A 144,179-nucleotide genomic window follows, 5' to 3' on the forward strand; every position below is an offset into this window, starting at 1 on the left:
CGGCCAGAGTGTGCGGCCAAGCGTGTGTGCGGTCGTACACTCACTATGAAGTGTGTCAAAAACGTGTTTCCAAGCCTTAGGAATGTTCTAGTGAAGGTGCTTTGACCATTTCTTAGCCGGAATGGGAGTTTGTGGCTATTTTGGACCCTTAAAAGGGTGTGTGCGGTTGCACATGGCGTGTGCGGTCAGGTGTGTGCAGCCAGGCCTGTGTTCGGCCGTACACTCCCATACAAACGTGTCCAAATCGATTTTCCAAGGCTTTGTGATGATCCTAAGAAGGTGTTTTGGCCGATGCTATGCTTGGATGAGTGTTTAAGCCCATTTTAGGACCAAAAGATGTGTGTGCGGTCACACATGATGTGTGTGCCACCGTACACACATGAAGATCATCTAGAATGATGATTTCATGGATCAAACTCGAGGAAAAGGCTTTCAAACGTGTTGTAGTAGAGATCTAAGGGTGTTTACTTACTTGTTTTGATGATTAGAGAGGAAAACTTGAAGAGCTCTTGAGAGAGAATGTTCCAGCTTTGAAGGAGTGTGAAAAGAGGTGTAAGGTTGACTTAGGGTCCTTTATATAGGCTAGAGTGTGAGGCTGGGAGGGTGTGCGGTCGGCTATGTGTGGCTGGCTGGCCGCACACTCGGGTGTGCGGCCGCACACACCTTGCTGGGTGTGTTTGGCCCGATTTAGTGATGCTACGCACATTCTCACCCTTCCTATGACTCATATCAAGGTTATATTAAGCCTAAAACATCCATAAAGACCCAAAACTTCATTACAAAATAGCAAAAACGAGGCTAACTTTGATAAAAATGAAGAATGTACAAGTTAGAAATTTTGGGTTGTCACACTCTGGCCCCATACTTTATCACTTTTGATCTCAGTCTAATCCATTACAACGGGATAACTGGTAAAACCAGAACCACTAACCTTCACGAGTCATGGTACTCGAACCATGTGATCAACTCTCAATCTGCTACGAATCATGGTAACCGAACCATGTTGTCTCTCTTCCCAATCTGCTTCGAATCATGGTACTCGAACCATGTCATCTCTCTTCTCAATATGCTACTTAGAACCTCTGGAATTCTCCCTGTTTCTAGTATGGGTCCTCTGCTTTCAGTAGTACAGGCCCATACTACCTACCACATCTACCCATACTTTCCGCATGGATCGTCCCAGATTTCCTAAGTAGCTGCTCAACCTTCCCGATCACCAATCCCGTTATACCTGGTCGCTCTCCAGTGAATACTCTCCTCTATCAGTGTACTCATCTGACTAAGGGCTCTCCCTAGGCTCTTCCTAGGTTCTCACACTTCTCTGCTATCAGCTGCTAAAGAACTCCTTATGATGCCAGCCATCTACCTCCTAAACATTGTCATATTCACTTAGTAGCTGACTCCCATCATCAAGAGTCCCACAAAGCACGAAGCAAGCAGCATTCGGGCATCAACTAATCTCTACCAACACGTAAAACCCCTCTAGGTTATTACCCACTTGCTCTCCTCATACTCAAAGGATATCACCGAACTCAAGCAACTTTACCCCACGCGGGCATCTGACTACTCTCTCAGTAGGCTCCTCAACTGATCATCTAGGTATCTCTCCTAGATTACTCATCTACTCTAATCCCTCTCTAAAAAGGATTCCTACTGGATACTCTTACTCCGCACATACTCAAAAGCAAATCACAGATACCAGCAATTCCTAGGCTAAGGCATCACAAATCATGCCACTCTAGTCCTAAATTATGAAATACCTAGCCTATCCCTAGGATGCATAATATCTCATAAAATATCTCATAAATATCTCATAATGCAAAAGTAAGGATATTTTGGGAAATCACCGTTCGGGCTCTGGCTGATTGTACACACTGCTCCAACTCGTTTTCTCTTAAACTCTGTCTCATTTTAGAAAAATTTATCTCTTTTGAAAATCTTTCTCAAATCCTCAGTTTGAGTCCAGACATACCCGAAGGTGTATCCGAATCCCTCAAAGCAAGGCTCTGATACCAACTTGTAACACCGTAAATTTTCAAACAAATTTTTCGATTTAAATTCACAAAATTCTGAACTTTATGACAGTTTTTGTGAGATAAATACTGAGATACTGGAGTTTATAGAATAGTTTTATACCTTTAGAGATAATCAACAAGCATGCAACCAACATGTGGATTCCCTTGTGACCGACATGCATAGGGTACTCTGTTTAGGTGCTCAACCCACACGACCACCGTATTACCCTCAATATCCACACTACCCTCCACCGTACAATCCACAATTTCCACATCAATATCCTCCTCCATTCCCACCTCAAGATCCTCCTCAATAATATGTCCCGCTCTCTTCCCAAGCATCGACGACGATGCATATTTTTAAGCTTGGGGAGGGGGTGATAATGCATTGCATATATAAAAAAAAGAAAAAATATAAAAAAAAATACAAAACATAAAAATACAAAATGATTTTTCTTTTTTATTTAGGTTTTTAGGATCATTTCATGTATTTTTCTCTCCTCTTTCTTCTCATCTTTAGAATGCCTTTAACTTTTTGTCACAATACACGGTCAAGTTCAAAGTTTTGTCTGCTTATACCCCGTAGACATGTGGTGTCACTAATTTGTGAAACTTTAGAACTATTGAGAACACACTTATTTGCTATTCACTTAGTGGCGGTGCATTGAGGTGTTTTATGACAAGCAGCTCCTCTTAAATAATTCGGTCACAGCAGGTGATAATCAAATGTAGGGCATTTTTAAAATACACGTGAGTACGTCATTGTGTGAATCGGTAAGGCATAAGGAGGCGCAAAAGTTCATTTGGTTTTCTAGTTTCATTTTTATTTTATTTTGTTAATCGTTTGTATATATGCTTGTTTTGTTTTTACTTTGTTTTGTAGTATTTAGTTTAGATTTATTGACTTTTTGTTGGATTATACGTGATCTTCGCTTGGTTCAAAAAAAATTAGGACTTATGCAGCTTTTTCAACATTTGTCTTTATGCATTTTAAGGTCAAATCAATTTTTCCAAAGAATAGTTGTTAAAGTTGTTTATTATTTTCATTTTAGTTTTCTAGTTGTAAATATTATAAGTTTATTGTTATTTTAAACCAATTTGTTTTTCAAAGTCAAAACCGTGAAGTCATCAAAATGGCGGATTTCAAAGTCAAACTTCTACAAATGTTTGCCATTTATAAAAAGGTTCTTCAAAAGTCAATTTATCAAGTTTTGCGTTCAGTTTTTACATTTAAAAAAAAATAGTTTATGATTGTTTTTCATTTCTTTTGTAATAGTTAAGTTGAGTCTTTGTACATATTCATGCTGCTTTCTAGTAAAAATAAACCGAACCAAGCCTTTCAAGATTTATCATGATGATATTTTCGTAGGAAATTCATTTGTGTTTGATTTTGTTGGCTTGTTTAGAAGTTTATTTTGAGGCCAACAATTATGTTATACGGTTTCTTTTGCGCTCTTGATATGGTCATGGATTTATCTCCTATTATGGATTGCCGAGAGTTTACATGGTTTTGGAAGAAGATATGAAGATTGTGCAACCGCAAGCTATTGAAGAGCATGGAGAGAAGACTAAGAAGAATAGGATATGCGTTACCGACGCCTGAGTGCCCTCCACCTTAAATAACGAGTGTAGATTCTTTGATAGGAGTGAGTTCACACATCTTGTGAAATGAGTGCATATACGAGTTGAGTGCTTCAGTGATCACGCCCTATAGATTGAGATGCACCTGCCTTGTCAGTAAAAGTTACTAGGAGGTGCCTTATACTATGTTTCTATGCAATTAAACCAAGTGGTTGGCAAATCTTTGTTTTCCAAGTCTTCTACTATCCTGATTTGAAATGCAGTACATTCATATGTGTTTGGGGTATAGGTTGACAACTCTTTAATCATGATTATGTTGTCGGGATAAATAACTTGAGGCGTTCTTTCTTTTTATTTTTTATGTTTGCATTTACATTCTCATTTGCATTCACCTCTTCCAAGGTTAACTCTTGTTTTTTTTTTTCTTGAGGACAAGAAAAGGTTCAAGCTTGGGGAGATTTGTTAGGTGAATAAGTTGCACCTTTTCATAGGTTAATTTCATGTTTATTTATAGCATTGCATTGCATATTTAGTGTAATTTTCATACATTTTGCATTTAAGGACATTATCGAGGATCTATCGATACTTCACCATTTTTTGTGGATGTTTCAGGGTGATTTGAAGATTGGAGCATGCTTAGGATGGTCAAGGGAAGATCTCGGTGAAATTTCTGAACTTTCAGAGCTAAAATAAAGAAATGAAGGAAATCAGAAAATGACTTGTATGTACTGCATTACACGGCCGTGTAATGACAAGGCATACATTACGCGGCCGTGCTTTGGAAGCATTTCAGCACAGCACATCAGGGTCATTACACGGTCGTGTAATGAGAAGGCATACGTTACACGGTCCGTGTAACATGATCTGATTGAATTTTGAATTCTTAAATTCCGATTTATCTATGGTTAATGGCACATTCAAACACAACTTCGACTTGGAACTTGAAGGGGGCGATTTTGGGATATTATATCATCATATAACATCTTGGAAACACTTTAATTAGCATTTTGTAAGTTAATTTGAAGATCGAACTTGTTGAATTTGTAGTTTAACTTAGACATGTGTGGCTGATTTCTTTATCAATTTCCGATTCCAGATTTCTAAGTGTTTGTTGTTAGATTGTAATTTGCAGTTGACTTTATGTTTATCATCTAGTAATCTTTGATTTGATCTTAATTATATGTTTGATTGGTTCTCTTTTTCACTTGATCAATGAACTAGGGTTCTTATCAATCTAGTTAATCAAATTTTGAAATTCGTATATGTTTTATGATTTGATGTTAGTAACGTGCACTTGATTGCTTGTAATTAGATCAAAATTAGTGTAATCAAAGATTAGATGTTCATATTCATGAACTTATGAAGAATGTTGGACATTGTTGGTAATTTTTGCAAGAACTCAATGTCATTTAATGATTTGATGCAAGAGCTTGTTTGAATTGAATCAATTGAATGAAGTTTTATTTGAAGAACATGTTTTGAATAAAATATTTTTGTCAACTTGAATATTAGAGTTTATTAATATCTAAATTACCAACCTAGGTTGAACATGAATCACAGTCATATTACATCTTACAACACAACGCATGTATAGGAATCCGAATCGGAAATGTATTACTTTTATTGAATTTTAGTATTAATCTTGTTTATATATGAAGTTTAATTCGAGTTCAAACATAATCCCCCATTTTAACATTGATTGTATTATGTGTGAGAATGGGGCTAAATAAGTAGTCTCGTATTCATGTGGACCGACCCTGCTTACTTTATACTATCTTTAGTGTATGAAATAGAAGTGACTAGAGTTTTATTGTTATTATTTTATCCCATTATTTGTTGGTTTGACTACCAAACACAGTCAGCTCCTCTACTTGAATGTTGCTTGCTTTGTGCTTTATGGGACCCATGTTGATGAGAGTTAACCATCAAATGAATATATTAAATTACATGCTATGAAGGTTAACCATTCTTAGAATGAAGGAATTGGACCTATTGTGCAGAACTGGTTATGTATTCAATTAGAATGAAGGAAATGAATATATTAAATTACATATATTCAATTAGTCGAAGGATTATTTAAAATTTACAGAACTGGTTATGTAACACCGTAAATTTTCAAACAAATTTTTTGATTTAAAATCACATAATTCTCATAACCCATTTCACAAAATCCCCTTTATTTTATTTACAAAACGCAACTCCATAATTGTTTGATTAATAATCCAGGATCCTCCAAAAACATAGCTCTTTCTCTGGTGTGTACAATCGAACCGATGCCCTCCCGCGATCCTGAGAAGAATCTGAAACACATATCACATAACACTGTAACCACGAAGCTTAGTGAGTTCCCAAAAATACCACATACAACATATTAGCCACTCGAGGCTATAACTCTGTAAGACCCTCTGGTCAATGTGTCTCAGTGGGACCCTCCAGTCCCACAACTATGATGGACCCTCCGGTCCTAACTCTGTAAACTCTGAATACACATAGCATAAATCACACATACATAATGCAGTAATATCACAGTACTCAAATAACACATAAGACCCTCTGGTCACACATAGATGCCACTCTAGGCAAAGTATAGTGAGAAGACTCACCTCGAGGCACGCAAGCAATTATCCCTGTACTCGAATTTCTCTTTCTGCAATCGTTCCGATCAGGACAAGTGAACTAACCACCGCCTAACACATAGGGTAAATATTCTCTTATTAATACTCAATTCTTAGCTCTAAGTAAACCAAAGGTTACTCTTTCTCTCTCTAACTCCGGAAGTAGGTAAAAGACCATTTTACCCTTCATTGGTCTCCATAACTCTGGTTTGACCAACTAGAAGTCAAACTTGAGTCAACAGTCCTTGTTCGACCCGACTCGTCGAGTGCACTCATGCAACTCGTCGAGTCCCCTCCTTTACTCAGAAGTCTCAATGAAGTCCAGCTCATCTCGTCGAGTTGACCCCCAACTCGCTAAGTTATCGCATGATCAAACTCATCAGGACAAACCCTAACCGACTCGTCGAGTCAGCCTAAGGACTCGGTGAGTTCCTTCGATCTGATTTCCCATTCAGACGTCCAAGGTCAGATCTATCATTCAAACCCTAGATCTAGCCCTTTAAGACACAAAAGTCACATAAAGTCTTGACCTTTACGTTCATGCATGGCACAAATGCCTCAAAATGCCAATACAAAACCCTTCAAGGGTTTGGTGCTCAAGGTCTAGTCTCTAACTCAATAAAGCTTAGATCTTTGGTCTCTCAAGTCCTTCTACAGTCTAGATCTGAGGTTTCAACCTCAAGATATGCTCAAATAACTCATTGCCAAGAATGGATGGGAGAAAACCCTCAAAATCTCCCTAAACTAAGATCTCACAAAGGAAAGGCCAAGATAGAAGCTTTTTACCTTTACATTGAAGCTAACCACTGAAGAACTATGGATCTATAGCCCATCCTTGATTGAACACACCAAGCTCTCCAAATCTCCTTCAAAGGATGCACCAACCACTCAAATTAGCTCCTCACTCACTCTCTAGCTCTAATCGCAATTAGGGTTTGTTCTCAGGGGTGTAGGGTAACTGGTGAGGCGTAAATGGGGGCATAAGTTCCTTTATATAGGCCCCAACCCCGGGAAATTAGGTTTTCTCTGCGCAGCACCTACTCGGCGACTCGGTTCTCTGACACGTCGAGTTCACTCATTAATTCCACGCGAGAAACTCGACTCAACGCGGCAAGTTGGACCCTCAACTCGTCAAGTCTCTCCATAAATCTCAAACTTAAGATACACAATAATATACCTAAAAATCCGGATGTTACAGGTTAGTTGGCATTGGTAGGGGTTCTTCAGCAGCTGATGGCAGAGGAGGTGTGGGTGGAATCCTATGAGAGCCTAGGGAGTAGTTTAGTGTGGTTGTTTCTTTGTGGAGCAGGTGTTGGGAGTATCTCTTGGATAGGTCTTAGAGGACCTGAGATTATCCTTTAGGAAGGTTATGGATAGGTGTGGAAGGTAGTATTGGGCCGGTACTACTAGAAGCACAAGATCCATACTCGAATCAAGGAGAGTCTCGGGGATTCTAAGAGCTGGTCGGGGTGATGGCATGGTTTGATACCATGATTCGTGGCAGTGGTTCCGTACATGCTGGCCTTTTAGCTGTGGTTTCCCAGGCATGAGGATGGGTCTGGTAATTGTTTGGGCCCCAGTGGCGATATCGTTTTGGGTTGAATGGTTCAGACCTAGATGAGTATGTTGGTTTGGAGGTCTCGAGGGTTTTGCTCGAGGTCGTGCCTTATGTTGCAAGATTCCAAAAGGAAGCGGTGGTTATGATCCGCTTAAGGATTTCAGCTGGGAGTTGAGTGGTTGACTGATGGATTGGATTATTGCTATATGTGGAAAGGATCATGCCCTTTCAGTTTTCCAAATTCAGAGGAGTGAGCAGGCTTGTGACTTTCAGAGTTAGGTTGTAAACTCAGCTTGGGGTCTGTTGGTCACGGTGGTTGGCGACAGTATGTAAGCGTCGGTGTGCGCAGGTGGATTGATGTGGTATGGGTACTTTGTGATGCGATCAAGGACCCTTATTCTTGGGATATAGGAAAGCCAGGTGACGGATTGTCTTTTGGGATTGTAGGCAATGAATGGATTTTTCAATCGTACGTTGGTAGTCGCTTATGCTTTTGTGTGAAACCCTTAATTCTAAGTGGTTATAATTGGGAATTTCAGAGGTCTTCAGGTGAAATTCAGGATTCTCTTGGGATTCGTTTGATCCATATCCGGAGGATCATTCTGCATATATTATTCATTTCAGGGTCAAGTATGGTCGTACCTGGTTGAGCCGGTTTGGTTATGATTTGGTTTCAACACCAGTGGGTGGTAGTCCGATCACTAAGTGGGGGGAGAACTGGGATTCTCAGGTTGAGTATCAGTCATTGAGGGATTTTTCGGTTCGTTGTTTGGATTGCTGTTTTCAGATTAGTTTGGGCAGATGTTGATCGGTGAGCCATTTCGAGAAACATGTATGTTCAGTTTCAGGTGGGTTTGTGATTCTCTGGTTTAAGTGCCAATGTGTCCTAGACCATTGGTCGTTGAGTTCATCATTCAGCGGAGATTCTCCAAAGGATTCAAGTGGTGACAGTTAAGGTTCAAGGAATGTGTCAACTACCATCAAGTTAAGTGTGTTTATGTTCCTTTGGACCCGGGGTTTGTTTACCCTCATTGGGGATGTGAAATCTTGGTTATAGCAGGATTAGGTTTTTGGTAGCATCCAGAAAGCCTTTGTGAGCTATGTGCATATTGATGTAATTTGTTCAGTCTCAATCAAGGTTTGGGGTCTGTTTCGATCATTCATGGGAATGTTTTCTGTTAATGTTTGAGGTTTGTCGCTCAGTAGAGCTCTGGTGTTTCTTCCCTTTTTGGGACAAGATTATGGGTTCCCTAAGGATGTGCATTGTGGTGATCCAGTATGTGTATTGCCGAGAGAGGTATGATGTGCTTTGTTTCAAGGGAATAGTCAAGGATTATTGGGAGTATCAGTCAGGTATCATAAAGTATCGATTGAATGTATGCATTATATTTCCGTTTGTTCGCAAGCTGTTGTTAGGGGTTTGATTATCAAGTTGGGAATCGGTTTTGAAGCCACGAATCATAAAGTTCCTCATGAATGTCTCGAGTGGTTTTCCAGATGGGTGTACACCTGAGCGGATAGGGGTTGGATGCAATGCGTAAATTTTTGGATGGATCATCTTTGCTCGTTGGATCAGTGGTTGGAATGGCATGGTAGAGAATCAAGAGTTATTTAAGGTTGTGGTACATCATATGGATTTGGATTTGGGTAAAGTTTGAAATCGATATGTTTGGAAGATCATTTTTGCATGTTCTGGTAGTGTCTCCAGTCAGAGACTGGGGGTAGATTCATAAATGGATGCTCATCAGTTTTAGGGAAGGGTCTACAAGAAGATATTATGAGTTACCATTTTCGAGTGGGCTTATAGTGGAAACTTGCGTTGGGAATCGCGAGTGTATACGTGCAAGGTCTGTAATTCAGATAGATGTGGGTTAAGAAATCTATATGTCAAAGGCATCAGTTTGAGGGTTCATGATTTAGCTTATGAAAGATCTTGTATGCCCAAGAGTCATTATAGAATGATATTGCTAATAATATATGATCCTATAGGGTCACACCATATAGCAATTTAACGTCAATTGATTATTTATTAGTATAATTTGATTATTAATAAATATATCAACACTTGTATTTAATTGGGAATTAATTATTTTTGGAAATAATATTTATTGGAGAAATAACAACTTATGAAATATAACATAAAGTATGATTATTTATAAGATATATTTATATATTAATAAACTAGCTAGAGTTTATTTATATAAAATGTAGTTTTATATATATATATATATATATATATATATATATATATATATATATATATACATATATATATATATATATATATATATATATATATATATATATATATATATATATATATATATGACTAATTGTTTGAATATATGAATCACTTTATATAAATGATAGTCTTTTGTATAAAGTGGGTATACATATATTTATACATGTATAAACTAGTCATGGAACATCCTTTGGTTCCATCTATTGACCATAAGGCCGAAATTTGGAAGGAGACAAGGCATGCATGCCTTGTCTATTCTACCTCCATACTTATCTCCATAAGCCATGCTTTGACTTACTTTATGTAAGACACTTTATTAGCTTTTGGCTAGTATATAAGCTAAGGTATGGAGGCATTAGAGACATCTTCTTGCAAGCATTCTTCTTCTTCTCCTTTAGAGTCTAAAACAGAGAGCTCCTTCCTCTCTAAGGGGTTGCCAAAATTTCGAGCTTTATGAGCTCCCTTCTCCTCCATTTTCTTGCATTTGATGTTTAAATAATGTCCCTTTGTTGCTTCACCTTGAACATATATTTGGTATATATTTCAAAGTCTTATGAACAACAAATTACAAGTGAATACTAGCATGTTTTGATGGTTCTACTCTTGCTTGGTGGATACTTGTAGAGAAATCTTGTTTTAGAGTTTCATGTCACACTTCATCAACTTCCAACCTCCCATGAGGATCAAAGTCTTCAAAGGTTGATATGCTTTCTCTTCTATGGTTGTTTTAATCTTTCTAACTCTTGCAAAATGATCCTTGGTGGGTAAAATAGTTTTAGTTTTATTCAACATTTTTAAAGCTTCCGTTGTCATTTTTACTGGTTGTGAAACCGGATTTTTGAATAAAATCCCAACAATTGGTAACAGATCCATTTTTGCAAGATTAGTTAGATTATTTGTTTAGTTAATGAAATCTTTGTTTTTGGAAAACATGGATGGTTTTCTCTTTGCAATAAAAATCCATACATATTTTGTATGACAACTTTAAAAAGTTTATAATTGTTATTTTTTGACCAAAATTTTACATGCATCTTTTTTGTAACACCCGTGACTTGAGGTAATGATAATTATTTAATGTCTTTATATTTAGTTGTTGGATTATGAGTTTAATAGTGGATTGTTGAGTTGGGCCTTAGTGAGTGGGTCGTTTGTTATTGGGTTACACAAAAATGTACGTTGGGCGTAAGCTTGGCGTACGTGGGGCGTAGTGCAACATTGGATGCGGGGGGTTCATGTGCGTACGTGCAGCGTACCAAGGAGTACACGCAGCGTACGCAAGCAGACTCAAAACCCTAATTTTTAGGGTTTAAGCCATATAAATACAGCATTATCTCCCAAACCCTAGCCTCCTTACCAGCCTCTCAACCTCAGAAACCCTAGAACACCTACCACTCTTCATCTTTGTGTGATTTTGACCTTGTGAAGCTTATTGTTGTGATTTGAAGCTTGGAAGGAAAAAGAAGAACTTGAAGAAGAAGAACTTGAGTAGCTTGAGCTCAAGGATCTGAGATAACATCACCATTTAGCACTCATTTGAGGTAAAAAGCTCTCAACTTCCCTCATGAATGCTTAGATATATGTTAATGATGTTTTGGACCTCTTTAGGTCCCAAGAATGGATTTTTATGGTTCAAATATGTTTCTAGGCTTAGCGTTGCCACCCTTAGTGCTATATGAGTCCCAATAAAAGAAAAGTTCCAATCTTGAACGTCCTTTTGTGGCCATGCATGAGTTCTAGTCCTTTCCATGGAAGTTAGTTGTCATATTTCAAGTTTGGGTCCATTTGGTGGGTTGCAACCCACCAAGTAATCGACTTTATGGGTTAAGACACTTTAAAGGACTCAGATCTGTGTTTGGAGCTTAAGGTCTTAAGGGATTAAGCCCTTTTGGAGTTTATGGATTAACAGGGTAGTACGTTTGGCGTACAATCCCGTACCCACAACGTACAAGCCATGTAGTGTGTACGCTTAGTGTACAGAGGAGTACGCCCCGCGTACTCACTGGATTCAGATTCTTCGTCGTTTGGGCCTCGGTTTGGGCCAATCTTTGGACTTCTTAGCTATTGGGCCTTAGTGGGCCATCAGGAGTCAGTTATTAGGCTAAGGACATGTTTGGGCTTAAGGGAAGGCTCATTTGAGGAGTTGGGCCCAATTTAGAAAATTGGTCCATTAGCGGGCTTGGAAAGGTTAAATGGAATTGGGCCTAGGTCATGGTCCAATTTAGATCAGAGGGTAAAATGGTCATTTTACCCTAAGAAGGATTATTGGTTTTTGACTAAGTGTTATTGTGATAATGATAGTCGGGGAGTCATTGGAGCAACCGTTAGAGATTTCTTACCGTGAGATTCAGCATTCAGCAGTGCGAGGTGAGTTTCCTCCTGTAGGAACGGGTCGAAGGCACCAATGTCAGCCCATTTATGTATGTCAGGATGTTCCGGACTAAGGTCCGATGCCGGGCAGTGCCCAATGTAGGTTTATAAGTTGCCGGATTCCGATCCGATGTCGGGAAGTGCCCGAGGAATGTTTGTATGCTTGATGTCTTCGTGATTCTTGCATGTGTATGTTTTGTATGTTACCGGACTTCAGTCTGATGTCGGGCAAAGCCTGAGGAATGTTTGTATGTTTCTGGATTTCAGTCCGATGTCGGGCGGGGCCCGAGGAATGTTTACATGTTTACATTATGTGATTATTTATGTGTATTTGTGGATATGCTTATATGTATACCGAGCTTTGCACGATGCCGGACGGGGCCCGATGCCGGATTTCGGTCCAATGTCGGGCACGGTCCGATGTAGCGGGAAACACCCATGATATGTTATTATGTGATTATATGAGTATGTGTATGGTATGTGGTAGTTTGGGGATACTCACTAAGCATCGTGCTTACAGTTTTCAGTTTTGGTTTCAGGTACTTCCGGTAGCAAGGGGAAGAGCTCGGGATGATTGCAGTGCACACACCATTATGTGTAGCCTAGGATGTTTTAATCTGATATATATATATATATATATATATATATATATATATATATATATATATATATATATATATATATATATATATATATATATATATATATATATATATATATATATATTGACATGTATTTTGACATGATGTTTGAGATACTATGATTTACATTTTTATGAGAAGATTTTGATAACTATGGTTTTATTTAATAATTCAAAATGAAATTTCTTTGTCATGATTTTTGGGATGTTACATATTTGTCATAAAAGTTGTCTTAGAAAAACAAAGAGTTGTTATATATATATATATATATATATATATATATATATATATATATATATATATATATATATATATATATATATATATATATATATATATATGATGTGCATAAACTAGATATTAAATAGATAGTTTCATTTGTTAATTTTTGTAAGTAATAGATTAGTTTTAGAAATAGTTTATTTTTATAAAAATGTAACAATAATGAAGATGGTGGCCATTTTAAAGATCAAAAGTTTATAAAGTTGATTTTATTAAAGTTTCTCAAACTTTATAAAATTCATTTTATAAACTTGCTACAAGGTGTTGAAGGAAGTGGGAGCATATGAAGACTTTACAAGATAAAGGTCCATTATGTCCCTTTAGGAATGGACTTGATAATTTTGTGATGGCTCACAAAATTATTACTAGTTAATGGCTTGGTTTATATACATATGTTATAATTGTTATGCATGTTTGCGTTGTTTAATGTTTATGTTATTATTATTATGTTATGGTTGATAAATTAGTTTTTTCAAATGCAAAATAATATTTGAACAAAAATAAACATCACAAGGAGTTTGGTTTCAATGAAATTTACCTTTTAACATAAGATGTTAAAAATAGTTTTACAATAAAACAAGCTTTATCGTTAAAACTAGTAACCGGTAAAATTTCGGGATTAAAATTGTATAAGTTTAAAATTGAGATTTATAAACTTATCAAACTCCAAACCTTATTTTATAAAAGAAAGTTTTATTAAAATGTTTCCAAATGTTCTAAAGCGCTCAAACGATATAACTCAATACTAGCTATTAATTTAAAACGTTGATCGTGTCAATTATATAAAACCGGGTTTTATATATAGAACATTGTTAAAAATGTGATTTTACATGAAATAAGATTTTTAAAAGGGTATACCATGGTTTATTGATTGCATTCAATAACCATGATATAACATGTTTTTTAAACTAGAATTAAAAAAACTTCAAAGGCCCCTTACAAACCTCAAATCTATGCAATCCTTTTTAAAGAACACTCGCACGTCTCTTGTATACACCGCTTGGTGTTATCTTTTGATGGCCGGGGTGTTTTCGCGATTTCTATAACCAAGTTATAGGCCGATTACACAAGTTTTTCAAATTGGATGATTTGATCGGAAATCTCTTGTGATAAAGGATACCTAAGCAAGAGATTCCGAGGCATAGATGGAATCAAACATGTCTAATTAAATTTGTTATTAGCGATCCCATAAATCTAGGAATTATATGGTAAGATATATAATTGATAATCGATATCTACCATGTTGAATTCGGATGAATGGGATAAAGGATACCTAACCATTTATTTGTTTTGCAACTTGGATCCTAGACTTTGATAATTAATGTTTTTAGAAACTAAAAGGGTATTAATTATTAAAGATTATATTGAAAATACTAAATGAATTTTGTTAAAATTTTGTAGATATATAATCCACTCTCATAACCATGAATTGTCATTTCTCTTTAAATGACTTAATGAAACAATAACATTCAATATATACAAATTCAATGAATGGGTTCATGTCTTAAGAGGAAATCTCGTGAGAGATGTGAAATTGTATTACACTTAAAGGACCTAATCCTAAACAAATTACTTTGAGTAATAGACCTAAATATGTTACCTAGTAAGGCATCACTATGATGCTCAAGATGCTTCTAACATCATACTAGGAACAATTATTCATGACTTCTAGGAAGTTTTGGATAATTTAGATATATATATATATATATATATATATATATATATATATATATATATATATATATATATATATATCTGATAATATAACGTGTTAAACAATATTCCAATAAATATAGTGATATTTTGTTGGAATAGTGCAAGGCTAAAAGAGTCACCTTGTGTGATCTAAAAGGCCCACGTTTAGATGATCTTGTTTCTTTTGTAGAAACTGGACACTAATAGAGCAACTACTCCTCTTATCTAGAAAGAAAGCCTGGAAGAGACTAGTACTTCATGTATCTACTGGATAGAACTCATAATTTTCGTATAACACTCAAGTACTCGGTACTCAAATGTTAATCTCATATTTGTAACTTGATTGCAAATATTTACAGAAGAGTAACTAATTGAGCACAAGCAAGTTGGAACTACACTCTCGAAGTTTAGTTTATTATTTATGCTTAGAACATAAATTGTTTGTGATATAAAACAATGTTTGTTTTGGAACAATGTATGTTTTAAAATGTCTAAATATTTATATCTTAGTTATTTATTTAAATGTTTGATTATTTACTATATCGTTTTTCATGATGATAATACTCATATTCTGAAATGATTGACTTCTATTTCTGAGACTATTTATGTCTTAGTTAAATGTTTGATTATTTACTATATCGTTTTTCATAACGATAATACTAATATTCTGAAATGATTGACTTCTATTTCTGAGACTAGATCTCTTAATAGAATTAAAAAGTAAATATCAACATTTTATAAAATTAAGTTCTATATGCAAGAGCTTTTGACTTAAACTTGTTTTAACTCAAACATATCCATGACATTGTTATCTTTATTGTATAAATGAAATCCACATATTCCAACTTCAAGAAAGGGATCTTTGAAGGAAAATAATGTAGTTTATTTGACATATGTGAATCTTATTTATATATAAAAGATTCCTAATAATATTTTCACTAAAGTGTAGAGAAAATAATTATTAAGGAACTATACACTTTGGTGTATGACTTCCTTTCTAATGAATGTCTATGATTGAGCACAAGATACAACCCAATAGTACCATCTGAAGCCTTCATGATGATAAAGGGTGAATTAAACTTTACTTGATATAGTTTACTTTCTAATCGGTAGAAATGTCCTCCTTTTAACTTTTTTCGGATTATACTTTGATCACTATTAATTGTATCTAGAATACAAACTGCAACTAATTACATAATTGTAGAATATTCTAAAAGGGCATTTAGATTATTATTATATACAAACTCACCAAGAATAAGTTCATTTATTCCTATGAAAGCCGAGTTATCAGAAAGCAAGCTTCTAATGACAAAGCAAGTGGGAGGCACATGGAACTTGAAGCAGCTCAAGAACCATAACCTAATGTAATAATTGTTGGAACTAGTTTTAACAAGAAATTGTTAAACATGAATAATAGCTATTCATAAAAACAAATTGTTCACAATAATGGTATAAATCATCTATGACTTGAGAAATGTGGAATCTCTCATTGATGAGTTCTTGATGGTTTCTAGTTAAACCATCAACTACAAAAATGTTATATCAGATATTGAATCTGACAAATGACTTATAGTCATGAACATTGAGATGTAATCCATGTTTAATAATCAAGCATGGGCTTGATTAATCTTTCTCTTTATAGCAAGGCTAGAAAGAGTAAGATATTCTTCTAGAAAGAATATATACATGGATATATATACATGTTGGGTCAAAAATATGGTTTATACTTTACTTTTCTAGGCAATTGTAGTTTTCGGTCTAGGATCGAAAACAGCCTTGGGTTTACAGTTGGGTGGCGTTTACGGTTGTAAACGTGTTTACGATATGGTTTATACTTTACTTTTCTAGTTAATTGTAGTTTTCGGTCTAGGACCGAAAATAGCCTTGGGTTTACGGTTGGGTGGCGTTTACGGTTGTAAACGCGTTTACGGTTGTAAACGCATTTACGGTTGTAAACACGTTTAGAACCGTAAACGCCACCCAACCGTAAAACCAAGGCTCTTTTCGGTCCTAGACCGAAAACTACAATTGACTAGAAAAGTAAAGTATAAACCATATTTTTGACCCAACATTCTCCCCATTGGTTTATAGCTTTCTTTTCCTTTGACCCAACAAACTCCCCCTAGTATTGTAACTTGCATTTCTTCTCAATCTTCACTCTGCGAGCTTGGCTTCAGCGTTTATCTTCGATTTCTTCACAGCTTCAAGATGAACAAATGAATCTTCTACGTGAGTGACTTGATCTTGAACATTTGGGCTTCTCTTCAAAATTTGACATTGAACACACGTTGGGTGTAGAGGCTTCATGTAGAGATTCTTGAAAATTGACGCTTTCAGCTTGAGAATCTTCAGAGAGAATATCAGAGAGAACGAATCTTCTGGATCACTTTAGCGGGTACATAGATAGCAGCAAATTGATTGAGAAGTCTTCAATGCAATCTGTCACATAATCTTCAAGTACAGCTTCACCTTGCTTCTGGGGTTGAAAGATTGAATGTTGAAAGAATAATCTTCATTTCTTGTTCCTTCGAATGAGAATTCTTCGACAATTACGGATGAAGCTTTGGCTCAGAAAATCTCGATACAGTCTCCATGAGTCTCATCTACATCTGAATTCACTTTCAAGACAAAGAAAAATTTGAGATAAAAATAAAATTAAAAGAAAACTTAGCACACAATATTTTTGGATTTTTCATATTTACTGAAAAAATAATAAAACAGAAACAAAAATATTTTTGGATTTTTAAATTTTCTGAAAAAGAAATAAAACAGAAATAACACTATTTTTGGATTTTTAATTTTTTGATTTTTGTTTGATTTTTAAAATTATTAATTATCCCCCTAAATTTGTGCATAGAGGAAAACTATGAACAAATTTAAAAAAACAAAAATAATAGCTAAATTAAAGACTTTTGGGATCAAAGTTGTCAAACAATTCAATATCGTTTATGAGCACACACCTGCATGTTTAGATCTGATCAATCACCAGTATTGTGGTCCACTTAAACACATAGGATATTTGACAAATTGGACAGATTATAAGTGACAAGTCATTATGATATATATTCCTAAATGAACCATTTAGCTGACGACGACCAAGGTTATTGTTGTCCACTTAAATTCAGCAACGAGATCTACATACAACCTTTTAAGTAGCTCAATTTTAGATGTACTAGAACGTGTTTTCCACTTACCGACATACCCCGGTAATCAAGAACTTCCAAAGAACTCCTTACTTTAGGTGAGTATTAAATCATTAAGAAAAAAGTCAGATATAGAAGTGCATATGTTGTATCCCAGGTTGGATGTTTTCCACTTACGCAGAGGGAACAACATATGACTAACACAGATAGAGGGATTGAGAGGTAGTAGGGTGCATATGTTGTGTCTCAGGTCGGATCTTCCGATCACGCAGAGGGGACAACATATGACTAATAGATAGAAAGAATTTCATAGATAAGGATATGCATAGAGATAGAGTTGCATATGTTGCATTCCAGGTCGGATATGTTCCAATCACGCAAAGGAGGCAACATATGACTGACATATAGAAAGCAAGAAAATAATTTCCTACAGACCTACTTTATCAGAATCCCCCAGTTGCCCTATCAGTACCAGAATTAAGGACATGAGTCCATACATCGAGGAAATGTTAAGCCACAATTCTAGATACATATGATTTTTAGTGTATCCTGCAGGTTCCCATGTTTATCTCACTGCTCAATCTACCTGGCGTCGTATTGTCAATCCAAATAGAACTATCTAAGTTTATACTGTCAAGTCCTTTCTTTGTCAATTTATGTCTAGTCCTTTTGAATCCTTTGTGCCTACTAGCTAATTGAACACAGAGTTTAGACAATTTGGCTTTCGTGCATTATATGATTTTCAAAATTCCCTTTAGCACTAAGCTTCATATCACTTCCCAAACAATACCTACAAACGAAAAACTATAAGAAAATGAAAGATTATCTTCAAAACGAATCATTGTAAGAAAAACTCAGGATTACCAAGAAGAAACTCAAATCGTAAGTCACCGATTGAATTTGCATCCAGAAGGTCTGAGAACAGCACACATATTTCGATATCAGAACAGATCCGAAAATTCTTCACATCGTTAAGCACAAACCCCATGTGTGATCCTTTCCTTTCTTCCCTTCCTGCAAAGGACACATACTCTCAAACAAAGTTCTGAATGTTGTACAGTTGATAGATGTCCCCTATCATGTGCCTGGAACATCCACTACCAACAAACTGAAGTCTGATGATATGCCACCATAGCTGCTCTAGCACAGAGCAGGATTAGTTGGTCTTTGGAACCCAGTCCATTTTTAAACTGGGTCGACCTTTGTCATCTTTGCAAGGTACTCTCTCCCATGACATATCCTGTTTATCACAAACAGAAGATGAAGAAATGTTAGAATCATTAGACGATTTGGGAGGTTAAACCTTTGGTACCCATCTGTAGTTGGGTTTAACCCATTCTTGTTCGAGCGGATGGGTGGCTCGGCACTTGATTTTGAACTTGAAGCTGATCTTCGAGATGACTTTGATCTAACTGATCTTGGTTTCACTGGAGCATCTTTTGGATTGGACTTCTTGGCCGGCATTCCCTTCTTGACTTTGGGATTTTGATTCTTGGCCTTCTGCGCGTTCCAGTCACCATTTTTTGAACGTGGCCTCGAAGGGTTTCTTTTTGAAAAGCTCCCTCTTTGTGTGTTTTGCCAGCATTGTGCATAGTAGGGAACGTATGCGCGATTTGGACAATTTCTGGCAATGTGTCCAGGTGTTCCACAGTGAAAACATGTCTTTTTCTTTACGTAGGAATTGTTTCTTCCTGCCCCTTGTGACGTGCCCTTTCCTTGTCTCTGATTGTTCCCACAAGCACACTTGCAGCAGGCACTTTGTTTCGCTTGTTTTGGTGGCCTGTATTTACCAACAGCAGGTTTAGAAGTAACTGAGTTAGAAGCAACAGATTCAGAGTTCAAGGAGACATTGGTTTGTTCAATAGTGTCCTCCTTGTTCTCATCTTCCGCTACTTTACCTGCACAAGCAGTAGAATCATTAAAAACATTCACCTTAATATTCTCAGTTGGCCCAGATTGTTCAGTATTAACTGAAGCTTGTTCAGGGTGTGGGCCAAACTGAGCAGAAATTTCTTCCTCATTGGTCTCAAGAGGTGGGTTATAGTTGTCATTGAAGGGAGGTGGTACACTGTGATACCCTAAACCCTTGGTTTGATTATCTTTAAATGTTAATTGTTTTTCTATCATGGATGCAACTACCTCACTTGACACATCAAATTTCTTAAAGTTGAATTCAGCATCTTTATATTTAGCTTTCAATGCATCAAGTTCGGTAGTCAAGTTAGCAAGTTGTTCCTTAACATAATCATAATTCACACATTTATTATTGTATTCTTCTTGAAGTTTTCTAAAATCCTTGGTTTTGGCCTCTAGTTATGCTTTTAAAGGTTTTTGGGCCTTCTTAAGTGTATATCCTTCATATTTAAGGTCCTCATTTTCCGTTTTTAGCAAATCATTTTGTTCACGAAGAAACTTAATCGTAGCTTCACAAGATTGAGAACATAAAACTTCATTGACCGGGATGTTTGAGGAACTCAGTTTACCAAAAATGCCCTTTGACTATAAACCTCAAAAGTCAACCTTAAAAGTCAAGTTTAAAAAGTCAAACTTAAAAGTCAAACCAAAAAGCTAAAAGTGAAAATTTCAAAGTTAAACGAGAAAGTCAAAAGTCAAACTTGGAAGTCAAAGTCAATTCTTGAGGTCAAAAGTCAATTTAGAAAGTCAAAAATTGAAAGGCAAAACTTTGGGTTAAAAATGAAACTTTAAAATTTGAAAATTTCATTTTTGGGCTAAAATTGTCAAAAATCTGAAAATAGGAACGGAATTGCGAAGCTATATGATTTAATCAGGGAAGATGTTAAACATCTGGCTTGCTAGATCAATTGGTAAGGCGTGGGTTGTGTGTGGGAGAGACTCGGGTTCGATCCTTGCACCCACCAAGATCCTTTTATTTATTCGTTGCTGACTGAACTAGACCACACACGCGAGCTGATGACCTCACACATGGGCTGAAAACCCGCTGGCCGCAAACGAGGACGGGACCGAACATGTGCTAGAACTTGGACACGCTCCTCCGGCTGTAAACGCTTCGGACCGCAAACTCGGACATGCTCCTCCGGCTGTAAACGCTTCGGACCGCAAACTCGGAAACGCTCCTCCGGTTGTAAACGCTTCGGATTGCAAACTCGGACACGCTCCTCCGGATTTAAACGAGTTTACAGCTGTAAACGGGTTTACGACTTTAAACACTTCGGAAAAACACGCTGAATGCAAAAATGGCCACCGGATTTCGTTGTTTACGACCAAAAAAACGCGATTTTTCACCTTTTTAGCTCCAAAACTCGATCAAAAAGCCATTTTTATGAAAAACACGAAGGACAAACCCCCAATATTTTTTCAAAAACTATCCAAAAACGTAAAATCCTTCAAGAAAAACTGCAAAAACGCTCCAGATCTTGCTAAAGAGATTGATACAATCCAAGCTCTGATACCAACTGTAAGTCCCAAAATTTGCTTGATGTATCAGTCAGATCCACTTGATGGTGCGGAATCCCAATCAAGTGGATGATGCAAGATAGAATGGAGGATAAGAAAAAGAAGAACTAGATGAATCTATTGTGTAATCAATAATATGAATGATGTTCCATACACATAAGATCCACTCACACACACACTCTTCTACTCTCTAACTTTCTCTATCTAGAACATCTTGATTTACACACACACACACTTGACCGTAAACTCCTATTTCCATCTGACATCTACTGACACTATTTATAGGGAACAGTAGCCGTAAACACGTTTACAACCGTAAACACGTTTACAACCGTAAATCAAACCTTGTCACAAGTAGCTATGATTAGATCGACAAGGATATTATTTACTATAACTTCATTTTCTTAATATGAGATATAGCAAATAGATTTCAAGAAAGGCCGCTTTTCTTAATAGACATGTACTAGAAGATATCTATATAGCTTAGCCCGGAGGTTTTCATAATCCATGTTATCCTAACCAAATGTGTAAGGCTTAAGATCCAATGTAAGTCCCCAATCTGCTTGTGTATCAATCAGATCCGTTTGATGGTGCGGAATCCCAATCAAACGGATGATGCCAGATCAAAATAGAAGAGAAGGAGAAGAAGAATAACTTGAATCTTGAATGTATTGAAGATATGAATGATGCTCCTTACACAAGATTCTCTCACACACACTATTCTTCTCTCTAGTTTCTCTCCCTAGAACATGCTCCTCTTCTTTAGCCTTACAGCCTTCTCTCTTGTTTTACACATGCACTCATCGCCTTATATAGGATCACCAGCCGTACACCCGTGTACGGCCGTACACAGGAGTACGGCTGTACACAAATACACAAAAACTACATAAAAATATATTTTCCTAGAAAAGCAAAGTATAAACCAAATTTAGACCCAACAATCCCCCCCCCTTGGTTTATAGCTTTCTTTTCTAACTGACCCAACAAACTCCCCCTAAAAAGTAGCTAGCTTTTCTTGTCAATCTTCATCGGGAGCTTGGCTTCAGCATTAATCTTCAAATTCTTCACAACTTCAAGATGAACATGATGAATCTTCAATAAATGACTTCATCTTGAGCACCTGGGCTTTTCTTCAGAATTTGGCATTGAACGCACGTTGGGTGAGGAGGCTTCTTGAAAATATTCTTGAAAGATGGCGCTTTCAGCTTGAGAATCTTCAGAGAGAACAATAGAGAACGAAACTTCTGGATCACTTCAACAGGTTCAAGACTAGCAGCAAATTGATTGATGAGGCTTCAATGCAACTTGTCACATAATCTTCAAGTCAGCTTCACCTTGCTTCTGGGGTTGAAGGATTGAATGTTAAAAGAATAATCTTCATTTCTTGCTCCTTCGAATGAGAATTCTTCGATGCTCACGGATGAAGCCTTGGCTCAAAAAATTTCGATTTAGTCTCCATGAGTCTCATCTACATCTGAATTCACTTTTCAAGACAAAACAAAACTAAAAGAAAATTTAGCACACAATATTTTTGGATTTTTCATATTTTCTGAAAAAGAAATAAATAGAAACAAAAATATTTTTGGATTTTTGATTTTCTTGAACAATAAATAAAACAGAAATAACACTATTTTTGGATTTTTAATTTTCTGATTTTTGTTTGATTTTTGAAGTTTTTTAATTCTCCCCCTATATTTGTGCATAGAGGAAAGCTATGAAAAAATTTAACAAAAACAAAAATATTTTGGGATCAAAGTTGTCAAGCAATCCAATATCGTTTATCAACACACGCCTGGATGTCTGGATCTGGTCAATCACCGGTATTGTAGTCCACTTAAACACAAAGGATGTTGACAATTTGGACAGATTATAAGTGACAAGTCATTGTGATATATATTCCTAAATGGACATTTAGCTGACGACGACCAAGGATATTGTTGTCCACTTAAATTAAGCAGCAAGATCTACAGACAACCTATTAAATGGTTCAATTTTAGATGTACTAGAACGTGTTTCCTACTTCCCGATATACCCCGGTAATCAAGAACTTCCAAAGAACTCCTTACTTTAGGTGAGTATTCAATCATTAAGAAAAAAGTCAGATATAGAAGTGCATATGTTGTATCCCAGCTCGGATGTCTTCCAATCACACAGAAGGAACAACATATGACTAACATAGATAGGGGTTTAGAGAGATAGAATGTTGCATATGCTGTGTCCCAGGTCGGATCTTCGGATCACGCAGAGGGGACAATGTCTGGCAATGTGTCCAGGTGTTCCACAGTGAAAGCAAGTCTGCTTCTTCAAGTAGGAGTTGTTTCTTCCTGTCCCTGGTGGCGTGTCCTTGCCTTGTTTCTTGTTGTTCCTACAAGCACAATTACAGCAAGTACTCTGTTTCGCTTGTTTTGGTGGCTTGTACTTCTCAACAGCAGGTTTGTTAGGAGTAACTGAGTTAGAAGCAACAGATTCAGAGTTCAAGGAGTCATTGGATTGTTCAAAAGTTTTCTCCTTGTTCTCATCTTCTGCTACTTTACCTGCACATGAAGTAGAAGCATTAGAATTGTTCAGCTCAACACTTTCTGGCACATCCACGTTAGAATTATCAAAGATATCATCAAATATATCGAAAAAATTTAAGTCATCAGACTTTGACACAATTTCATTATCAGACACACTCTCTTCAGTTGCTTGCTTGCAATGACTTAGTGGTTGATCTACAGAAGAAGTAGAAACATCAATACTTTCAACATTAATACTACCTCCTGACACAAATCCATATTTGAGATGTGGCTCTCTGTCCATTTCCTCTTTTGTCAAAGTGTTATACTGATAGGTGTGGTTAAAAGGAGGAGGCACTTTATCATACCCTAAACCCTTTGACTGATTATTATTAAATATCAAACAATTTTCCATCATTGTCGTAACTACTTCACTCGACACGTCAAATTTCTTAAAATTAAATTCAGCATCATTAAATTTAGCCTTCAATGCATAAGTTCGACAGTTACAGCACCAAGTTGTTATGTCACATATCTATAGTTAGCACATTTATTGTTGTACTCTTCCTGAAGTTTTCGGAAATCCTTGATTTTGGCTTCTAGTTGTGCTTTTAATGGTTTTTGTTCTTTCTTAATAGTGTACCTCTCATATATTAGGTCCTCATTCTCTCTACGTAATAATTCATAGTGTTCACGTAAATTTTCCAAGGAAATTTCATTGATATTGATTTTTGAAGAACTCATTGTTTACCAAAAATGCCCTTTATCTTGAAAACTCAAAAGTCAACCTTAAAAAATCAAATTTAAAAAGTCAAACTTGATAAGTCAAACTTAAAAAGTCAAACTTAAAAGTCAAACCAAAAAGCTAAATTTGAAATTTTGAAGGTTAAACGAGAAAGTCAAAGTTTAAAGTCAAAGGTCAACTGCTACTGAGGACTACTGCTACTGAGGCCACACTCCCAGGCCGCGCACGGGTCTACGGCCGTACACCTTCTATAGATGCGAAGAAAAACAACGTTTTTCACCATTTTTGCTCCAAAATTCGATCAAAAACTCGTTTTTATGAAAAACGCGAAGAACAAACCTCCCTTATTTTGCCAAGATCTATCCAAAAACGTAGAAATCTTTCAAAAATACGATCAAATAAGCTCCAGATCTGACAAAATTGATTGATACAGTCCAAGCTCTGATATCACTTGTATGTCTCCAATCTGCTTGTGTATCAATCAGATCCGTTTGATGGTGCGAAATCTCAATCAAACGGATGATGTCATATCAAAATAGAAGAGAAGGAGAAGAAGAATAACTTGAATCTTGAATGTATTGAAGATATATGAATGATGCTCCTTACACAAGATTCTCTCACACACACACTATTTTTCTCTCTAGTTTCTCTCTCTAGAACATGATCCTCTTCTCTAGCCTTACAGCCTTCTCTCTTGTTTTACACATGCACTCCTCACCTTATATAGGATCACCAGCCGTACACCCGTGTACGGCCGTACACAGGAGTACGGCTGTACACAAATACACAAAAACTACATAAAAATATATTTTCCTAGAAAAGCAAAGTATAAACCAAATCTAGACCCAACATCCACTTGTGGATATAAAGCAAACATCTCAAGGTTGGAATAGTCATTTTAATATAAAGATACAAGGTATGCTTTTATATCAAAATGAAAAAGAACGTGTGTATGTTTACTAAGAACTAGTGGGAGGATAGTGATATTCCTAAGCTTATATGAAAGAGACATACTTAGTCATTTGAAATGATATTCCAACTATGTAAGGTGGTTTTCACCTTGACTCGGAAAGTATTTCTAAAATGAAAGACTTAGGAATGACAAGATACATTCTTGGAATGTAAAATCTATAAGAGATAGATAAAGATGAATGTTAGAAGTTTTAATATTCTTTTTGCATGAAATGACAATATCTTGAAAGAGGTCAAGATGCAAGATTCCTTTGGAAGATTCTTGACACTGTCACATGACACCATTTTTTAGTTTGTCTCAAATAGACCTAGCACATAGGTTGAGCTAGATGACATGATTTATATTCTATTTGCTTGGAAAATGAATCCATTATTTATGTCATATCATGAGATACAAAATTGAATACATGGTTAACTCACTAGATCACTGTGAGAACATTCTAAGATTACTTAAGAAGAGTTAAGAGAATGTATATGAGATAATTAGTTTAGAATAACATCTTAATGTAAAGAGCTACGTGGATTTTGATTTCTAAATAAATATAGATAATTATGAATTATAATTGGATTATGACTTCATTTTGGAATGAAGAGTAAGTTTAGTTGGAATGAGATCAAAGCAAAACAAAATATCACAATCTACTAAATAAGAATACACTACTTTTCAGAAGTTGAAATCAAATATAAATGGATGCACTAGATCATTGAAAAAACTAGGTTGAATCCTTCCATTCAGGGATAACCTAGAAATATTTTGTGAGTAATAGAGTGTACTTAATCAAACTAAGAAACTCTATGTCACATAAGAGCACCAATTATATTCTCCAAAATATTTAACTATACGTAGAGTAATGTCAATTATGGAGATGATTGTATTCGCAGAATTCACACAAATTAAATTTAGTCGAACCCATTAATAAAGTCTTTCCTTTTAAGCTAAGTATGAGTGGTCACACTTCAGCCATAAGACCTTTATTATTCTAGTAATGGGATTTTGATCTGAATTTAGTATTTGGATATTGGAACATTGTAACAACAACTATTAAATAATGTTTTGATATATTGGGATATGATCATTACATTAATACTTGTTGTGTTCTATATTAACATGTTTAATCCATGAGTAATCTTATTATTCTAAAGGTTCATAGTCGGTCATAATTGTGGGAGCATATATGAAGTAAGACTAATATGAAATGGATTGGTTGACTCTCACCAGGTGAAAGTAGGCAAGAAGTTGTAACCAAGTTTCATAGGTACATGTTAGACAACTAGTACTGAACGGACCCGCATCAAGATCATCTCATAGATCGCAGCTATGAGTGATACTTGATTAAAAGGTACTATCTTTATGTCCTTAACACCCGAGACACATAGTGAGACTTAAGTGTAGGGAGTGTTATGCTTTGATATGACCAAATGATGTTCCTTGACCAAGCATTTATAAAAGTCATATTCAGGTATGGTGTGAACTATGCAAGAGGCTTATGTAGTCAAGAGGGGATTTGTACCTCTTATGTGTTGAGAGTTAGACATCTAACGCGCGTTACCCAAAGTTGAATTACAAATGAGATTGATTGTGATCCAAGGCTCATGTTCAACGGGATGTCTGTAACAAAGGGATAATTGATAAACTTACCTTAATACATCAATTAAAGCTTAGAGGTTTTGGGAATTGGATGTTGATGAATGGCATTCTTCGTCATATGTTATTGGGGGCAGTGAAATGTTGCTAGACGTTCACCATTGTCTATACCAATCTATGATGAGTCTTGTGCAAGCGGGAGATTAAATGATCGTGTATTGCCAAGAGTCATTATATAATGATATTGCTAATAATATATGATCCTATAGGGTCACACCATATAGCAAGTTACCGTCAATTGATTATTTATTAGTATAATTTGATTATTAATAAATATATCAACACTTGTATTTAATTGGAAATTTATTATTTCATGGAAATAATATTTTACTAATTGGGAATTTATTATTTTTGGAAATAATATTTATTGGAGAAATAACAAATTATGAAATATATCATAAAGTATGATTATTTATAAGTTATATTTATATCTTAATAAACTAGTTAGAGTTTAATTATATAAAAGGTAGTTTTATATGTATATATATATATATATATATATATATATATATATATATATATATATATATATGACTAGTTGTTTGAATATATGAATCACTTTATATAAATGATAACCTTTTGTATAAAGTTGGTATACATATATTTATACATGTATAAACTAGTCATGGAACATCCTTTGGTTCCGTCTATTGACCATAAGGCCGAAATTTAGAAGGAGATAAGGCATGCATGCCTTGTCTATTCTACCTCCATTCTTGTCTCCATAATCCATGATTTGACTTACTTTATGTAAGACACTTTAATAGCTTTTGGCTAGTATATAAGCTAAGGTATGGAGGCATTAGAGACATCTTCTTGCAAGAATTCTTCTTCTTCTCCTTTAGAGGCTAAAACCGAGAGCTCCTTCCTCTCTAAGGGGATGCCAAAATTTCGAGCTTTATGAGCTCCATTCTCCTCCATTCTATTGCATTTGATGTTTAAAGAATGTCCATTTGTTTCTTCACCTTTGAACATATATTTGGTATATATTTCAAAGGCTTATCAACAACAAATTACAAGTGAATACTAGCATGTTTTGATGGTTCTACTCTTGCTTGGTGGATACTTGTAGAGAACTCTTGTTTTAGAGTTTCATGTCACACTTCATCAACTTCCAACCTCCCATGACGATCAAAGTCTTCAAAGGTTGTTATGCTTTCTCTTCTATGGTTGTTTTAATCTTTCTAACTCTTGCAAAATGATCCTTGGTGGGTAAAAATAGTGTTAGTTTTATTCAATATTGTTAAAGCTTTCGTTGTCATTTTTACCGGTTGTGAAAGGTTTATTGAATAAAATCCCAACAGCTTATGTGTTTGTGATCTGGGATGGTTCTACCTGTGTGAAGGTTGGGCAAGTTATGGGGCTTCAGAATTATAGCAGCAACGTATCGGTCCGATAGTTAAGGAAATCAATATCTTGTATCTCATTGTGTTCATGGAATTGTTATCATCGAGAGTTGAATACATAGTTTGATGGATAAGTGTCATGGATTTAGCATTGGTTCAGTATGGGTGGTCTGTCAAGGAGTCAGACCAATTCGAGACTTCAGATTTCAGGTAAAGTAGGTTGGGTTTCTGCATGTGATTATGTGTTCGTCTTCTTCGGGTTGGAAAGTTATGTTGGGTTTGGTTGCCTTAGGAAGGTCGTTGTATGTTCAAGGTTGTGGTTGTGTCCCTCATGCTGTCGGCATGCCGAGGATGGTAAGGAATGATTTCGAGGACGAAATCGAATTTAAGTGGGGGAGAGTTGTAACACCCGATTTTGAATCGCTTCATTATCCGGGGCTATGGCCCGATCATCAGTTATCATAAGGCTTGGGACCTTGAGGAAGAAAGGATTTGGCCCTTTTTGGATGAGGGTGTTAAAGTCTAAGTGATCCGAGTGCTCGATGGTGTTTCGGAGCCCAAGGGCATAATCGTAATTTGTTAATGTAGTCCTTTATGAATTTTGGTTTTAGATCATGGAGTTTTAAGGCTAAGGTGAGTTGTTAGAAGTGTAGGGCTTCTCGTCACCTTTCCGTGGATATAAATTTCGTCGGAAACGGACTTAGGTCAAGGAAGTTATGGTCTTCGGAGTGTTTTAGGGTTTAAGAGGGAACCCTGGTACGCGAGGCGTACAACAAGTTACGATTGGCGTACTAGCTGAGAAGATAGTATGTGGGGCATACCTCTGGTGTACGCTTAGCGTACTAGTGGATAAGAGTCGTGGGTCCGTAGCCTCGTGCGTTGGGCGTACGAGGCGTATGCTGGGCGTACACGAGGAAAATGGAAAACCCTAATTTTCGTGTTGTACCCTATATAAGATTTATGTTAGCCTCTTTTGATCATTTCTTATTCCGCCTCCATATCTTAAAAACCCTAATTCATTCTATAGTCTTTGTTTGGTGATCTTGAGCCCATGTGAGGCTTTTGTGGAAAGTTTTGTGGATCTAGAAGAAGAAGAAGGATCTTGAAGACTTGTTCTTTGAAAGAAAGCTTTGAGATCCAGCATTAGCATCTCCTTTTGGTGGCTTGGGAGGTATAAAGTCCAAACCTTGCCTTTTTCATGTCATGGATCTTCTTCTTAGTTCATTTTTGGTCATTTTGGCCCTTTTTGGTTGATGATTGAGAGTTAAAGTCGTTTTGAAGCTTGTAATTGTAGATCTGGATATATTATGGATTCCTTGGGCATAAAGGTGCAAACTTTATGGTGGTTTTGGTTCCATGCATGTATTAAGTCAAGTATTAAGCTCCTTTGAGCTCTAGAGTCCCATTTAGCCATGCATGCACATAAAGTTGGCAACTTTATGTGATTAACCACCTTGGGGAAGTCAGATTTAGGTTTAGATCCAAGTCTTAATGGGTTAAGTGCTAAATGGCCATGGCTGGTGAGTACGTTGGGCGTACAAGTATGTACGTTGTGCGTACAAGCCTCTCATGTAGTACGCTGAGCGTACAGGCTGAGCACGCCCCGTATACTCACCAGACTTGGGTATCTTCGTTTTGGGCTTCGGTTTTGGAGCTTGGTTATTTTGGGTCATGCTGGGCCATCTGGATTTTATGGTTGGGCTGTTGTGACTTGTTGGAATTTCTTGGGTGAAGGCCCACAAAAGAAATTGGGCCTAATTTGGAAAATTAGGCCATATTTGGACCTTAGATGCTTATTTTGGATTTTAGGCCTTTGGTCATCTAGTTTGGGCCTTGGCCTTAGGCCAAGCTTGAGTAAGGGTAAAAGGGTCTTTTACCCTAATTTGGACTCATAGTGTGAGTCAGGGGCTAGATGTTAATGGGTGTCATTTGTGGTATTTGATAGCGCGTGGATTTTAGCGGATCTGCAGTCAGAGATTATTTGTGGGATCAGCTATTGATGGGGTGTTGTCTTGATATTGACAGTTCAGGGATCTGTCAGCCAGCAGTCAGGGATCGTCTGTGTGATTCGACAGTACGATGTGAGTTTTCCTCATTGTACTTGCGGGTCGAAGGCACCAATGCCGACCCATTGGATTGATATCCTGCTATGCATGCTATTGTGCTATTGTGATCTGTTAGATCGGTATCCTAGTAGATAGGATGCCGCTATGCTTAGTGATCTGTAGATCTGTTTGACTGGCTGTAGACTATTACATGATTATCTGTTATATGTGCACATGTTTGGTCGGTGGCTGAGGCTTCACTGCTCTGTGCGTAAACTAATAGGGCGGGGCATTCCAACCTGATGGTTGAATGGGCCCGAGGGTATTCCATCCCGAGGATGATTGGACCCAGAGTATGATGGCATTCCAACCCGATGGTTGAATGGGCCCAAGGGTATTCCTTCCCGAGGATGATTGGACCCATAGTATGATGGCATTCCAACCCGATGGTTGAGGGGCCTGGGGTATTCCAACCCGATGGTTGATTGGACCTATAGTATGTTGTTTGTGGTATATGTTATATGTTGTGTGTTGGTACTTTGGGGGAACTCACTAAGCTTTATGCTTATAGTTTTGGTTTATGGTTTCAGGTAATTCAGAGAATCGTGTCAAGGCCAAGGCGTGACCGTACACATCCTGATTTTATGTCATTGATCTTGGTAGGCACTGATTTATAAATAATGTTTTGAGAACACTAACTTTGTAAACATCTTTATTTGTAAAAGGATCGTTTTGAAAAGTTTAAAATTTTTGAAATTTTTGGGATGTTACAAATATATTTTTTAAACATCAGAGTAATTTCTTAATTGCCAATGCGGAAAACTCTGGGGGATGCTGTGCAGTCACGCCGGGCCCTTCCCTTTTGAACTGAAAGTACCTGAAACCATAAATATGAAATCGTAAGCATAAAGCTTAGTGGTTCCCCAAAATACCACATACCATAACATACAAGTGCCATGGGCTATCCCCATGGTCTTTCCTTTCAATGCCGATGGCCAAATTCCGGTCTTACATACAAGTGCCATGGGCTACCCCCATGGTCTTTCCTTGCAATGTCGAGGTCTAAATTCCGGTCTTACATACAAGTGTTAGGGGCCAGATCCTGGTCTTTCATACAATTGTCAGAAGCCAAATTCTGGTCTTTCAACCAGGCATCACAGAGACAACTAGCATTCTAGATAACAAGTAATGGGCCGACATTGGTGCCTTCGACCCATGGATATAGTGAGAAACTCACCTCAAACTTTTGAAACAACCCGATAAATGCTCAGTCTGCTGATCCGGAAAATCTCCACTCTAAATATCATCAAATAATACCCTAATTAATGATTAGTTCATAAACCATAACCGGAACCCTAACTCATCATCCTCAACCTCTAGGGTAAAATACTATTTTACCTTTTCCATATTTGGCCCAACTAGCTTAGCCCAAACCAATGGCACCAAAATCCTAATATGGCCCAAACTCCTAAATGATACCCAACACCCATTATGGGCCCAATACCAGGAATGCCCAAAGCCTGGCAATGGCCCAAAGTCAAAAGGACTAGTGGCCCAACAAGGCCTAAAACTCTAGTAGTCCAAATATGGACCAAAACCTAAAAGTCAACCAAAGTCAATGGCAGCTGAGTACGCCCGACGTACTCAGAATTACGCTCAGCGTACGCCTTCTTTGGCCAGTACGCGCAACGTACGAGCTGGGTACGCCCATCGTACTCCACAACCAACCCAAATCACCATTAAGTGCTTAATCGGTTATGTCATCAAGTTCAATTCTCAGATCTGCTCCTAAATGATTTTCTTAACATGTAAAGTTTGTAACTTTAGTCCTTTGCATTTCTTAATGGGACCTAATACTCAATAAAGTCTATGATAAGAACCCTAACTCATGCATGGTCCAATATAACTCATCAAGATTGCATTTTTATGAACAAGGGACCTCAAAATGCTAAGGTTTATCATCCTTATCTTCTGGAGTAGCTCATACTCTCATGCATGACTCAAAGGACCATAAAAAGCACAAAAACAAGCCCTAACTAGATCTATCAAAATGAACCATCAAGTTAAGAGCTTTGTACCTCCAAGAGCTTCCTAAGTTGGTGATGATAATGTATCCACAAGCTCTAGCCACACCAATGCAACTTCCAAGAGTTATTCTTCCTTCAAAATCACCAAAAACACCTTCAAGGTTCACTTCCAAGCTCAAACACTCAAATGGCAATTAGGGTTTCGTTCTTAGGGTTTGGAGAGGTGGAGGCTGGTCATAGGAATGTCTAAGAGTGAATTAAGGTGTTTAAATAGGGCACAAACCCTAAAAATTAGGGTTTATCCCTGATGACTGTCCGCCCCGCATACCTCCACTTGTGCCCAGCGTACGTGGGTTTCCTCCGTGACCAACTTCGACCCAGTACGCCCAGCGTACTCATAGCGTACGCCCAGCGCACTCGGCTAGGGACTAAAACCACCAATCTTACGAAGGCCATAACTTCTTCGTTCTAAGTCTGATTTCAAAGTTCTTTATATCCACGGAAAGGTAATGAGAATCTCTACAATTCTATCAACTCTCTTTTGCCTTAAAACTTCTCGAGGTTAAATCCAAAATTCATAAAAGGCTCGAACTATCACTTTATGGTTATACCATTGGGCTCCAAAACACAAACTGAACTCTCGGATCACCTAATCTACATTATCCACATCCAAGGGGGTCTAAATCTCTCATTACCCAAGGCCCATAGCCTTATGATAACTGATCTTTGGGTCACGGCCTCGAATTAGAAAACGATTTGAAACAGGATGTTACATTAGTATTATGATCGTTCCTTTAAAAACTGAGAATTACAAATATGGCCATATTTCCTAATTACTTTATATTTAATAGCAAAAAATTAGCCCTTAACCACAAATAGCCAAGAAAATAGTAGCTAATTAAGAAAACTAATATTTCCATAGAAATCTACGGTTTGGTCTAAGAATATTTTAAATGAACTACTATTTTGGGTAAATGTGCTACTGTTTCAGAGTCTATCTAATGTTTGACGATCCATTAACCCAAAATATAGTGAAAATACCGAGTATAGACATTTTTTGGGGTTGAATTCCAAAATATAGACACAAAAATTTGGATTTACGGGTATAGACATGGATTTCACGGAGGTAGCTCTGAGGGCTCCGCGGAATCCACTGTAGCTCCGCGGAATGGTAAAATCATAAATAAATCAGGGTATTAAAAAAAACTCAAGATCCATTCCGCGGAGCTACCTCCGATGAATGAACTCATTCCGCGGATGTAGCTCTGAGGAATGGATCTTCAAAAAAAAAAAAATCACCTCCAATGATTATTTTATGTAAAGATCTCCAATTAAAAGACCAATTTTTTTCCACCTCACATTCATTCCAATATTATCAAGAAAAATTCATACTATCATAAACCCCGAAGAATCGATGTGAAAAAAAAAATTCCAAAGATTCATTCATCGGAGCTACCTCCACGGAATAAGTTCATTCCTCGGAGGTAGCTCCGCGGAATGGATCTTGAGTTTTTTTTAATACTTTGATTTATTTACGATTTTATCATTCCGCGGAGCTACAGTGGATTCCGTGGAATCCATGTTTATACCCGGAAATCCAATTTTTTGTGTCTATATTTTGGAATTCAACCCCAAAAAATGTATATAGCCGGTATTTTCCCCAAAATATATCAAGTTGAAAAATTCATTATAGGTCATTTTTGATGTTCCAAAACCAGAGAAACTCTCTCAACAGACGGTTCCTAACAACAATTAGGTATTTTCTTCTATTCTACTATTTTTTTTGGTTTTTGAGGAATAGTATGAAATCTATTAGCATTAGTATAATTTTTTTTTCGGAAAAAACACACACAAAAAAAAGGAAACCGTAGGTATCTGGAATCACCTACGGTGTACAATTTCTTAATGCACAAATTGTGCATTAAGAACTTGTACACCGTAGGCGATTTTCGATACCTACGGTTTTCTCTCGATTTTTTTTTTGTTTCAATACCTACAGTTTGGGATATCGTAGTTTATACAGAGGATACCGTAGGTAATTTCAATACCTACGAATTCATTTCCAAAAATGAAAAAAAAAAAATTATACTAAACCTCCAAACCGCAGACAATTTAGAAAACAATAGGTGTTTTTTTATAAACTACGGTTTTCATGTCTGTTGTTAGCTATTTGCAAAATTGTAACTATGAAGCAAGAAGCAAGAAGTAATTAAAGATTTTGGCAACATTAATCTTTTAATAACTACCAAAATCAATATGAAAAAGATAAAAGAATTTTGCAATTAAATTGAGGTTGATGGTCTAACTCTAACACCCCTAAACAGCAAACATAAATATCCTGAGAGATGGGAGTACAAATGAAGCACTGTTTGAAATGATGTGTATGTACAGCTACCTCTGACTTTGCTTCCCTGCAAAATTTATTACTTTTTTCCTTTTTATTAATGTGCTTTAAATGGTATTCATACAAATTACAATAATTCATTTTCAGAAAACTATCAATTCCACTGTAAATGCTTAATTTTATAATAAAAAAGGTATAACACAATAACATATTTTATTCAAAATTTTACATTTATGAAAAATAATAACAAACACTAATCTGCCATTTATTTTTTCCAAGACAAACTCATCCTATTTTATTTAACTATAATAAATTTATATAAATATAATAAGTAACATATATGAAATCGATATTAATTGACGAAATTTGATCACACAATAATACAATCGTGTGATAACTTCCACATGTATTTAAAAGTGATTTATGCAAATTTATTGTATAAATAATGTTACTTGATGACGCTCATGTTTATACGTAGTATATCTTGGTAGTTGATTTATTTAAAGATTTTATGTTCCATAATTATGGTTATGGCTTTGTTGGCTGATATGTTATTATCTTTTACATGATGGAATGCATAACACGTTATATAATAATAAAGTGCTCCTACAAGTTATGGATAACGAGTAGCATCATTTGTGGTACCATGCCCGGTATGGCAGTGTCGATAATTGTACTAGTACAAGGATGGTCGAATCATAAGGACAAACTTGTAGTTCATCAGAAAGATCACACTTTGTTATGTCCCTCGTAATGAAAATCGACCAACATTTGATTGGAGGACTGAATGTGATTTCATCATGATACGATGTTGTATTTTGTATCTGGTCATGGGTTCTCATTTGATGGATTACTTCATGTAATTGCATCATTAGACATGGTTTTTATGGTGTTGACTGTTGAGAGCTCATTTTTAACGTGAGGCTTGTTGTACCTACTATAAATGAGATTCCATATTTGTAACCCTAGAATTTGAGTGTTGGACATTTTTACGGTTATTATAGTTTTGGCCTTTCTTAATTATTGAAACCAAGGTTTGTGGTTTTTCTTTTATCTTTTCCGTTTTCTTTCTCAAGGATTAAATTACATTTAATTATTTTAGAGTTGTATTAACAATTAAAAAATTCTTGAGGGGTGTGTACGGAGGCCAGTTAGATGAGATGCAGATTAGAGGCGGTACTGTCGATGCCACAGGCGCACTGTACCGCCAATTTGTGGGTTCGTCGGGTCGGCGAAGCTGCTCCTCCTGTTTTCTTTTTCTTCTTTCCATTTATATCTTATGCATTATGTAAGGGTCGAATTGTTGTAAATAGTCGAAGTATGTTTTGGACTCTTCGAATATTTTGTAATGTATTTTACTAGGACGCTATTATTCGTAGCTTTAAAGTCAATGCCTTAGTATATTTTTTGTATGCTTTCAGTTCCCTATAAATAGGCTTATTTACTAGAGTTAGATAAGAACTTTTACAGACTTGTCTACTATACTCTTTAAAGAATTCGAAAGCATAATAGAGCATAACAAGATCATATTTACATCGTGTGTTCAAATCTCATATTCTTACTTGAATTCATACTCTGATTAATTCATTACTCGATTCATTGGTTCATCAATTGGTATCAGAGCAGGAATCATATCTCTGATCTGATTTTCACGCTGTTAAAAAAGTTTTTTAATCAACTTTTTGATTCAAAAGTTTCCGCACTTTTTGAAAGTGAAAAATTTTCAAGATCTTAGTCTGTGATTCGATTCTGCATTTGAATTGTTGAATCGAGTGTTATTCTCATCAATTCGATTTGATTCATCTAGTTTGTTTTCAAATTCTCAAATCTTTTCAAACTTCTCAAAATCTTCTTCCGTACAACAATGGCGAGTTTCAATCTCAATTCGATGACCTCGTTTTCTCATCTGCTAGGTTCATCAACCAAAATTCCAATGCTAATCCCTGAATACTATGATCAGTGGCCTGATCGTATGCAGGATTATCTGAATGGTCTGGATGAAGAATTATGGTCATGTATCACTGGAAATGTCAATGTTCCAGTGAATGTTCAACCAATTGGATCATCTTCTACAAATTCTGGAGTTGATAATCAAACTGATCGTTTGAAGAAACTGGAGAAGAGGTGTATGAGGGAACTGCGAGGTGCATTACCTCCAGTTGTGTATAATTACGTTAGGAGTTGTACAACTGCAAAGGAAATCTGGAACAATCTGAAAGATAAATTTCAAAGAAGTGAGAAGACAAAAATCAATTCAGTTAAACAGTGTTTGGTTGAGTTGAAAGACTTCAAACAAAAAGAAGGAGAAACAATTGAAGTTTACTATGATCGTCTGAACGAGTTAATCTATCGTTGCAATCGCTATGGAATTACCAGGACTTCAATGGAATTCAATCTCATCTTTGTAATGGGGCTTCGAAAAGAATGGAGAAGTGTGAGTATGATGGTGAAGAATCATCAAAGTTTTGATACATCAACTCTCAATGATTTGTACAATCAGTTGAAAACACACGAAATTGAGGTAAATGAAATTGCTGAGGAATCGAAGTTGAATTTGGGAGGTCCATTAGCTCTTGTGTCAAAGATTTCTGAGAAAGAAGCTAAAAATGGTGATTCTGAGGAAGAAGAAGGATTCATCATGAACTCGGATGATGAAGCAATAGCATTTTACTCGAATAATCGTGTCAAGAAATTTTTCAAAAAGCCGTTCAATTCGAAGACTAAGCTTGCTGAGGTGAAAGGAAATTCTGTGAGTAAAAATGTTGTTGAGGAGAAAAAGAAAGTTGAGAAGCAAGATTCGAAGATAGCTGATGGAAAGGGTGAGAAGAAAATGAAAGGTGATGCAGGAATAGATTGTCATTATTGCAACGGTGCGAATCATCTTGCAAATGACTGTATGCTTCGAAAGAAGGATGAGAGGAAGAATAAAGTCAAAGATGAGGCATACTATGCAGAGAAGCTTGAGGTGGTTCGTGCTAAAGCAAAGAATTTGTCATTGGTTGCAAAGGGTGAGCATGAGGATGAAGATGGAACTTATCAAATCTGGTCATCCGGGTCAGACGATGAAGAAATGAGGAATCCAACGCATGGAGCGTTGTATGCGAAAATGGAGGAGGACTCAGATGATGAGGAATTCGAAGTGAGGGGACGATGCTTCGTATCCAAAGCAGCTGACAAATCTCCAATGACAACAAAGGTACGTAAAATTCTCGAATCTTTTAATATTCCTACACATGCTTATGACTCTCAACTAATTTCTTTTGATGAGACGGTTACTTATTTTGATTCAATTGTTGTGTCTGCTAGCAATGAGGCCAAGAAGTTGTCAATGGAGTTGTTAGAGGTCAAAAAGAGATTAGACATGAAAATAAGCAAAAATTGAATGTTTAGAATTACAAATGACAAATATAATGTGTGATAGGGATAGGTTATCGGGTGATGTTAAACTTTTGCTAGCACAAAGAAACATCTATTGTAATTCTGCTAAACGACTTTATAGCAAATTAACTGATTTACATCATTCATGTGATATAAGTAAAGAGCAACATAGAAAATTACTACCTTTCCTAGCATTCAAAAGAGCCAAGGTAGATAATATTTCGTATGATTGTGAGCAAATAATAGCTGATTTTGACAGAGTTCCTGATGATAGATATAAATATGGAATTATCAAAATTGATGATTATCTTGATGCGAATGAATTAGTTAACATAGTGAATGATACTTTGACTAAATCTGAACTAATTCAAATTTTGAAAAAGACTGAGAATTCAACATCTGATTCTCAATCTAATTTTGCTGATATTGAAGATAATTCTGACAATATTAGTGAAATTAGTGAACTTGAAGATGTTGATTGTTCTCAGTTGTCTATTGTTAATGTTGCTTCAACATCTAAAGGAAAAGAAAAAGTTAAGGATTTGATGGTTGAAAATGAAACTGATATACCCTCAACTTCAAAAGTTTATGATATGAACTTCGTGGATCTCAAAGATAGCCAAACTGATGATAGTGATGATGAAGATGAAGTGAACATTTCGAAGGAAAAAAAATCTTCAAAGGAAGAAGAAACTCCTCGAATTGTGGTTGATCAGGTGTATGGTGATACACAAAAGTTCGAAAAAGTGATGAATGAAAAAGGTGAACACTATCTTGAAACGAATTCAGTGGTTTATCCAAATTTCAAATATACAGATAATGTCATTTTTCCAAATCAAGTTTTCGTAACTACTGGAAATGTTGAGAAAATCAAACTAGAATTAAAGAAGTTAGTTGAAGAGGATAATTCAAAAACAACTGATGAAGGTTTTTCCACAAATCAAAGCACAGTTGAAAACAACTTAACAAAGAATTCGTATGTTTTCCAACGTCAAAAACCACAAAGAAAATGGGTTGAAAAATCAGAAATTGAAAAAGAGAATTCAAAACAAGTTGAAAAGGAATGTGAAAAAGTTGTCAAATTAAACTCCAAGGAATTCAAAGATCAAATTGACAAATTTTCGAAGGAAAACAACATTTCAAAAAGACAAGCAAGAAAGAAAATATTTTGGCAAAATGTTGAGTCTCAAAAGATGTCTGAATCACAATCGCCCAAAAATGTTTTCAAAGCTAAAAATTCATCTTTTTCAACAAAACCTCAACACTCATCTCAATCAAATCGTTCAAAGTTTGAAGTGAATAAACAACCAAGGTTTTCGAAAGTTTCAGAAACTAATATTCCAAGAAAATTTTCAAATAACTCAAAACCAAATCAAAAATTCTTTCAACGTCAACATTTTAAATCAACAGTTGATACATCATATGCTAAATCTTTTATAACAAATCCAAAAGCTGATTTTGTTCCTAAAAAGCCAAATTTTCCAAATCAAACGAAGAAAGAAACTATGAAAACTTCACGAGAAAAAGGAATAACGTCAAGGAAGAACATTGATCATTGGCTTGAAGGCAAAGGAAAGATGTATCAGTCAAATACATTTTCAAAGGAGCAAATTCACGAGGCATATGAAAAGTATGTGAATAATTCATCAAATGGCAGTTCATCGTCTAAGGATTCGAACATTTCAGTCAAAGCATGGAAACCAGTAATAAAAGCAAAGAATGTTCATTCACAAACTCAGAATTCGAAGGGTAATGTCAGTGAACATTTGAAACCATCAAAAATTTATGTTTCGGTTCCTTTAAATGAAGATGTAAACTTAATTGATAGTCTCAAAACAAAAGTTTGTGATTGGGTTAAAAGTTCTTCATTACATTCGAAATTGAAATCTAATTTTCAAGGACCCAAAAAGCCATGGGTACCTAAATTTTTCCATTGAATGTAGGTACTATGTGATGAGCAATATGATAACAAGTGGTACATAGATAGTGGTTGCTCTCGTCACATGACTGGGAAGAAGGAGAATTTACGTGATTTTCGAAGTCTCAAAAATGCTGGAGTAGTGAAGTTTGGGAACAATCAAAAATGTCAAGTCAAAGGATATGGGAAGATCACAAATGGTCAATTCACATTGAATCGGGAGGCTTATGTTGAAGGTATTCAACATAACTTGATAAGTGTTTCTCAACTTGTTGTGGGCACTGGCAATCAAGTTCTTTTTAACGAAGAAGGAAGTATTATTTCGAATGTCACAACAAAAGAGGTGTTACTGAAATCCAAAAGGAAAGGTGACATGTTCACTTTGGACATCAATCCGATAGTAGGGAAACCTGCTATATGTCTTCTTTCGAAGGCAACATCAGACTTAAGTTGACTTTGGCATCGAAGACTTTCTCATCTCAATTTTCGAAACATCAATAAACTTGTGGTACAAGATTTGGTAAGAGGTTTACCTGTACTTAAATTTGACAATGATTCTTTATGTGCAGCTTGTGAAGTTGGCAAGCAACATAAACAAGGTCATCCAATTACGATTGATTCGAAAATAGTTGCACCTCTGGAGCTCTTACATATTGATTTGTGTGGTCCTTCGACTGTTTCAACTCTCAACAAGAAACGGTACATTTTAGTGATTGTTGATGATTTTTCCAGATTTACGTGGGTTTATTTTCTCAGGCTTAAATCTGAAGTTGCACAAATCATGATTGACTTTATCAAAAATATGGAAACAACATTGAAGAAGATTGTTCGAAAAATTAAGAGTATTCATGGAACTGAATTTAAGAACAATGTTCTTGATTCATTTTTGGTGGACAAAGGGATTTCGCATAATTTTTCATCTCCATACACACCACAACAAAATGGTGTTGTTGAACGAAGAAATAGGTCTCTATGCGAAGCGGCAAGGACTATGTTGGCATATGCGAATCTTCCACAATATCTTTGGGCTGAAGCCGTATCAACCGCATGTTTCACTCAAAACATATCGTTCATTCATCGTCGTTTTAACATTACTCCATATGAAATTCTCAATAATCGAAAACCTAATGTCAAATTTTTCCATGTTTTCGGATTCAGGTGCTTCATTATGAATCTCAAGGATCATCTTACGAAATTTCAAGCAAAAGCAGATGAAGAGATTTTCTTGGGTTATTCGCATAATTCAGTCGCATATCGTGTGTTGAATAAAAGAACACGAAAAGTTGAAGAAACTTTTAATCTTACATTTGATGATTACTACATTAAACAAACAACATCTCAGTTTGAAAATCATCCAATTCTGAAAAACATACAAGATGAATCTGAATCCTTACAAACCTTAGATAATGATTATGATTTAATTTTTGGAATTTCAGATCATGCTGTTGATGCTGAAATAAATGCAAGTGATAATCATATCTCTGAACTAACAAAGCTTAATGATGCTTCAATATCAAATTCTCCAGAGAAAGGCGAAAGTCTGCAAAACAATCCAGTGGAGGGGGAGCACTTGGATTCGAATACATTAGATGACAACATGCATTCTTTCGAGGGGGAGAAAGAAAGATTGAATGATGATGTTGAGGGGGAGCATAATGTTGAGGGGGAGCATTCAGAAAATATTGAAGATAATAATGATTTTGATGATGCTTGTTCGATTGTAGGCTCAGAAAACGATGATATATACGAAGATGCACCTTTGGAATTTGATCCAGCATATCCGCCAATGGAAAAATGGACAAAAGATCATCCGAAGAATCAAGTAATTAGGAATCCACAAGAGGGAGTTTTAACAAGAGCTCAAATTCGTGCAAAGAATGAGGTATTGAATACTCATCAAGAATTTTGCATGTTCAATGTTTTCATCTCTAAAATTGAACCAAAAACAGTTAAGATTGCAATGGAACACTCAGATTGGGTTGTTGCAATGCAATCTGAATTGTCTGAATTTGAACGAAACAAGGTTTGGAGGTTAATACCTAAACCTGAAAATGTTTCGATTGTCAGGTTAAAATGGATTTTCAAAAATAAAACCGACAAAGATGGAAATATTGTTTGAAACAAAGCCAGACTTGTTGTTAAAGGATATTCACAACAAGAAGGAATCGACTATGAAGAAACTTTTGCCCCTGTCGCAAGACTCGAGGCGGTTCGTATATTTCTGGCTTATGCAGCTCACAAAGATTTTGATGTTTATCAAATGGACGTAAAGTGTGCATTTCTAAATGGAGAGCTTGAAGAAACTGTTTACGTGGAACAACCCCCAGGTTTTATTAACGAAGAATTTTCAAATCATGTTTATATTTTAGATAAGGCAGTTTATGGGTTGAAACAAGCACCACGAGCATGGTATGCAACTCTTACTTCATTTTTGAAACAATCTAAATTTAAACAAGGATCAGTTGATCCCACATTATTTCGAAAGAAAGTGGGGAATCATCTAATGCTTGTTCAAATTTATGTTGATGATATTATTTTTGGCTAAACTGACCCTGCTTTGTCTAGAGAATTCGAAGATTTGATGAAGAGTAAGTTCGAAATGAGCATGATGGGAAAAATCAATAATTTTCTTGGTTTGAATATTTATCAAAACAGAAAAGGAATTTTTATTAATCAAGAAAAATATACGAAGAATCTGTTGGAAAAGTTTGGATTGACGAATAGCACGAAGTTACGAATTCCAATGGCAACGGTCATAAAGCTTACATCTTCGTTAGATAAACCTGCCGTTGACATAACTTTATATAGGAGCAAGATTGGTTCATTACTTTATCTTACAGCTAGTAGACCTGATATCATATTTTCTGTATGTAATTGTGCTAGGTATCAGTCTAATCCACGAGAACCACATCTCACTGTTGTAAAGAATATCTTTCGTTATCTTAAAGGAACAATTTCGTTAGGATTGTGGTATCCTTCGAAAACTGGGTTCTATGTACAAGCGTATTCGGATGCAGACTTGGGTGGTTGTAATATTGATCGAAAAAGCACAAGTGGTGGATGTCAATTTCTTGATGGCAAATTAGTAAGCTGGTAGTCGAAAAAGCAAACATGCGTATCAATTTCAACAGCTGAAGCAGAATATGTGGCTGCTGCTGCTTGCACTTCACAAATAATATGGATCCAAAGTCAATTGCGTGATTATGCAATAAATATGAAAAAGATTCCATTATATTGTGATTCTCAAAGTGCAATAAGAATTTTTCATAATCCTGTGCAGCATTCGAAGACTAAACATATAGCTCTTCGTTATCATTTTATCAAAGATCACGTGGAGGATGGAAATATTGAAGTACATTTCGTGAAAACAACTGATCAGTTAGCTGATATTTTCACGAAACCGTTAGATGAAAAATATTTTGTGAGAATTATAGAGGGACTTGGAATGATCGATGGAAATTTTGTTCCATGCGACAAAGAAGAATGATGCACGACAAGGAATGAATCAGAGGCGCTTAATAAAAGACAAGGCACAGTCATTCAGAGATTACTGTTTATAGTCAACGCTTCGACCCCTTCGAATTCGCACATTTGTTACTTATTTTAAGGGTTGATTCAGCTGTTACTGTTCATAGTCAACGCTTCGACCCCTTCGAATTCGCACATTTGTTACTTATTTTAAGGGTTGATTCAGCTGTTACTGTTCATAGTCAACGCTTCGACCTCTTCGAATTCGTACATTTGTTACTTATAAGGGGATAATAAAATTTTGCATATTTGCATCAAGCACTATTTCAATTTTCGAAAATTCAAAAATCCAAAAAGATTTTCGTTTGTTTTGTCATTTAATTTTCAGAAAATTCAAAAATCCAAAAAGATTTTCGTTTGTTTTGTCATTTAATTTTCAGAAAATTCAAAAATCCAAAAAGATTTTCGTTTATTTTGTCATTTAATTTTCGAAAAATTTAAAAATCCAAAAAGATTTTCGTTTATTTTGTCATTTAATTTTCGAAAAATTTAAAAATTCAAAAAGATTTTCGTTTGTTCTGTCTTTATTTTCGAAAAATCAAAACATCAAAAATATTTTGATTCTTATTTCTTTTTAGTATTTTGTTGCAGATTCTCATGAAGATACAGAGGAGATTATGCTTGCAGTACTCGGGTAAGGTACATTTTTCGTATGAATCGATAAATTTTTCATCATTCGAACTAGTTAGGATGTCCCTAGAAGCATGCTGCTGTATGTTGACCAAAGCCTCCATGACTCAATGTGTGTGTACCAAAGCCTTAATGAAATTATTCATACGAAGATTTCTTCCCAATCAGGCTTATATTCACATTAGTCTCTGAGCTACCTTACTCTTCTCAAAATGAGTTAAGAGTTTACTGTTTGGTCCAAACATAACAGAGGTACTTTTCGTGTCTTACATCAATCTTTTTCATCCATAAAGTTCTTACACGATCACACACGAAGACATATGTCCGAGAGGTCTCTGATCAAACCCATCGAGACTTAGATATATCAAAACTCTGTGTTTATGATCTGACATCATGAGACCGTGATGAAAGTGAAACCCAATTCTCATTATCTTTTTTAAGGAATTGACGGGGAACTAAGTTCCAGATTTTCACGAAACTTTTGTTTCTGTACCAAAATTCGAAACTCCAAATCATATTCATTTCGAATGAGTGGTCTTGATCAAACATTCGAAACCCACGATGTTTGTTACCCAACAAGATCCAGAACACAAATTATTTTTTCTTGAATATGATTTTCGTGTGAGTTTCATTCGAATGTCCTAGTCATTTCAAAATTTTTCAACGCCAACTTGTCACTGACTACACTGGTCAAACAAGTAATTTCTGTTACAATTTCTCACCTTATGTTTAGAATGACATGTAACGAAATTTTCAACTATCCACGAAGCATTATAAAAGAAGCCCTTTGAGACTTATCAACAAGTATTCGATTGTAATTCACGGGAACTCACACAAGCTATTGATCATTTTTCTTAATGATTAATGAAGTAATCTTTGCCCGGGATTTCATCTGCTTTGTGTCAATGGTTTGACATCACAATATCCCATATTTTTCTTATATTTGTTTCACGTCTCTATTCTTTGGAACACAACACTCACGAAATCCTTGAGGTTCTGAGTAATACCAACTCAGGCTGATGATTTCGAACTTCTGGCGTATGACTTCGCTTTTCATCCCAAAAGTGAAAGAGCCTTGCTTCCATTCGAAGGGTTCTGACGGTTACAATTTTCTTGGGGATTACAAGACAGACTGTTTATAAATGACGTATGGTATTCTGTCCGTTTCTCAAGGCGATGTGACAGTTACTTTTTGACGCATGGCTACTTTTACGCAGTAATGGTCCGATTTTCAAGGTGCCACGTCGGATATCATTAAATACATATCCCGCTTCAAATTCAAATTCAAGGGTTACATATAAAAGGGAATTCTAGGGGTTCATTGTCAGTTTACGCGATCAAAAAGCAAATTTCCCAAAATTTTCTGTTCATCATCGTCTTCAAACCCTAACAATGGCGACTTCTGCTCATGTTGATTCTCATACCACTGAAGATGCCTCTTCATTACCAATAATGAAGATTCAAGCAACAAACTACTTCTTGGAGGGTGAAGTTTCTCAGTACCCAAAAGAATTAAAGATGCTCATAGTTGCTTTGAAGAACTCGGTTTTGGCTAAAGCGATGTCCAACTCTTTCTCTGTTCCATTGTCGTGGCTTTCTCAAGCAGGATCAACTACGACATACAACAAAGCATCTGATACGATTACTTTTCATCTGGTGAATGACAAAAAGGTCAGGCTAACCAAGAAACTATTTTGCCAAATTCTTGATATTCCGAATTCTCCTCCATATGTTTCCTTTACTTTTCCACAAATCGTTCACATGTTTAATGAGATGGGTTATCAGCCACCATTGTCCAAGATTAGTGATTTTAAGAAATCTGGACTTCCACGAATCTGGAATTTCTTATTTGGTATTTTTTTACAATGTTTGACTGGGAGATCAGCTGGCCTTGATAAAGGAAGAATGGAGGTTTATGTCATGGTTGCTGGCATCTACTATGATCTTCAAGTAGATTATTCTACACAGTTGTGGAAGGAATTCCAAAAGGGTGTAGAACACACGAATGCTATTCATGGTATTTCGTGTGCCAGATATTGGAGTTTGATTTTGCAACACTTTTACAATAAGGAAGGGATTTTGTACCCAATGATGAAGACAAAGCAGTTTTTCAATCATACCACTATCCGAAGGATGTCACAGATAGTGCTGAAGTTTTTCCATCAGTTGCTCGTATTCCAGATGCTATGCTTAAAAGAGTTGATCCTTCGAACTCTGTATTGGTGGCATATTTGAAGACTATTGATTCTTCAATAAAAACTGGCATACTCTTAGATATAGATGATATGAAATCCAAGAAGACGAAGAAGAATGAAACTGAGTCAAAATCTTCGAAATCTCCAAAGAAGAAACCTGAAACTGATGTGGTGCCTGTTGCTGAGAATCAAGTGATTGAGCCTATTCTTGAAGAAACCCAAGAAAATGTTATCATTCCTTCGAAGACTGGAATGTTTTGAAGAATTAAAATGAAGTCAACCCATAAACGCAAGTCTCCCACACAACAAGTGATTCGAAAACCTCAAATCACTCATCAAGGCGTTTTAATTAGGGAAGTGCCCGCACCTGTTTCACCGGTGTCCAAGAAACGAAGGGCTGAAGATATGGCAAAGCATTTGTCTAAGAAAAAGAAGAAGAAGACTCGCAAACTTGTAATCTCTACTGAGTCAACAGAAGATGATAGTGAAAGAATTCCAGAAACTCCAGAGTTTACTCTTATCACAGAAAGTTTCACTCCTGAGAAGACAGTTGTCATACCACCCGAAGATTCGATTGCCAAATCAGTTCCTGAGGAGGTTCGAACTTCAGGCATCCCTGCACACATATCTAATACGGATGCAAATGTCAATATGGGTGAAGGAGGTTCGAAAAACGAAGCTACAGGTCCATCTACTTCTGCTCCGTTTGCAAGTATTGTTTCTTTACCGTTATCTTTTACTCCTCTTACTTCAACAACAGATTCCCCAACATTCGAACACATTCTTGATCAACCCTTTACGTCTATTTTTTCTTCTCAATCTACTGATCCACCCAAAACAACTTCACCTATTCAAGAAACTGTTTGTATGGAGACAGAGACTGATAATGAGGGGTTTCGCGGTATGTTTGAAGACTTGGAGTTTCATGACGAAGAAGAGCAGTTTCCAGATCACATGCTGATGACCATGAAGCAGTTTAAGATTTTAAATCAAAAGTTGAATTCTGTCATTCAATCTCAAGTAGATCTAGGGGTTGGTTCGTCTGTTTCAAGTGTTGAAGTTGATTCGTTGCTGAAGGTGTTTGAATCCAGAATCATAAGTAAAGTATCGGGGATGCTTAAAGATTCTGAATCTCGAGTCTTGGAGAAGATTGATCATAATGATCAAAACAATGAAATTCGGATCAATTCTCAGAGTTCGAAGTTTGCTGGTAATCTGAAAGAATTGAAGAATGTTGCAAAGGAACGACATGTTCTTTTTATTCAAGATGTGAAGAAAGTACGAGAGGATGTCAACTTGCAGATTCACGAACTTCGTGAAGATATGCAAAAAGAAATTGTCATAGTTCAACAAGATTATGCATCCTTGAATCAAAAGGTTGATATCATTTGTGACGCAGTCACTCGATTTGTTAAGTTGTATGAAAATTTGAGTCCTCAAATTACTCAACTTTCAACATCCGAAAGTGCAAGCTTTGAAGAAGTGCTTAAGTTGCTCAAGGAGTTAAAAGAGATTTCTGATAGGCTGGTTTCTTCTCCATTGATTACTCCTGAATTTTTATCTCAGAAGTTTATCCAATTCAAAGCCATTTTCAACAAGCAACTTGCTCCTCTCTTTCGCATATCAAGTCTTCTTCCAACCACAAATGCCCCAACTGTTTTCACAGGGGTGCAAGGGAGAGAAAGAAAAACTAGTGAGTCGAAGACTAGTGGAGAAAATGCGAAAGTTGTGGGAAAAGTCTTTTCTTCGAAATTCCCTACAACAAAACCAATAATTGTTTCTGCTGAACAGGTGACTTCAACAGTCGTAACAACAATGCCAATTGCAAGACCAATTTCGAAAGGAATTGTGATTGGTAAATCTTCGGAGACTGGTGGGAGTGGTTCAAAACCAAAAGAGACAACTGACAATCAAGCATTGAAAGATAAAGGGAAATCGATTGTTGTGGAAAAATCAAAAGAAGAAAAGAAGGCTGAAGCTGATGCTGAAATCGAAAAGCTCAGAATAGTTCAAAGCATTATGGCTCAGCGAGCAAATGATCCGAAGGGAATAAATAAAGGGGATCCAACTAAACACTATAACTACGAAACAATCGAGGCCAAGGTTGCATTCAATCACATGTATTCATTTTAGAAGAAACCAAAGCATAGTTATTTGGTCACAAATACTGATGCAGGACAGCTGGATTTTCCCATAAACGAAATGATGTTTATCATGCCTCAGTTCAAAGCAGAAGGGAATTTTAAAAATAAAGATGAAGGTACACACATGAAAATTCATTTTCATGCTGTTCTTGGGAAAGCCCCTGAGGAAGTTTGGTCTTTAATAAAAATCAAGAAGGTCATAAGTATGAAAAAGGATGTGGTTTTCGAAAACACAGTCCAAAATGTTAAGTATGTGGTTGCCAGGGCAAATGGAAATATTTGCGAATTCACTGTTGCAGATTTTCCATTTATGAACTTGTATGATCTTATACAAGTTGCATTACATTTGAAAGACAAATCATTCTCATACCTTCAAAACACAGAACCAGATGAATTCAAGCTTGGAGTAGCTCACATCAATATTTTTATCGAAAACTATTATGAGTGCTTGGCACTAACAGATGTTGAATTAGCTACTGCCAAAGGAATGGAAATTAAAGCTCCGATGGCTCCTACGAAGACTCAGGCGGATTTGGAGAAGTATGTTGATGGTGAAATTTGCCTGAAGCCTTTTGGAATGGTCTTCGCAGGAAAAGACAAAGCTGGAAAAGCTAAACGGTTCTTATTCCAAGCAAGTGAAGTCGAGAGATATTCAACATCTCAATATACGAACTTGATTGTTCGTATGAATCATTGCAAGAAGAACAATGAAGGTGACAAGAAAGAGCTGAAGAAGATTATCTCCTGGTACACGGAGATTCGAAGAGTATTACTGTATTCCATCACACTTCTTACAAATTGAAGACTTCGACTATGATTACAAAGGGGGAGATTGTAAGGGTCGAATTGTTATAATTAGTCGAAGTATGTTTTGGACTCTTCGAATATTTTGTAATGTATTTTACTAGGGCGCTATTATTCTTAGCTTTAGAGTCAATGCCTTAGTATATTTTTTGTATGCTTTCAGTTCCCTATAAATAGGCTTATTTACTAGAGTTAGATAAGAACTTTTACAGACTTGTCTACTATACGCTGTAAAGAATTCGAAAGCATAATAGAGCATAACAAGATCATATTTACATCGTGTGTTCAAATCTCATATTCTTACTTGAATTCATACTCTGATTAATTCATTACTCGATTCATTGGTTCATCACATTATCAATTGTATCAATTGTATCAATTGTACCACAATGTGTGGAATACTGTGGATTTAATAGATAGATAAAGAATATTAAAATAAAAATAGAAAAAAAAATTAATATGAGGCCTTAAATGGTATGTTGGTTGGGAGAGATGAGATAAATGAACTCTTTTCTATCCAAACTGGATTTGGTTTATAAGCTTCAAGGAGTGGTAACACTTCTAGTATATTGACATATAGGTTTTTTTATTGTCTTATAGATTTTTTTATTGTCACATAAGCTCTTCCTATATATTTTCAAAAAAATAAGAAATGATAGTGTGAACAATTTAATAGGTTTTGTTTTGAAAAAAAAATAGCCACAACCAATGAGGATCTGGTCAACATTGAAGCAACCAATCACATGCAAGCAATTCTCTCTCTCTCTCTCTCTCTCTCTCTCTCTCGTTAAGGCAGTAGCAAGCCCCCTAGCAAGAGCTACGGGACGGTGTTTATTTTCCTAGCGAGGCTCCTAGCAAACGTGTTTAGTGTTCCATTCCCATCAGCCTCATGGTGTAAAAATGAAAAGGTTTATAATCTCGACTCAATTGACCTAATATTTCATTAGTTATTTGATTTATCATGAGATGTGTATCGAATTATTGATGCAACAACACTTTGAAATGGGGTTTTTAATTTCGATAATCTTTGATTTAATATCAAAATATTAATTTTTTTGTCACTCTTCGTAAACATCAATCCAACAAAGTCTCAAGTTATATATATATATATATATATATATATATATATATATATATATATATATATATATATATATATAGGGTAAGATCCGTTGAGAACTCATAATTTCCGAGAACTAAAGATGGAGTGTTAGATCAAAATTACTCATTAAAGGCATGATCGTCATATTATGTATCTCATTTAATGTTTAATTTTTGTGATATTAAAATTATTAATAAAAATATCTAAAAATTAACATAACTAATTTAACTTTCGGATTTTTTCTAAAAAATAATAATTTTCGTTTTCTTTTAAATGCAGATTTTAAAAAAAAAATAGCGAAGAACACTCACACAAAATGCATATGTGCATATAGACGTAATTCATATGTGATTCACTTGTAATTTACATGTGAATCACATATGATTCATATGTGATTCAACTGTGATTTTCATGTGAATCACATGTGATTCATATGTGAATTACATGTGAATCACATGTGAATCACATGTAATTCATATGTGAATTACATGTTTATTTACATGTGAATCACATGTAATTCATATGTGTTTCACTCGTGATTTACATGTGAATTACATGTTAATCACATGTAAATCATATGTGAATTACATGTTATTTACATGTGAATCACATGTAATTCATATGTGTTTCACTCGTGATTTACATGTGAATCACATGTAATTCATATGTGAATTACATGTTATTTACATGTGAATCGAATGTAATTCATATGTGTTTCACTCGTGATTTACATGTGATTTATATGTGAATTACATGTGATTTACATGTGAATCACATGTAATTCATATGTGAATTACATGTTATTTACATATGAATCACATGTAATTCATATGTGTTTTACTCGTGATTTACATGTAAATCACATGTGATTCATATGTGAATTACATGTGATTTACGTGTGAATCACATGTAATTCATATGTGAATTACATGTTATTTACATTTGAATCACATGTAATTCATATATGTTTCACTCGTGATTTACATGTGAATCACATGTGATTCATATGTGAATTACATCCAATTTATATGTGAATCACATGTAATTCATATGTGAATTACATGTTATTTATATGTGAATCATATGTAATTTATATGTGTTTCACTTGTGATTTACATGTGAATCAAATGTGATTCAGATGTGAATTATATATTAAATGTGAATCACATGTAATTCATATGTGATTCACGTTTGATTTACATATAAACTAAAAGTATAACTTTCACAAGAATTATAATAATATCAATTTGTTACCTTGTTGACAACTAGCGATGTATGCTTCACGATTAGTAGTAGCCTCTCACTGATAAGAAAATGACTAAATCAATGTTTGCTTCATCATCTATCAAATCTAATAATACCACCTGTCATCATATAATGTTATTAATACAATATATTTGAGTTTTCATGACATATAAACATTGAAGTATATTCAAAAAAACTATTTTATTATTGATTTAATAGCAACACATTATACCTCTTTGATTTTGGAAATGGTGATTGATTTGTTAGCTTCTGTTGTTTGGAATAACCACGAGCAATGTTTTTGGACAAATAATCTATGTGAAGCTCCGAATGTTTTGGTAAATTCTATTTTATATATCATTTACGCAAAATAGCTGTACATAAATCAGTAATAAATCAAATCATTATTACTTTAAAAATCAGTCAGGGTAATAAGGTTAATAAATTGTGGTAAAGAGACGTCAAAAAAACGTTAATAAGATGACAATTAGAAAACAAATACTTTAATAAATTGATGCTAATAAAAAAATGTTCTTAAAAGTGGTAGAGACATGGTTAATTTACATGCTCACAGTAAAATAAGAAGATGAATGAAAATTGGACGGATATAATCATTAGCTTAAAGGAATATCAATTATCAAACAAAATTATTATAATCATACCAAAAACCTAGTATTTAACGGAATCGTTATGGAATCAATATCAATTGTGCATCTACTAAGACACTTTTCATCAAATTAAAATAAAAAGCATTTGTCGATAAACATGTTCAAATTCAATCAGAAGTCCTTATGAGTAAACAAGATAAAACTATATTAAATTATCCATCGTTCCAGAACTTAAAGGAATAAAAAATTGTCTGTTCTTCATAAATTAAGAAACTTTTGATTAAAATAAAATAAAACTTTACCGGTATGTCGGCTTCGAGATGATGCAACATCGTAGATGATCCAACGTTGAAGAAGAAGGATGCTGAGTGCAAGCACCGGAGAAGCAAAACTTTGGCAGGAAGCATCAGAATCAGTGGTTTCAGATCTGATTGCGATTTCGAATATCATCAGATAAATGCGACGGTGTTTGTGTAGTTTGTGGCGGTCGGAGGTGTGATTGGAGAAGGCATCGGCGATAGAAGATCCTCGCCATATCGAATATTCTGTTGATTGATTTTATGGATATGATGGTTGTTCTTCCAGATCTGGATGAACAAGAGAGAGAGAGTGTGTGTGATGAACATCAGAGAGAGAGAGAGGGAGATAGAGTGACGTGAGGAAAAGAGAGAAATAAATTATGTTGCTAAATTGTTTTTATTAATTAATATGTATTTCAATTTTTTATACCCAAACTACCCTCCTTATTTATTTTAAAAAGTCAAGATTACCAATTAAATGGTTGATAATTACACAAGTGCCATCTTTGATCTAGGCCATTAAAAAAGTTAATCAATGTGATCTAGCGTTCCACTTTTAGTTCTCAGGTTTTCGGTAAACTATAAGTTCTCAAATGATCCTTTCTCTCACTCTCTCTCTTTCTCTCTCTCTCTCTCTCTCTCTATATATATATATATATATATATATATATATATATATATATATATATATAAATGCAATGTTCGGCCTATAAATTAAGCCCAAATGATACATCCCAATTTTCAAGACCAAAAATTTTGTTTTTAATTAAGTCACTTATAATACAGTTTACTGAAAAACATCATCGATTCATATCATTTCATAAAACATAGTCGCGTGTCTCAAAACCATATCATAAAGTAGTAATAATGTCAGAGTACAATCCCAAGAATCTCGTAATGCGGAAATCCTGTGTGTGTGTGATGCGCTGTTACCGTGTCGGCTCCTTCCCCTTCGAAGAAGAGGTACCTGAAAACAAAACTAAAAACTGTAAGCACAAAGCTTACTGACTTCCTCCATCATACCACATAACATACATAACACATACTGTCTAACATATCTGGGTACTGACTACCCCTTCAGTCTCTTTCAAACGGTAACTTGCCTAGCATATCAGCGTGTTGGCCTACCCCTTCAGTCCTGTCGACCGGTACAGGGGACTATTTCACCCCCTACTTCTACCACATAGCATCCTAGTGCATAACATATAAATCATATACTGCCTAGCTCATTCGGGTGCTGACATACCCCTTCGGCCCTATCGACCGGTACTAGGGTCTATCCTACCCTTTCTACCATTATCACATATCATCAGAGCATACCAATGCATAACATAACATATCAGATAATTATCACAAAGACAATCATCTAACAAACATTTCCTACTAGTGGGCCGGCTTTGTGGCCTTAGACCCACTTCTACTGGAAAGTAACTCACCTCGATGTCGTGCAGTAACTGACTGTCCTCGGTACTGGGATCAGCTCTCCTCAAACTCCTACACATAACAACCTTCCGTAATTACCATTGCATACTCGTAACCCTTTCAAGGGTCAACTCAGGTCAAAGTCAAAGTCAAAGTCAACGCCCTGGTCAAAGTCAACATCCTGGTTGACTCAACTCGCCGAGTTCCATAATTCAGAGAAACTCGAATTCAAGATCAGACTCGTCGAGTTACACTCTAACTCACCGAGTTTCTCCTTATGAAAGAATCGGGACTTTCCATTTGAACTCGTTGAGTCCTACCTTGGACTCGTCGAGTTCTCCTTCATACAGATCGGAACATTTGCTCATTGACTCGCCGAGTTCATCCTTGAACTTGTCAAGTCCTGCTTTATATCAGTTGGGACAGAGTCTTGAACTCACCGAGTTCATCCTGGACTCATCGAGTTCTTGATCTTCAAGTCCATATTCACGCCCTATCTTGTTGAGTCCTCTTCAAGACTCAACCAGATTGCTTAGAAACAAAAAAGGTTAGGGAACCATGACCCGACTCGCCGAGTTCTATGAATGAATCGTCGAGTCCCCCAAAGTCCAAGTCTATCCATTCGATTTCAGTCGGACTTAATGCATCCAAAACATAGATCAAACCTCCTAGGATCGATATACTACGTAAAGTTACAAACTTTACGTGCATGCATGGGTTAACTAGTCCACAAAGTCATATAAAAGCGCTCCATAAGATGCATGGGACTCCCATGGCCATAAAGTTTGCACCCTTATGAAGGGTTTTGAGCACTTTAACAAACTTATGGTGCACATGCAACCCTAAATGCTTTGGATCAATGTTTTCTCTAATTATACATGCAATTTGATTTTCCAAAGCATTATCCTAACTAGCATACAAATCAATGGCACCTGAACATCAAAACTAGTTAGATAACTTACCTCTTATTGTAGCTGGTAAACTTGAACCTTTAAGAGCCTAGCACCCCAAATGTGATGCCTCAAATGCTTCACAAAACACCACCAACAATGGAGGACTTGAGAGAGAATGACTTGCATAAAAATCGGCTCTTATGATCTCTAGAACAACTAGTGTCCGATTCTAGGAGCTAAGGGACTCCTTTTATAGTGTGGCAAAGTCTAGGGTTACATCCATGTAAACCCTAATGGACATGACCTTTCATATTACTTAGGATCAATGGATTAAACCTCCATGGACTATCCATGGACTAACTTATTGGTTTAGCCCATCCTAAATAACCATAGGCCCACACTATAAGAATCATTGATTTACTAAATCATTCCTCGTATATTTAATTAGTCTCTTTTGATCACTGAATTAATTCCAAATTAATTCTTGATCAATACTAATGAAATAATATGATTTCACATTAATATATTAGAACTTATAATATATTAATAAATCATAAATAACCTCTTCTCAAAAGTCCATCCTGTCAAATTGTTCCGGTGAAATGCAACCCAAATGGACCATGCTATTTTCGGGTCAAGTACATACCAATTATAGTTATGGACTTAGACACCTTATCCAACAGTCTCCCACTTGGATAAGTCTAATAACTATAGCTGCAAGTACGACTTCAGGAACCGACTAGCAATCGTAGCTCTTAAAGCCTCTGTCGAACTCTGACATGCCATTTAGATAAGGGATCATAGAATCCTCTGTTCACAATATATCGGCCAGAAAAATACATGGAACATAGTCAATCTTATTGTCCAACATTTGTTTCCCGATTCCTGATTTGTTTGACATAGAAATTAATCGAACACATCAATTGAGTTCTGACCGGGGCCGGCACATAAGTCAAAACAAAATCATCGAGGGGCCCAAGATATCGCTTTTAATCCTCCAAGGACTAAAGGAACAGATAAACTTTGACAATATATGCTTGTACTAACTACTTGTTAAATCATACACAATAGTGCATTTTATAACATCAAGTTACTGATGCGGTTTCGCACTATCAACGTATAACCAACTCATAGTCAACAACTCATTTATCTTGGTTTGAAGACTATATGATATTATCGTCTCACGATCACTCGTGATAAATTCCATGAAGTGATTCAAGTGAGCGTGGGTTTAATCCAATACTCAGGCCTTATGAGCAGTCATGAATGTTGTAGAAAACTTTGCTATGTCTAATACACTTCAGACAATCTACAAGCCAAATTCATGACAGTCTTGCCTCAATACCTACTTCGAAAGTATGATCGACTATGGATGGTTTGAATAATATAATTATTCTGGAAGTCAAAACATGCAAAATGAAATAATAGTAAATAATTGACACAAGACAGTAACTCCACTTATAAATAAAAACACCTTTTATTTAATCATCAAATGCCAATTACATTTTATCTATTGCAAGTTTCAAAATAGCTATCCAATCACTAAAACTAATATCGTCCTTCAGCCCGATACACCTCGTATGCTGTAAATGTTTAACCCTACTCAGTCCCTTCGTGAGGGGATCTGCTGGGTTCTCCTCTGACGATACCCTCTTTACTACGAGGAGTCCTTCTTCTATTCGATGTCTTATGAAGTGATATTTTTTGTCGATGTGCCTGGATCTACCATGATCCCTTGGTTCCTTGGCTAAGGCAATCGCACTCTCGCTGTCACAGAAAATCTCCATAGGCTCCTTTACTGCTGGTACAACTCCAAGGTCTCCGATGAAGTTCTTCAGCCATATTGCCTCCTTCGCCGCTTCGCTTGCTGCTATGTACTTTGATTCGCACGTTGAATCAGCTACAGTCCCCGGCTTGGAACTTTTCCAAGTTATTGCTCCTCCATTCAGGGTAAATACCCAGCCCGACTGAGAGCGGAAATTATCTTTGCCGTTCTGAAAGCTGGTGTCACCATACCCCGTTATTCTCAAGTCATCACTCCCACCGAGGGTAAGGACCCAGTCCTTAGTCCTCTGCAGGTACTTAAGAATGTTCTTAACCGCAGTCCAATGAGCTTTACCAGGATTCCCTTGATATCTACTGACCATGCTCAAAGAAAAGGTCACATCAGGGCGAGTACAAGTCATAGCATACATGATTGAACCAACTGCGGAAGCATATGGTACTCGACTCATCTCAACTATCTTAGCCTCTATACTCGGACTCTAAGTTTTACTTAGTTTGGTATTGCCTTGGATGGGTAAGTCACCTTTCTTGGAATCCATCATGTTGAACATTTTCAACACCTTATCCAAGTAGGTACTTTTACTAAGTCCAATTAGTCTTTTACTCATATCTCTCAATATCATTATCCCCATAATATAGGCAACTTCTCCAAGGTCCTTCATAGCGAAACACTTCCCAAGCCAGGACTTAACCTCCTGCAAGGTTGGGATGTCATTTCCTATGAGAAGTATGTCATCCACATACAACACCAGAAAGCTAACTATACTCCCACTAGCCTTGACATACACACATGACTCATCCTCGCTTCTCGAAAAGCCAAACTCTTTGACTTTCTCATCGAAACAAAGATTCCATCTGCGAGATGCTTGTTTCAATCCATAAATGGATTTATCAAGCTTGCACACTCTATTAGGATACTTTGCATTGACAAAACCCTCTGGTTGACTCATGTAAACATCCTCAGCCAACTTTCCATTTAGGAAAGCGGTTTTGACATCCATTTGCCATATTTCATAATCATGAAATGCAGCTATGGCTAGCATAACCCTAATAGACTTAATCTTCGCCACTGGCGAGAAGGTCTCATCATATTCAACTCCTAGAGTTTGAGTAAAGCCCTTCGCAACTAGTCGCGCCTTATATGTGTGTACTTTCCCATCCATGTCGATCTTCTTCTTGAAGATCCATTTGCACCCGAATTTCTTACGTCCCGGTACATTGTTAACCATGTTCCAAACTTGATTGTCATACATGGACTGAATCTCGCTGTCCATAGCCTTTTTCCATTTAGTAGACTTGGGGCCTGCCATGGCTTCCTTGTAATTGTTAGGTCCATCCAAATTTACCAGTGTGCTATCACCGATAAATGTATCACCCTCAGATGTTATATGTAAACCATATAACACAGGTGGAACACTAACTCTACTGGAGCGCCTCAGAGGTACGGACTCGTCAACTGGATCAACAGGAGTTTCCTCCTCAGGTTGATTGCTAGTGTTTGAGGTTCCTTCACCACTTGACTCTTGAAGCTCTTCAAGGTCAATATGCCTCCCACTGTCCCCTTGGCATATGAGCTCTCTCTCACAAAAGACTCCCCTCCTCGCAACGAAGACAACATTGTCACTTGGTCTGTAGAAGAGATATCCAAAGGACTTCTGCGGGTAGGCGATGAAAATACAAGGCTCACTGTAAGGTTCAAGCTTATCGTGAGTCTCACACCTCACGAACGCCTCGCAACCCCAAACCTTGATGTGTGCTAACGAGGGAACCTTCCATGTCCACATCTCGTGAGGTGTTTTGGAAACCTTCTTAGTTGGGACTAGATTAAGGATATGGGCGGCAGTCTCTAAGGCATACCCCCAGAATGAGATTGGTAACGAAGCTCGACTCATCATGGAACGAACTATGTCCAACAAGGTTCGATTGCGCCTCTCAGCCACACCATTAAGCTGTGGCGTCCTAGGTGGCGTCAATTGTGAAACAATCCCCCATTCCTTAAGATACTCTAGGAACTCGATACTAAGATACTCACCACCCCGATCGGATCAGAGCATCTTTATCTTCCTGCCCAGCTGGTTCTCCATTTCTTGTTTAAACTCTTTGAATCTTTCAAAGGTTTCTGACTTATGTTTGATTAAGTAGATATAACCATATCTGCTGTAATCATCAGTAAAAGTCACATAGAAGCGGTTAGCATCCCTTGTGGCGATTTTGAAGGGTCCACACACATCAGTGTGTATGAGATCCAACAGTCCCTCACCCATTTCACAAGTACCAGTGAAGGGTGATTTTTTCATCTTTCCAAGCAAACAAGATTCGCAAGTGTCATCCGACCTTAAGTCGAATGACTCCAAGACTCCAGCCTTTTGGAGTTATCCTATGCGCTTCTTGTTGACATGTCTAAGACGACAATGTCACAAGCATGCCTTATCCAGATCATTGGAAGAATCAATGTGCAACACATTATTTCCTAAGTTGTCTACAACCATCATAGTTTCATATACACCATTACAAGGCAATGCTTTAAAATAAAAAACACCATTATAAAAATCATTAATAGCACCAATTTCATTATCAAATGAAAAACTAAAACCTTGTTTGTACAAACCATGAAAGGAAATAACATTTCTCGCCATTTCAGACGAGTAGCAACAATTATTCAAATCTAATTCTAGCCCACAACTAAGCAATAAATAATAAGCTCCAATCTTGGTGACAGTTGAAACCTTCTTATTCCCCATGATCAAGTTCATCTTCCCGTGCTCCACATCCTTACTTCTTTTTAGCCCCTGCAAATCAGAACAAATGTGAATTCCACAACCTGTATCAAGGACCCAAGAACAAGAATGTGATGAGTTATTAGATAGAATAGTATAAATACCTGCATGGGTGGGCTTAACCTTCCCATCCTTTACATCCTGCAAGTATTTGGGGCAGCTTCGCTTCCAGTGCCCTTTATCATGACAATAGAAAGACTATGCTTCCTTAGGAATGGAAGAGGGAGCAGCAGAACCACCTTTGCTTCCACTTGAAGAGGATCCATCAAGAGATTTTCCCTTGTGTCTCTTGGAAGAAGCCTTCCTCTTCTTCCCCTTCCCTTGTCCAATTGCCAGAACAAGGGCATTAGCTGTAGGAGTAGGAACAACATTTTTAACTTTGAGACTACTTTCAGCAGTCCTCAAAAGGCCTTGAAGCTTGCTAAGAGTGACCTCCTCCTTGTTCATATGATAGGTCATACGAAACTGATAATTACATGGAGGTAAAGAGTGTAGAATGATATCTATGGCCAACTATTCATCGAAGTTCACATTTAACTTCAGCAAGCGGTCTACAAACCTTTGCATTTTCTGCAAGTGGGTCGTGATGGATTCTCCATCCTTCATCTTTGTTGTTATCATGGAGGCGATGATTTCATACCTCTCTTGACGAGCACTCTGATGGTATCTATCCATCAGGTCTTGGTGCATCTCAAAAGGGTAGAAGTCCTCATAGGACTTTTGGAGTTCAATTGTCATAGTAGCCAACATGATACAAGACACCTTGGTGGCATCCTTCTCATGAGTCCTAAACTCAGGGATCTCCTCAGGAGCAGCAGCAGACTCGTCAATTTCCTTAAGCTCCTTATCGAGGACATATTCCTTGTCCTCATAACGAGTGACCATCCTGATGTTCCTAATCCAGTCATTGAAGTTGGTACCATCAAAGATGACTCTCCCACACAAGTTCATGAGAGAAAAGGAGCCAGTAGGGTTTGATCCAGAAGCAGTGTTGGAAGACATCTGAAAAAGAAAGACAAAGTTTAGATTAGATAATAATCCTTAATATAACACCCAAAATGAAATATTAAGGCTAGGACCCAACACAATATTTTACAATTTAGAAGAGGGATGCTGTAATCCAACTTGCAAAATATTTGAAGTTTGGTAAATGACGATTTACCAATTTCCACCATGAAAAACGAAATTGATTATTAAGTTTTAATTGGATTGAAATTCCTAGATTCTTTTGAGATTCATTGAACTTTTCAATGGCATGTTTAAATCTCGATTATGACCTTCAAGTTTGTGACTGGGATACCGAGGATCACAAACAATGTGTGAATAACCATGCAAATTTACTTGGTACACTTGAAGTCAATTATCACCTAATTAATGTGTCGGTTAACCACACACGCTCCACTAACGACTTGGCAAAGTGCAAAGTGCAATTTCATGGATTAGCATCAAATTCACATTTTTCCTAAAGTAACTAAGATTGGGAATTTAATAAAACTTTAGTTACTTTATAATAATCATTATACTTTTAATGAGATATAATGTCCTATCCTACTCGTTCGGCTAACGACCCTCAACCAGTCAAGGAAGCGGTGTGTGAGAGTGGACACCCATTAAACTGCCATTTTATAGGCAGTAACCTTATACCCCTCCTTATAGACCGGCTTCGTGAATGAGGCCTACTAACGGTAAGACTGACTTGTCTTATACATATGTGTGTGTATATATATATATATATATATATATATATATATATTATTAAACTTATAATATTATAATAGTATAAGGGTTGAATTTTAAACTTTTAAAATTCTAGGGTTTGGAATTAAAGTGCTCATAAGTGTGACTTTACAAATTCCAAAACTTGAGGGCAATTTTTGAAACTCTTCAAAACTTTTCATTTCCATAACTGATGAGTTTAATGGCTTTTTAAAGAAAAAACTTTTCATTTTCCATAACTTGAGGACAAGTTATGGAGTCCATTAAAGGCATTTAGATCAATATTTTAATTAACACGATAATCAAATCATTCATCTATGATCTATTTAAACTCATAAGAACAAGAAAAATTCATATCAACAATTTACAAGAAATTAGCCTAATCATATAAACGAATACAAATCTTGAAATTATGACAATTATCTTTTAATTGGAAAAGCATGATCATTACCATATCTTCATGTTTCAAAAAAACAGTTTGGGGTAATGATCCTAATCCAATTCTGGCCAAAAACTTGAAATTCTGCACCCAGACCCAACAACTCGGCGAGTACATGAACTGGACTCGTTGAATTATTCATTTACTAAGTGGACTCGTCGAGTCAGCTAGTGGACTCGGCGAGTTCACCAGTCAGAACCTAGAAAATTGATTTTTTTCAAGTTGGAAAATTAATAAGCATCAAGTATAACAGAAAACAATCCTAGGCTCTGATACCACTGAAGGGTTTTGAGCACTCTAACAACCTTATGGTTCACATGCAACCCTAAATGCTTTGGATCTATGTTTTCTCTAACTATACATGCAATTTGATTTTCCAAAGCATTATCCTAACTAGCATACAAATCATTGGTACTTGAAAATCAAAACTAGTTAGATAACTTACCTCTTGTTGTAGCTTGTAAACTTGAACCTTTAAGAGCCTAGCACCCCAAATGTGATGCCTCAAATGCTTCACAAAACACCACCAACAATGGAGGACTTGAGAGAGAATGGCTTGCACAAAAATCGGCTCTTATGATCTCTTAGAACTAGTGTCCGATTTTAGGAGCTAAGGGACTCCTTTTATAGTATGTCAAAGTCTAGGGTTACATCCATGTAAATCCTAATGGACATGACCTTTCATATTACTTAGGATCAATGGGTTAAAGCTCCATGGACTATCCATGGACTAACTTATTGGTTTATCCCATCCTAAATAACCATAGGCCCATAGTATAAGAATCATTGATTTACTAAATCAGTCCCTGTACATTTAATTAGTCTCTTTTGATCACTGAATTAATTCCAAATTAGTTCTTGATCAATACTAATCAAATAATATGATTTCACATTAAAATATTAGAACTTATAATATATTAATAAATCATAAACAACCTCTTCTCAAAAGTTCATTATGTCAAATTGTTCCGGTGAAATGCAACCCAAATGGACCATGCTATTTTCGGTTCAAGTACATACCAATTATAGTTATGGGCATAGACACCTTATCCAACAGTTTATGCCATGGAGTCCCTCTAAGACTCTGGATCCGAAGTCCTAACACCAAAACAAGCTTGCATCCACGAATGGTTCCATAATGAGCTCTAAATGGCCCTAAACTACCCCATGGAGAGATCTAATGAATGAATGCACAAGGTACATACTTTTTACCTCAAATAAGCTGGGAATGTGACAAAATCTCTGATCTACTTGATTCCTCTTGATTTCCCAAGCTTCCTCTTTCTTCTCAAGCTTCAAAAACACACAAAATCCCTCAAGAACGGCTCTCACACTTGGAAAATGCTCTAGGGTTTCAAGTTCGGGTTTTCTGGACTAAAGGAGACGATGGAGGTTGGGAGGGAGGCCAGATAAACTGTTTAAATAGGGTGGAAACCCTAAAATTTAGGGTTTCATCCAAACAGGTCTACTCGTCGAGTCGGGGCTTCCAACTCGGCGAGTAGACTCTTCCACCCGCGTCCAAGATTCGCTTCTTACTCGACGAGTTGGAGCCTCCAACTCGTCGAGTCCCAGTGTAAAAATGCAAAAATTCATATTTAAAATACGTACCGGGAACCGGGCATTACAAATCTCCCCCACTTATTTTAGACTTCGTCCTTGAAGTCTGCTGCTGTGATCCACCTGAATATCCTCTAGAGGCACCACCGCAGAGTCGTCTACCAGGCACTTCCGCAACTGGGAGACGTGAAAGGTACTGTGAATCTGACTAAGCTCGGCTGGAAGATCCAGCGTATATGCTACCTTGCGTACCCGGGCTGCAACCCTGAAAGGTCCAATGTACCTGGGGCCCAACTTGCCCCGCTTCCTGAACCGGATGACACATTTCCAAGGTGACACCTTCAGGAGAACCATATCCCCGACCTGGAACTCCAGGTCCGAACGACGCTTGTCGGCATCACTATTCTGCCGACTCTGAGCAATCTGAAGCATGCTCCGAACTTGTTGGATCCTCTCCGTCATCTTGATTACCACCTCGGTACTCCCCATTACCCTCTATCCAACCTCACCCCAGTAGATCGGGGTCCTGCACTTCCTCCCGTATAACATCTCGAAGGGAGGACGGTCGATACTCGTGTGGTAGCTATTATTGTAGGAAAAATCTGCCAAGGGAAGGTGTCACACCCCGAAACCGATGGCGGAAACATTCCAGGGTTAGAGGACGTCATGTGTAGTATCACAATAGTTGTATCATAGTAAGCGAAGTAAACACAACCATTACATTATAATATGAGTATTTACATTGTTCAAAACATGGTTTATACATATTAGTAAATATAGCAAAAGTAAAAGACGTGACTTCAGAATGTTCCGTCTTCTCCAAAAGTCGGCAGGAGTACCTGTCTATTGATGCCCTGAGAATACAAGCAGTTTTAAAATAATCAGCATAAAGCTGGTGAGTTCATAAGCGTTTAGTTCTGGTAAAAGAAATGCTTCTTTGATCCTTTGAAAAGTGTTTCCCAAGAAAATCCTATATTTTCTTATGAAAGGAGTTCGATTATCCATTAGTTAAACAGCCTGTTTACGAAAGATTTAGTTATCCCAGGAAAATCCTATATTTTCCTTAAAAGTTGATAGTTGGTTATCGATTCTGAAATGAGGTGTACAAGTATCTACCATACTTGTATCGTTAGATGTAGTTTCCTTGAAAAACCCTGTTTACTCTCTGTGAGACGTATTAGCCTTATTACATAAATAAAACTAATAAAGAAGTAGGTAGTGAACTAGATCCTAAGGTTATTATCAATACCCTCTAGTAATCAAATCGGTTATTACTTTGAGGTTAGTTCACTTGTTTCATTATTACAAAAGTAAGTCTCTGTTATCTAGGTTGCGAGTTTTATAACCATACATTAAACTGGATATGGCACGAAACGGGGCCAGTATCTTTTATAACTTTGTCACCCGTAGACCTGACAGTCCCACTGTAGCTAGCAGCGAGGTGCGAGATAGTCAGTCTCGTATAGATCTATACACAATAGTCACGCTCTCCCTACAAGAGATTCTGGTTATAAGAGCTAGTCCTACACTCACGAAATCCGGTGGAGTGTTACCAAGGACGTGTCTCCAATCCTAAGATGACAAACTTACAAGTAATAGTATCGAAAATCCTATTTATGGTTTGTATAAATCCTTTAGAAAATATCACATTCTATGAAAAGATTTACAAGTTCCTTGCTTTAGTTTTGAAAACTGTTTCTACGAGTTGATTTCTTAATCGATTCGTAAAACGGTTTTCTGTGTTAAAAGCATACTGAACATATAATTATTTTAAACAAAATAATATACTTGAGCACAAGTTTCCTTGTACTTTTGCTTGTATTCCCCCCCTGAAAACATGAAAAACTCGGAAAAAGCGTAGGGGTATGAACTCACTGTTTGACGTGGGATTCGAGTGTAAGTTGCTAGGAGTTGCTGAGTGTCAAATAGAGCCTCAGACACAAACGGATCCTATTTAGCTTGTAAAAGTACATATATACATTAGGTGAGGGCATAACACTATTCGTTATGGAAGGAAACCACCTTAGGAACTAGGAAACACTTAAAACTAAGTGTTAGAATCACATGTGTTTTGAAGAGGGGAGTTTGCAGCCGTAATCAGGAGTTTACGGTCCCTGGGTTTACGGTCCAGGTATTTACGGTCCAGGTGTTTATGGTCCCTGGGTTTACGGTCCAGGTGTTTACGGTCCCTGGGTTTACGGTCCAGGTGTTTACGGTCCGTGGGTTTACGGCCCATGGGTTTACGGCCGTAAACACTTTGGCGAAAAGTGCGATTTTCGATGTTTCAAGGCCCTTTCTAGCCTTCTGGAAGTGTTCTAAGCCTCGTTTCTAAGCTTAGGAGGGTGTTGTGGCAACTTTGCACCTTATAAATAGAGTTTACGGTCAAGGGAGATTGCCTTGACCGTAAACACTCTTTTGGTCACGATTTCTAGATGTTCAGCAAGAGATTCTTGTATTCAACAAGCTGGGGGTAGTGTACTTACGTAGTGGAAGCTTGAAATGAGGTTTTTAGCCACCAAGAACTAGTGTGTGTTCTTGGTGAGAGAGAAAATCTAGAAAAAGATGAGATTTATGAGCTAAGAACATGGATTTGCCACTAGAAATGGATTTGAAACAACATTCAAGGTGGAAAAACACTTACTTCTTGAAGATCTTGGAGAGAATTCGAAGTTTGTAGAGAGAGAAAGAGAGAGAGTAGAGAGAGAAAGCTTCTGGAGTGTGTAAAGTGAGAAATGAAGGCCACTCATCCCTTATATAGGGGTGAGTTTACGGTCAAGGGGGGTGGGGTGGAGGGTTTACGGCCGTAAATAGGGTTTACGGTCGTAAACCAAGTTTGCGGCCGTAAACTCCTCTCGAAGAGTTATTTGGCCCGAATGATATGCTTTGACTTAGAAAACCTCGTTTTTGAATACGAAACTCGATCGAACTAAGTTTAGAATGTTCTGTTAGACCAAAAATAGTACTAACGTGAACGGAAATAAATCCGAATTGATTTATTTAAAAGTAAAGTCCTTCCTAAACTATCAAATTTGACGGAATTAAATAAAGACCCAAAATTGATTAACGGAAATTGAGTAAAGATAAAGGAAAATGTTTCGGGTTGTCACATCATCCCCCCGTTAGAGGGAATTTCGTCTCGAAATTCGAACATAGAATACAAATCATGGATTAGAAAAGAGATGCGGATACTTCTGTTTCATCTGATCTTCGCGCTCCCAAGTGAATTCAGGTCCCCGCTTGGCATTCCAGCAAACCTTCACTATCGGGATGCGACTTTGTTTTGTTCGTTTGATATCTCTATCCATGATTTCGACTGGTTCTTCCACAAAGTTCAGATTCTCGTTGATTTCAATCTCATCGAGAGGGATAGCAAGAGTCTCGTCGGATAAGCACTTTTTAAAGTTCGAGACGTGGAAGACGGGATGAATGTTACTAAGCTCTTGAGGTAATCGGAGTTTGTAGGCTACAGGACCGATCCTAGCGAGGATCTCGAATGGTCCTATGTATCTTGGATTTAGCTTTCCATGCTTTCCGAAGCGTATCATGCCTTTCCAGGGTGAGACTTTTAGCAGGACACGGTCTCCAACCTGGAATTCCAAGGGTTTTCGTCGTTTATCGGCGTAGCTCTTTTGTCTATCTCGAGAGGCCTTAAGTCGTTCTTGGATTTGTACGATCTTTTCTGTGGTTTCGCGGATGATTTCTGGACCAGTGAGAGTGTTGTAACAACCCGATATTTTTCAAATCAATGTAACATTCAAAAAGTCAAATATAATGAACTATTTGGAATCAACGAAATTAGCGTCAAAAAATGAAGTGTTCTAAAATCTTAATTGGGATGCATAAAGTGTTACATATCGTGCCAAGGTTTCCAAAAACGTAAAGAACACTCAAATTCGAGTTATAACGAAGGAGTTATGACCAATCGAAAATCCACGACACACCAGGTAAAACACTGCTAAACGTAAAAAGTGAAACTTCGATAAAATACTTTTTAGCCTTAGGTATCTAAACGAAAGTCGTAGATTTCGTTAAACCGTGAGCATACATAAAAAAACGCCCAAATCTGACTTCGTATGAGGAAGTTATGATTTTTCTAAGTTTCGGAACAGCGGCAGACAGTTAAAAATTCGGAATAAAGATCGAGCGATTTTTAGCCGACGCCACCTAAACGAGAGTTCAAGGTCTCTACAATAGTAGCATAATGGTAAAAAGACAGACGAAAACGGACGTCGGATAAAAAAGTTATGGATTTTTAACGGAATTATCGTGTCCCGGCCTATTAAATAAAATATAATTAAAAATAAATTCAAAATTTGCCGACGAAGTCTAAATGAAAGTTGTAGAGTATTTCCTCACCTTCGCGTGGATATAATAAAGGTCAAAAACAGAGTTCGTATGCGAAAGTTACAAATTTTACAAGTTCGAGGTGCACAAACCGAGACGATTTACGCCCAGCGTACCCTCGTACGCCCAGCGTACTCGGATGCTAGGCTCCGGATCGTCCACGTCGCCCCTCTACGCCTCTATGCCCGTCCCATCCGAAGTCCGACAGACGAGGATGCGGTAAGCGATGACACACGGGTACTCCCCGCGTAACCTCGTACGCCCAGCGTACCGAGGGTCTTCAGCCCCTATAAAAGGAATGCGAGGGTTCCGGGCATAAGTGCTCATTTCCTCTCTTTCTCTTGTGTTTTTACTCCGTTTTGCATGCAAGAAATATCCCAAACTGCTAAACGTAAAAAGTGAAACTTCGATAAAATACTTTTTAGCCTTAGGTATCTAAACGAAAGTCGTAGATTTCGTTAAACCGTGAGCATACATAAAAAAACGCCCAAATCTGACTTCGTATGAGGAAGTTATGATTTTTCTAAGTTTCGGAACAGCGGCAGACAGTTAAAAATTCGGAATAAAGATCGAGCGATTTTTAGCCGACGCCACCTAAACGAGAGTTCAAGGTCTCTACAATAGTAGCATAATGGTAAAAAGACAGACGAAAACGGACGTCGGATAAAGAAGTTATGGATTTTTAACGGAATTATCGTGTCCCGGCCTATTAAATAAAATATAATTAAAAATAAATTCAAAATTTGCCGACGAAGTCTAAATGAAAGTTGTAGAGTATTTCCTCACCTTCGCGTGGATATAATAAAGGTCAAAAACAGAGTTCGTATGCGAAAGTTACAAATTTTACAAGTTCGAGGTGCACAAACCGAGACGATTTACGCCCAGCGTACCCTCGTACGCCCAGCGTACTCGGATGCTAGGCTCCGGATCGTCCACGTCGCCCCTCTACGCCTCTATGCCCGTCCCATCCGAAGTCCGACAGACGAGGATGCGGTAAGCGATGACACACGGGTACTCCCCGCGTAACCTCGTACGCCCAGCGTACCGAGGGTCTTCAGCCCCTATAAAAGGAATGCGAGGGTTCCGGGCATAAGTGCTCATTTCCTCTCTTTCTCTTGTGTTTTTACTCCGTTTTGCATGCAAGAAATATCCCAAAGCCCCGGTTTTCATACCTCAGCCCCGACGAAGGTCTGAAGCCCGGATATTCCCGAGAATCTCACCACTTTCCGGTCGAAGTGCCGCCCGAGAAAAATTTCATTTTCTTCGAATCATCACACTTTCCAGGTGAGTTCATACCCCTACTTTTTCACGTATTTTCATGTTTTAGGGGGGGAATACAAGTGCAATACGAGAAAAACTTATCGTTTTATGCGGATTCACATACATCACCTACATTTTTATAAATGTTAAAATAACTTTGATATCAACGTTATACTTTACATGCAAAGTTAGTATTACATCGAGTTTTTATCGCCAAATGGAACACACTTTCGGAAAAACTATAATGGGTATAGTTTGCGGGTTATTCATTACATCTTTACGTAAACATTGTGAAAATGAAATACTTTCATCTACATGAAATATAGACTTTTCTTTTCGTAAATCTATTAATACTAAGTGTTGTGAGACAGTCAACTTCAACGCACTCACAAGTATGCATTTCAAGTCCTGTATTATAAACCAAAATCTCTTGGAGGGAGAGCGTGATACTTGTGTATAGATCTATACGGGATTGACAATCCCGTACCTAAACTGTTAGCTACAGTTAGACCGGCAGGTCTGGGGTGACAAACGTCATAACACTACAACGTTTGAAGAACGTTGTTACAGGCAGTCTAGGTCAATAGCATGGTTATAAAACTCACACGGAAGTATTAAAATAAGTTTGAATTACGAGACTTTCGATAAATTCAGTAAATACATTATTTGAGTATAAATACACTAATCTATTCAAGCACGAAAGACACCATTGTACTCCAGCCTTTGGAATATTTTTCAAACTATATGTAGAAAATATTGGATTTTCTGGAAAACACGTTCAGTTATTTTTACTAAAGGACATACAAAATTTCAATACAAAAATGCTTATGAACTCACCAACTTAATTGTTGACATTTTTTCAAAACTACTTGTATTTCTCAGGGAATCAGTAATACAGGTAACCATCAGCTTTTGGAGAAGGAACGCTAAGGCGTCTATTATCAAAACATTTTAAATCATCATATTTGTAATATTCTTTTGAAACATGTATTACTCGCAACAATGTAAGTTTTTATTATATTTATGATGGTTGTGTTTACTTTCTTTACAATATTCAACTGTTATGATACTACGTGAAGTCATCCGCCCCCGAATGTTTCCGCCATTCTAGTTTGGGGGTGTGACAGATTGGTATCAGAGCATTGTTTATAGTGAACTAAGTATATCGAACCACATAAGATATACAAACTATAAATGCAAAGGGACCAAAAACCCTCTGACAAAACGTTTTTATAAACGATACTTTTAATAAATTAAAGTGATATACATTTTTTTTATAAAAGTATAAGTACACGCATGCATCGGTCTCGTATCATAGCAAAATTTTATAAAAAAAAAGTATTAAGGTAAGTTGCGACACTACGACTAGGCCTCGGGGTATGTAATCAAATCGAGAATAAATATAGTCTGATCAACTATATTTATCCTGGATGTGACCAACGTATGTCGAGGAATGGTCGTAGTAAGCAACAAGTCGAAAACTTACCGAATTAAATACTAGAATCAAACTCATGAATTTGAAATACTATAGGAGTGTTTTGTAAAAACTAAAAGAATTGTTATAATCATGCAAATCTCGGTATTTAATTAGAAATAGAAATCGTCGAATAAAATTTATCCTTATCGAAAATTACCGTTCTTACTCCCGAGTTTTATATAAAATTCTCTTGCCCCTATTCTCGATCAGACGAAATGGCAGGTTTTCACATTCTCGGGGATCCCTACTACCCTAACCAGGGTAATGGAGGCTGGATTGAGGACGACCCCGAAGAGGATTCCAAAGAGGAAATTCCCGAGAAAGAACCCAAAGAAGAATCCGAAGAGGATCCTGAGGAAGACCCAGACGAAGATACAGAAGAGGAAGGAGATGGTGGGAGCACAGACTCGGAGCCCGAGATCTACAATCCTCCCCGAGGAGCAGCAAATCCCCCAAGGAACTTTCAGGGCCCGACGCCCTACTGGGCTGTGGATCTGAAGCGATGGAGCAGGGAACAAGGGCAACGCCCACCTTACGGCATGGCACGAGGCTTTTATAACCTCCGTAATGGGGGTTCGGCTGACAGGGCACTCCCTGTCATGGTCCGACGCATTGCCAACCAAGGCGAGCAAGCAAGAGCAAATGCCAACCAACTCTTGGACATTGGGGCCACCACTGCTGTCACCGTGGTACGTCTTCGTCGTCTGGACGAAGAGCATGAGCGAACAATAGAGCACACCTTTTCCCTGCAGAAGGACATCATTGCTACTAGAACCGAAGTGAGGGAGCTCCGTAGGAGCCAAGCCGCAATGGAGAGGCGCGTCATCGAGGCTGAACGTCAAGTATCCCGAGCTAAGGTTTCCATAACCACATACCATGGTCCGCAGCGTGCCACCCGCTTAGAGTAGAGCGCGTACTTCTGGCGCTATGTATATATTTATCAAATACGTGTTGGTGCTACTCTTTCCTTTAAGAATGTAAACTCGACGAATTGTGAGAACGCAGTTCGGGGGTCGGAATGCGGTCAAATTTTCCCATTTTCATTGATGTACCCTAGACCTATATAAGGTCAAATTTTCCTGATCGTTGTATCATGTAATAATATCAATGAACTTGACACGCATTTATTATTTCCTTGACTATTCCATTAAATTCTTAAAAGGATCATACACTCCTTTTTGAAAGTTTCCATTTACATGCAAAAACCAGAACTAAAACTGATAATACTAAAACCTTCCATAATCATTTCTAATGACTTATCAAGAATTCGTCTCTTAACTTGTGGCAGAATCATGCCACCAAGGAGAAATCCCTGACGTTTCAATACAAACGGAGCACCAACACCACCTCCACCACCCCCTCCATCAATGGATGCTGCTACCTTTCAGGCTGCTGTAACAGCTGCCGTAACCGCAGCAATGGCACAAATGAGTAACAACGGATCAGGAGGAGGAATAAATAGATCTACTAATGGCCAAAACCAAGGTCGTTCCGAGGAATGTACCTATAAGGACTTCTCTAACAGCAAACCCATCCCCTTTAATGGAACTGGGGGAGTGATGGCTCTATCCCAATGGATAGAGAAAACATAAGCTGTGTTCGAGATATGCTCATGCCCCGAGGAAAGCAAAGTAAAATTTGCCGCCTGTACTTTCTCCGAGCGAGCCCTAACGTGGTGGAATGGCCACGTCAAGTCACTAACTCTGGTGGTGGCAAACTCAATGGGTTGGGAGAACCTAAAACGGATGCTACTACGAGAGTACTGCCCAAGGGGCGAGATTCAGAAGCTCGAGCAGGAGCTTTGGGGCCTTACAATGGTAGGCTCGGACATCACAAGCTATACGAATAGGTTCAGTGATTTGACAATACTTTGCCCAGGAATGATGATTCTGGAAAGCCAAAAGGTAGAAAGGTATATCTGGGGGCTGTCGCCCCAGCTTCGAGGAAGTGTGCTAGCTTCCAAACCCACGACGTTCGACAGCGCCAAAGAACTGGCACAATCTCTCGTTGATCATGGGGTCTTCCAAAGTGTCACGACCGTCGTCCCGGAACCAACCAAAGGAAGCAACAACAATGACAGCAATGCCAACAACAACAACAAGAAGAAGTTTTGGAACAAGAGGAAAGGTCAAGCTTCGCAAGAACCTTCAAAGAAACAAATAGTGGCGGTCCATGCCGCTACTGCCTCCACTGCTGTTCCCGCTACCCCTGCGCCGACAAAACAATATGCTGGGAACCTACCAAAGTGCAACAAATGCAATTACCATCACCACGGTAATTGCCGGGAGATGCACTGTAAAAACTGCGACAGGAAAGGGCACACTACCCGTTTCTGTAAGGCACCAGCGCGCCCAATCACCCAAGTTCCTGGTACCGGAGTAAGCCAGGCATATTATGGGTGTGGGGAAACTGGGCACTTCAAGAGGGATTGCCCTAAGGCAAAGCATGTTGGCGGTGTAGGAAGGGTGCTGGCAATAGGGCAGAACGAGGCAATAGCCGATCCCACGGTGGTTACGGGTACGTTTCTCCTCAACGACATTTATGCATGCATACTCTTTGACTGTGGTGCGGAGTGAAGTTTCGTGAGTCATAAATTCAAACATTTACTTAATCAAAAACCCCAAGCACTCAATAAAATATTCACAGTAGAAATGGCAAACGGTAAAACGGAAAGCGCAAACGATATGTACATAGGCTGTACGTTAAATTTAAACGAACACTCGTTCCAAATCGATCTTATGCCAATTACTATAAGAAGTTTTGATGTCATCATCGGTATGGACTGGTTAAGCCTTCACCATGCCGATATACTTTGTCACGAAAGGGCTGTTCGCCTCAATCTGCCAAGCGGCAAAACTCTTGTCATTTATGGTGACAAACCCAGTACAAATTTACAAATCATCTCTTGCGTCAAAGCCCGAAAATACCTTCGCAAGGAATATCATGCCTTTCTAGCCCACGTGGTAGACAAGAAACGAGAAGTGAAGGACATTAAAGACATTCCGGAAGTCTGCAATTTCCCCGACATTTTCCCTGAAGATCTTCCAGGAGTCCCACCAGAACGTCAAGTCGAGTTCAGGATCGATTTGATTCCCGGAGCTACCCCAGTAGCAAAATTGTCATACCGTCTAGCACCGGCTGAAATGCAGGAGTTATCTAGCCAACTGAACGAACTTCTAAGCAAAGGATTCATTAGACCGAGATTCTCACCATGGGGAGCGCCGGTCCTGTTCATAAAGAAGAAGGACAGATCTTTCCGCATGTGCATCGATTACCGGGAACTGAACAAACTCACGATCAAGAACTGATATCCCTTACTGCGCATAGACGATCTGTTCGACCAACTACAAGGAGCGAGCTACTTCTCAAAGATTGATTTAAGATCTGGGTATCACCAGCTGCGAGTCTTGGAAGGAGACATTCCCAAAACGGCATTCCGAACTCGCTATGGTCACTACGAGTTTGTAGTAATGCCCTTTGGATTGACAAATGCACCGGCGGTGTTCATGGACTTGATGAATCGAGTATGTCGTCCTTTCCTGGATAATTTTGTGATCGTGTTCATAGATGATATACTCATCTATTCAAGGAGCAAGGAGGAACATAGCCAACATCTCCGACAAGCCTTAGAAATATTAAGGACAGAGAAGCTTTACGCAAAATTCTCAAAGTGCGAGTTTTGGATTCGGAAAGTAGATTTCCTAGGTCACGTGGTCAGCGAGGAGGGGATACACGTGGACCCTTCCAAAATCAAGGCAATCGAGAACTGGACAACTCCAAGGACTCCAACGAAAATCCGACAATTCTTGGGCCTCGCCGGGTATTACCGAAGGTTCATACAAAACTTCTCAAAGATTGCTAAGCCACTTACCACCCTGACTCAGAAGGGTGTAACCTTCAGCTGGGGAGAAAAACAAGACGTTGCATTCCAAACACTAAAACGAGCCCTATGTAGTGCACCTATATTATCTTTTCCAGAAGGAACAGAAGACTTCGTGGTCTACTGTAATGCGTCAAACCAGGGACTTGGATGTGTCCTGATGCAACGAGGGAAGGTCATCGCATACACCTCAAGACAACTCAAGACACACGATGTCAATTATACCACACACGATCTCGAACTAGGAGCGGTCGTCTTCGCTCTAAAGATCTGGAGGTACTATCTCTACGGCACGAAATGTACAATATTTACCGACCATAAAAGCCTTCAACACATCCTCAGTTAAAAGGAACTCAACATGAGACAAAGACGGTGGGTGGAACTATTAAACGATTACGAATGCGAAATTCGTTATCATCCCGGGAAAGCTAATGTAGTAGCCGATGCACTCAGCCGAAAGGAATACTCGGGCCGCCGAGTGAAATCCTTAACAATGACCATCCACTCACACCTGTCCGCACAAATCAAAGAAGCACAGGAAGAAGCCTTGAGGCCAGAGAACGTGACAGGTGAAGCATTGAGAGGAATGGACAAAAACCTTGAAGTCAGGGATGACGGAGTTCGTTGTCTCATGAACCGGATGTCGACACCAAAATTTGGTGGATTCAGGGATGTTGTCATGAACGAAGCTCATAAAACTCGCTACTCCGTACATCCCGGCTCAGACAAGATGTACTTAGACCTCAAGAAGTTGTATTGGTGGCCGAACATGAAAGCCGAAATAGCTACCTATGTAGGCAAATGTTTGACTTGCGCCAAGGTCAAGGTGGAATACCAAAAGTCCTCGGGATTGTTGCAACAACCGGAAATACCCGAGTGGAAGTTGGAGTGGATAACCATGGACTTCATAACCAAGTTACCCAGGACGGCAAGCGGACTCGACACCATCTGGGTGATCGTCGACAGGCTAACCAAATCCGCGCACTTCCTACCAATCAAAGAAACGGATAAACTGGAAAAGCTAACCAGAACATACATTAGAGAGATTATGCGACTGCATGGTGTACCAATATCCATTATCTCGGACCGAGATAGTAGATTCACCTCAAGGTTCTGGCAGTCGCTACAAAAATCTCTAGGAACAAGGTTAGACATGAGTACCGCTTATCACCCACAGACCGACGGCCAGAGTGAGAGAACCATACAAACCTTAGAAGATATGCTAAGAGCTTATGTAATCGATTTTGGTCAGGCGTGGGACACCCATTTACCATTGGTCGAATTCTCGTACAACAATAGCTATCACACTAGCATCAAAGTTGCCCCATTCGAAGCCCTCTACGGCCGTAAGTGCAGATCACCTCTGTTCTGGGCTGAAGTGGGTGACACACAACTAGCAAGAGGACAAGCAACCGCGACAGCACTCTCACTGGACCAGAAATCATAAGGGAAACTACGGAGAAGATTGTTCAAATCCGGGAGCGACTGAAGACTTCAAGAGACAGACAAAAGAGTTATGCGGATAAAAGACGAAAACTCTTGGAATTCCAGGTTGGAGACCGGGTACTACTAAAAGTCTCACCCTGGAAGGGATTAATACGTTTCGGAAAGCGTGGGAAACTAAACCCAAGGTATATCGGACCATTCGAGATCCTTGCCAGGATCGGCCCAGTGGCATACAAACTTCGATTACCGCAGGAACTCAATAACGTGCACCCTACCTTTCACGTATCAAACCTAAAGAAGTGCTTGTCCGATGAGACCCTCGTTATCCCTCTGGACGAAATTGAAATCAACGAGAATCTCCAATTCGTAGAAGAACCAGGAGAGATCATGGATCGGGAAATTAAAAGGTCTAAACAAAGCCGCATACCCATTGTGAAGGTCCGTTGGAACGCCAAGCGAGGACCTGAATACACCTGGGAACGCGAGGATCAGATAAGACAAAAGTACCCACATCTTTTTCCTAATCCATAAACTCTGTCTTAGATTAAATTTTGGGATGAAATTCCCTCTAACAGGGGGATGATGTAACAACCCGATATTTTTCAAATCAATGTAACATTCAAAAAGTCAAATATAATGAACTATTTGGAATCAACGAAATTAGCGTCAAAAAATGAAGTGTTCTAAAATCTTAATTGGGATGCGTAAAGTGTTAGATATCGTGCCAAGGTTTCCAAAAACGTAAAGAACACTCAAATCCGAGTTATAACGAAGGAGTTATGACCAATCGAAAATCCACGACACACCCAGTAAAACACTGCTAAACGTAAAAAGTGAAACTTCGATAAAATACTTTTTAGCCTTAGGTATCTAAAATAAAGTCGTAGATTTCGTTAAACCGTGAGCATACATAAAAAGAACGCCCAAATCTGACTTCGTATGAGGAAGTTATGATTTTTCTAAGTTTCGGAACAGCGGTAGACAGCTAAAAATTCGGAATAAAGATCGAGCGATTTTTAGCCGACGCCACCTAAACGAGAGTTCAAGGTCTCTACAATAGTAGCACAATGGTAAAAAGACAGACGAAAACGGACGTGGGATAAAGAAGTTATGGATTTTTAACGGAATTATCATGTCCCGACCTATTAAATAAAATATAATTAAAAATAAATCTAAATTTTCCGACGAAGTCTAATGAAAGTTGTAGAGTATTTTCTCACCTTCGTGTGGATATAAAGAACGTCAAAAACGAAGTTCGTATGCGAAAGTTACGGATTTTACAAGTTCAAGGTGCACAAACCGAGACGATTTACGCCCAGCATACCCTCGTACGCCCAACGTACTCGGATGCTAGGCTCCGGATCGTCCACGTCGCCCCTCTACACCTCTATGCCCGTCCCATCCGAAGTCCGGCAGACGAGGATGCAGTAAGCGATGACGCACGGGTACGCCCCGCGTAACCTCGTACGCCCAGCGTACCGAGGGTCTTCAGCCCCTATAAAAGGAATGCGAGGGTTCCGGGCATAAGTGCTCATTTCCTCTCTTTCTCTTGCGTTTTTACTCCGTTTTGCGTGCAAGAAATATCCCGAAGCCCCGGTTTTCATACCTCAGCCCCGACGAAGGTCTGAAGCCCTGAGATTCCCGAGAATCTCACCACTTTCCGGTCGAAGTGCCGCCCGAGAAAAATCTCATTTTCTTCGAATTATCACACCTTCCAGGTGAGTTCATACCCCTACTTTTTCACGTCTTTTCATGTTTTAGGGGGGGAATACAAGTGCAATACGAGAAAAACTTATCGTTTTATACGGATTCACATACATCACCTACATTTTTATAAATGTTAAAATAACTTTGATATCAACGTGATACTTTACATGCAAAGTTAGTATTACATCGAGTTTTTATCGCCAAATGGAACACACTTTCGGAAAACTATAATGGGTATAGTTTGCGGGTTATTCATTACATCTTTACGTAAACATTGTGAAAATGAAATACTTTCATCTACATGAAATATAGACTTTTCTTTTCGTAAATCTATTAATACTAAGTGTTGTGAGACAGTCAACTTCAACGTACTCACAAGTACGCATTTCAAGTCCTGTATTATAAACCAAAATCTCTTGGAGGGAGAGCGTGATACTTGTGTATAGATCTATACGGGATTGACAATCCCGCACCTGAACTGTTAGCTACAGTTAGACCGGCAGGTCTGGGGTGACAAACGTCATAACACTACAACGTCTGAAGAACGTTGTTACAGGCAGTCTAGGTCAATAGCATGGTTATAAAACTCACACGGAAGTATTAAAATAAGTTTGATTTACGAGACTTTCGATACATTCAGTAAATACATTATTTGAGTATAAATACACTAATCTATTCAAGCACAAAAGACACCATTGTACTCCAGCCTTTGGAATCTTTTTCAAACTATATGTAGAAAATATTGGATTTTCTGGAAAACACGTTCAGTTATTTTTACTAAAGGACATACAAAATTTCAATACAAAAACGCTTATGAACTCACCAACTTAATTGTTGACATTTTTTCAAAACTACTTGTATTTCTCAGGGAATCAGTAATACAGGTAACCATCAGCTTTTGAAGAAGGAACGCTAAGGCGTCTATTATCAAAACATTTTAAATCATCATATTTGTAATATTCTTTTGAAACATGTATTACTCGCAACAATGTAAGTTTTTATTATATTTATGATGGTTGTGTTTACTTTCTTTACAATATTCAACTGTTATGATACTACGTGAAGTCATCCGCCCCCCAATGTTTCCGCCATTCTGGTTTGGGGGTGTGACAAGTGCTATCTGGGACTTGCCCCTTAGCTAGCTGCGTGTCACCCACCTCAGTCCAGCACAGAGGGGATCTGCACTTGCGGCCATAGAGAGCTTCGAAAGGCGCAGCCTTGATGCTGGACGGTAACTGTTGTTGTAGGAAAATTCAACCAAAGGAATATGAGTGTCCCATGACGCGCCGAAATCGATGACGCAGGCTCTCAACATGTCTTCCAAGGTTTGGATGGTTATCTCACTCTGTCCATCTGTTTGAGGATAGTAAGTTGTGCTCATATCCAGCTTAGTTCCAAGAGCCTTCTGTAGTGACTGCCAGAACCTCGAAGTGAACCTGCTATCTCGATCGGAGATAATGGACACAGGCACACCATGCAGTCGAACTATCTCTCGGATGTAGAGTCTCATGAGCCTCTCCATTTTGAAGTTTTCCTTGATCGGCATGAAATGGGCGGATTTAGTCAGTCGGTCGACAATTACCTAGATGGCGTCGTGCCCACTCGGAGACTTGGGTAATTTGGTGATAAAATCCATAGAAATCCTCTCCCACTTCCACTCCGGTATCTCCGGCTGGTGGAGTAGGCCTGAGGGCTTCTGATTTTCGACCTTCACCTTGGCGCAAGTCAGACACTTGCCCACGAAGGTAGCGATCTCTGCTTTCATGTTCGGCCACCAATACAGTTTCTTGAGATCGAGGTACATCTTGTCCGATCCTGGGTGAACGGAGTATCTGGTCTTGTGAGCTTCGTTCATTACAATCTCTCTGTAACCACCGAACTTTGGGGTCCAGATCCGGTCCATGAAGTAATAGACTCCGTCTCCCTTGATCTATAAGTTCTTTTCCATTCCTCTTAAGGCTTCACCCGACATGTTCTCTGGTTTCAAGGCTTCCAGCTGAGCCTCCTTGATTTGCGCGGATAAATGGGAATGGATAGTCATGGTTAGTGCCTTCACTCTACGACCTGAGTACTCCTTCCGGCTGAGAGCATCTGCCACCACATTGGCCTTGCCGGGATGGTAGCGGATTTCGCACTCGTAATCGCTGAGTAGCTCAACCCATCGCCGTTGTCTCATGTTTAGCTCCTTCTGGTCGAAGATATGCTGCAAACTTTTATGGTCCGTGAAAATAGTGCACTTGGTTCCGTAGAGATAATGTCTCCATATCTTCAATGCGAAGACTACTGCTCCCAATTCCAGATCATGTCTTGTGTAGTTGACTTCGTATGCTTTCAGCTGTCTTGAGGCATAAGCAATGACTTTTCCCCGTTGCATGAGCACACAGCCTAGGCCCTGATTGGATGCATCACAGTAGACAATGAAGTCATCCGTCCCTTCGGGCAGAGACAAGATAGGTGCGCTGCATAGGGCCCGCTTCAACATTTGGAACGCAGTGTCTTGATTCTCACTCCAACAAAAGGGTACGCCTTTCTGAGTCAGCGTGGTTAAGGGTTTGGCAATTCTGGAGAAATTCTGGATAAACCTGCGATAATAGCCAGTGAGACCCAAGAATTGATGGATTTCTATGGGTGTCTTCGGTGCTGACCAGTTTTCTATCGCTTTGATTTTGGAGGGGTCCACGTGTATGCCTTCCTCGCTTACCACGTGACCTAGGAAGGTTACTTTGCGAATCCAGAATTCACACTTGGAGAATTTCGCGTATAGCTTCTCCGTCCTTAGGGTTTCCAGCACCGATCTCAAGTGCTGTCGATGATCTTCCTCACTTCTGGAGTAGACAAGTATATCGTCGATGAACACGATTACGAACTTGTCCAAGAAAGAACGGCACACCCGATTCATCAGGTCCATGAATACCGCTGGTGCGTTGGTTAGACCGAAGGACATCACTACAAATTCGTAGTGACCATACCGAGTCCGAAATGCTGTCTTAGGAACATCACTCTCATGGACTCGTAGCTGATGGTACCCTGATCTTAGGTCTATTTTGGAAAAGTAGCTGGCTCCTTGAAGTTGATCGAAGAGGTCGTCGATTCGAGGAAGAGGGTAACGGTTTTTGACGGTGAGTTTGTTTAGCTCTCGATAATCGATGCACATCTGAAAGGATCCATCCTTCTTTTTCACGAAAAAGATCGGGGCTCCCCAGGGTGAGGAACTCGGTCTGATGAACCCTTTGCTGAGAAGCTCATTGAGCTGACTGGATAACTCCTGCATTTCTGCCGGTACTAGTCAGTATGGTGATTTAGCTACAGGGGTAGCTCCGGGGACTAAGTCGATGCGAAACTCGACTTGGCGTTCGGGAGGGATTCCCGGGAGATCTGCGGGAAAAACATCGGGAAAGTTGCAGATTTTGGGGATGCTCTCGAGGTCTTTAACTTCCTGCTTCTCGTTAATGACGTGGGCTAGGAATGCATAACACTCCTTTCGCAGGAGTTTCTGGGCTTGGATGCATGAAATGATACGGAGGTTCGAATTGAGTTTATCGCCGTAAATCATGAGAGTTTCATCAGAGGAGAGATTGAGGCAGATAGCTTTTTCATAACAAAGGATATCAGCATGATTGGGGCTCAACCAATCCATGCCGATGATGACATCGAAGCTTTTTATGGAGACTGGCATAAGGTCGATGGGAAAAGAATGATCGTTTAGGGTAAGAGTACAGCCTACGTATATATCATTACTGCTCTCTTTCTCACCGTTAGCCATCTCGACGGTAAATGTTTCAGTTAATGGTTGAGGTTTATGCCTAAGAAAATGTTTGAATGCATGGCTAACAAAACTTCTCTCCGCACCATATTCGAAAAGAATGCATGCATAAGAGTTGTCGAGGAGGAACGTACCCGAAACAACGGTGGGGTCAGCCACGGCCTCCTCTTGCCCCATAGATAGTACTCTCCCGGTGTTGCCAGTTGTTGTTGCCTTGGGGCAGTTTTTCTTGAAATGCCCGACTTCCCCACAGCCATAACAGGCTTTACCGACACCTGTTCCAGAGGCCTGATCGGTTGGTTGGACTGGTGTTCTGCAGCTTTGAGCCATGTGACCCTTCTTGCCACAGTTGTTACAGATCATCTCATGACATGGACCAGGGATACGATGATGATAGTTGCATTTGCTGCACCAAGGGAGGGTACTAGTATATCCAATGGTAGGTGCTTGAGTGGCAGGAGCAGCGGCAGGAGTAGTAGCAGCGTGGACTGCCACCGTTTGCTGTTTCTTCGAGGGCTCTTGAGAAGACTGGCCCTTTCGCTGCTTCCAAAACTTTCTTTTCTCACCACTCCCTTTTGCTGGATCAGGAGCGGTTGCCACTTTATCCAGATCAACTCCGTGATCTATGAGAGTTTGCGCTAGACACTTAGCGCTGTCAAAGGTGTTTGGCCTTGCAGCCAAGACATTTCCCTTGGTGGGTTGTGTCAGTCCCCAAATGTATCTCTCTATCTTCTTGCTTTCCGGGGTGACCATTCCCGGGCAAAGAAGCACTAGGTCTTCAAACCTAGAAGTGTAGGCAGCAATTGTGACAACTCGAAATTTCTATTCTGTACAACCATTCACTTCAATAGAAGTCAGAACTGTTCCTGCTAACTTTCAAGCTTTTTGGAGTCAGATTGAGTGTTTTAAAGTTAGTACTTCAAGAGATAACTGGAGAGAGGATACTCTAGGGTTTATTGTGCATCAATAAAGTCTCAAAACTCCAAGAGTTTGGAGTTTACGGCACCAAACATGGTGTTTACGGCCGTAAACTCTAAGGAGTATAAATATGGCACTTAGTCATTTTTGTCACTTTTTCACATTTTCAAGACTAGAACTCGAAATCCTCTCAAGTATCATCCGATTTTCCTTCTTGATCTTCAACTTTGTAAGTGTTTCTTGCTTTAATTAGTTGATCTCTTACTTAATCTAGTGATCTTACATGATTTCATCCATGAAATCATTCCATTTGTGTAGATCTTCAAGTGTTCTTAGTTTCATCAAGAATACACACTAGTGTTCTTGGACTTTAAACACCCTTACAAGCTTCTATATTGTAACTACTCTTACTTTAGATTGTTATAGGATTGATACACTTGTTAAACAACTAGAAAACAACAAAGAAACAGAAGATCAAAGGTGTTTACGGTCAAGACATGTTCTTGAACCGTAAACCCTAATGACAGGGCCATTGTGAGCCCTAGTCCCTTACTAAGCCTTGGATACTAGTCTAGATCACTACCTTGAAGTGTTTAGGACCTTAAACATCAAAAAGACCAAGAACCCATAGAGTTTACGGCCGTAAACTCATGGAGAAATGGTCCATGGGGCGTAAACTCTATAAAGTGGTACAATGGTGCCACAATCACTTCCTAAGGCTTGGACTTGACTATAAGATGCTTAACATTGACTTATAAGACCTCAAGACACAAATTGGTAGAAGTTACCATGGGTTTACGACCGTAAACCCATTGGGACCGTAAACCCAAAACCATAATCTCCAAAAGAGTTTACCCTTGGATCTTAAACTCAAAAGCAAGGCCCTACAACCCTTAGATGCAATCCTTGGTGCTTATAGCACTTGAATCAAAGTGTATTCCATGATTTAGGGTATTTTTACCTAATTAATTAGTTGTTAAATAACTAATTGGATACATATATGTGTTATTATATGTAAATTAGGATCTGTGTGTGTGTTCAAGTCTTCACTTGACACTTAGCATCCTATACCATCCGTTCATCCAAACCACTCACTACAGGTGAGTTCATACCCCTTAATCAACCTTTTAAATGATTTTGAATGCTTTTATGGGGGGGGGATACCAGCCTAGGATTAGATTAGTGCACCTCTTATTTGAGTCCAACCGTTGTAGGGTAGGACCTCTCATTCGAAGAATTATCTGGTCTTAGTGATATGTAATGGTATTTGCAAGCTAGTTAGGTAAAGGTAGCAGGGATTCCTTATGCAGCTGATGGCGGAGAGTAGGTCGGAGAGTTACCCTAGGGTAAGCCTAGGATTAGATTAGTGCAATAAACAGTAGCAGTAGAAGGGACTTGGTGAAGTCAAGGAAATCCTTGAGGAAAGTACGGATAGATGTGGAAGGTACTATGGGCCCGTACTACTGAAAGCAGAGGATCCGTACTCGAGTCAAGGAGGGTTGAGATAGAATCAGGGAACTTGTAGTATGTGATACCTCTCGAGGTTATGTATGACCCTGACAATTATGTGTTTTGTTTCAGAATGGTGATGATTACGCGGCACGGAGGGGGAAGTTCAGGGTCAGGATCAGGTTCAGGATCAGGTTCGGGATCAGGTGTCGAGCCAGTTGATGAGGGACTACGTGAGTTCATTACTTCTGAGATCATGAGAGGCATCCTTGAGTCAACCCTAGTGATTTTCGGGTCGATCAAGGAAGGGATTTTTCGAGCTGATGGAGGATCGCCTCAGGGCATTTCGGAGTGACATGGCTGCCATTCAGTCAGGGACACACACACTCTCCTTCAAGGACTTCAGGGGATGTGGTGCACCAGACTTCCACGGGGTGAAGGACCCCATTGTTGCCAGGAGGTGGATTGCAGACATCGAGTCTGCACAGTTGACGAGCTTCTGCCCTGAGGGGTCGAAGGTCCGATATGTTGCAGGGTGCTTGAGAGACCGAGCTCGATATTGGTGGGAGGCGGTCAGTGATTCGTTAGGAGCCCCAGCCGTTGAGGCTATGACTTGGTCAGAATTTGTGACCAGGTTTAGGGCGGAGTTTGCGCCAGCTGTGGAGATTCAGCAGCTGGCCAGAGAGTTTCTTGACATGAGGCAGACGATAGAGTCAGTGGCGGAGATTACCGCCAAGTTCAGGGAGAGGGACTTACTGGTGCCTCAGTACGTGAGGGATGAGGAGATGAGGAAGACCCGGTACTATGATATGCTGAGAGCTGACATCAGTAATTATGTCAGTTACTCAGCATGTCCGACTTTGGAGGACATGATAGCCATGGCGAGAGAGAGGGAGATTGATATTGAGCACATCCGGAAGAGGAAGGCGGAGACTGGGCAGGTTGTTGGGGTTTCAGGGAAGAAACCCAAGGGATTCGACACTAGGTCGAAGGGCCAGCAGGGTCGGAGCCGCTGTGGGAAATGAGGCAAGACTCACGAGGGGGTTTGTAGATTGGGATCATCGGGCGGCTATAAGTGCGGCAAGCTTGGACACTTTGGTAGGGATTGTATTGCCCCTACCCCCACCTTTCAGACATCAGGACTGATTTGCTTTTATTTCAATCAGAAGGGCCATAAAAAGGCCAATTGCTCGAGATTGACAGCAGCAGCGCCAGTGGCAGCGCCAACTCCAGCGACCCTGCGGATTACGGACGGCCGACAGGGCAAGACAGATGCTCCGGTGGTGAGGAGCCGAGCCTTCGAGCTGACCGCCGAGGAGGCGTGTGTCTTACCTGATGTGGTTGACGGGTATGTTTTTTCTCCCTAACTCTTATTTCATGCCGATTATGATATTTATGTACTGTGTTTATATGTTATGTTTAGGATCGTTCCATGTGAACGGTATCCCAGTACAGGTGTTATTCGATTCGGGGGCTACCGGATCATTTGTTTCTCTCGTGCTTAGCAAGTGGTTTTCTGAGTCTTCGGGGATGTTAGATTATCCTTTAGAGGTCGAGATTGCTGACGATCGATCTATCAGAGCATCAGAGGTTTTCAGAGACTGCGTGTTGAGGTTATATGATTAGCGTTACCTCGTAGATTTAGTTCCAATTCCGTTACGTGGTAACAAGCTTATTATAGGCATCGACTGGTTGAGCCCTAATGGGGGCAGTGATCAACTGTGCATAACAGCTGGTGCGTATCAGGACCCCAAGAGGGGGAGAGCTGGTGATTCAGGGCGAGAGGCCGCATCGAGGACCAGCTTTGTGCTCAGCAGCGAGGGCTGGGCGTTACCTTCAACAGGGTTGCGCAGGGTACATCGCCTACGTTATCGATGATGGGTTTCGTACAAACAATCCTATGTGTGCATGCAACCCTAGAATTGGATCTATGTTTTCACTATTAGATACACAACATTATGAACACTTGAAGAACCCTAAAAGGCTTCTAGGAATTTCGAAATCCACAAGGAAAGATGAAATACATACCTCTTGTTGTTATATTGTAATAACAACTTAAATCTTGAATCTTCTTGTCTTTGAAAGCAAGTACCACAAGTGTAGTACCTCTAATGGCTCACAAACACCAAGAGCAAATGGAGAGGTAATAGAGAGAGGGAAGAGGTATAGAATTTCGTCCCTAGGACCCCTTGGGAAGGCATGGACGAATTCATGAGCCTTAGGGGTCTTTATATAGGTGTAAAGATTAGGGTTTCAGTCCTTATCCTTATCTAGTTGCTTGCCCACCAAGCAACCCATAAGATAAGCCTTGAATCCTTATCATGGACGAATTCTAAGGCCTTATCACCTTAAATTCGTCCAACCTATCCTTGGGATAATCCTTACCCTATTTTGTAACTATCACATAATTACAATTCGGCCCCTCTAGTTTAATTAATTACATTTGATCACAAAATTAATTCTTAATTAATTATTGACCAATATTAATTAAACAAATATGATTTCTCCTTTAATATATTATTCTTATAACATATTAATAAATCATAATAACCTCTTTCTCTATTATTTCTCCAGTTAAGTTGCTTTGGTGAAGGCAACCCAAAAGGACCATGCACAATCGGGTCAAGTACTTGACATATATGGTTACGGGCTTAGACACTAATCCAACAGTCTCCCACTTGGATAAGTCTAGTAACTATAATAGTAAGTACTACCCGATTAGCAATCGTAGCTCTCAAAGACGCTGTCGAACTCTGATCTTATCAGTAACCTGTCCTTTAGATAAGGGATCATATATTCCTCCATTCTAGATATCGTATAGACACGAGACATGGATTGAAATCATTCTCTCAGTCTATGTGTTGTTTCCCGATTTCCGATTTACGACGACTAACTAATTGAACAACTCAAATTAGCCCTAGCCCGGCCGAGCATTTACGTTTGTCATCACTAAATCATCGAGGGGCCCACAGATATCGCTTTTATCCCACTTTGGGTAAAAGGAACGGATAAACTTCGACTCAATGTTTGCTTGCACTCACTCACCAAATCACACACAACAATAAGTTTTATAACACCAAGTTACTGGTGCGTTTACATATTATCAATGTGTAACCGATTCGCAAGATACAACTCACACATCTCGGTTTCAAGAATACAAGATATTATCGTCTCACCAATCGCTCGTGATAAAATCCATGAAGCGATCCAAGTGAGCGTGGGTTTAATCCAATGTTCAAAATCATATTCATAAGCACTCATGAACGTTGCAGCAAACCTTTGCTATGTCTAATACACTTTAGACAATCTACAAACCAATTCATGACAGTCTTCATTCATACCTACTTCCAACATATGAACGACTGCGGACCGTTCGAATAATTCGATTATTCTTAATAAACTCAATTATTCTGGAAGTCAAAACATGCAAAGAGAAACACAAGAATAATACTAATCCTATATGGTCTCAAACCTTTGAGTATAAATAAAACACCTTTTATTTATCACCATATCGATTACTCATTATCCATTGTTTAATGTTTCAGATAATCAACTTTATAACTCGAATCATAACCACAATTGTCCCATGCTCAAAGCATGCACACTTTGGTTTCCTATGGTCCATACTTTGTGAAATAGATTAATTGAAACTTTTCAAATGCAACTCATTTCACAATCCCCAATCCTTATAATTAGTGTAAGAATACCAAATTCTTGCCACCTTTTAGAATATGTCAAATTCTAATATTTTATGCAATGATCCTCTTGTGAAGTCACGGCACAAAAATCACAAAGACTCGGCCAACGAAATCACAAGGTACTCTATCAAAATTGTTACAGAACAATTCTATAGATGTGATGTCTCTCACTCAAAGTACATTCCTTTGAACATCCTTTTGCATAAAATTTTCTAATCATGTAAATTCTTAATTTCCAACTCCCAATTATGGAAACATTTCCATATTTACCATATGATAACTCATTCTTAATAGAATCTTATCTATTCATAATAATGTCGATATGATCCATTCAATACCATACTTCCAACTACTCACAAGCGACCAATCCTCATGGAACTTTTGGGTCGTCCTTTGATAGTTGTTTAATTATCTTAGTCAATACCAATTCTTGTCCTTTTCCCTTCTTAATGCGCTAGACATTTGGAAAATTTTAGAATGGTCAAATTATATAGCAATTTCAATCGATCCTTTACCCGAAGCGTATGGGACACGATGCATAATGTCTTACATAAAGATACGATACTCTATCAATCTTCTGCCATAATATTTTATGTGTCACGTTCTTACAATTCGAACTATGAAGAGGGATACCGTAATCATAATCGAAGTTTAAGAAGACACTATGTATCCTTTGACTAAATTTATTAAAATTTCTCAATCTAAGCTTTAGATTTGAAATGAAGCACAATATTCTCTCCCTTAATTATAGCAAAACAACTTTTCAACCCTTACAACTTTGCAAAGTATAACTCTTGTTTTCTATAATTAATATTGCTAACTGGCAATACTTACCATAATAATCATGCTCCCACTTACATGATGATTATTTCTTTACCAGCATAACACTTATGCTCCCACTAGCTTCGACATGTATTCAGAAATTAGCTGAACTTCTAGAAAACAATTTCTTTAGTTCATATTTCTAATACTAGATGCTTTGATAAGACTTTATCTAAGCTTCTCAAACTCATACACTTTTCCTTGGACAACTCATATGTATATGTCTAAACGATTCTAGGACTCATATCAACAAGTCTAAAATGTTCAGATCCATTTGCCATTTCCCACAATTGGAACTATGAAGAGGAATGCTGTAATCATAGTTGAATTTGAGAAACCCAAATTACATAATGCTATCTTCAAAATCTCTCTTAGTGAAAGCGTTTCCTTACAATCATTCTTATGAATGAAAGAAACCTTATGACACTTAGATTTTGTGGTGTATTCGTTCTTATCCATGTGAATTTGTCATAACCATAATCACAAGATAATGTTAGTGACAAATCCAAACTCTTATGGATAGAACTTGTTCTTCTTAATTTCTTGCCATCAAAGGTCCCACCATTACTTCCAAGTTATTGAGCAGCTCACCCCTTCGTTTCAATGTACTTTCCATTGAACAAGGTGTCTTGCCCCTATACAATCCATTGAGAACTCGTAGAACTCACATGCATAATTAACTCGATTGGAATGGCACAGAAATAAAATTAGTGTCAACACGATAGGTTGTAAACCTCAAGTCGTGTGCTAGTGATGAACGATAAGGTTTATTCTTGATTTGTTCTTGAAACCTTTCAAGACCATTAAGACTCCCACTGACTCCTTGACATATAAGATTCTCTTGTCAATTAACATTTCTCGACAAACAAATATTCAAGAGTTAGTGTAGCTTTTATCAAGACAAAACACTTCACAAAATTGGTCCTAGTTGGTCTTTGTCTTATCCAAGACATCACAACTTTCCACATTTGATGAATGTTATAAACCTTCTTAAGACTTGTCACTCAATGTCACAATCTTAACTCTAAGACTTGTTTTTGGAATGAAGTATGATTGACTTCTTGATTTAACCATTTCTTCAATTCTTGATTCCTCTTCTCAGACATACAATTGCACTAAGACTCACTTAGAGGATTAATTGAGATATGGTTCTTCATCATTAAGACCTATCATAAAACATAATAAAAGGTACTCTCCCTTCTTCTTAGAATAGAGAAACTTTTATCTTTCTGCTTACTTGATTCTTCTTATTCGTTCTGCTATTGATTGAAGCTCTTTCAATCAACTCAGAATTACACTTAATCTTATGAGTATAATCATATTTACTTAACCTTAGTAAATCATGACGAATATCTTTGTTACTCTTGTGGTGGATTTGACCAACACACAACTTTGTGTACTCGATCTCCTAGTCCTACACTTGACACTTTGTCAAAGAATTTGTCTAAATTTCCAAATATGAAATTTCTCATTCATCATGCAATCAAGTTGTATGATTCCAAGTTTCTATCCAATTGAAACTTGGGCGATGAGAAACTTTCCCTATTTGGTAAATTCTTGACCTTTCCACAAATAATACAATTAAGAATCAAATCCATTATTGCTAATAATAGAAACTTACAAACATCAATTTTTTCATACACGCCATTGCAAGGATAAATAAATAATATAAAATCAAAATTTATTTTATTGCGGAAAAATTTGTCCTTACAATGCAATTTAATTGAAAAAATATGTTAATACATATTTCATAGCAATCTATTCTAACTCCAAGTAGTAGCTCAAAATTCTAATCTTCAAGCAATGCGATCGAAATCCATTTCTTCACGATTAGATTCAGCTCACTTCTTCCCTTAAGCTTCCTCTCTTTTCTTCGATCCTATAAAACATCAAAATGTAATTTTATTACATCATGTATTAAGAATCTAGAATAGGAATTTAATGGAGTTAGATAGTGGATTTTATACCTGAAGTAGAGCCATACTTCTTGACTCTCTCATCTCTTAGACTCTTCAGGTCCTTTGGGTAGCTTCGTATCCATTGCCCCTTCTCTTGGCAGCAGAAACAGGTGGGTTCTTCTAGAATGTCCACAGAAGCATGGTTGGTTGAATTACCAGACAAATATGCTCCTTTACTTCGCCAAATCATTTCTGATTCAGCAGCAATAAGCATGTAAGTTAAGTCAATGAGGGTCGCGTCAAGATTCATCATATGATACTCTCTTATGAACTTATCATATGATTCAGGGAGTGACTGAAGAACCCAGTCCACAGCCACCTTATTGGGGAAAGACGCACCCAACATAATCAACCTATCGATGTGTGATTTCATCCCTACGACGTAAGCACACACGGGTTTACGATCTTCATGTTCCATTGCCAATAGGGTTTCGGTGATCTTGAACCTTTCAAATCTTCGATCTTGTGGGTCGGGGAGAACAATGGGAGGAGGAGGAGGGAGTGAAATCAAGCTAGTCCACATTGATCCTTCACTTTGGAACAAGCTTTTACTTTCAACAGGAACACCTTTTCCTTGGGATTCGGGAAGACCACGGTTAGAGTCAGACATCTCTAAAACGGGAGAAATTTCAAGTTAGTTGATTGAATGAATCCTTAATAAATCACCCAAATGAGATATTAAGGCTAGGACCCAACACAATACTCTACAATTTGGGAGAGGGATGCCGTAACCCAAATTGCAGAACATTTGAAGGTAAGTGAATGACGATTCACTAATTTCCACCATGGAAAATGAAAAAGAAATTTAGTTTTAAATCTATTGAAAATTCCTAGATCTTTTGAGATTCATTGAACTTTTCAATGGCATGTTTAAATATCGATATGCCCCTCGATTTGTGACTGGGATGCCGAGGATCACAAAACAGGGTGTGAATAACCATGCAAACTTACATGGTGCCCCCAATGTTACAATCACCTATTCGATGTGCCGGCTAACCACACACGCTCCACCGATCTATGACAAACAATGAGTCATCCTTTGCTACCTTTGCTTAGAACCATTTAGTGTGCCGGTTAACCACACGCGCTCCACTAACGTCTTCGCAAGGGCACAAAGTGTAATTTCATGGGATTGCATCAATTCACTTTTGCCTAAAGTAACTAAGATTGGGAATTTTGTAAAAAACATTTAGTTACTTTATACTTCATTATACTTTTAATGGAAAGGGTTTGCCCTATCCTACCCGTTCGGCTAACGACCCTCCACCAATCAAGGAAGCGGTGGGTGAGAGTGGACACCCATTAAACGGCCATTTTATAGGCCATAACCTTATACCCCCCTTATAGATCGGCTTTGTGAATGAGGCCTACTAACGGTAAGACTAGCATTTTAGTTATACATATATAATATTAGACTTTCAATGTTATATATATAGTATAAGGGTGTATTTTACACTTTTAAAATACTAGGTGGTTTAATTTTATAAATTACACTTTTAATTTAATTAAATATAAACCATATCATTATGGATTTATTAACTCTCTTTTAGTTATACACTTAACTAATTTAATAAAACCATAAGGGTGTAATATGAACTTTTCAAAATTAGGGTTTTAGAATTTAGACTTTTTCAAAATTAAACCTTTTAATCAAACAATTTAAATTCCAAAACTTGAGGGCAAGTTTTGAAACTTTTCAAAACAATTAGGTTTTAATTTCACTTTAAAATTTTCGAAATTTAATACTATTTAAATTAAAATTTTAAATATTAAAACTCTTGATTTAATAATTATCTTGAATTAAACTATTAATTTAAATTATTAAATCATAAGGGATTATCTAAATCATGAAGGATAATTACCAATTAAACAATTAATTTATCCTAATCTTTTTAATCCCTCTAAAATTCGAAAATCATGGGATAGGATAATTCAAAATCTTTAATTACCATATATAACAATTAAAGGATAATTACAAGATATGGGATAATCCAAATCCCTAAAATTTAGGATCTTATCTTGGGGAGGAGGCCAATTTCGAAAATCAAGGGATTAAGACAAACCCTAGATTTCGAAATTTAAAGGTTTAAGGAAAGGGTTTGAAAATCTTATTCAAACTTTTGCAAATTAGGGTTTGCAAACCCTAATCTCGAAAATCCTAGCCTCCTAGGGTTTATTGGCAATAAACCCTAATATGTCAAGTTCATACAATTGAATAATACTAATTGAAAACAAGTTAACCAAAGTCTCTGATACCACTGATGGGTTTCGTACAAACAATCCTATGTGTGCATGCAACCCTAGAATTGGATCTATGTTTTCACTATTAGATACACAACATTATGAACACTTGAAGAACCCTAAAAGGCTTCTAGGAATTTCGAAATCCACAAGGAAATATGAAATACATACCTCTTGTTGTTATATTGTAATAACAACTTAAATCTTGAATCTTCTTGTCTTTGAAAGCAAGTACCACAAGTGTAGTACCTCTAATGGCTCACAAACACCAAGAGCAAATGGAGAGGTAATAGAGAGAGGGAAGAGGTATAGAATTTCGTCCCTAGGACCCCTTGGGAAGGCATGGACGAATTCATGAGCCTTAGGGGTCTTTATATAGGTGTAAAGATTAGGGTTTCAGTCCTTATCCTTATCTAGTTGCTTGCCCACCAAGCAACCCATAAGATAAGCCTTGAATCCTTATCATGGACGAATTCTAAGGCCTTATCACCTTAAATTCGTCCAACCTATCCTTGGGATAATCCTTACCCTATTTTGTAACTATCACATAATTACAATTCAGCCCCTCTAGTTTAATTAATTACATTTGATCACAAAATTAATTCTTAATTAATTATTGACCAATATTAATTAAACAAATATGATTTCTCCTTTAATATATTATTCTTATAACATATTAATAAATCATAATAACCTCTTTCTCTATTATTTCTCCAGTCAAGTTGCTTTGGTGAAGGCAACCCAAAAGGACCATGCACAATCGGGTCAAGTACTTGACATATATGGTTACGGGCTTAGACACTAATCCAACAATCGATACCCGGGAAGTGGGTAAGGCGACCGTGAGTGATGTGCCAGTGGTGCGAGAGTACGCGGACATATTTCCAGAGGAGCTGGCTGGGATACCTCCGGAGAGGCAGGTGGAGTTCCGGATCGACCTGGTCTCTGGTGCGGCTCCGATAGCTAAGGCACCATATCGGTTGGCTCCTCCTGAGATGCATGAGTTGTTTACACAGCTGCAGGAGCTGTTAGACAAGGGATTCATTAGGCCGAGCAGTTCACCCTGGGGAGCCCCGATCCTGTTTGTGAAGAAGAAGGACGGGTCGCATCGGATGTGTATAGATTACCGGGAGCTGAACAAGGTAACGATGAAAAACCGTTACCCACTACCGAGGATTGATGATCTCTTTGACCAGCTACAAGGGGGCATCTTGGTTTTCCGAGATAGATTTACGTTCACGCTACCATCAGATGAGGTTCAGGGACGAGGTGTACAGAAGACTGCGTTCCGGACTTGCTATGGCCACTATGAGTTCGTGGTGATGCCCTTCGGGCTCACCAATGCTCCTTCCGCGTTCATGGATCTCATGAACCGCGTATGCAGACCGATGCTGGATCGGTCTGTGATAGTTTTCATTGATGACATATTGGTTTATTCCAAGACTCGGGAGCAACACGAGGAGCACTTGTGAGAGGTGCTGGATACCTTGAGGAGGGAGAGCTTGTACGCCAAGTTCTCCAAGTGCATGTTCTGGTTGCACGAGGTGCAGTTTCTTGGGCACCTTGTCAACTAGAACGAGATTTTGGTTGACCCGGCCAAGGTGGAGGCCGTGATGAGATGGGAGGTTCCGAAGTCTCCATCTGAGATTCAGAGTTTCCTAGTGCTAGCAGGCTATTACCAGAGATTCATTCATGACTTCTCCAAGATAGCGGTACCCTTGACCCGACTGACAAAGAAAGTCGTTGTATTTCGTTGGGGGCCTGAGCAACAGACAACGTTTGAGACACTGAGGCAGAGGTTATGCGAGGCGCCGATCTTAGCCCTGCCAGAGGGCGTGGAGGATTTTTTAGTATACTTTGATGCGTCCATTTCGGGGTTGGGCGCACTACTGATGCAGAGAGGGCACGTCATCGCCTACGCCTCGAGGCAGCTGAAGCCTCACGAGGCGAACTACCCGACACATGATTTGGAGTTGGGGGCGGGCGTCTTCGCCCTCAAGATTTGGCAACATTAGGCAGCGTCTCATGGATCAGCCGAATCTGAACATGAGGCAGCGTCCGTGGCTAGATGTGGTGAAGGATTACGACTGTGAGATCCTCTACCACCCGGGGAAGGCCAATGTGGTGGCTGGTGCTCCTAGCCGCAAGGCGGCCCCGATCAGAGATATTTGCATGCGGATGACAGTAGTGGCTCCGCTTCTGGAGCAAATCTGATAGGCCCAGCAGGAGGCTATGAAGGAGGAACATCGGAAGAGCGAGCGTATTGTGGGTCAGGTTTCCTCCTTCGACTATGATAGTCGTGGGTTCTTGACACTACACCGTAGGGTGTGGGTTCCATATCATGGAGGTGTGCGCCAGGTTCTGATGGAGCAGGTGCACAAATCCCGATTTTTTATTCTTCCCAGGGCGACGAAGATGTATAGAGATCTTCGTCCTGATTACTGGTGGCCCTGCATGAAGCGGGATGTAGCCTGGTACGTCGAGAGATGCCTGGACTGCAAGAAGGTCAAGGCCGAGCACCAGAGGCCTCACGGAAAGACGCAGTCGTTGGATATCCCTATGTGGAAATGGGAAGATATTACTATGGATTTCATGACAAAGCTTCCTAGGACCGCACGAGGGGTGGATTCAATCTAGGTCATCGTGGATCGGTTGACCAAGAGTGCTCACTTCATACCGATCCAGGAGAGCATCTAGGCCGAGAAGCGGGCCGATATCTACATCCGAGAGGTAGTAGCTCAACATGGAGTGCCAGTTTCCATGATTTCTGATCGAGACGTGTGATTCACTTCCAGATTTTGGAAGAAATTCCATGACGAGTTGGGTACTCGTCTGCACTTTAGCACCGCTTTTCACCCGCCGACGGATGGTCAGAGCGAGCGGACCATCCAGATTTTGGAGGATATGTTGCGGGCATGCGTTTTAGACTTCAATGGTAGCTGGGATACCTACCTTCTGTGACAACCCGGAACTTTTTCCTTTATCTTTACTCAATTTCCGTTAATCAATTTTGGGTCTTTATTTAATTCCGTCAAATATGATAGTTTAGGAAGGACTTTACTTTTAAATAAATCAATTCGGATTTATTTCCGTTCACGTTAGTACTATTTTTGGTCTAACGGAACATTCTAAACTCAGTTCGATCGAGTTTCATATTCGAAAACGAGGTTTTCTAAGTCAAAGCATAGCATTCGGGCCAAATAACTCTTCGAGAGGAGTTTACGGCCGCAAACTTGGTTTACGACCGTAAACTCTGTTTACGACCGTAAACCCTATTTACGGCTGTAAACCCTCCACCCCACCCACCTTGACCGTAAACTCACCCATATATAAGGGATGAGTGGCCTTCATTTCTCACTTTACACACTCCAGAAGCTTTCTCTCTCTACTCTCTCTCTTTCTCTCTCTACAAAATTCGAATTCTCTCCAAGATCTTCAAGAAGTAAGTGTTTTTCCACCTTGAATGTTGTTTCAATTCCATTTCTAGTGGCAAATCCATGTTCTTAGCTCATAAATCTCATCTTTTTCTAGATTTTCTCTCTCACCAAGAACACCAAGAACACACACTAGTTCTTGGTGGCTAAAAACCTCATTTCAAGCTTCCACTACGTAAGTACACTACCCCCAGCTTGTTGAATACAAGAATCTCTTGCTGAACATCTAGAAATCGTGACCAAAAGAGTGTTTACGGTCAAGGCAATCTCCCTTGACCATAAAATCTATTTATAAGGTGCAAAGTTGCCACAACACCCTCCTAAGCTTAGAAACGAGGCTTAGAACACTTCCAGAAGGCTAGAAAGGGCCTTGAAACATCGAAAATCGCACTTTTCGCCAAAGTGTTTATGGCCGTAAACCCATATACCGTAAACACCTGGACCGTAAACCTAGGGACCATAAACACCTGGACCGTAAACCCAGGGACCGTAAACACCTGGACCGTAAACACCTGGACCGTAAACCCAGGGACCGTAAACTCCTGATTACGGCCACAAACTCCCCTCTTCAAAACACATGTGATTCTAACACTTAGTTTTAAGTGTTTCCTAGTTCCTAAGGTGGTTTCCTTCCATAACGAATAGTGTTATGCCCTCACCTAATGTATATATGTACTTTTACATGCTAAATAGGATCCGTTTGTGTCCGAGGCTCTATTTGACACTCAGTAAACTCCTAGCAACTTACACTCAAATCCCACGTCAAACAGTGAGTTCATACCCCTACGCTTTTTCCGAGTTTTTCATGTTTTCAGGGGGGGAATACAAGCAAAAGTACAAGGAAACTTGTGCTCAAACCATAAACAGGATTTTCGATACTATTACTTGTAAGTTTGTCATCTTAGGATTGGAGACACGTCCTTGCTAACACTCCACCGGATTTCGTGAGTGTAGGACTAGCTCTTATAACCAGAATCTCTTGTAGGGAGAGCGTGACTATTGTGTATAGATCTATACGGGACTGACTATCCCGCACCTCGCTGCTAGCTACAGTGGGACCGTCAGGTCTACGGGTGACAAAGTCATAAAAGATACTGGCCCCGTTTCGTGCCATATCCAGTTTAATGTATGGTTATAAAACTCGCAACCTAGATAACAGAGACTTACTTTTGTCATAATGAAACAAGTGAACTAACCTCAAAGTAATAACCGATTTGATTACTAGAGGGTATTGATAATACCCTTAGGATCTAGTTCACTACCTACTTCTTTATTAGTTTTATTTATGTAATAAGGCTAATACGTCTCACAGAGAGTAAACAGGGTTTTTCAAGGAAACCACATCTAACGATACAAGTATGGTAGATACTTGTACACCTCATTTCAGAATCGATAACCAACTATCAACTTTTAAGGAAAATATAGGATTTTCCTGGGATAACTAAATCTTTCTTAAACAGGCTGTTTAACTAATGGATAATCGAACTCCTTTCATAAGAAAATATAGGATTTTCTTCGGAAACACTTTTCAAAGGATCAAAGAAGCATTTCTTTTACCAGAACTAAGCGCTTATGAACTCACCAGCTTTATGCTGATTATTTTAAAACTGCTTGTATTCTCAGGGCATCAATAGACAGGTACTCCTGCCGACTCTTGGAGAAGACGGAACATTCTAAAGTCACGTCTTTTACTTTTGTTATATTTACTGATATGTATAAACCATGTTTTGAACAATGTAAATACTCATATTATAATGTAATGGTTGTGTTTACTTCGCTTACTATGATACAACTATTGTGATACTACACATGACGTCCTCCGCCCCAGAATGTTTCCGCCATCGGTTTCGGGGTGTGACAGATTGGTATCAGAGCTATTGTTTATAGTAAACTAAGTATACCGAACCTTACATGGTATACAACTATAAACACTAAGGGGCTGAAGTGCTCTGAACTAAAAGTATACTTTTAAAATACAAGTATTTTCTCAAAAAGTATACAAGTATACCTACGTACCAGAATCAGTATCATAAGTAGAACAAAACAAAAGTATTTTGGGTGTTGAACACTGCGGTTAAACCTGGGCAGTTATGTAATCATGTCTAGGGTCAATATAGCCTGATCAACTATATTTATTCGAGACATGACCAACATGTGCTTGGGAGTGACTTTGGTGTTGCAACAGGCCTAAAACTTACCCAGTATCAATACAACTTAAAATACCATAGGAGTATTTTAGCCAGAGCCGAATACATTGTAGAAATTCATTCCTAGTGTTGCTACCTATTCGTTTCTTAGCGATGACTTACTTGCATTAGTAACCTTTCTTTGCTTATCGCTTGGTAGAACACTTTATTATCAGGATGAGATCTATTCTGTTTCATATATCTTGAGGACTTACCATCCTCTTATTCCTGATTGTTTCTAGAACAAGATGCCTCCCCGAAAAAGACCCATCAGAAGAAATGACGACACTTCACCGCCCCCTCAGTTTGATCCCGTTATGTTCCAAGCAGCTGTTACTGCTGTTGTGGCTGCCGCGATGTGACAGATGAATCCTAGTGGATCTGGTGGTCAGGGAGGTGGTACGCATCCCCAAAATCATGAAGGTGGTCAGGGACACCAGAAGGAGTGTTCCTATAAGGACTTCATGGGCGCGAAACCCACATCTTTCGACGGAAAAGGAGGAGTTATTGCCCTGACTCAATGGATCGAGAAAATTGAGTCCATTTTTGAAATCTGTTCCTGTTCTGAGGTCAACAAAGTGAAATTCGCCGCTTGCACTTTCGCCAACAGGGTACTGACCTAGTGGAATGGTCGGGTCAAATCCCTAACCCTACCAGTGGCAAATGCTATGGGTTGGGAAAGTTTAAAGAAACTCATGATAGCCGAGTACTGCCCACGAGGCGAGATGCAGAAACTAGAGCACGAACTCTGGAACCTGAGCATGAAAGAATCCGACATTGCTGTCACACCCCAAAACCGGAACGGCGGAAACGTTCGGGGGTGGAGGACGTCATGTTCAGTATCACAACAATGCATAGTAGTAAACAAGCAACAACATCATCCATTGCATTAATAATATAATTTAATACAAGTGTGTTATGTTTAGTTTAATAGACACCAAGAATATGAAACAAAATAAAAGATGATTCTTGAACGAGCTCCATCTTCTCAAAACCTGGCACCTGTACCTATCTATTGGCAACCTGAGAATACAAGTTATTTTGAAAGAGTTGATCAGCTTTAATGCTGGTGAGATCATAAGTATTTTAGTGTCATTGTTTGTAAGAAAGTGTTTGTAAGTATGCGATGTGTAAGTTTGTAAAAGTTTGTGAATGTTTGTAAAATGTTTGAATCTCCTGGAAAACCCTATGTTTTTCTACTAAAAGTAGCCTTCTACCAAGGCATCAAGTGTTTGTATGTGTGTCTCTTGTAAGAGTATGTATTTTCCCAAATCTGACTATCATTAACCAAAAATATAGTTTTTACATTACTGTTCATTATGTGAAGATCACAAAGTGAATGCAATGGGAAATAAAATAGTACTGTAGTGTTGTATTAAGTAACTACTGCTGTACTAACTACCTTAAACCAATTGTTATTTAAAGTACCATGTGTTCGGCCTGTACCATACTACCGACTAGAAACACGACGATGTAAGACGTCGGAAGAAATGACGTTTGGCACCCGTAGACTTGCAAGTCCCACTGTAGCGAGCAACAAGGTGTAGGATAGTCAATCCAGTATAGATCTATACACAAACTCAACGCTCTCCTCTTAAGGAGATTCTGGATACAAAACGAGCCATGACAGGTGATGTCATGCCCCGTTACGTGGCTCACATAACTGTAGTAGTGTTCTTGTATATGTATTGTGTGTACTAGCTGTATTGTATGTTCTCTCTCTGTCTAGTATGTATGTATGTTCTCTCTGTTTCTCATAATAGTATGTTCTCTTGTATAATGTATAGTATGTGCTAGCTGTATTGTAATGTATAGTATGTACTAGCTGTATTGTAATGTATAGTATGTACTAGTTGTATTGTATGTTCTCTCTCTGTCTAGTATGTGTGTATGTTCTCTCTGTTTCTCATAATAGTATGTTCTCTTATATAATGTATAGTATGTGCTAGCTGTATTGTAATGTATAGTATGTACTAGCTGTATTGTAATGTATAGTATGTACTAGTTGTATTGTATGTTCTCTCTCTGTCTACTATGTGTGTATGTTCTCTCTGTTTCTCATAATAGTATGTTCTCTTGTATAATGTATAGTATGTGCTAGTTGTATTGTAATGTATAGTATGTACTAGCTGTATTGTATGTTCTCTCTCTGTCTAGTGTGTATTGACTCATGTAGGAACTGACTCATTGTATGTTTCATTGTTCTAGTGATAGTATTAGTAACTTCCTAAACTATGCCTATTATAGTTTACTAGTAATGTTGTTTGTATGTATGAACATGTTTGTATACCTTTGCTACCCAAAGGTATTGAATAGAAAGAAGGAACTTTTATATCTATATACATATACATAATATATAACTAGGATTCAAACGAACTTCGGACAAATAACCGATACCCTAAGTCCACAACCAAACAAGGAACATGAGGTAAGGTGAGTAATCAGTCCTAAGTCCTTTCAATCCTACTTATATAACTATATCTATATAGATACACAATTAACAGAATATAAGTTTAAAAGAGTTTAATAAAAGTATTTGACATGTAACAGAGTTTGTAAAACAGTTTGAAGTAGTTTGTTTGATAACACAGTTTGAAAAGTAAGAAACCAACTTGTTTGGTAGTTATTAATCACATGTGATTGATATAATAACTATAATAGTTCAACTTGTATCCCCAACCCCCATAAAAGCATTCAAAATCATTTAAAAGGTTGATTAAGGGGTATGAACTCACCTGTAGTGAGTGGTTTGGATGAACGGATAGTATAGGATGCTAAGTGTCAAGTGAAGACTTGAACACACACACGGATCCTAATTTACATATAATAACACATATATGTATCCAATTAGTTATTTAACAACTAATTACAGGTAAAAATACCCTAAATCATTGAATACACTTTGATTCAAGTGTTATAAGCACCAAGGATTGCATCTAAGGGTTGTAGGGCCTTGCTTTTGAGTTTAAGATCCAAGGGTAAACTCTTTTGGAGTTTATGGTTTTGGGTTTACGGTCCCAATGGGTTTACGGCCGTAAACCCATGGTAACTTCTACCAATTTGTGTCTTGAGGTCTTATAAGTCAATGTTAAGAATCTTATAGTCAAGTCCAAGCCTTGGGAAGTGATTGTGGCACCATTGTACCACTTTATAGAGTTTACGGCCCATGGACCATTTCTCCATGAGTTTACGGCCGTAAACTCTATGGGTTCTTGGTCTTTTTGATGTTTAAGGTCCTAAACACTTCAAGGTAGTGATCTAGACTAGTATCCAAGGCTTAGTAAGGGACTAGGGCTCACAATGGCCCTTTCATTAGGGTTTACGGTTCAAGAACATGTCTTGACCGTAAACACCTTTGATCTTCTGTTTCTTTGTTGTTTTCTAGTTGTTTAACAAGTGTATCAATCCTATAACAATCTAAAGTAAGAGTACTTACAATATAGAAGCGTGTAAGGGTGTTTAAAGTCCAAGAACACTAGTGTGTGTTCTTGGTGTTCTTGGTGAAACTAAGAACACTTGAAGATCTACACAAATGGAATGATTTCATGGATGAAATCATGTAAGATCACTAGATTAAGTAAGAGATCAACTAATTAAAGCAAGAAACACTTACAAAGTTGAAGATCAAGAAGGAAAATCGGATGATACTTGAGAGGATTTCGAGTTCTAGTCTTGAAAATGTGAAAAAGTGACAAAAATGACTAAGTGCCATATTTATACTCCTTAGAGTTTACGGCCGTAAACACCATGTTTGGGCCGTAAACTCCAAACTCTTGGAGTTTTGAGACTTTATTGATGCATAATAAACCCTAGAGTATCCTATCTCCAGTTATCTCTTGAAGTACTAACTTTAAAACACTCAAACTGACTCCAAAAAGCTTGAAAGTTAGCTGCAACAGTTCTGACTTCTATTGAAGTGAATGGTTGTACATAATAGAAATTTCGGGTTGTCACATCATCCCCCCGTTAGAAGGAATTTCATCCCGAAATTAGAGTTTAAGCAAATAAGTAGTTACAACTAACTAAGTAAAAATACGAGGATATTTCAGTTTCATCTGATCCTCTCGCTCCCAAGTGAATTCACGTCCTCGCTTGGTGTTCCAGCGAACCTTCACTATTGGGATACAGCTTTGTTTCGTTTGCTTGACCTCCCGGTCCATGATTTCCACAGGTTCTTCCACGAAGTTGAGGCTCTCGTTGATCTCGATCTCGTCGAGTGGGATTACAAGAGTCTCTTCGGACAGACTCTTTTTCAAGTTCGAGACGTGGAAAGTAGAATGTACGTTACTGAGTTTGCGGGGTAAGTTAAGTTTGTAAGCTACAGGGTCGATTCTAGCGAGAATCTCGAAAGGCCCTATGTATCTTGGATTTAGCTTTCCACGCTTTCCAAAGCGTATTAAGCCCTTCCAGGGTGAGACCTTCAATAGAACACAGTCTCCCACCTGGAATTCCAACGGTTTCCTTCGTTTATCTGCGTAGCTTTTCTGTCGGTCTCTAGAGGCTTTCAATCTTTCACGAATCTGAACGATCTTCTCTGTCGTTTCCCGAAGGATCTCCGGACCCGTGAGAGTGCTTTCAGGAACTCGTCCTTTAGCTAACTGGGTATCACCCACCTCAGCCCAGTACAGAGGGGATCTGCACTTTCGGCCATAGAGGGCCTCGAATGGAGCAGCCTTTATGCTCGTGTGATAACTGTTGTTGTAGGAAAATTCGACAAGGGGCAAATGAGTATCCCATGCTTTCCCAAAGTCGATCACACAGGCTCGCAACATATCTTACAAGGTTTGTATAGTCCTCTCACTTTGTCCGCCGGTCTGTGGATGGTAGGCTGTACTCATGTCCAGCCTAGTTCCTTGGGAACTTTGTAGCAACTTCCAGAATCTCGAAGTGAATCTACTATCTCTGTCTGAGATAATGGATATGGGAACACCGTGCAGTCGTACAATCTCCCAAATGTAGGTTCTCGTAAGCTTCTCCATCTTGTATGCTTCTTTGATAGGCAGGAAGTGTGCGGACTTGGTCATTCTGTCGACAATGACCCATATGGTATCAAGTCCACCCGTTATCTTGGGCAACTTGGTTATGAAGTCCATAGTGATCCGCTTCCACTTCCATTCCGGTATCTCTGGCTGTTGTAGTAGACCTGAGGGTTTCTGGTATTCGACCTTGACCTTGGCACAAGTAAGGCATTTACTCACGAAGGTATCAATCTCTTCTTTCATGTTAGGCCACCAGTATAGCTATTTAAGATCCAGATACATCTTATCTGAACCAGGGTGGACGGAATAACGAGTGTTGTGCGCCTCTGTCATGACCAAGTCTCTGAAACCATCGTGTTTCGGTGTCCAGATCCGATCCATGAAATAAAAAGCTCTGCCACCCTTGACTTCCAAGTTCTTATCCATCCCTCTCAGGGATTCACTCGCCACATTTTCAAGTTTCAAAGCGTCGAGCTGAGCCACCTTAATTTGCGTGGGCAAGTGTGAATGGATAATCATAGTCAATGATTTGACTCTACGACCAGAGTATTCTTTCCGACTTAGGGCGTCAGCTACCACGTTGGCTTTACCCGGATGATAACGAATTTCGCATTCGTAGTCACTGAGTAGCTCGACCCACCGTCGTTGTCTCATGTTGAGCTCCTTCGGGTCGAATATATGTTGTAGACTCTTGTGGTCTGTAAAGATAGTGCTTTTTGTACCATACAGGTAGTGTCTCCAGATCTTCAGAGCAAACACAACTGCTCCTAGCTCGACATCGTGATTGGTGTAGTTGACCTCGTGCGTCTTCAGCTGTCTCGAGGCATAGGCGATGACCTTACCTCGTTGCATCAGAACACAGTCGAGCCCTTGATTTGACGCATCGCAATAGACAACGAAGTCTTCTATCCCTTCGGGGAGGGATAGTATTGGTGCGGTGCACAAGGCTCGCTAGAGTGTTTGGAACGCTCTCTCCTGCTTCTCTTCCCAGTCAAAGGCTATGCCCTTCTGGGTCAGTGTTGTAAGAGGTTTCGCAATTCAGGAGAAGTTCTGAATGAACCTGCGATAGTAGCCAGCGAGGCCTAGAAATTGACGAATTTATGTAGGCGTCTTCGGTGCTGACCAACTCTCAATGGCTTTGATTTTGGAAGGGTCCACGTGTATTCCCTCTTCGCTAACCACGTGTCCTAAGAATTCGACTCTTCGGATCCAAAATTCGCATTTCGAGAACTTCGCATAGAGCTTCTCCGAACGCAGCGTTTCTAAGACTAGTCGCAGATGTCGACTATGCTCCTCCTTACTACGAGAATAGATAAGTATATCATCGATGAGGACGATGAAGACCTGATCCAAGTAAGGACGATACACCCTATTCATTAAATCCATGAATACTGCAGGCGCGTTTGTTAATCCGAACGGCATCACTACGAATTCGTAGTGCCCATAACGAGTTCGGAAGGCTGTCTTCGGGACATCCTCCCCTAGCACTCGCAGTTGGTGATATCCGGATCTTAGATCGATTTTTGAAAAGAAGTTCGCCCCTTGCAGTTGATCAAATAAATCGTCTATACGAGGCAGAGGATAACGATTCTTGACGGTCAGTTTGTTGAGCTCCCTGTAGTCGATGCACATACGAAATGATCCGTCTTTCTTCTTGATGAATAAGACTGGAGCTCCCCAGGGTGAGAAGCTTGGTCTTATAAAGCCCTTGCTGAGCAGTTCGTTAATTTGACCGGACAGTTCTTGCATCTCTGCAGGTGCTAGACGATAGGGCGATTTGGCTACGGGGGTAGCCCCTGGAACTAAGTCGATTCTGAACTCGACTTGACGTTGCGGAGGTAGTCCTGGGAGTTTTTCTGGAAAGATATCGGGAAAATCGCGTACTACTGGAATGTTCTTAATGTCTTTCGTTTCTTGGCTCACATCTACAACATGAGCAAGGAATGCGCGACATTCCTTTCGCAAGAATTTCTGGGCTTGAATGCTCGAGATGATACGAAAGTTAGTGCCTGGTTTGTCGCCATAAACTACTAGAGTTTCGGCAGACGGCAGATTAAGGCGAACAGCCTTTTCATAACACATGATGTCGGCACGATGTAGACTCAACCAATCCATGCCGATAATGACGTCGAAACTTTTAATTGAGACCGGCATGAGGTCGATCAAAACTGAATGGCTATCTAAAGTTAGAGTACATCCTATGAATATACTGCTAGTGCTCTCTGTCTTCCCATTAGCCATTTCTACAGTGAACGGTTCTTTAAGTGCTCGTGATTTTTGCTTAAGTAAATGAGCAAATTTTTGGTTCACGAAACTCCTCTCCGCTCCACTATCAAACAGTATGCATGCATAAGAGTTATCGAGGAGAAACGTACCAGTGACCACTGTGGGGTCGGCAACCGCCTCCTCATGGCCTATGGCCAGAACTCTTCCCACTCCACCGGCGTTCCCTGCCTTCAGGCAGTTCCTTTTATAGTGGCCCACCTCGCCACAACCGTAGCAAGCTTGGCCCACACCAGTGTCGGGGACTTGGGTGATTGGTTTTGCTGGAGTCTTACAGAAACGGGCAATGTGCCCCTTCCTACTGCAGTTAGAGCACTGCATTTCTCGGCAGGCTCCGATGTGGTGGAAGTTGTATTTGTTGCACTTGGGCAAACTTCCAGCGTACTGATTTACCGGAGCAGCAGTGGCAGGTGCTATCGCAGCATGAACTGCCACGACCTGCTGCTTTTTGGCAGCCTTCTTCTTCTTTTTGTCATCCCAGAATTTCCGCTTGGAATCAGCGGTTTTGGCGGGTTCTGAAATGGCCAGGGTTGTTGTTGTTGACGGGGTACGGAACCCATGGTAAATAAGCCGTTGTGCCAATCGCTTGGCACTATCGAATGTAGTGGGGTTTGAAGCCAAAACATTCCCTTGGAATGGAGGCACCAGCCCCCATATGTATCTTTTCTATCTTCTTTCCCTCTGTATGAACCATGTTGGGACAGAGGGCCACCAGCTCGCAGAATCTGGCGGTATATGTCACAATGTCGGAGCCTTTCATGGTTAGGCTCCACAATTCATGCTCCAATTTCTGGACTTCGCCCCTCGGGCAGTACTCTTCAATGATTAGCTCTTTCAGAGCTTCCCAGCCCATAGCATTAGCGACTATGAGAGATAGTGACTTGACATGGCTATTCCACCATGTCGGGGCTTTTGCGTCGAAGGTGCACGCATCAAATTTGACTTTGCTTCCTTCCGGGCATGAGCAGATCTCGAAGATCGACTCCGTCTTTTCGAACCATTCCGAGAGGGCAATGACTCCGCCAGTCCCTTTAAAGGACAATGGCTTGCAGTTGGTGAAGTCCTTATAGGAGCACTCTCTCTAGCGCACAGGAGCTTCACCATGGGTCGAATGAACAGGCGTTTCCGCACCACTGGCGTTGGTGGAATGATATTGATAAGAATTTAATAGGGAGACTTTGATAAGAACGACTCATGGACTAACTCTCCATAGCCCAACAGCACAATTGAATAGTATGATTAAATGTAGATCTAGTACTAACAGATGAAAGCATTTGGATAATAATTTCCATGAGATTAGATATCTGTCAATAATACTGGAATTACAGATGTAACAAGTTCGGGAAAAATGACCTAGAAGTAGGTCTTACATCAACCAAGATGGGAAAATTTTGACAGAACTACAGCCTAATCAAGACCTAACAGGTCCAAGTTTTAACAAAGATAGGAAATTAGACTAGAGTTTTTACATAAACTAAGTTATATCCAAAAGAGAAGTCGAGGAGACTCTATCTGCGACGAGAACTACTAGAGTGAGTTCTTGGTTCTGAGAGAAGGCGTTCTATGTCCCTCATGCGCCTGTCGGATCTTACTTGCTGAGCTCGAAGTTCCCTGACTTCAGCTTGGGATGCAGCTAGTTGTTGCTGCAGAGTCCCATTGGTTATCCTAACCCTTTCCATAGCTACCTCGAGTTGGCGAATGCGGACCGTGTTAATGCCAGAGTTGGCGTCAATCTCCAGGACTAGGTCAATAGATGCTCGACCTTGCTCGGTGTTCCGAGCAATCCTACGAACCATGATGGGCAGGACTCGATCAGCTGAACCTCCCTCGCTTAACTCATAGAAGCTTCGATCTCCATTGTAAGGTAACGGCTGACCTTGCTCGTAACTCCATCTGTTCAAGTTTGTTGCCCATAGAGGTGTGGGTCCTTAAAATGTTGGACGAGGGTTTGGGTTTGGAGCTACTGGGGGTAGGTTGTTGACTTCTGCCTCTGAGTCAGAACCATCAGAAAAGCCTTCAGCTTGGTGATCATCCAAAGGGATTGTGTGATCATCTTCTAGCTCTTCCCCCAGCCATCCTGCATTGCCGTTGTTGGGATAGTATGGGTCTCCGGGGATATGGAATCCATCCATGATATCTACGCGAGAAAAGGGGTATAAGAAATAAGCACATAAGTAATTTATAGTAACACAAAATACTCCTATAGTATTTTAGGTTTATGTTTTGTTCTCAGGTTTTCGTTGTGGTATTATTGGTAAGTTTTTAGACTTGCTGCAACCTCACAACCACACTTAGGCACATGCTAGTCACTCCTCGGATAATATAGTTGGTCAGGCTATATCTTCCCAGATTTGACTATATGTCTCTAAGTCTACTTGTGCTGCCCAACAATCGTAATACTTTTGTTCTGTCCTAGTGACACTGATTTTAGTATGAATGCAGGTATGTATACTTGGTTAAATATTTTATTATTTAAAAGTATAAACTCTTTATCAGAGTATTTTAATCCCGCTGTCTTTATAGTTTGTATATCTTTTATGGGTTGATATAATCGATTCACTATAAACAAGGCTCTGATACCAATCTGTCACACCCCAAAACCGGAACGGCGGAAACGTTCGGGGGTGGAGGACGTCATGTTCAGTATCACAATAATGCATAATAGTAAACAAGCAACAACATCATCCATTGCATTAATAATATAATTTAATACAAGTGTTTTCTGTTTAGTTTAATAGACACCAAGAATATTAAACAAAATAAAAGATGAGTCTCTTTCAAAATAACTTGTATTCTCAGGTCGCCAATAGACAGGTACCGGTGCCAGGTTTTGAGAAGATGGAGCTCGTTCAAGACTCATCTTTTATTTTGTTTCATATTCTTGGTGTCTATTAAACTAAACAGAACACACTTGTATTAAATTATATTATTAATGCAATGGATGATGTTGTTGCTTGTTTACTACTATGTATTGTTGTGATACTGAACATGACGTCCTCCACCCCCGAACGTTTCCGCCGTTCCGGTTTTGGGGTGTGACAGCAATGTCGGATTCTTTCATCCTCAGGTTCCAGAGTTCGTGCTCTAGTTTCTGCATCTCGCCTCGTGGGCAGTACTCGGCTATCATGAGTTCCTTTAAACTTTCCAAACCCATAGCATTTGCCATTGGTAGGGTTAGGGATTTGACCCGACCATTCCACCAGGTCAGTACCCTGTTCGCGGAAGTGCAAGCGGCGAATTTCACTTTGTTGACCTCAGAACAGGAACCGATTTCGAAAATGGACTCAATTTTCTCGATCCATTGAGTCAGGGCAATAACTCCTCCTTTGCCGTCGAAAGATGTGGGTTTCGCGCCCATGAAGTGCTTATAGGAACACTCCTTTTGGTGTCCCTGACCACCTTCATGATTTTGGGGATGCGTACCACCTCCCTGACCACCAGATCCACCAGGATTCATCTGTGACATCGCGGCAGCCACAGCAGCAGTAACAGCTGCTTGGAACATAACGGGATCGAACTGAGGGGGTGGTGGTGGTGGTGGAGTGTCGTCATTTCTTCTGATGGGTCTTTTTCGGGGAGGCATCTTGTTCTAGAAACAATCAGGAAGAAGAGGATGGTAAGTCCTCAAGATATATGAAACATAATATATCTCATCCTGATAATAAAGTGTTCTACCAAGCGATAAGCAAAGAAAGGTTACTAATGCAAGTAAGTTATCGCTAAGAAACGAATAGGTAGCAACACTAGGAATGAATTTCTACAATGTATTCGGCTCTGGCTAAAATATTCCTATAGTATTTTAAGTTGTATTGATACTGGGTAAGTTTTAGGCCTGTTGCAACACCAAAGTCACTCCCAAGCACATGTTGGTCATGTCTCGAATAAATATAGTTGATCAGGCTATATTGACCCTAGACATGATTACATAACTGCCCAGGTTTAACCGCAGTGTTCAACACCCAAAATACTTTTGTTTTGTTCTACTTATGATACTGATTCTGGTACGTAGGTATACTTGTATACTTTTTGAGAAAATACTTGTATTTTAAAAGTATACTTTTAGTTCAGAGCACTTCAGCCCCTTAGTGTTTATAGTTGTATACCATGTAAGGTTCGGTATACTTAGTTTACTATAAACAATAGCTCTGATACCAATCTGTCACACCCCGAAACCGATGGCGGAAACATTCTGGGGCGGAGGACGTCATGTGTAGTATCACAACAGTTGTATCATAGTAAGCGAAGTAAACACAACCATTACATTATAATATAAGTATTTACATTGTTCAAAACATGGTTTATACATATCAGTAAATATAGCAAAAGTAAAAGACGTGACTTCAGAATGTTCCGTCTTCTCCAAAAGTTGGCAGGAGTACCTGTCTATTGATGCCCCGAGAATACAAGCAGTTTTAAAATAATCAGCATAAAGCTGGTGAGTTCATAAGCGTTTAGTTCTGGTAAAAGAAATGCTTCTTTGATCCTTTGAAAAGTGTTTCCCAAGAAAATCCTCTATTTTCTTATGAAAGGAGTTCGATTATCCATTAGTTAAACAGCCTGTTTACGAAATATTTAGTTATCCCAGGAAAATCCTATATTTTCCTTAAAAGTTGATAGTTGGTTATCGATTCTGAAATGAGGTGTACAAGTATCTACCATACTTGTATCGTTAGATGTAGTTTCCTTGAAAAAAACCCTGTTTACTCTCTGTGAGACATATTAGCCATATTACATAAATAAAACTAATAAAGAAGTAGGTAGTGAACTAGATCCTAAGGGTATTATCAATACCCTCTAGTAATCAAATCGCTTATTACTTTGAGGTTAGTTCACTTGTTTCATTATTACAAAAGTAAGTCTCTGTTATCTAGGTTGCGAGTTTTATAACCATACATTAAACTGGATATGGCACGAAACGGGGCCAGTATCTTTTATGACTTTGTCACCCGTAGACCTGACGGTCCCACTGTAGCTAGCAGCGAGGTGCGGGATAGTCAGTCCCGTATAGATCTATACACAATAGTCACGCTCTCCCTACAAGAGATTCTGGTTATAAGAGCTAGTCCTACACTCACAAAATCCGGTGGAGTGTTACCAAGGACGTGTCTCCAATCCTAAGATGAAAAACTTACAAGTAATAGTATCGAAAATCCTGTTTATGGTTTGTATAAATCCTTTAGAAAATATCACATTCTATGAAAATATTTACAAGTTCCTTGCTTTACTTTTGAAAACTGTTTCTACGAGTTGATTTCTTAATCGATTCGTAAAACGGTTTTCTGTGTTAAAAGCATACTGAACATATAATTATTTTAAACAAAATAATATACTTGAGCACAAGTTTCCTTGTACTTTTGCTTGTATTCCCCCCCTAAAAACATGAAAAACTCGGAAAAAGCGTAGGGGTATGAACTCACTGTTTGACGTGGGATTCGAGTGTAAGTTGTTAGGAGTTGCTGAGTGTCAAATAGAGCCTCAGACACAAACGGATCCTATTTAGCTTGTAAAAGTACATATATACATTAGGTGAGGGCATAACACTATTCGTTATGGAAGGAAACCACCTTAGGAACTAGGAAACACTTAAAACTAAGTGTTAGAATCACATGTGTTTTGAAGAGGGGAGTTTGCAGCCGTAATCAGGAGTTTGCGGTCCAGGTGTTTACGGTCCAGGTGTTTACGGTCCCTGGGTTTACGGTCCAGGTGTTTACGGTCCCTGGGTTTACGGTCCAGGTGTTTACGGTCCGTGGGTTTACGGCCCATGGGTTTACGGCCGTAAACACTTTGGCGAAAAGTGCGATTTTCGATGTTTCAAGGCCCTTTCTAGCCTTCTGGAAGTGTTCTAAGCCTCGTTTCTAAGCTTAGGAGGGTGTTGTGGCAACTTTGCACCTTATAAATAGAGTTTACGGTCAAGGGAGATTGCCTTGACCGTAAACACTCTTTTGGTCACGATTTCTAGATGTTCAGCAAGAGATTCTTGTATTCAACAAGCTGGGGGTAGTGTACTTACGTAGTGGAAGCTTGAAATGAGGTTTTTAGCCACCAAGAACTAGTGTGTGTTCTTGGTGTTCTTGGTGAGAGAGAAAATCTAGAAAAAGATGAGATTTATGAGCTAAGAACATGGATTTGCCACTAGAAATGGATTTGAAACAACATTCAAGGTGGAAAAACACTTACTTCTTGAAGATCTTGGAGAGAATTCGAAGTTTGTAGAGAGAGAAAGAGAGAGAGTAGAGAGAGAAAGCTTCTGGAGTGTGTAAAGTGAGAAATGAAGGCCACTCATCCCTTATATAGGGGTGAGTTTACGGTCAAGGGGGTGGGTGGAGGGTTTACGGCCGTAAATAGGGTTTACGGTCGTAAACAGAGTTTACGGTCGTAAACCAGGTTTGCGGCCATAAACTCCTCTCGAATAGTTATTTGGCCCGAATGCTATGCTTTGACTTAGAAAACCTCGTTTTCGAATACGAAACTCGATCAAACTGAGTTTAGAATGTTCCGTTAGACCAAAAATAGTACTAACGTGAACGGAAATAAATCCGAATTGATTTATTTAAAATTAAAGTCCTTCCTAAACTATCAAATTTGACGGAATTAAATAAAGACCCAAAATTGATTAATGGAAATTGAGTAAAGATAAAGGAAAAAGTTTCGGGTTGTCACAGAAGGTAGGTATCCCAGCTGCCACTGAAGTCTAAAACGCATGCCCGCAGCATATCCTCCAAAATCTGGATGGTCCGCTCGCTCTGACCATCCGTCGGCGGGTGAAAAGCGGTGCTAAAGTGCAGACGAGTACCCAACTCGTCATGGAATTTTTTCCAAAATCTGGAAGTGAATCACACGTCTCGATCTGAAATCACGGAAACTGGCACTCCATGTCGAGCTACTACCTCTCGGATGTAGATATCGGCCAGCTCCTCGGCCTAGATGCTCTCCTGGATCGGTATGAAGTGAGCACTCTTGGTCAACCGATCCACGATGACCTAGATTGAATCCACCCCTCGTGCGGTCCTAGGAAGCTCTGTGATGAAATCCATAGTAATATCTTCCCATTTCCACATAGGGATATCCAACGACTGCGTCTTTCCATGAGGCCTCTGGTGCTCGGCCTTGACCTTCTTGCAATTCAGGCATCTCTCGACGTATCAGGCTACATCCCGCTTTATGCAGGGCCACCAGTAATCAGGACGAAGATCTCTGTACATCTTCGTCGCCCCAGGAAGAATAGAAAATCGGGATTTGTGCACCTCCTCCATCAGAACCTGGCGCACACCTCCATGATATGGAACCCACACCCTACGGTGTAGTGTCAACAACCCATGACTATCATAGTCGAAGGAGGAAACCTGAGCCACAATACGCTCGCTCTTCCGATGTTCCTCCTTCATAGCCTCCTGCTGGGCCTATCGGATTTGCTCCAGAAGCGGAGTCACTACTGTCATCCACATGCAAATATCTCTGATCGGGGCCGCCTTGCAGCTAAAAGCATCGGCCACCACATTGGCCTTCCCCGGGTGGTAGAGGATCTCACAGTCGTAATCCTTCACCACATCTAGCCATGGACGCTGCCTCATGTTCAGATTCGGCTGATCCATGAGATACCTCAGACTCTTGTGATCAGTGTAAATGGTACAACGGACCCTATAGAGGTAATGTTGCCAAATCTTGAGGGTGAACACGCCCGCCCCCAACTCCAAATCATGTGTCGGGTAGTTCGCCTCGTGAAGCTTCAGCTGCCTCGAGGCGTAGGCGATGACGTGCCCTCTCTGCATCAGTACTACGCCCAACCCCAAAATGGACGCATCAAAGTATACTAAAAAATCCTCCACACCCTCTGGCAGGGCTAAGATCGGCGCCTCGCATAACCTCTGCCTCAGTGTCTCAAACGTTGTCTGTTGCTCAGTGTCACACCCCCAAACCAAGGATGGCGGAAACGTCCGGGGGTGGAGGACTTCATGTATAGTATCATAACAACAATTGTAATAGTAATTCAAGCAAACACAACCAACATATATATAATTGAAAAAGTTACATCATTGTATGAATTACATGTTTACGAATCAATTACAATATGTTGATAAAATATGAAATAGTAGACGCCTTAGCGTCCCATCCTCAAAAGCACTTGATTACATGTTTAATGATTTCCTGAGAATACAAGTTGTTTGAAAAAGTGTCAACACAAAGGTTGGTGAGTTCATAAGCTTTTGTTTGGTATTATTAAAAGCCTTTCGTTTGTAAAAGTAGTATTTGTGTTAGAAAATCCAATATTTTCCTTAATGTGTAAATGTAGTCTTAAAACCCAAAGACCGAAATGTACAAGTAATTTGTCATATTTATAGTAAAACAATGCAAGTTTAAATCGACATAAACTCGTTAAATTTTAATGAAGTTCCCGTAAATTCCAATGTTTATTAATACTTTATGTGAGTTTATTATAACCATACTATGACCAAGGTTGCCTAAAACGACGTTCTTCAGGCGTCGGAAATGTTATGACATTTGTCACCCCAGACCTATCGGTCTAACTGTTGCATGCAGTTTAGGTGTGGGTTTGTCAAACCCAATATAGATCTATACACAAGTATCACGCTCTCCCTCAAGGAGACTCTGGTTACAATACAGGACTTAATGGTAATTTGAAGTAAATGTCTCACAAAGTCATTAACGGAATTACGTGTTATGAAAACTTGGTACCGTATGGCCGTACCTTGCTTAATGAAAATATCCTTTGTATAAATGTACCCTTTTTAAATGTATGTGTTATGTAATGTATCATAAACTATACCTATTATAGTTTATCAACCAAGGGTAGTACGTAGTAATGTATGCAAACTATATTCAAAATAGTTTATTAAATGTTTGAATGTATCGGTTGTACTTTGATTATAATCACTTGTTATTCTTTATATTTTATATGTCCAAATCCATTTGTAAACTGATGTGTGTCTAAATATTAAGATAAAATGTCATATATTGCAATAACATATAATCACATAAAGATATACACCTTGCTCAACATGTTACAAGGTGAAATGAAATTAACAGCAACTTTTCGTTGAAAACAGTTTCTGTTACTGTTATTAGAAAATTTATAGAAAAATCATCAAAGCTCTAAATCCACATCCGCAAATTTTGAGAGTTTGGAATATGAGTCTAGTTTGTTCGTAATCACAGACTGAAAATGTTCATAATCACAGACTGGTACGGGTTTGCCTCTGAAATGACAGGCAGTTTTGTAAAAATCACCATAAATTGTAGAAAAATCATATGGAGATGTGCAAGTAGCCATTTTAAAGCTAAGAGTTTGAACTGCTTGCACCTGGAACAGTTTTGAAAACTAAAATATTTAAGTTGACCAAAACAGTCCGTGATTAACGTCCATCTTTTCTGATGTAATCTGTTAGAAAAAGTTTAATTGTGTTCTTGATGATTTTACTTGTATCCCCCCCTTAAAACTTAAGAAAAACATGTAAATGTAGGGGTATGAACTCACCTTATGTGGTTTCAGTAGATGAAAGTGAGAGAGAGGAAGTGTTCAACCCAAGAACACTAAGAAGATGTCTTGATGATTCGAGAATCTAACACCGAATAAGATGGAACTTGTGTAAGATATCAATGATTTGAGTAGAATGGAGTTTAATAATTATGTGAATGATGAAGATACTTACTAATTGAAGAAAGAAATCCCTGGAGAAAGCCTTGAAGTTCTTGAAGTTGAGAGAAAAGATGAGAGAATTTTGGAGAGTGTTCTTGGTTGCTAAGTGTAGAATGAAAGAGTTTTATGGAGAATGAGGAGAGAGGATCAATCCTCCAGCTCTTAGAACATGGGAAGAGCTGGAGATTGGGTGTAAAGGTCCACTAAGGAGACAAGGGGTAGTGGGAAAGAGTGGCTAATCATAGAGTGAGGTGGTGGTGGTTTGCTTTTGCCATAAATTAAGGAAAAGCAAATATTCCCTCAATAATTAGTTCAACCACTAATTCTTTTAATATATTTTATAAAAACCCTGGAGATTTATATATTTTGGGGCCTTAGTTTATAAAATAAAGTTTTGGGTGAAAATCCCACGTTAAAATAATGAAAAACGGAGTTAAAACGAAGTCGTAGTCGAAAAACCGGTAAAAAGGGGCTGTCTGCGAGACCTCTCGCATGGGGGCCGAAGATGCGAGGCTTCGGACCCTCGCATGCGAGGCTTCGTTCTGCTGGCTTCGGTCTGCGTCTCGTGCGAAGCCTCAGCTTCGGATCAGAGGCCTCGGATGCGAGGCTTCGGTCCTGAAGCTTCGGTTTCGGATCCTTAAAGCTATTTTACTCGTTTTTACCCCGTTTCAAGCGATTTTTGACCCGGTTAAGGGTCGAGATGACCCAAATGATTATAAAAAGTTAAAGTAACTTTTGAGAGAGATTTGGGAGAGATTTGGGAGAGATTTCAAATAGAAAGAGATAGAGTGAAAACGATTTAGAGAGGTTTCGTTTGCGATTAATTTGAGTGTCCGGCTTCACAACGCAAGGTTCGTAAACCCCGTTAAACCGTGTTTTAGAGTCGTACACAATCCCGATGATTGTGCAATAGTGTTTTATCGCTTTGGTTCGTTGTTTAGTACTGTTAAGGCTAAGGAAAATCAAACACATGAACTTTCCAAATGATGATTTCTCATTAAAATAGCGAATTGTATAGTGATTACATAACGTAAACCCTAACATACAAGGGTTATTGGAGTTGACCGGTTTGACTTGTTGACTTTGCTTGACTTTGAATTGACCGAAATTTGACGGTTGTCACACTCAGGCCCCCAACAAAATACAACGACTTTCTTTGTCAGTCGGGTCAAGGGTACCGCTATCTTGGAGAAGTCATGAATGAATCTCTGGTAATAGCCTGCTAGCACTAGGAAACTCTGAATCTCAGATGGAGACTTCGGAACCTCCCATCTCATCACGGCCTCCACCTTGGCCGGGTCAACCAAAATCTCTTTCTAGTTGACAAGGTGCCCAAGAAACTGCACCTCGTGCAACCATAACATGCACTTGGAGAACTTGGCATACAAGATCTCCCTCCTCAAGGTATCCAGCACCTCTCGCAAGTGCTCCTCGTGCTGCTCCCGCGTCTTGGAATAAACCAATATGTCATCAATGAAAACTATCACAGACCGATCCAGCATCGGTCTGCATACGCGGTTCATGAGATCCATGAACGCGGAAGGAGCATTGGTGAGCCCGAAGGGCATCACCACGAACTCGTAGTGGCCATAGCAAGTCCGGAACGCAGTCTTCTGTACACCTCGTCCCTGAACCTCATCTGATGGTAGCGTGAACGTAAATCTATCTCAGAAAACCAAGATGCCCCCTTGTAGCTGGTCAAAGAGATCATCAATCCTCGGTAGTGGGTAACGGTTTTTCATCGTTACCTTGTTCAGCTCCCGGTAATCTATACACATCCGATGCGACCCGTCCTTCTTCTTCACAAACAGGATCGGGGCTCCCCAGGGTGAACTGCTCGGCCTAATGAATCCCTTGTCTAACAGCTCCTGCAGCTGTGTAAACAACTCATGCATCTCAGGAGGAGCCAACCGATATGGTGCCTTGGCTATCGGAGCCGCACCAGAGACCAAGTCGATCCGGAACTCCACCTGCCTCTCCGGAGGTATCCCAGCCAGCTCCTCTGGAAATATGTCTGCGTACTCTCGCACCACTGGCACATCACTTACGGTCGCCTTACCCACTTCCCGGGTATCGATAACGTAGGCGATGTACCCTGCGCAACCCTGTTGAAGGTAACGCCTAGCCCTCGCTGCTGAGCACAAAGCTGGTCCTCGCTGCGGCCTCTCGCCCTAAATCACCAGCTCTCCCCCACTTGGGGTCCTGATACGCACCAGCTATTGTCCACAGTTGATCACCGCCCCCATTAGGGCTCAACCAGTCGATGCCTATAATAAGCTTGTTCCCACGTAACGGAATGGGAACTAAATCTACGAGGTAACGCTAATCATATAACCTCAACACGCAGTCTCTGAAAACCTCTGATGCTCTGATAGATCGATCGTCAGCAATCTCGACCTCTAAAGGATAATCTAACATTCCCGAAGACTCAGAAAACCTCTTGCTAAGCACGAGAGAAACAAATGATCGGGTAGCCCCCGAATCGAATAACACCTGTACTGGGATACCGTTCACATGGAACGATCCTAAACATAACATATAAACACAGTACATAAATATCATAATCGACATGAAATAAGAGTTAGGGAGAAAAAAACATACCCGTCAACCACATCAGGTAAGACACACGCCTCCTCGGCGGTCAGCTCGAAGGCTCGGCTCCTCACCACCGGAGCATCTGTCTTGCCCTGTCGGCCGTCCGTAATCCGTAGGGTCGCTGGAGTTGGCGCTGCCACTGGCGCTGCTGCTGTCAATCTCGAGCAATTGGCCTTTTTATGGCCCTTCTGATTGAAATAAAAAGCAAATCAGTCCTGATGTCTGAAAGGTGGGGGTAGGGGCAGTATAATCCCTACCAAAGTGTCCAAACTTGCCGCACTTATAGCCGCCCGATGATCCCAATCTACAAACCCCCTCGTGAGTCTTGCCTCATTTCCCACAGCGGCTCCGACCCTGCTGGCCCTTCGACCTAGTGTCGGATCCCTTGGGTTTCTTCCCTGAAACCCCAACAACCTGCCCAGTCTCCGCCTTCCTCTTCCGGATGTGCTCAATATCAATCTCCCTCTCTCTCGCCATGGCTATCATGTCCTCCAAAGTCGGACATGCTGAGTAACTGACATAATTCCTGATGTCAGCTCTCAGCATATCATAGTACCGGGTCTTCCCCATCTCCTCATCCCTCACGTACTGAGGCACCAGTAAGTCCCTCTCCCTGAACTTGGCGGTAATCTCCGCCACTGACTCTGTCGTCTGCCTCATGTCAAGAAACTCTCTGGCCAGCTGCTGAATCTCCACAGCTGGCGCAAACTCCGCCCTAAACCTGGTCACAAATTCTGACCAAGTCATAGCCTCAACGGCTGGGGCTCCTAACGAATCACTGACCGCCTCCCACCAATATCGAGCTCGGTCTCTCAAGCACCCTGCAACATATCGGACCTTCGACCCCTCAGGGCAGAAGCTCGTCAACTGTGCAGACTCGATGTCTGCAATCCACCTCCTGGCAACAATGGGGTCCTTCACCCCGTGGAAGTCTGGTGCACCACATCCCCTGAAGTCCTTGAAGGAGAGTGTGTGTGTCCCCGACTGAATGGCAGCCATGTCACTCCGAAATGCCCTGAGGCGATCCTCCATCAGCTCGAAAAACCCCTTCCTTGATCGACCCGAAAATCACTAGGGTTGACTCAAGGATGCCTCTGATGATCTCAGAAGTAATGAACTCACGTAGTCCCTCATCAACTGGCTCGGCACCTTATCCCGAACCTGATCCTTACCCTGAACTTCCCCCTCCGTTCCGCGTAATCATCACCATTCTGAAACAAAACACATAATTGTCAGGGTCATACATAACCTCGAGAGGTATCACATACTACAACTTCCCTGATTCTATCTCAGCCCTCCTTGACTCGAGTACGGATCCTCTGCTTTCAGTAGTATGGGCCTATACTACCTTCCACATCTATCCGTACTTTCCTCAAGGATTTCCTTGACTTCACCAAGTCCCTTCTACTGCTACTGTTTATTGCACTAATCTAATCCTAGGCTTACCCTAGGGTAACTCTCCGGCCTACTCTCCGCCATCAGCTGCATAAGGAATCCCTGCTACCTTTACCTAACTAGCTTGCAAATACCATTACATATCACTAAGACCAGATAATTCTTCGAATGAGAGGTCCTACCCTACAACGGTTGGACTCAAACAAGAGCTGCGCAATAGGGCTAGACCTAACCTTCTGAAATTATTTAGTCCTCACAATATGTAACTTATCGTATTCGTTTACTAGCTAGTTAAAGATAACTAGAACTCCTAAAAGCACAGAGCAAGCAACATTCGGGCATTGAGTAACCACACCAAGCATATCCTATTCAGGCCATCATATTACTGACTAATCAGTTCTAGCATATAACTCAATAAGCACATATAGCAGGCACATAAGGCATCTTCCTAGATCCTTAGTCCTAATCTAGCATGCAGTTCTCATAATCATATCATATTGTAACATAACATGTATGCGTATCTTGGGGAAAACTTACTTGAGCTCGGCCGGTTACACGCATCACACACCTTGTTCTTTCTCAAAACTCCTTATTTTAAATTTTATAAAAACTATTTTCTTGTAAAAATCTTTCAAACCCTCGATTTGAGTCCAGACACCCCCGAAGGTGTGTCCGAATCCCTCAAACCAAGGCTCTGACACCAACTTGTAACATCCCAATTTTCAAGACCAAAAATTTTGTTTTTAATTAAGTAACTTATAAAACAGTTTACTGAAAAACATCATTGATTCATATCATTTCATAAAACATAGTCGCGTGTCTCAAACCCATATCATAAAATAATAATAATGTCAAAGTACAATCCCAAGAATCTCGTAATGCGGAAATCCTGTGTGTGTATGATGCGCTGCTACCGTGCCGACTCCTTCCCCTTCGAAGAAGAGGTACCTAAAAACAAAACTGAAAACTGTAAGCACAAAGCTTAGTGAGTTCCCCCATCGTACCACATACCATACATAACACATACTGTCTAACATATCTGGGTACTGACTACCCCCTTCGGTCTCTTTCAACCGGTAACTTGCCTAGCATATCAGGGTGTTGGCCTACCCCTTTGGTCCTGTCGACCGGTACCTAGCCTAGCATATCAAGGTGATGGCCTACCCCTTCGGTCCTGTCGACCGGTACCGGGGACTATTTCACCCCCTACTTAGAAGATAGCATCCTAGTGCATAACATATAAATCATATATTACCTAGCTCATTCGGGTGCTGGCATACCCCATCGGCCCTATCGACCGGTACTAGGGTCTATCCTACCCTTTCTACCATTATCACATATCATCATAACATACCAATGCATAACATAACATACCAGATAATTATCAAGAAGACAATCATCTAACAAACATTTCCTACTAGTGGGTCGGCATTGTGGCCTTAGACCCACTTCTACTGGAAAGTAACTCACCTCGATGTCGTGCAGTAATTGACTGTCCTCGGTACTGGGATCAGCTTTCCACAAACTCCTACACATAACAACCTTCCTTAATTACCATTGCATACTCGTAACCCTTTCAAGGGTCAACTCAGGTCAAAGTCAAAGTCAAAGATAACGCCCTGGTGAAAGTCAACATCCTGGTTGACTCAACTCGCCGAGTTGATCCATCAACTCGTCGAGTTCCATAATTCAGAGAAACTCGAATTCGCGATCAGACTCGTCAAGTTACCCTCTAACTCGCTGAGTTTCTCCTTATGACAGACACGGGACTTTCCACTTAAACTCGTCGAGTCCTACCTTGGACTCGTCGAGTTCTCCTTCATACAGATCGGAACATTTGCTCATTAACTCGTCGAGTTCATCCTTGAACTCGTCGAGTCCTACTTTATATCAGTTGGGACATAGTCTTGAACTCACCGCGTTCATCCTGGACTCGTCGAGTTCTTGATCTTCAAGTCCATATTCACGCCCTATCCTGTTGAGTCTTCTTCAAGACTCAACCAGATTGCTTAGAAACAGAAAAGGTTGGGGAACCATGACCCGACTCGCCGAGTTCTATGAACGACTCGTCGAGTCCCCCAAAGTCCAAGTCTATCCAGTCAATTTCAGTCGGACTTAATGCATCCAGAACATAGATCTGACCTCCTAGGATCGATATAGCACGTAAAGTTACAAACTTTACGTGCATGCATGGGTTAACTAGTCCACAAAGTCCTAAAAAAGTGCTCCATAAGATGCATGGGACTCCCATGGCCATAAAGTTGGCACCTTTATGCCATGGAGTCCCTCTAAGACTCTGAATCCGAAGTCCTAACACCAAAACAAGCTTGCATCCACGAATGGTTCCATAATGAGCTCTAAATGGCCCTAAACCACCCCATGGAGAGATCTAATGAACGAATGAACAAGGTACAAACTTTTTACCTCAAATAAGCTGGGAATGTGACAAAATCTCTAGATCTACTTGATTCCTCTTGATCTCCCAAGCTTCCTCTTTCTTCTCAAGCTTCAAAAACACACAAAATCCCTCAAGAATGGCTCTCACACTTGCAAAATGCTCTAGGGTTTCAAGTTAGGGTTTTCTGGACTAAGGGAGACGATGGAGGCTGGGAGGGAGGCCAGATAAAGTGTTTAAATAGGGTGCAAACCCTAAAATGTAAGGTTTCATCCAGACAGGTCTACTCGTCGAGTTGGGGCTTCCGACTCGGCGAGTATACTCTTCCACCCGCGTCCAAGATTCGCCTCTTACTCAACGAGTTAGGGCCTCCAACTCGTCAAGTCCCAGTGTAAAAATGCAAAAATTCATATTTAAAATACGTACCGGGAACCGGCCGTTACACCAAATCAATTGGTTTTTCATCATTTTTAGTTTTACTAATTACCTTCACACTAGGTTAAATGATTGGTAAAAACAAGATTAGGGTTTTACATCCACCAAATGTAGTAGTCGATACAATTAGGACCTACTGGTGAGGTGTGTAATTTCACAAAAAATGTACATGGTTCAAACCCAAGCATGTTCAAATTTTTGTCAGTGTTCCGCAAGTTGCACCCATGTAATATATCATAAGGCAAGTTTGGTATGGGTCCTCCATATGATGCAATTTTCCATTTTTCAACATACGCGAAATATACCAACAAGCTCTCCTTTTATAATGACAAGCATGGTGACATTTTTACTTTAAATAGTAAAAATATATTTTCTTTAACTAGAAAAACACAGAATGGCACACAATCAATCGCCCTATTTGTCGGAATAAAAATTTGAGAAAATACCATAAACAAGTTACTCATCAAACAAAACACATTGTTTTGAGAATTCAAATAAATATAGAAGCTAACAACATCCACAATAAGAAAGTGTTTTCACAAAGCTTTTTGATGTCATGTATTGTCACATAATCAACCAAAAAGCTTAAGAAGGCTGGTACGCATGGGTCACACCCATACCCACCCATAACGTTGTCACATCACCATCTTCTCTCCACCACTCCTAAAGGGGATAATATTCATCCATGGAACGATGTTGAAGTGAATCAAAGAAAAAAGAAAAGTAAAGGAAAGAACAGAGGAAGAAGGGGAGAAGCCTCGTTGAGACTCGTTATTTTCTCAATGTGCCTTGCCATATGGGGGAGGTGTTTGCCTCACCTTAACGATGTTAAGAAAATGTCACATCGGCTCGTCCACGACGTTCTACACCCATAGCGATCAATCTAAGAGCATTTATAGTACTAGTTTTTTCAAGCCAAAACTATCTCTTGAAAATTGAAAAAAAAACTATTGAATGAGTTTTTTCTAAAAAGTTTGCTAATTAATAAGGTATTTTTTTTTGAGCTTTTCAATGATGTTGTAATGATGTTGTGTGTCCATAGCTTTTCAACCAATAGATTGAAAAAACTCAAATTGATTGAATAGATATTGGCCACCCTAATTTTAATAGAGAGCTTTCTATTCACAAGTTATATTAAAAAACCTTTGAGTGGAAAATACTCCCACGACATAAAGAATTTTTTCATAGCATTTTTAAAAGAAAAGAAAAAAAACCTTCTATATTATAACAAGGCTTTTAATTAGGGACGGACTCAGGAATACATAGTAGGTGTTGCCGATACATGAAAAATAGGTAAAAAAAAATCGAAAGTTTTTCCACTGTTGACAGAAAAAGTAGGAGTTGTCGGTGCCACACCGGGACACCTACTAAAACCATCCTTGCTTTTAACAATACGATCTCCTCTGTTTATAAGGGTGTCAAAAGTAATAACTTAGATCAATATAATTGCAATCACATGTAATAACTAATAAGATTTTAAAAATGAAAGCATACCAATAACACAATTAAATATATAAAATTTTCAAACATCCAAGATTCAATTGAAATAATGACACTTATGGGTTAGTATAAAGCTGCCAAATGAAAGCAAATAAGATGAGAATATTAATTGAAAGAAAAATCAATTTTGCAACAATAGTTCACAATAGTACACCCGGGAGAAATAAATATTATGCAAACAAGCACATAAATTTAGTTCTATCTAAATTTCACTAAATCAATACGATGACCAAACATGTGTAAACATCTAAGCTTCAAATGAACATACAGTCCAGTGAGTCCACAAATCACTAAATCAATAAGATGAACGAACATATAGTTTTGTTGCATGATATGTTACTATCTTTCGCATGTAGATTGGAATGCTTTACACGTTACACAATGATGAGCGTAAATCCTACAAGTTATGGATAAGGGGCAACATCATTTGTGTTACAAAGCCCACCATGATGGTCGAATCATTAGGAAGAATGACAACTTATCAGAAAGATATCATTTGCGTTACAAAGCCCACCATGATGGTCGAATCATTAGGAAGAATGACAACTTATCAGAAAGATAACACGGTGTTGTGTGTAGGGGTGTAAACGAGCCGAACTGAGCCCAAGCCTGACCAAGCTCGAGCTCGGCTCGTTTAATTTTGAGGAAGCTCGAGTTCGGCTCATGAACAATTTAGTGGACTCGCGAGCCTAATCGAGCCTAAACGAGTCTCTATGTGTGTGTGTGTGTGTGTGTGTGTGTGTGTGTGTGTGTGTGTGTGTATATATATATATATATATATATATATATATATATATATATATATATATATATATATATATATATAGGCTCGTTTAAGCTCGTTTAGGCTCGCGACCCCATGAATTGAAGCTCGGCTCGAGCTCGTTTAATAAACGAGCCTCATATTTAGGCTCGAGCTCGGCTCAGGCTCGTTTAATTCGATCTCGAGTCGAGCTTTTAATGAGTCGATCTCGAGTAGCTCACGAGTAGCTCGGCTCACTTACACCCCTAGTTGTGTCGCTTGGAAACCACACCATCATGGCAGACCACACGGATCCCATCCCAAGTCTCATCACATGAGATAATTTGTAGAGCTCAGGAAATATTTCGGTTGTACTATGGTTTGAAACATAAATCTCATTTATATAATTTTTTATTTTCAACCCGGAAACTGTTATTGTAGGGACAATATAATGGCCTATATTTGAAAAGGGGGAGTTTGGTACGGGAAAAAAATGATTGGAAGTTTAACGTTTAAATCTGTTACGGCATATCAACCATTTCGTGAAAATGGAATGAAAGAAACATAAAGAAAAACCTTTGGGAAAATTTCGTTGGTAGTTTGGGCTTAAACTCCTTGTTGAATAATGGAGGGTTTCATAAGTTTCGTCAAGGTTTTTCTTGTAAAACAAAAGCATACAAAATATATAGTCATCCATCATAACCATCCTTTTAAAAAACTTGGTTCATTAAGTCATTTAAATGTGGTTACCAATATAACTTAGTTAACTCTTTTTTAGAGCATGTCATGCACAAAGGCTTTTTCCAAAAAAAGTTTAATCGTTGCAGAAAAGATGGTATCATCTTTCGATTAACTTTAACTATTAAGTCAACATATTTTTAACAAGGTAACTTTTTTAAATGATTTTGTTTAAAATTTATCTAATTTGCCATCGTCTATCTAAAACACTCTATAAAATCATTTCATTTGGTTTGTATTTTTTAGACATAATATTTTTTAATAAAATAATATTACTATATGTTAATATTTAAGTACAGTTATATCAAGTCTTCATTTATATATATATATATATATATATATATATATATATATATATATATATATATATATAATGTTATAGTTATATAAATAAAAAGAGCCCTGAAAATATTACATACTCATTATAAATTTAATATTTCATAAATGAAATATTATTATATATTTAAAAGAACAAATTAATTAATGAATATATAGTAAATATTTAAAATTTAAAATTTAAATATAATTAAAATGTAAAGTATAATATTATTAAATAAAAAAAAGTTTGATGTACAAAATTGCAAATAATCAAGAATTATGTAGGTTCACATTGCTAAATAAGGCTTAATACATAATAGTTTCTATAAATTAATCCATAAATTTAAGTACTAAGATACCAATAAAATGAGTAATACCAAAAAGCCTTCACATTTGACTAACACAAAATATATAAACCAAGGTAGTTAAAGTTGTGATCCCAATCATATGATTCTGAGATCATATAGTCTCATCTAAGTAAATTGATCTCTATCATACGTGAGTCGTTTTTCAGTAAGACTATATAGTAAGATCGTAGAATCGATCGTTGCTATTTTTTTCAATTTATAATATGTCGTCTTTAACTAACTAAATATATCAAATATGAACCCTAGAAAAACGTCTTTTGAATTGTTTATTGTTAAATGATATATTGAAAATTAATTTTTCATGTTTTAAACTATTTATTATTAATAAAATGGCTAACCGAGGAAATAAATGTATTTTTTATATTTTAAAATGCTTTTGATAAGATCTTATGATTCTGATTCGATCTTACTAACATAATCCTATAAAACGAACAATTATCTGATATAGTATCCTGATTTTAAGAACCTTTGTACAAACATAAGCTTATGTTAATAAAGTTACAAAATCACAACTTATTTTTCAGTATTTTTCAGTAAATTAGACACGTCAAAAAATTCTAAAAAATTTATGAATAATAATGTCACCATAAAAGCACAATTTTTTTTGCCTACTTTAGATATTATCTTTTTTATTTTTTAGAAGTTAGAACAGCAAAAATAATATTAAAGAAAAAACCAACGGAAGCTGGTCAAGTATAGGTTACAATTTAAAAAAAATAAAAAAATAAAAAAAAAGCTAGAAACAAGCACCTATTGGATCAATGGTAGTTCAAAATTAGCAATCAATTTTTTAAAACCCTGATCAAAATGAATACATAAAGCACCACCACAACCAAATGAACATCTTTGCGAACTTTCACCCAATAATACGACCAACTTTCAGCTCTTGACCATTAATGGCAACGTACTTTTGATATAGAAAAACAGCCAAGATGAAGTAAATAATAAGCGGACAATTATTCTTTGTGTGAAGCACGCCAACATTTAATTTGGTTGGTAAATGGGAGATCAAAATTTCACTAAATATTATGTATTAATCTCATCCATTATTTTGAAGTTTCTTTAGTGGCTTTGGTTTTCTTTTTAAAAAATAAAAATAAAGTTTCGTAGACTAATATGCCTATTCTTTTGATTGAAATTATTTAATAAAAAACAAACTACGAAATAAAATATTACAAAAATAGAAATATTCGCCAAAACATTTATTCAGGTACCTTTGCCTTTTTAGGTAACGTATTAGTATAAAATCATATTATATTAACAGTAATTTACAAAGTTAAAAACGGTTTTAACTTTTACTATTTTATAATGCTCATATCATTTTTATCCGTTGATGTTAAATTGGTCGGTTAATATTAAGAGAAATTGGACAAATCATATTAACTACGCCAGTACCAATACAATGTCACGTGAGTTGATTTATTAATTTACAGAACTAGGCCTGACAATTGTTTCGTGTTCGGGCTGACGGGTCGTGGGTTGGCGGGTCAAAATATACCAACCCGAACACGATCCATTTAACTATACACGTCAAGGGTTGGTGGGTTTGGAACATAAACTCATATATGACGCGTCAACCCACTTATTTATACGAGTTTACATGTTGGCGGGTTTGTGGGTCAGATTTGGGTTCGTGTGTCTACTACGAGTTTATATACGCGTCAACCCAGATTTGGGTCAGATTTGGGTTCGGTGGGTTGGATCGTATCAAATCGATTGCCTACTACGTTGTGCGTTCGTCGTTCACGTTCATGCATCGGCTTCGTTCGATAATGATTCAATCATTCATGACACCATTCTCCGTGAGTTCGTTCAGTCGTTCATCACAGAGGGGAGAGCGAGAGAGGGCTTATTCAATTTTGTTTGTGAGATACTGAGATTATTTAGGGCAAACGCCAAATGTCAAATGGTCAATGGTATCAGGTATCATATCTTAATATAAAGTATAAACTGTATAGTGTATAATACTTAATACATTTAAAAAATATATATAACTTTTTTATTAAAATTCTAAACGGGTTGGCGGGTCAACCCGTATATTTTTTGAGAAACTCATATATGACATGTTTAATAAACGGGTTGATAGGTTGGCGCGTTGAAAAACTCAACTCAAACTCGTTTATTTTGTGTCGTGTCGCGGATCGTGTCGAGAATTGTCAGGCCTATATAGAACAAAAGAAAAAAATCTTTAAAAAATAAACAAATTTTTAAAATTTTGTTAAAAATGATTTTATACAAATCAAGCAATATTACATTTTAAAGGGAGTATGGTTTATAGAAATCTTTTGAAATAAATGAAATTTCTCAAAGAAATTGAATGGACTGGAATTTGGTATGTCACTACTACAAAAATACCATTTAATGACACGCATTGCGTGTCGTAAAACGTGACACGCAAATGTGTGTCAAGGAATGCCCTGTCATAAAGAAATACGATACGCTTTTGCGTGTCGTAAATTTACGACGCGCATTTACGACACACGTTTACGACACGCAATGCGTGTCAAGGAAGGCCCTGTCATAAAGAAAGACGACACACATTTGCGTGTCGTAACCTTACGACGCGTATTTACGACTCACATTGCGTATCATTAAAGCGCCTATCATAAATGAAGATGACACTCATTTGTGTGTCATAAACTTTAACAGTCATTTACAATACGCATTTACGACACACATTTACGAATAATAAGAAAACAATTCATTTCATACGAATAATAAGAAAACAATCAATAATCTCATTATACAAAAATATAGTGTATACAAATAATCTTTCTAACTAATGGAACATTAGAAGGGATTAAGATACATGAATCAACTTTCACCGAATCAAGAAGCACCATCACATCATCCTCAACCATGATTTGTGTTGAAAACATAATCAAAATTGCCAACCATCATAAATAAATAAATAAAACCCACAAATTATGAGAAAAAATGACAAAAAAAAAACTTATACTTACTAAGTGTTGTCTTGTGTATTGATGTTAAACCACTTGATCATACCAAGTGATCTAAAAAAAACACAAAAATCTTTAAAAAAACACATTTTACAAACAAGGAGGGTATACCTTTCTTTTTAGGCCAATTGATTGGATTTATATATATCACATGTCCCAATTGAAAAGGAAAATCATAGAATGGAATGCTCTATTCCATTCCTTTACGGCAAACAAAAAAGATTTTTTTTCACTCCACCATAACACTACATACCACTACCTCTTCGGTTATTTAGTCTGTTAAATAAGTTGATTCCATCACTTAGCAGCCATAATGTTTTATTTGTTGAATATCTTGAGAAACATTTTCTTATTGATAAATTTTGATTTACTCTAGAGACAAAGGTAAAACAGTCATTTTACTTTCATTAAGACCCTATATAGCACCCAATTCATACCATCTTTAAAGAAATAAAAAAACTATGGACATACTTTATAAGGGCAAACTGACTTTCATGAATTCCCCACCCCACAGAGATTATTGAGTGCAGATAGTTAGACAAAAGAGAGATGAAATAGATGAAGTTGTGGATAAAAGGGTAAAAATGGAACTTCAATAATGAAGATTATATAATATACCTGCGACCACCATAGAAAGAATCTTACAATAAGCCAATTAGAGTTCTCGATTCACTGCTGCTAGTAAACTTGGCAACAAGTATAAAGCCACTTCCATAATGTTTGTAAGGAATTACAAATTTACATACAACAATTAAAAGAGTTGGTTATTTATGAAATGTACTGCAGTCATTTATGCACATGTACTCTTCAATGTATTGCCATTTGACTCGACAATATGTTTTAGAATATGAATTTTGCCAACTTTGTAGTCAATTTTCCAAACTCAATTTAGGAAATTTTCTTAAGTATTATTATTCACATAAAGAATAGAATGAAAATAAATTTACCTGAAAGAAACTTGTCCACCAACTTGTCCAGACCTTAGTAGAACCTTTGAATACAAATCCATTTAACTTGAAGAGCATAAATGCTATTAAATCATAACAAACAATAAACAAAAAATGATTCTAGTAACATAAATGCTAGAGTTTTAACAAAGTTGTTCAAACATTTCACCTTATAAGTTTTAGTACTATCAATTGGTTAGAGAATTATACATGAGGATCACCGGAAAGCACAAACCCAAGAATTATAACCTTATCAATTATGATGGCTGAAATTGTTGCCCCCTGTACCAAAAATAAATATTAGAAGCTAAAAATTCTCAGCATATAATGTAATTTTCTTACAAACAAGTAACAAATCCAAGAATTATACCCTTATCAACTGATATAAATAAGCCATGAACACACCGTATTCAAAAAGCATATGAAGTATAACAAAATAAACTTGATTTCTAACTTAATCTTCCAAATTCTACTAACTAGCAACATTAGTTATACTGGGCAAAAGTCATCAGCTATAAGTAGAAGAAAGGAATTGGAGATTCCAGATAAGAGCATTTTGTAGTGGTTTTCATATGCAATTTACTTAGATAAAAAATCAGAAGGATTAAAAAATCAAAAGGATTACAAACACAATCAATTTGGAGTAACTTCAAAGAGTCCACCAGGAAGTAGAAGGATTAAAAAAAATCAAAAAAATAAAAAAGCTTCAGAATAGTTTAAATCGACTAAAATAAAAAATCAGAAGAAGATTCTCGGTTTCTTTGAATAGGAGAAGTAATCAAGTAAATCCATGTTAGTGATTTTCCTTCAAATAAAAGTAGAAAAGAACCAGAATTTTGGAGGAATCGAGCCAGGTTAAGAAGATAAAGATTCCTTTCTTCAATGGTCATTCTTGAAAGATACCATGGAAATCGGAGATAAAGAGAGAGAGAGAGAGAGAGAGAGAGAGAGAGAGAGGTTTCATCGACAACGTTTATTGATTTGATTTTGGGTGAAATCGTGCCGTTCAAGGCGTCCAAGAAGGCTTTTCCGTCGACGTCTCTAACTAGAATGATCTGCAATGATTTTCAAAAAAGTTCACATAAGAAAAATGAGATTTACCTTGACAGATTAAGTCGAATACAGAAGAATCGTCTTGGATCTAAGATGTTGTTCGTCCTTTCCATGTTTCTAATTTATCCATGATTTTATGGTTTATGTATTGCCCTATGGCTTAGACCTTAATTCCGATTATAGAAAAAAGCTTTTCTCAAAACCCTAGAAAGATTTAGATTTAAGAGAGATTGAGAGTGAGAGTTGAATCTGCGAGGGTTGGAGGCGGTGGAAGTGGATGAAGGGTGGAGACGAAGGCGTGTTAGGAAGTGGAGATATGGGATATCAGAATAAAGAGACAGGAAAGGGAGAGCAAAGAGTCGATTGTATGAATCGCCCGCCCATGCTCTTGTTTGGTTTGCTTTTGTGAGGTCTTGAACAAAAAGCCCTAGAATTTAGGAGGATTCATTTGAAGCGGGAGATTTTGTGAGGTCCTGAGGTCACTGAGGTCCCAAAGCTTTTGTGTGGAGCTCGTGTGGAATGATTTTTGAAAAAATCTGATGAATTTTTTCTAGGGTTTGTGAGGGTTAGATGTGGGGGAAGACTAAAGGCCTTGTCGATTTTGTGAAGAAGGTGGAGGGTAGAAGGGTTGCTTTAATCGGTAGAGGGTACAAAGGTTGCTTCCATGGGGAAAAAGGGAGATAGAACAAGGCGGGGTTTTTAATTTTTGGGACTTCATTTCCCCCCTTGGCTGTTAAAAAAACGTAACGCACGTTCATGAAAAGATTATAAAACGACACCTTTACATGACACACAGTTAAGCTAAGTGCCCTCCGTGTTTGTAATTTTTTTGTTGGACACTAATTTTTAGGTCACGCACAAATGCGTGTCCTCTATCCTTCAAATTTTGGAAAGCTGACATCATTTTTAGGACACACAAAAAATACGTATCGTAAATCAGTGTGTGTCATTGTTTGCGTGTCATTAAAAGGCTGTTTTCTAGTAGTATGCGTTTAGACAATGAATTTTTTTATTCTTTGTAGTTTACAAATTGTAAAAATAATTAAAAAGTAAATTATGTAATATCACCAAAATACCTATTTTTGAAACTAATGATTATCAGGTGGGGTGCTGTGAGGTAGACATGACATGGTTATGTACGATAACAAATAATATATAGAATAATTATTTCATAACTGAATGATTTAATTGATAATAAATACTAATAATCAAGACCAAATTGTGGGTTTTAAACATCAAATCGTCACCTTTAAAGGTCAACTCAATTCAGGCAATTAAGAGGATTCATTTGAAGCGGGAGATTTTGTGAGGTCCTGAGGTCACTGAGGTCCCAAAGCTTTTGTGTGGAGCTCGTGTGGAATGATTTTTGAAAAAATCTGATGAATTTTTTCTAGGGTTTGTGAGGGTTAGATGTGGGGGAAGACTAAAGGCCTTGTCGATTTTGTGAAGAAGGTGGAGGGTAGAAGGGTTGCTTTAATCGGTAGAGGGTACAAAGGTTGCTTCCATGGGGAAAAAGGGAGATAGAACAAGGCGGGGTTTTTAATTTTTGGGACTTCATTTCCCCCCTTGGCTGTTAAAAAAACGTAACGCACGTTCATGAAAAGATTATAAAACGACACCTTTACATGACACACAGTTAAGCTAAGTGCCCTCCGTGTTTGTAATTTTTTTGTTGGACACTAATTTTTAGGTCACGCACAAATGCGTGTCCTCTATCCTTCAAATTTTGGAAAGCTGACATCATTTTTAGGACACACAAAAAATACGTATCGTAAATCAGTGTGTGTCATTGTTTGCGTGTCATTAAAAGGCTGTTTTCTAGTAGTATGCGTTTAGACAATGAATTTTTTTATTCTTTGTAGTTTACAAATTGTAAAAATAATTAAAAAGTAAATTATGTAATATCACCAAAATACCTATTTTTGAAACTAATGATTATCAGGTGGGGTGCTGTGAGGTAGACATGACATGGTTATGTACGATAACAAATAATATATAGAATAATTATTTCATAACTGAATGATTTAATTGATAATAAATACTAATAATCAAGACCAAATTGTGGGTTTTAAACATCAAATCGTCACCTTTAAAGGTCAACTCAATTCAGGCAATTAAGAGGATTTTAATCATCACAAACTTAGGCATTATAAAAGGCTCAAAAATTCTTGTAAAATACCTACAAAAATTATGTAAATTGGTAGGGAATTAAGGGAGAAATCGAAGAAAAATTTTTGTTAAGATTTTTCAATATTTGTTAGCAATTGTGGCATGTTCCTCCAACTTAAGCTTGATTTGGCTGTTTGATTATGTTTATATGCAAGCTTTAGGTGTTTTGGTTCCACCTCATGCGTCTGTTCAAGCCAATAGTTGTTAACTTGATTATATAATTTTTGGTATAAAAGGTTGAATTCATCTTGTTTAGGGTTATAGTTTGATAATTGTTTATGGATACACGTTAATGTAGAGATGGTTAATTGTACCTTTATGCTTTTATTTTACATAATTTTGAAGCTCCTACCATATGATTAAAAATACCAGAAAATTATGATGTAAAACCATAAGTTAAAGAATAACCCATATAGTTTAGGTATTTTCAATTCTATAAGTTAGTAAATAGTTAAACGTTGGGAATTGTCCAAATTACCCCTCTACCATTTTAATAAAAACATTTTCTACAATTTTATGAAATTATATATATATATATATATATATATATATATATATATATATAGAGAGAGAGAGAGAGAGAGAGAGAGAGATAGAGGTTCAAGTATTCTAACTAAGTATTGTGTGGATGTAGGAATGATTGTGGGTCAATCATTCCAAAAGGATAATTTGGTAATGTTAGCTATAACTATTTATGGTAATTGTTTTATGAATTAATAACCCCTTTAAATGGAAAATCAATTTTAAATTCCCAATCGTTCATGTTTATTAACCCTACCTGCTGAAGAAGATAAGAGCGTTGGAGCTTGCCCTTTTGCCGACCAAACTTAAACGAATTTAGGGCTTTTTCCAACCCGTTTTTTGTTTGATCGGGAAAAAAGGGAAAAGGCACACAACGAGGCGATGAAAGATACACGAAGGAAAGCAAGAGGCAGAATCATTGGGGGAAAAAGGACTTCGATCCTCGTCTAATCGAGAAGGAGAACCACAGTTGAGAACGACCACAAGGTCGATCAATGGTCCAGTGGCCGAATTCGTGAGGAGGGGCGAGCAACACAAGAGGTCGTCGCCTCTTGTCTTTCATCGGGAAGAGAAATTGTTGTCTCTCGTTGTTTGGAGGATGAAGTGAGGGCAGCAAGGGCTGCTTGACTAGAAATTTCGTATCAATCAAATGGTGACGTCGAGTGGCACAGGTGGCAATCAATTTTCACCCTCCACCGATAAAATTGAAGAACGGAATCATTTCATCTCGCCACTAACAATTCTTCCTCTTCCATCTCCACCATCGGCCACCGTTATTCATCGGCTGCATATGTCCATAACTGCCTTTGTACGCCAACACCACAACCGTCGGACAAAAGTTTAGCCCTGGTATGTTCTTGAACTTAGTTTCTGATGGCTTTGTTTGTCACAACCAGGAAATTCTATGCTTTTGTAAACATTAACAAGGACAAAATTGTAAACAAAATCTGGAAGCATGCATGATGTTTATTCAATGACAACAAATTTCATCAAAAACCCTATATAAACACTTTAATTGGTCAACGAAAGATTGGAAACCCTAAAATTTCCTGTTTAAGTCCATTACGCACTAAGATTTTCTTATTGGGCCTAATGGCCCAATAAGCCTCCAATTTGACTATTTCGGCTTAGAACTCTTAAATGGCCTCTAATTGGACCCACTTTCATGAAACTTAAACATTTTGGGCCATAATGGGCCTAAAATGGATTAGTTTACCTTTAATGGGCCTTGTTGGGCCATAGCAAAGCTAATTAGCCCTAATGGGCCATAATTCCATTCTTTCATACAAAATTGGGCCGTGAACTACCCTAAAGGCCCAATGGGCCGAAAACTTCTTTATGGACCTCATAATTTCAAAACAAGATAAGAAGTGGGCCAAATTAATTTACATCCTTTCTCCTAGCCCAAGGTCTTGGCCCATCATCATAAAAAAAAAGAGGGGAAAAGATTGTGCATGGAGTAAATGGTGACACCTCAAGTTTACCTTGTGGTTCTCCATGCTAATTACCCATTAAGCAAAGAGCTAAATCTCATACTTCTAAGCACCCATCAACTCACACCTCTCTCCTCTTCCCCTCTTCTTACCTTCGGTCGAGACACCACCACCCCACCTCTATTCTCTCATTTCAAATCACTTCAAAATTTCTCTCTAGAAACTCCCTCTTCTTCCCTCAAAGTTTCGAGATTTAGGGTGTTTACAAGAGGATTCTTCACCACAATCACCATCCGTGGTAAGTTTTTATTTAGATACATGGACTAACTTCTTGATTTCATCAAAAATCTCATAATAACCCACCCTATTTCGTGATTATGCTTCCTAGAACCCCATCTAAGTTTGAAAGTCCCTCAAGGAGCTTGTTAGGGCCAAAAACAAAACCATCTTCTTCCATTCTTCTTCAAAACCGAGAACAACAAGCAAAGGTGAGTTCATACCCCCTTGTTTTTGGTTTTTACTTGTTTTTGGGGGGAGAATACAAGTGTTATGTGTTGATCTATGTGTGTTTGCATGTTATATGTGATTTCTTTGGTTTGTGTTGTGAAAATGTGATATTATTTGTTATATCTCGAGATCTATAGCTAAAGTGTGAAGGATACATAAACAAATATATAATAAACAACATACTTCAAAGATCTAAGAGACTTTATGTTTAAGAAGTGAAAAAACAAAGCCGAAGATTCTTTATAAGTGTCATTTTTGCAAAAATAACAAAGATTTGGATAATAAATGACATTTTCGATTTTATAAGGATAAAATGGTATTTATTTATATAAAATCTGATTTTCATGGAAAGAATACTTCTCAAGGGGTCAAAAACATACATTTTAGTTTATTGGGCTTACATTTGGGCCTTATGGGTTTTTTAACCCAAAATTGCGAAAAATGAAGAGTTTTGGAGGGCTGAAGTTGTAAATTTATCAAAATATGAGTATAAAACATAAATAAACTATTTCAGGGGCTGAAAATGACTTTAATGCAAAAATTTGACTAAAAATGCAAAGTTTTGGATTTTGGGGTCAAAATTGTAAAACTTACGGAATTTGGGCCAAAATTGTAAACTTTTTACAAATAAGGGCTGGAAATGGAAAATATAATAGTTTTGGGCTGAAATTATTATTTAAATTATGTTTGGGCCGAAAATATCAAGAAAAATGGTTTCAGGACCAAAAATGTCAATTTTCATCAAAAGGGACTAAAAGTGTCATTTTTATTAATAAAGGGGCTGAAATGGTCAAAATCAATATTTTTTAGGCCAAATAGGCTAATATTAAATTATTGGGCCAAGGATATTAAATTTATAACGCATGGTTTTTAAAAATGTTTATATATATATATATATACATATATATATATATATATATATATATATATATATATATATATATATATAACCAAAGCTTCGTTATAAATCAAACGTCAAAGTATTTTTAACATCGCGAATAAACATTTGGCATACAACAAAACCTACACTACGAACTTAAAATCGATAAACAAATAAACAATACAATGGTTGGGCCCAATATTTCCAACTCGTGCTTATTGGGCCTTCGTGACCCAATTATACGATTGTTGGGCCCAATATAATCAAAACATGTTTATTGGGCCTTGGAGACCCAATTACATGCCCAATGGGCCTTCATCATCTTAAACATGCTATTGGGCCTTAGTGGCCCATTTGCATTGCTAATATGGCCCTAAACTTTTATCATATGCTCAATGGGCTATAACGTGTCCGTAGCATACTCGACAGCCTATAATGACATACATGATTAGTGGGCCACCGTTGTTCTCTTTCATGACTGTTAGGCTTAATTCATATTCACGTAAACATCAATCGGGTTGTGAAACAAAGTTATTCAATTTCATTGGGATTTAGTGAGAAATAACGGGTGGCACCAATAAGTGTCGGTCGTAGCTTGTAGTTATAATTAGAGTCTCCTGGAGGGAGAGCGAGAGTTTGTGTATAGATCTATACGGGGGTGACTCCCCCACACCTGAGCTGTTCGCTACAGTTAGACTCGGCCAGTCTAGGGTGACAAAATCTTGATCAAAACCGGCGTTAGGAAAAATGCCAAGACAAGCGAATTAGTCACTATTATGCATGGTTATAACGAATCACATAGAGATCCATTACCATCTAAGTATTCATGGGAAATCATATTCATACATCGTGACGATGCAAAGTGATTTACACAATAATACAAAACTATCATATTATTTAAATTGGAAAACATCGGGTTTTCCGGGGAACGACATTATTCACTTCTACATCCAACAACTACAATACAATGAACAATTATGAAAGGCATTCACTTTTACATGTTTTGAAATCACATACAAATGCACTTATGGGATCATCACTTCTTTTTCGTAAACAGTTTTTGTTACAGAAAATATCGGATTTTCTGGGTTTTACAAACAATACAAACTATTTTTATATCAAACATGCTTATGAACTCACCAACATTATATATGTTGACCGTTTTCAAAATAACTTGTATTCTCAGGTAACCGTTAGAAAGAAGAATCATCAAGCGTGTTTCTGAAATTTCTTTTGTGCAATGTCAATCGTTAAACAATTTATGTTCTGTGATGTTGTAATGTAAACAATGTACTTGATGTGAACAAGGTCAGTTGTAATGTATTAATGCATGGTGATGTTTATGTTATGTTTCATATATATTCATTGTGATGATATTTCAATTTAACTCACACGATCCCTCAGACGTTTCCGCTGTCTGGTTCGGGGGTGTGACAGGTTGGTATCAGAGTTTTGTTTATAGTGAACTAGCATATCTAACCATACATGATATGCAACTATAAACACAATGGGGCTAAATAACTCTGAACAGAGTAAATAAAATACTTACCTATGTGCGCGTTTTAGGATAACAACATAATACTAAACAATAAAAGTCTTTGGGGGATTTGAACGTTGCGATTTAACCTGGGCAGTTATGTAATCGTATTGGGGATCAATGTAGCCTGATCAACTACATTCATTCAAAGTACGATCAACATATGTTTGGGAATAATCGTGATGGTTAATAAACCGAAAACTTACCACCTAACTATCCAAATAGGTTAGAGGAACTAAACTTAAGAAAAATAAACACTGTAGGATTATTTTAAGAATACTATCCTTATACACCCCAATGCACACACTTTCACACCTACACTTCCCACGCAGGCGATATGGCAGGAATGCAGCAAGACGGCCCCTAATATCAAGCTCTAGTAGTCTATGGGGAGATTGAGGTGGGTCTAGATGATAATCCTGAAGAAAACCCTGAAGGAGGCCCTGCAATGGGTCAGGAGGTGGGACCCGGAGTGGAACCGGAAGAGTACGTGGTAACTGATTACGAATATGACGAATTTGATCGGGAGTCAGATGAAGGAAAGGACGTTAAGGAGACACCTAGTAAGCCCCACTCATCGGAAGCCCTATCAAACCCACACATGATTCAGGAAAGTGATACAGACTACATACGCTCTCTTGAGAAAGAAATAGCCAATCTCAAGCGTCAACTTTTTGCGGCCAAAGCTAGAGCTGTTCGAGCCGAGCAAAGGGAAGAAGTAATCACCCATGAGGTGAACGAACTGGCTGAACTCCTGATACGCCAGCTTGACGATTGAGTGTCATCTTCATCATAACCGATAGAACGTACTCGACTACTTGTTGTTATAGGTTCTACAGTATGTAGAACCAGCCGTATCTCCTACTAGTATTGTGTTTCTATGGATATTATGTCGTAATACTGTCGGATCGTACATTTTCCTATGGAATGTATGCCCTTCAGGCAAATTTTCCTGTATTAAAAATGGCTATTTCTAGTAGAAATGCTATGTGTTTCAATATGGGGTTTCACTTATGTGCACAAACAAACCATCGAAACCGTTAGATACTCAAGAACCTTGAAACCAAAATAACCTATGAACTCTATGAATAAGACTTAATATTCGTGACAAGTTTACAAATTATCTACTATCATAAACACACCATAGGGATATAGATCGAAACATTGTGAACCATACGACAAAACGCGAAAGTTACAGAGTACCACCGGAAATGACTGTCGTTACTTACGATCCTGCTTATCATCATGCAGCAGAAGATGTCATTCCACAGAAATAACAAGCACACCCGTGAAGCACCACTCTTGCAGATGGACTTTACTACATTCCAAGTTGCTGTCACCGCTGTCGCAACCGCTGCTATGGCACAACTCAACGCAAACAACACCAACAGAGGTGGAAATAGCGTCGACAACACTAGTCGAAGTAACAACCCCGAAAACCAACGAATGACAGCTTATCAAGGCACTCCAAACCCCAAACCTAAGAGCAAGAAGCGAAAGTCTGGGGGTAAGAGAAAGGGGAAGCCAACCCAAGAATCCTCAAAGAAACGAAGTGACGTAGCTGTCCCTATGGCCATGACACCTGCTACATCGACACCAGCAAGCCCATATGCTGGGAGCCTTCCGAAATGCAACAAGTGCAATCTCCATCATCAGGGAGCCTATCTAAAGCCGTATTGTAATAGATGTAACAAGAAAGGACACACCACCCGGTACTGCAGATCTCGACCTCAACAGAACCAACAGCCAAACAACAACAACAACAACATCAACCGTAATGCTGGGGTTAGCCACACCTGCTATGGGTGTGGGAGAACCGGACATTTCCGCCGGAACTGCCCCAACATTTATAACCAAGTAAATGGAGGAGCGGGAAGGGTTCTGGCTATGGGTCAAGGCGAGAAAATTCAAGACCCAATGGTTGTTACTGGTACGTTCCCACTTAACAAATCTTTCCCCTCGCATCTTACTCGATAGTAGAGCTGAGCGAAGCTTCGTTAGTAACAAATTCGAACACATACTAAAACAACAATCCCAGAAGCTAAACGAAGCCTTCATGGTGGAGATGGCTAATGGGAAAAACCGAATCAACCAAAGATACTTATGTAGGGTACACCTTAACACTAAACAACCATTCATTTCAAATAGATTTGATACTAGTAAATATTAGGAGTTTTGATGTGATAATCGGCATGGTTGGGTTAAGCCCCCACCATGCTGATACTATGTGTCGCGAGAAGGCCGTTTGCCTTCACCTCCCTAATCACGAAACTCTAATAATCTATGGTGATAAACCTGGCGCCAATCCTCGTCTTATCTCGTGCATCAAGGCACAGAAGTGCCTGCACCAGAAGAACTACGTTTTCCTTGATCATGTTGTGGACAAGACCAAGGAAGAAATAAGCATACAAGGTATTCCAGTAGCATGCGATTTTCCGGATGTATTTCCCGAAGAACTTCCGGGAATACCCCAGAGAGACAGGTCGAACTTCGAATCGACCTCATACCGGGAACCACATTAATTGCCAATTCACCCTATAGGTTGGCTCCTGCGGAGATGCAGGAATTGTCAAGCCAATTAAGCGAACTCTTGAGCAAAGGATTCATCAGACCCAGCTTCTCGCCATGGGGAGCTCTGATTCTTTTCGTTAAGAAGAAAGACGGATCCTTCAGGATGTGCATCGACTATAGCGAGCTGAATAAGCTCACTATCAAGAATCGCTACCTACTCCCTCAGATTAACGACCTATTTGACCAGCTCCAAGGAGCTAATTACTTCTCCAAATAAATCTAAGATCTGATTATCATTAGCTCCGAATCCGAGAAGAGGACATTCCAATAACTGTTTTCCGAACTCGATACGTCTATTTCGAATTCGTTGTGATGCCTTTCGGTCTAACGAATGCCCCCGCGGCATTCATGGACCCCACGAACCGAGTTTCCCCAACCATCCCTAGTCAAACTTTTATTATTTTCACTAATAACATACGCGTCTTCTCGCGAAACAAGAACAAACACCGTCAACACTTACGACCGGCTTGGGAGGCATCGAAGCCGGAGAATATCGCGACGGAAGTATTGCGTGAATTCGATAAAACTCTCGAAGTCAACAAGACGAAGCTTATTATTACAAGAGTCGGATTGGACACTATCTGGGTGATCGACGATAGGTTAACCAAATATGTCCATTTCCTACCAATAAAAGAGTCCTATAAAATGGAAAGATTAACCAGAATATACATCAAGGAGGTAGTGAGACTTCATAGAGTGCCAATATCTATCATCTCGGATCGAGATAGTAGATTCACTTCACGCTTTTGGCAATCACTTCAAAAGGCTATGGGAACACAACTCGACATGAGCACTGCTTACCACCCACAGATGGATGGTCAAAGTGAGCGAACCATTCAAACGCTTGAAGATATGCTTCGAGCATGTATGATAGACTTTGGAAGGTCGTGGGATACCCACTTACCTTTAATTGAATTTTCGTACAATAATAGTTATCACACAATCATCGAAGTTGCTCCTTTTGAAGCATTATACGGGCGTAAATGTAGATCACCGTTGTGCTGGGCTGAGGTAGGTGACACTCAGCTAGCAAGAGGACAGACACCAAACAACGCTTTAACAGGGCCATAAATCATACGTGAAACAACAGAAAATATAGTTCAAATCAGAGCTCGAATTCAAGCATCACGAGACTGACAGAAGAGCTATGCTGATAAACGGCGAAAGCCCCTGGAATTTCAAGTCGGGGATCGAGTGTTATTAAAGGCCTCTCCCTGGAAAGGGGTGATTCGTTTTGGGAAACGGGGGAAACTAAACCCACGATACATTGGGCCATTCGAGATTCTAGCCCGAATCGGTCCAGTGGCCTATAGGTAGCAGCTACCTGTCGAGCTCAGCAGCGTACACCCCGTGTTCCATGTTTCCAATCTGAAAAAGTGCTTATCCGATGAAATTCTTGTCATACCATTGGAATAAATCGAAATCAACGAGAATCTCCTGTTCATCGAGGAACCAGTTGAAATCATGGACAGGGAAGTGAAGCGTACTAAGCAAAGTCGCATTCCGATTGTGAAAGTTCGATGGAACACAAAGCGTGGACCGGAATTCACATGGGAACGCGAAGACCAGATGAAGCAAAAGTACCCTCACTTATTCTCGCATTCTCAAATCTAGCGTCAAAAAAAAAAAATTCGGGACGAAATTCCCTCTAACGGGGGGATGATGTCACAACCAGGAAATTCTATGCTTTTGTAAACATTAACAAGGACAAAATTGTAAACAAAATCTGGAAGCATGCATGATGTTTATTCAATGATAACAAATTTCATCAAAAACCCTATATAAACACTTCAATTGGTCAACGAAAGATTGGAAACCCTAAAATTTCCTGTTTAAGTCCATTACGGACTAGGATTTTCTTATTGGGCCTAATGGACCAATAAGCCTCCAATTTGACTATTTGGGCTTAGAACTCTTAAATGGGCTCTAATTGGACCCACTTTCATGAAACTTAAACATTTTGGGCCATAATGGGACTAAAAGGGATTAGTTTACCTTCAATTGGCCTTGTTGGGCCATAGCAAAGCTAATTAGCCCTAATGGGTCATAAATCCATTCTTTTATACAAAATTAGGCCGTGAACTACCCTAAAGGCCCAATGGGCCGAAAACTTCTTTATGGACCTCATAATTTCGAACCAAGATAAGAAGTGGGCCAAATTAATTTACCTCCTTCCTCCTAGCCCAAGATCTCGGCCCATCATCATAAAAAAAGGGGAAAAGATTGTGCATGGAGTAAATGGTGACACCTCAATTTTACCTTGTGGTTCTCCATGCTAATTACCCATTAAGCAAAGAGCCAAATCTCATACTTCTAAGCACCCATCAACTCACACCTCTCTCCTCTTCCCCTCTTCTTACCTTCGGCCGAGACACCACCACCCCACCTCTATTCTCTCATTTCAAATCACTTCAAAATTTCTCTCTAGAAACTCCCTCTTCTTCCCTCAAAGTTTCGATATTTAGGGTGTTTACAAGAGGATTCTTCACCACAATCACCATCCTTGGTAAGTTTTTATTTAGATACATGGACTAACTTCTTGATTTCATCAAAAATCTCATCATAACCCACCCTATTTCGTGATTATGCTTCCTAGAACCCATCTAAGTTTGAAAGTCCCTCAAGGAGCTTGTTAGTTTCAAAAACAACACCATCTTCTTCCATTCTTCTTCAAAACCGAGAACAACAAGCAAAGGTGAGTTCATACCCCCCTTGTTTTCGGTTTTTACTTGTTTTCAAGGGGAGAATACAAGTGTTATGTGTTGGTCTATGTGTGTTTGCATGTTATATGTGATTTCTTTGGTTTGTGTTGTGAAAATGTGATATTATTTGTTATATCTCGAGATCTATGGCTAAAGTGTGAAGGATACATAAACAAATACATAATAAACAACATACTTCAAAGATCTAAGAGACTTTATGTTTAAGAAGTGAAAAACAAAGCCAAAGATTCTTTATAAGTGTCATTTTTGCAAAAATAACAAAGATTTGGATAAGAAATGACATTTTCGATTTTATAAGGATAAAATGGTATTTATTTATATAAAATCTGATTTTCATGGAAAGAATACTTCTCAAGGGGTCAAAAACATAAATTTTAGTTTATTGGGCTTACATTTGGGCCTTATGGGTTTTTGGGCCCAAAATTGCGAAAAATGAAGAGTTTTGGGGGGCTGAAGTTTTAAATTTATCAAAATATGAGTCCAAAACATAAATAAACTATTTAAGGGGCTGAAAATGACTTTAATGCAAAAATTTGACTAAAAATGCAAAGTTTTGGATTTTGGGGTCAAAATTGTAAAACTTACGGAATTTAGGCCAAAAGTGTAAACTTTTTACAAATAAGGCATACAACAAAACCTACACTACGAACTTAAAATCAATAAACAGATAAACGATACAATGGTTGGGCCCAATATTTCCTACTCGTGCTTATTGGACCTTCGTGACCCAATTATACGATTGTTGGGCCCAATATAATCAAAACATGTTTATTGGGCCTTTGTGACCCAATTACATGCCCAATGGGCCTTCATCAGCTTAAACATGCTATTGGGCCTTAGTGGCCCATTTGCATTGCTAATATGGCCCTAAACTTTTATCATATGCTCAATGGGCTATAACGTGTCCGTAGCATACTCGACAGCCTATAATGACATACATGATTAGTGGGCCACCGTTGTTCTCTTTCATGACTGTTAGGCTTACTTCATATTCACGTAAACATCAATCGGGTTGTGAAACAAAGTTATTCAATTTCATTGGGATTTAGTGAGAAATAACGGGTGGCACCAATAAGTGTCGGCCGTAGCTTGTAGTTATAATTAGAGTCTCCTGGAGAGAGAGCGAGAGTTTGTGTATAGATCTATACGGGGGTGACTCCCCCACACCTGAGCTGTTCGCTACAGTTAGACTCGGCCAGTCTAGGGTTACAAAATCTTGATCAAAACCGGCGTTAGGAAAAATGCCAAGACAGGC

This window comes from Lactuca virosa, chromosome 5 (assembly GCF_052849685.1).
Source record: "Lactuca virosa cultivar CGN04683 chromosome 5, Lactuca_virosa_CGN04683_v6, whole genome shotgun sequence".
Lineage (NCBI taxonomy): Eukaryota > Viridiplantae > Streptophyta > Magnoliopsida > Asterales > Asteraceae > Lactuca > Lactuca virosa.